Raw genomic sequence first — 135,901 nt, 5'->3', positions numbered from 1 at the left:
TATGCAGCTCATCCTCTGCAAGCAGGCTGAGCCCTTGGAGGAGCTGAAGGCCTTGGGCAAAGATGCTTAGCTGGTATAAAGGCTAGAAAAGAGCTTGGCTCTGAAACCACATCTGCCTGCCACTTCCCACTGCCCGAGCAGCATTGCATCAAGTGACCTCCATGCATGAGGAAAGCTGGATGCTTCTCACAGCCAGCCATGCAGACTCCCCACGGACACTGCAAGCCAACCCTGCTTTCTCACCATCTCTATAAGCACGAAACCAAGCTGGTGAATAATTCTGCTGATGCACAGGAGAGAAAATCCTGCTTTCTCCTCCTGGGGCAGGCTGGCACAGCTAATGGGAGGAAGAGGCTGTGACAACTGGATCTTGTGGCTGAAGTCAGCAGATCTGACCCCTGGGACACATGGGAATGGGCAGGAAGCAGGAGCCACTTTCGAATGGTCACTTCTCAGAGGCGAGCAGTGCTTCAAAGACAAAATCCTTCACAGGATGTCGTAACTCAGAGGAGGAGGAAAAAAAACAAGCAAACAAAAAACCCACAAGTTCTGTAGGGCTGGGAAAGGCAGAGTCGAGGAATGAGGCTTCCGAAAAGCCTTCGCTTGGTGCTCCCATCACTCAGGGCAGATGAGGCGATGCCATGAGCTTGCATTGAGAAGGGGCAGCTCTCTGCATGCCCTGCAGAGGATGGGGCAGTGGTCACCTCCATGTAGTCCTATAACCTGCCACGTCAGCTCACACCTGGCACTCAGTGCCCTGCTTGAACCCCCATTGACAGAGAGCTGGCAGCTCCTGGGGGCCGGACCAGCGTGCTAAAAGCAGGTTTGGTGATGGAAGTGGTTTGGAGGGTGATGTTTGTCAGCGATGAGTGTGGGAGCTGTGTGGCAGCTGGAGCTGGCAGCCGAGCGGCTGTCCTGCTTGTTTTGGCTGACTTCAGAGACCTCTGGCTTTTCCTAGTAGCGCTTGGATGTGCCGGTACTCAGGAGACCTGACCGGGCACATTCAGACAACACTGAAAATATCCTCCATGCAGGCAACAGAGGCAAAGGGGAGCCAGCAGCTGGGCTCCCAGAGAGGCAGGGGATGAGGCTGCAGAAGGCTGCCTGTTTTCCTTGTGCTTGCTGTCTGCCGTGCAGAAATGCAACCTGTGGAGGCACACGTTGCAGGCTACCCAGGTGTGCAGCGGTTCTCAGCTACACAGGGGATGACAGGTTGGGTCTCCTTGCTGTGCCCCTGGGTCTATGCTCCCCATCCCTTACCTCCTAACAGCTGTGCTCTCACGGCAGGTACCTGGCGAAGCTGTCTTCAGTGGGGAGCATCTCAGAGGAGGAGACCTGCGAGAAGCTGAAGGGCTTGATCCAGCGCCAGGTGCAGATGTGCAAACGGAACCTGGAGGTGATGGACTCGGTGCGGCGCGGAGCCCAGTTGGCCATCGAGGAGTGCCAGTATCAATTCCGCAACCGCCGCTGGAACTGCTCCACGCTGGACACCCTGCCTGTCTTTGGCAAGGTGGTAACACAAGGTGAGCTTGGGTTGGAAGGGACCTTAAGCATCATCCAAGGTCTTCTTGCCCAGAGCCCCATCCAGGCTGGCACTGAGCACATCCAGGGAAGGGGCAAGAATTTCTTCCTAATGTCAAATATAAACCTGCCGTCTCTTAGTTCAAAGCCATTTCTCCTTGTCCTATAACTATCTGCCCATCTAAAAAGGCACTCTCTCCTTTCCATGAGCTCCTTTTGAATACCAGAGGTCTCCCGGAGCCTTCCCTTCTGCAGGCTGAATGCCCCAGCTCCTCATCCTGCATCCATAGGTGCTGGATGCACTGAGCAGCGCCGAAGCAGTGACTGCTGCCAAGCAGAGCAGCTCTCATGTTAGGACAGCCCTCTGCCGCCCAGCGAGAGTAAAACACAGCACACCCAGACCCTCTGAAGAGCAGTGAAGATTTATGGCCAGGCCCCACAGCCCAGCCTGGGTTCAGGCATCCTGGGGGTCCAAACCCTGCCAGGGTGCAGAAATGGAGGGGAAGGTTCCTTCCACCCCCATAGAGCGGTATTCCCTCCCCTGGGGTGCCACTCTTGTCCCTTCCCATCCCACAGAACGCAGGCCATGGCTGCCCCCAGCTCCCTGTTTGACTTTCCTCCCCTCCACACAGGGGTGAAGATCTCTTTCTTGTGAAGGTTCAGGACTGGAAATACCAGAAATACCAGAAACTAAAAGTCGCCTCTTTTTAGTCAGCCACAGCGCAAAACCGACCAACACGATCCTACTATTAACCTCGATTAACTTGGAGGCGGTTCAGGCCCAGTGCTGGCTGAGCCCTCCCCAGCCCACTGCTGCTTGGCCACCAAAGTCTGGGCTGCGACCACCAAAGTAGCTGCCCTCTGCCCGACCGGCGAGCCACCCCCTACCTTGAAACAGCCCTAGCATACCCCAAATGCCAGCCCTGCTTCTTTGGAGCCGGAGGGGCCGTGTCCTCAGCCACCCTCGACCTCAGAGGACAGCGGGGATTTGAGTTTTGCAAGAGCTGACGGCCGCGGTCCCTGGCCGAGCCACCCGCGTGTTTGCATCCAGATTTCTCCCCCTTCTCAAATGGGCTCTTTGTGCCACCGTGCAGGTGGGCACGGGAATGTCCTGCTGTGCCCGGGGCGCTCTGCAGAGTGCTTTGTGTTGCAGTTTTGGAGGTGCTTGGAACAACAGGACACTGCGTGATGATGCCACAGATCTGCAGCTGCAGGGGGTGATCCCCAGTTTGGTTGAGGAAATAGGACATTTTTGGATGCAGGAGGGGTTTTACAGCAGAAGTGCCCTACAAGCACCATGAAAGCTCCCCCCATGTTGCAATACAGCTTTTGCATCCTTTCCGTTGCTGCGTTATGACCTTGCCCATCACATCCATGTGCTGCCAGCTCTGTCACTATTGCAAGCAGTGTGTGGTGTCTGCTGGTCTGGGTTTGGCACCAAACAAATACATCTTGCCATACTTGGATCATGACAGGGAGGTGGGGAGGATGATCGTGCTGCATGGGGCACCCCAAATGTGGGGGTGGGCAGGTAGAGCAGCCCATCTCGGTGCACAAAACCCCCTCGAGCTTCCTGCCACCTTTCTCCACTGTTGTTGCAGGGACGCGGGAGGCAGCGTTTGTCTACGCCATCTCTTCAGCAGGGGTGGCCTTCGCTGTGACCCGAGCGTGCAGCAGCGGTGAGCTGGACAAGTGTGGATGCGACCGCACGGTGCAAGGAGGCAGCCCACAGGGTGAGCGTGCAAAGCAGGGATAACATGATGCACAAAAAATGCCCGTCCTCCAGGGCCACCCTTTAGAGAAAGGGCAAAAAATATATATATAAAAACGTGTTTTAAAGCCTACTGAGAGTCCATGTAAGTGCTGCAGAAAAGGTACCAGGGAGAATAGCTTCGGGGGTACATTGTTCCCCCACCCCTTGGCCTGGGGAGCAAGACAGCAGTGTTTTAGCAAGAGTAGGGCTGAGGAGGGTGAACTTCATCTGTCCCATCCTTGCACTGTGCCTTAGGCTTCCAGTGGTCCGGCTGCTCTGACAACATTGCCTACGGCGTGGCCTTCTCACAGTCCTTTGTCGATGTCAGGGAGAGGAGCAAAGGGGCATCTTCCAACAGAGCACTGATGAACCTCCACAACAACGAGGCAGGGCGGAAGGTAATGGATGGGGGTCTGCATGGGGTCTGCAGTCACTGCTGCATCAGGGTCATGGGGCTGTGGGGGGGGTTAGGGGAAGGCTGTGCCCCAGAGGGCAGTGGGCACAGCCCCTCAATGGAAGTGCTGGGACACTCAGCCATAGGGTTTGGGATTGGGTGGTGCTGTGTGCAGCCAGGGGTTGGGTTTGGGGATCTGTGTGGGTTGCTTCTAACTCGGGGTGTTGTTTGGTGCTGTGACTCCATGTCACACCCCATACCCATCACACACTCACCACCCCATCTTGTTTCTCCGCTGTGCTCCTTCAGGCCATCCTGAACAACATGCGGGTGGAGTGCAAGTGTCACGGCGTGTCAGGCTCATGTGAGTTCAAGACGTGCTGGAAAGCCATGCCCCCATTCCGCAAAGTGGGCAATGTGCTGAAGGAGAAATTCGACGGCGCCACCGAGGTGGAGCAGAGCGAGATCGGCTCCACTAAAGTGCTGGTGCCGAAAAACTCCCAGTTCAAACCACACACGGACGAGGATCTCGTCTACCTGGACTCCAGTCCTGACTTCTGTGACCACGACCTCAAGAACGGGGTGCTGGGCACCAGCGGCCGGCAGTGCAACAAGACCTCCAAGGCCATCGATGGCTGCGAGCTCATGTGCTGCGGTCGGGGCTTCCATACGGACGAAGTGGAGGTGGTGGAAAGGTGCAGCTGTAAATTCCACTGGTGCTGCTCTGTCAAGTGCAAACCCTGCCATCGGGTGGTGGAAATCCACACGTGCCGGTGATGCACAGAGGGGAGCAGCCGTCCCTTCCCTTCTCTAACTGACCCTGCTTCTCTCTTGCCCCATGGCCAGGACTGAGGAAGTGACCCAGACACTGCAGGGAGAGCACAGCTCTATACAGAGACAGAGCCCCGGAGGAAGAGATTTTAAAAGAAAGGAGCAAAAAAATATATATATTTAAAGTTTAAAAAAAAAAGAAAAAAAAAAAAACTCCCCCCACCCCCCCCCAAAAAAAAACAAAAAAAAGCGATCATTGTTATTTTTTATTCTGGTCAGTTTGCTTATTTATTGCTGAAGCCAGAACAGGGATGTGCCTGACCTCACAGCTGGCAGGGATCTGCCTGCCCTCATCGGATACTCTACGCTGACCCCGGAGCATTGCAAACGGGAGATGGTTAAACCTGAGGCTGAGTAGCGTTAGGCGCCGGGTATCTTCTGTCACAATCGTTTGTATTTGTTACAGGCTTGTGTTAAGCATCCCAGAGCACGGCTGGGAGGTGATGGAGCGCAGCCAGGACGTGCAGCTGTGAGTGCTGCAGAGGATGGGGAGATGGGGACGGGGTGGCACTGTCCGTGGGTGTTAATCACAAGGCAGGGAGAGCCCATCCAGGGCTGTCAGTGGACAGAGTGTGCACGTACAGAGCCTCGGGGATGCTCTGAGGCCTCCTGGGCACTGATGAGCTGTTGGAGCAGCTCTGGCAGCTGCTGTGATTTACAGAAGCTCCTCAGCAGCTGCCTGGGCTGTCAAGGGACATGATGTTCCCACTTTGTTCCCCGTCCCCTTGCAAAGCCCTTTACCTCCCAACCTCAGCATCTTGCTGGTGCAAAGCAGGGTACCTGCAATCCAAGGACAGGCTGGGAGAAGGAAGGGAATCCCAGGGGATTCCTTTTCCTTCTTTCCATAGCCTTGCTCACCATCATCCCACGGCCAGCTCTCCTCCTCCTCTTCCTCCACATGATCTCCCCAGGGGCCGTTCTGCACACTCAGTGAGGGCTCCTGGGGATAAGATGATACACAGCCCGTCCCCATCCCAGTCACTAGTGAGGAGAGCAGAAGTAGAAATGGAAGCAATTGCTGGGATGGGAGGACGTGCCATCCCTCTCCACACAGCCTGGTCTGCAGCAGTGCCATGAGGATAACGTGCTGTCCTACCCGCTCCCACTTCCCCTCTGCCTGGGATCGGGTTAGCGTAGAGCCCTTGCTGCTGGGCTGCAGGACGAAGTATGTGGAGAACTAATAAGCAGTGGGGCACTGTGAGGGGAGGTGGAAATTGAACCAGTTTCTCTCTTCCCTCACGCAGTTGTCTGAGAGTTGAGAGGCAGAAGGGAGCAAAGAAAAAACCCCAAATTGGCACCTCAAGCCAAGAGGAACGTCTGCAAGGAGCTGGTGTGGGATGGCACTGCTTTCACTGAGCAGTAATGTATGAGTGGGAGCTCCACACCTGGAGATGGCCCATTCCACTCTGGTCCAGAAGAGCCCAGGGTTGTGGCCATCACCGTCTGGGCTGGGGGTCCTCACAAACCTGCGGGCTTATTTTTATTCCCTGCTTCATCTAGAGAGGGGAAAGGTTAGGGGAACACACAGACATCCATTAAATGCTGTCTGTGCTGTGGCAGTGATGGGCTGGGGGAGAGCCTGTGGTCGCTGGAAGGTCTCCAGACAGCGTCCGGCTGGAAGGCTTCTGACAACTGACTTGATGCAGCAGTGGCTGTGGCTCTGGGGCCAAGCCGCGTGCCTGGAGCAGGGCCCTGCTGGCTTCCCCCACACCGTGGGACAAGGGAGGCCAGCACCAAGGGACCTGATGTCCCCCAGCTCCCAAAACCTTCATCAAAGGGCACCAGGAGGTGGTGACCCCAATCCAGAGTGTTGAGCCACTTCCATCTTGAGCTCAGAGCAGCATCAAACAAGGCTCACCTCTCTCACCTTGGCCAAGGGCAGAGCACTGAGCCTCCAGCGGGGATCTGAGCTGCACTCCCCCTCTCCATCTCCTTAGGTCCCAAGGCTGCACGTTCTCAAGTACCTTGGAGACTGTTCCTCCTCTTTCCAGTTCATGCAGAGGAGGCCACAGACCTCAGGCCACTAGCCAAGCGTTCTGCTCCTTGTCCATCTAGGATGAGGGCCAAAGCTGAACAAGACAATCCAGATCAGCGTGTAGATAATTGCTGCACATATGGGATTTCTTTTTTTTTTCAAGCTGCTATGAAAGCTGAGCCCTGTAAATGTCACCCAGAGATAGCCTGGCTCTGCAGCTCTCTGGCTCTTCTCATAACTGTAAATTTCAGGGAGGGAAGGGAAATGCCTTTTTTTCATATTGACTTTGTCTATTAAATAATGAGTTTGTGCTGAATTAGCCATGGGGTTTTCTTTCCTTAGCAGTCAGGCTCCCCTGGGCTCTCAGGAGCCCTCAGCTCAAAGGAGAGCTGCCCACAGGGTGCTCCCAGCGGTGCATAGGGAGCACTGAGTCCCATCCCCTCCCCAGGACCATTTCCATTCCCCCACAACTCCCAGCATAGTGGTGGAACAGAGGTGTGCTTCACCCCACACTGAAACAAGGCACAGAGAGCTGCCAGCTCCTTTGTGACCTCGGATGGAGCCTCTTGCGAGGCTGTGCCATCTCTCTCCTCCACACACAACCATAGAATCACTGAGGTTGGAGAAGACCTCCAAGCCCAGCTGACATGGGGAACTCTTGCTGCACGCACTGGGATGGAGGGTGGAGGAGATGGCGCAACCCTGAGCACCCCTCTAAGATTCCACTTGCTGCTGCCTGCCCCACACCACCAGTGTCACTTGCCTGCTGTATTTCAGCCAAGAGCCCATCCCTATGCTCTCCACTGTGCCAGCCCCACAGGCTTGGCACAGCCCTCTGCCACCCTCTCCCTGCTGAGCTCACTCTCTCCTCTGAGGACTCATGGGCCAACATCCCCACCCCAATGCATAAACCATCCTGACATCCCACTGCCAGCTCAAGATCATCATGGTGAAAACAGGACATCCCCTTCAAGCTCTCCCCACCCTGCTCCGTGGGGATTTTTCCCATTCCCCACCAACTTCACCATCATCTCTGCTCCTTCCTTCTTCTCCTGAAAAACACTCCCTTTGTGTATGTCAATGTGCATTCAATCCCAGCTGCTCCATCCTTCCTGGGCTTCACATCTGCCACCTGAGCAGCTGAGCAGGACGTGGCCAAGCTCGCGGGCAGAGCTCCTATTTCTCTCCAGCTGCTTTGGCCACATCATCTCAATGTCCTTTGCTGGACATGAATGCTTCCCTCCCTCCCAGCGATCTCATCCTCCCTCTCCAAAACACTCAGCCACTCTGCTGCCCTCCTCACAAAGCAATGCACTTACATACATCACCTGTAGGGAATGCAGGTGATGGAGAGAAACAGAGGATAGAGCCAGAGAAGAAAGATGCTTTTCTCCCTGCATGAGCAGAAAGGAGAATGAGACCTCCTTGTTGCCCATCATAAAGGATGGGTCTGGTCTGACAGAGGAGCACCCATACTGGGGTAAGCACTGCTCAGATGTGCAGCACAGCACTGCAGGATGCCCAGCAGAGCAGAGCTTTGACAGCAGCAGGATCCCACAGCAGCAGGAGGGAGCCTGGCCAGCGCTCCTCAGAGAGGCCTCCCAGCCCTGCCTGCCAAAATCCTGCCTTAAGTACAGGAAAATAAATTGTGCAACCTGCCTTAGGCTGGACTGTAACACCCCATGGAGACTAAGAGGGAAGAAGGGGCTGAAGCCGAGCACTGCATCCTCCTGGCATCCAGCACCAGGCCCTGTGGACATCCCAATGGATCACACAGAAGGGAGCCCTCCTGCCAGGGTCCTGACTTGGCAAGAAGATCCTTCCCAGATCTGACCATTAACACTTGTGGTTGGCAGTGGATGAACTTCTCGGTCCCTTTGTTCTTATGGCACTGTCCGGGCTGATGTAGCGTAACCCGCTTTCTCTCTGATGTCTCCCGGGGAATGTGCTTCAAGAAAAAGTGAGAAACAGGCTGGGGGCTGAACTGGGACCCAGCACACCTGAACAGGTTATGGCTGGGCTGTGAGCTCCAAGCAGGGAGGAAGGGCTGGAGAGCTCAGCTGCTCTCTGTTCCAAGAAGAACATCCCACGGTTTCAGCCTCAAGACATCTGAGTCTTTACAATACAAGTGAGAATCATTCTAGCAGGAGTTAGTAAGGAAGGGGCTGGAAGATGCAGGGTCCTGTCTCTTCAGATGACCCAGGCTCTAAGAGCTGCATGGCAGACAGACACTACAGAGGGTCTGATCACTGCAAGGTTGCAAAGTGAGCAGACAACCAGTTAGAGAACCTCCATTCACCAGAGACTACTGGAGTATAGACCAGGAACCAGAACCAGGTCAGCCATCTACTATTAAGTCCAAGCATTGCCTCGCTGGTCAAGAAACAAGAGAAGCACCATCTGCTCTCATCACGTGTCAAGGAAAATCTGCAGCCATTTAATTGCCACCAAGAAACCCAGAACATCTGGGAGGACCTCAGAGTTGAACTAGACGTAAAATAAATCAGTCCTTTGGGTCTTTTTTTTCCTCAGTAAAGTCACTTTGCCATCTCAATTTTGTACCTGCTGCAGCAAGGAGAAGTCATGCTGATAAAAAAGCTGGGATGATGGAGGTGCACCTTGGAGCTGCCTGCAGATTTGGGAAGGCAAAGCATCAGTGATGCTCTGCTCTTGGTTGGACCTTTTAACTTCTTCTCAGTTAAAGAAGGTTGCTGCATGCTGTCATACCTGCAAAGCACACAGAGGTTCAAACACAACCCTGAGCTCCTTTGGCCAGACCAAAGGCATTGACCCAAGCCCTTGCCAAGTTTCTCAGCCAACGTGAGCTGGAGATCTACCAGACCTGAGGAAACAGCCCAGGAAAAGCTGAGCTCCTAGTAAGGACTGATGCCTGAAGGTTGTGAAAGCAAAGGGAAGGATCTCAGCACCAGGCAACCATGGTTGTTTCACAGGTCATCCCAGCACAGCTGCCATTTCCAGCCGTGTTCTCACATACAGGAACACACCGAAGATGTTTTCCCAGCCAAACTCAGCTCAGGAGGGTCTGCTCTGCACCCTGACATAGCAGAAGCCCTGAGCTTAATTCTGAAAGTGCAAGAAAAATCCCCTCCAATAAACAATTTCACAGTGGTCCTCCCAATGCCAACCCCTTTGTTTTTCCTTTGCAGCAACCAATGGGGAAGCCACCTCAAGCTGCTTTTCCCCATCCTATTTCTGTCTCCATCTCCCATTTCCTTCTATCCAATATTACCTTCCAAATTCCAGCTCTGATCCTCGGATAATTCGAACATATTGCATTGCTTTAAGAACTGTGTTATTTTATCCCTTTCACCTGCCACTTTTCTTTTAGATAAACACTCATAACTCCCAACATATCACTTTAACTCTTTGACTGTCACTGGAAATGGAACCAGCTGAGATTTTCACAGGGGAAATTCTTTCCTTTCCTTTTCTTCTGGGCTTTGTGCATTAAGCCAATCAAAATCTCACCTGCCTTAGCATTGTCTTCATATCATTGTACTTAAGCTCTGCCTAATAATTTCACCAACCTCTGGGGTTATTGTAACTGTTCAGGTTGGATTCGGGGCGTAAAGCTGTCTTAATCACAGCTTCTCATTCAGGGCTACTTATTTCTCTAACACTTCCTGCCCCAGTTGTCACTTCATAGGACTGACCTTCTGCATGTGCACAGCATCCCAGGTTCAGATGCACACACTCCCAGCAGAGCATGGAGCTGATGCTCATCACACCAATTCTCCATCCAAATGCAACAGGCAAAGACAGCACTGAGAGCAGGAGTAGAGCAACTTGATCCCAAATGAGGCGTTCCTGGTGCTCTTTCCATCTCTCTGTCCAGCCCTGCTTTGCCCTCGTGGTGAGCTGCTCCAGCATCATCTCTTGCACATCAGTGGTGTCCTGGTGAACCAGAAGCAACTCACAGTGGTTCATGGGGAGAAGGTTACAAGCTAGAAACTCCTTTTTCCCCTCTAAAAAACAAAACCAATTCACTCACCACACTCACATCCATCACTCAAAGGATCCCTGCTCTGCCCCTTGGACATGGCTGTATGCCCTAGTTAGGATCCAGATCCACCTCCTGCAATCACAGTCATTCAAAACAGCTGATCCTCTTAGACTTCCCACCTAAATATCCACTCTTCCCCCAGATTTCTTCCTTCAGGACACTGGAGCTGAAGGAGGATCTGTTTGTTAAGTCAAGGTTTTTACAGGGCCATCAGCCACTCTGCACTCTCTCTGCATGAGTCCAGAGCTGCCAGCAGCCTTCCAGGTGTGCTATGAGGTGATCAACACCAAACAACCTGCTGCACCAATGCTGAGTCCTACTGAGCATCCCACCGGTGGGACCAGGTGGACCAAAGCTCAGCACCTGATGCCATTTGGAAGCATCTGGCAGTCAGGGGGTACCTTACAGCCCTCCCAAAGTGACTGCTGGCTCCCTTGCCATGTGCCTCAGCAGGCTGAGCTTAGCAGGGCTGTTGAGATCCACCCACTTAACCCTGGGTCACCACTGATCTTGTGTCGCAATGTCTCTCTGAGTCATCCTGTTTCCTCCCAGTCACAGAAATGGCCTCAAAAGTTTGCACAGATGGTGCTTAATCCCAGTTTGGACAATGGGAGTTTGGGCTTTAAATGACAATTTCTAACCAAGAACAAGGGGGGAGGGGGGGGGGAGAGGGAGGCAGCGAGGGGTGGGAGAGGACGAAGGAGATGGATGGACAGCCTGCTTTAGTCCACAGAGACACAAAGCAAGTCAACGGGGTGAAAATCAAGCTCTTAATGTCCCCACAGGGACCTCTGCCTGCACAGGGCTTTCTGTCCTTGGCCTCTTCCTGCACATCCCTGAGGTGGATGCTGGAGCTGAGGACAGATGCAGGGGTGGCTGATGGCCCTTCCCAGACCCATTCCAAAGGCCACAGCCACATACAGCAGTTCCTCAAGTTCTTGTCCAGCTCTGGGAAAGGATAAAGCCTTCAACATCCTCCTTCCACCCTAAGGACAGAGAGCTGATGCTGCTATCTGTCTATGCTCCATGAATGGTAATGGTATAGAATGATGTGGCTGGACAGCAAAAGGAAACACCATCCTACAGCACGTACCCATAGTTGAATGTCTCTGAAATGCCCAACGTAACACACAGAGGTGGTGCTTCCAAGGCATTTACTCTCCTGTCTGTGCACAGCTGGACTGACAGAGGACAAAATCAGAGCCCATTGTGTCATTATCTCATGCCAAAGCCTCAGCAGGGCCAGGTACAAGGAGGTGACAGAGGTACAGAGGCAGGTCTGCCCACGTTTGTGCAAGCAGAAGCCCTTCTGCAGAGCAAAAAATCCTCCTCTTCCACCCTTCATCCTTCACAGCCTCTCATCCAAGTCAGAGCACAGGGGTTTACAGGCACGAGAGCCTGGGGATGGGGCAGGCAGTGGGGGAAGCTCCGAGCAGGAGCTTCATAGGGGAAGTAGCCTGAAGAGCAAGAGACAAACACCATTGGGGGCTATGCAGTGCTGCCATCAACCTCCTGGTGCTGCTTTCCTGCTTCATCCCTGCAGGTTCACCATCTCTAGCCTAAAGTAGATGGCGCAGCACCACATGTCCATCCCAGCGCTCCTGCAGTGCTGGATCAGGGCTGGGAAACCTCCACTCCCTGCAGGTTCACTGGAGCTGACACCAGCAGGAGTGTTAGAGAGCAGAGGGGTCTCAGGAGGTCTGAGCTCCCTCCCCCCCCAGCCGTGCTCACTGTCCCCATCGCATGTTCACATCCATTCAACAGAGCCCCGCACTTCAGATGCAATTAGCAGCCGAGTTGAACTAATTCCCCGCGTGGCGGGTCCAACACAAACAGCGCGTGCTGGCCTGCGCCCCACACCTCCGCACACATTCACTTCTGTGTTTTAGAGGGCCGGGGCATCCCTGCCAAGAGCAACACAAATAACCCGCTGCTCCTCCAGGTTAAGAGGCAGCCCCGGAGGCCTTGGAGTTTGGTGGCCAGGCCGTTCTTGCTGCCTCCAGCTCCGCAGCCTGCAGAAAGGCAGCCTCTGTTAGCAGCACGGGTCAGGATGGAGTCAGGCAACAAGGGCTCGTGTATTCCCAGCTTGTCCCCGGGGATCGGGAGGGAAGGGGCTGGGCAGCCAGGGAGTCCCACACTGCAGCCCCCATGGAGCAGCGCTTCGGGAGTGAGTGAGACGGAGGGGAGAAGGCACTTGCAAACAGCACCTGCGGGGTGTTTGTCAGCCCTGTGCAGGCACGGCCGAGGCTCCAACAGCTGAAATAACAACCTGGGGGGAAGGCTGCTGAGCCGCCTTGCCTCAGCATTGGTCCCCACTACCAGGTTTAGGCACCTCTGAGATGTGGGGCAGTGAGTCACCACGCTGTCCCGAGGTTCACTCTGTCCTACCTGGAGCCATGGACATTCCTGGGTTTGGTGACGGTCCCCAGCAGGGTTTTGGGACACAGTCTTCACCCCTGAGGTCCCTCATAGCAAACCCAGAAGAAGCAGCACCTGCAAACACCAGTGTGAGGGAAGGGGACCTTGCAGCAGGGCCATGCACAAGCACTGTCAGCACACTCGAACCAAGGATATAAGGTGCTAGGTGGTCTTCAGGGCAAACTGTGCTTGGGCTCCAAGGAGAAATAACAGGACGTCCCTGGCGACCAAGAAGGGACAGGCTGATTTCCAGCTCTTCACTGCTCCAGTATCTATGCTCATTTATCCCCCACCCATCAACCAAGCCAGGACGCAGGTAGGATTGTGCCAGGGCACCCACTATGAGAGAGGAGATGAGCAGTGCTTAAACAAACATTAGCCCTACATCCCCCCTAACACAGAGACAGGGACAAACCTCTGCCTCCATAGGACCCCTTCACATACACTCGGACCACTTGCCCACCCTGCCCAAGCCTTATTGCAATACAGAGCCAGAGATCTTCTCCAGCAAAGCAATGCCTGGCTCCAGATCCATTCTCACACCTGTGTGCATCCAGGAAACCCACAGGCTGCTGCACCATGCAGGTGATGGAGAGGTCCTGAGGTCAAGCCATTAAGCCTGCTATCTGTTTAAGCCCTTAATCTGCTCTGTGATCCCTATGCACTACACAGCAGCCTGGTGGGTAGGAAGAGAGGTTTGCAGCAAGTGAAGCCGTGTCCCTAGGAGTCAAGGCACTCTGACAGTGCCAGATGATGCCAAGGATGGGGGGAGCTGCGGGAAGCTCTTGTGGCCTCCCCTGCAAACCCAGCCCTGACAGAACCAACAAGGTGCACTGTTAGACATGTGCTAACTATACCCAAGGCAGTAATAATACACATCTGGGGCAGAATCAGGGGGATAAAGCAGTTGTAGCACACAGGCATTGCTATCCATATGCTTCCCCACACCCCAAAAGAGAGGTATCTGTTGAGGTTCAACAAGGATGAATACAGAGTCCCACAGCTGGAGAGATGCAACTGCAAACTTCAGTGTAGGCTGAGGGCTGTGCAGCTGGAAAGGAGCTCTGCAGAGAGGGACCTGGGTGTCCTGGTGGCCATAGGGTGACCATGAGCCAGCAGCGTGCCCTGGTGGCCAGAAAAGCCAATGGGACCCCAGGGTGCATCGCACAGACTGTGGTCAGCAGAGCAAGGGAGTTCTCCTCTCAGCTCTGCCCTGGAGAGGGCACATGGAGCACTGGGCCCAGTGCTGGGCTGCCCAGTTCAAGGCAGGCAGGGAACAGGATGCCCAGAGAGGTGGAAGAGTCTCCTTCCCACCTGCTCTGCTCTTCTCCAAACCCCATCTCACTGTCATTGGGTGTTGGGAAGCACAGGCAGAACCCAGACACCCTGCTGCACACAGCAGAGCAGGCACATCCCTCACCTGCTCCCTCCTGTAGGCTGGCTCCCACGCAGGACATTCACAACAGACTGTGAGAGCAACACACTCCTTTTTAATAGCACAAAAATAAACTGACACGTATCCAGAGCTACAGCCCACCAGATAACAGAGCTAACTCAGTTATCTCCAGCAAGCAAACCTGCAGCCTCCTAAGAGAATGAAATCAGGTCTGTTAGACAGCACCATTGTTCTCACACCCAAACTGCTGCTGGTTGCAGGGTGGGAGAATGAGGCCAGAGACTGGAGATACTTTATTGTCTGTGTGGGCTGGTTAAAAACCATATGACAGATTAACCCAGGCTGGAGCCACAGCAGAATGGAACGAGACAGGAGCAGCATAGAGAGCACAGCACAGGCACTTAAAGGGAGTGGGGTCAAGGCAGGAATCAAAACGCAGGTGCTCCTCCTCTGCAAATACCCAACAGAGGTAAAACAGCAGAGCAGGCACCCTAACACAGGGCACTAAGCAGCTCCCCCCAGCACCACAGTAAAGCATTACTGCATTCATAGGCAATTTAGCATTTTTCAGCTCTGCGCATGTTCTCCCTCCCCCCCAGCTCTGTGGATGCATCCAGTGGCTCAAATCCTTCCCCCAGGCAGAGGTAGGTGTGCATCCAAAGCATTCATTCATCTCAGAGCTGGGACACTCCACAGCACTGGAGCCAGAAGACAGGCCAGCCCCAGGGCAAACCATCCTCCAGACAGAGGCCAGGAGCACGATGGGCTCCAACAGGGCATGGGGTCAAAGCTCCCATTTCCAGACATCCCCTGAGCTCACTGTGTTACAGGCACAGCAGCATGTTCTTCCCAGGCACTACCAATAGACTTGCAACGATATTTCAGTCCTCCAAGATACAAACTGAAATCTGGAGGGGTTCTCAAAGGCAGCTCTTTTGCACAACCCAAGTACCTGTATCCACCAAGCTCCTCCATTGCTTTGGCACTTTGAATGGTGCAGTAGCAAAGACGTTACCAGACAAATCTGTCTTGTTCCCCAGACAAATGCTGTTCAGGAGCAGCAGTTTAGAGGAAGCAGCAGTTCTGCACCACATGGCACACGTCAGCCTGGCAGATCCAAGTTCCCTTGCATTCAGGAAGCACAAGATGCTCCAAGTGCTTTGCTGAACCATCAGAAGTCACAGCTTGCATGAAGGGAAGATGCTGCCCAGGTCTTTGAGATCATGAAATGCTCCAGAAACCAAAGCTGGGAAGAAGCATTGGGTAGCAGCACCAAGCTCATCCCATCTGATTTCACCACATCCAGCCAGGGAAAGAATGAAGGCTGAGACACTGGCAGAGCAGCACTCAGCATATGTCAAAGGGTGTTTGGGCAGCATCACAGGGAGAACAGGGACACCTGGAATGGACTTGGTGCTTTCTGCCCACTCTCATGCCCCCATACAGGAATAACCTTACATAGATACAGATACAGAATACAAAAAGCAAGCAGATGAGCTCCCCCAGCATCCTGGGAGATGGGCAAACCCAGAGCACGGCACATCAGGGCAAACAAATTCCCACGTTAAACCCCTTGCTTCTCTCCTCTTCTTCCTGATCCTGAATCAGGGCCGGGTTCAGCTGGAAGAAGCCAAAACCAACAGAGCCTGGGCTGCTCCCTGCAGTCCAGCAGCAGCCTGAGCCCAGCTGGACGCTGCTAATGCAGGCAACACGCTGTTGACGGCAGAGCCCCGGCACAGTTGTAAACAGCTCAGCAGTTTGTACACTCTCCAGTATTGATGTTATACAAAAGGAGCTGGAAATGTAAATGATTGCACTAGACCTACAGCCGGTGGCTGCTGGTACAGACCAACCCCAGGGAAAAAAAAAAAAAAAAAAAAGAGAAGAGAAGAAGAAAAAAAACTATGCAGCCCATTTCTTGGCACTGCAAACAGGACCAAGCCCTGGCCAGGAGCAGAAGAACAAACCTTTTACGTGTTTGCCATCTAGCGGGCTTGGGAAAGCCTGCACAGAGGCACTGCCCTGCGGCACAAAGCCACAGCAGGTACAGGACTGGCACACAGTCACAGAACAGCTGGTTTGAAAAGGACCTTAAAGCCCATCCTGCTCCAAACCCCATCCATGGCCTTCAGCACCTCCAGGGATGGGGTATCTCTGGGCAGCCTGTGCCAGGACCTACCAAAATCTCATTTAAATCTTCCGTTCTCATTTAAAACCATCCCTCCTCCCTTCTCCTACTGCTGTCAGATCATAAGGTCGGACTTGTTCGGTCACTATTCATCCCACTGCTGTTTAGCAAAGACAAGGGGGATGGATCAAGATGCAACTTCAGCTCCTGAGACATTACCTGGAAGAAAAGAAATGAGGGCAAGAGACATGACCTTGGAGAAGAGAATATCCATCAAGGCAAGGGGGTTATACCTTTGTGCTTGGAGCCTGAACACCCATCTCAGGACAGCTGAAGAAGCCACATCTCCATAAAGGAAGGATGCCACCTGCATGACATCTGCTTTGCTCGCTTACAGAAGAGACTAAATAGTAAGAATAATATTTTCTATTTTTTCAGTCGTCCGTTTCAAAGGAAATGGCTTTAACATTTCCACAGCATTCCCAGCCAGTTTGGCTGCTAACTCAATTCATGATCATTTGGGCTGTATGGGCCTATGTGGATCTGCTGCTCCAGAACCCAAATGCAGTGTCTCTGTTAAAGAAAAATAGGGGCTGAAGGGACAAAAAGGAAAGCAAGAAAAACATATGATACCATGTAATAGCACTAACAAGTAAACTGTTCTAATTTTTACTGGAGTAATAATTCCTAAGGAGGAAAAACAAAGTTTGTACAGCTGTAGTTAAGGTTGAGCAAACATAACAGTAATCATTTTTGCCTCACCTCTTGGAAAAGGCTCTAGAACAGTGCTGGAGTCTAAAAAGGGAAAGAAAAAAACTCACAAACCATAACAGTACCAAATCCCAACCTCTGGGAAAGCTCTGACAAGCTGGTGCTGCTTCAGCCCCACCGAGGGCCACATCTCCAGCCACTAATTGCTGGCACTTCCCTGGTCAGGGCAGCAGCAGGTGCCTCAGTGTGTAAGGGAGGACTCGGCTCGAGAGAACAAGGGATAAAACTGGGCAATGGGGAAGAATAGAGAGTAAAGCTGTGTGGGGAAGATGGAAAGAAAACAATCAGATACATGGCAGGCAGAAGGAATGGGTTAAAAATACAACAGAGAAGAAGAATGGGGTCAGAATATATGGGGAAGGCAAAGAGGAAACCAAGAGATGGGAGAAGACTGCCAGTAGGAAATCAGAGCCTCCCTCTCCCTTCATCACCTCTGGATTCCCAGGGATGACCTATGAGAGCACAGGGCTCGTGTGGGACATACTGGAACAGGGACACACTCTTTAGAACATCAGGCTGGTCTTAAACTGCTCCTTTTCAGGTCATCAGAGCTTGCTCAGCAGTCTGTAAGAAACAGGGATAAGCATTCACAGAGGAGAAGGGAGAACTTTGCACACCCTACAGCCCCACAGCTGACCCAGACATGAGCCCTGGGATCTTCCCTGTGAGCTCTGCTGATGTCAGGGCCAGGCTCACACCATCCCCATCAAACCTCACTGCCTCAAGTCCCTTTTCAGCCTTACCCACAGCTCCAGCAGCAGCGCCGCCACCACCCTGCACTCAGCAGAAACACAAGCAAGCAAGAAACCTCTGTCCCAGATGCTGGTCTGTGTCCCTGCAATAAACACAGAAGAATGACAGCATTGTGGCTGACAGGATGGTGAGGAGAGTTGGAAAGGCCCCCAGGACCCATGGGCCAAAAAGCAGTAAGAAACCACATTATTTCATGCAGCTGATTCCATCCCCTTGTGTTCTCCTGCTGCAAAGTAGGTGACAAATGACCATCGTTGTTATTCAAGCTCATACCAAATCAGGGTGATCAGTATTTGTCAAATAAAGGAAGAGGAAAAAAATACATCGTGCAAAGCATTTCGAAGTTTATTTTAACAGGGCTTTAAAAATCAGTCAGTGCCAGGTTCATAAGCACCTCTTGGGACAATTGGCTTTGCTTTGCCATAAGAGACTTCTTTTTCTTCATCTTTATTTCCCCCTTAACTGAAAGGAAATAAAGCCTGCTGCCTCTGGGAGCACATCAGTATGGATGCCAGCCCCAGCAGAGGCCAAGTACTAAGCAGCAAATGCCAAATCCCTGCCTGGGGATGGAAAGCAACGTATCAGCTGCTTGATCCTGCAGCAACAGGGCTGCCTCATCCTGCACCAGCTCCCCAGATGCTGGTTAGAATCTCAGTGCTCTCAGAAAAGGGAGGTTCACAGAAGCCCTTTGAAAGCTTCACACCTGCTGGGAAATCTGATCCATATCTCCCTTAGGGGTCAGGCATTTTCAAAGCGCATGTGGACAGCAACCCAGATCTGTTTGCCTCAGATGAACACCCAGATTTCCTGTGCTGACTAAATGAGGTAGTATTTTCTCAGCCACTGGCACACACCAGCTCTTCCTCTTGCAGGAAAGCATCCAAAATTCCAATGACCAAAATCCATGCTCAAGCACTAAGGCATCAGAAAACACATCTCTTACTATAGGTCATCTGGTTCCAGGCAAGAATCCTGCTACAACACGAGTTCTGATTCCTACAGTAACCACATAAAAATACTGCTCATCTCTGCCATAGCAGAGGCAGCTTTAGCTTTATCATCCTCAGAAGAGGTTGCTGAGCTTGCCTCTCTACCCTCAAAAACACTTCAAGTGTTCCCCATCCATAGATCCTGCCTAGGTCAACTCCAGAGCCCCACTGAATGGGTGCAGAGAAACACAGAGCAATGAAAAAGGCTTTTTGCTTGTGCCCCATAGCTAGAAAGCTGCAATTGCAATGCTCTGGTTAGACTGAAAGAAACCCTACAATGCAAGGGACGCTGACACCATGCAGGACAAAGTTCAGAGAGCTGCACGCTGCAGGCATGCAACTGGAGCAGCTTTATTTGCATGATTGCACACATACTCCTGTCCCTCTCTACCATGGGAGAAGACATGGGACCCCCAGGGCACACAAGGAAGAGGGGACACAGCCCAGGGAGCAGATGTGGGATCTCTCCCATGACTGAAATGGGCTGGAGACTTGGGAAAGCATCACCCCCATCCTTGCAGCAATGATAGGAGCACCAGCTTTGAGGGCTCCCAAATGAAGCTGCCATGGAACCACAGCACTGCCTGCCAGAGAGCACAGCTGGCAGCTCCATCACACACATAGTTAGCAGAGTGGATCTCACCTTGAGGATGCAACAGGTATGACAAGACAAGTGAAGGAAGGAGCTGGTCGTGCTTGCCAGCCATGAGTGAGATAAATGAAAGGCTCCTTGAAGGTCAACACAGTCACTTACCTTGCTGAAAGACATCAGTTCTCAAGCCACACATGAAGGTTCTCCTTACAATCTCACTTGGTGTTTGTTGTACCTGTGTCAGCCCCACTCCATGTCCATGGCAGCATTTACATTGAACCACCTCTCACATTGCACTGACTCATGATTTCAAGAAGGTTCACAGCCCAGAATTGGGACAGGCAGGTGAAAGACCAGGCAAACAACTCTTCTGGAAGTCATCAAGAAGACCATCCTTTGTGGAGCTCTGGGAGGCAAGCTTGAAGCGTTGGCATCTCCAAAATATTCAGGAAGGATCAAAAGGCTGCAAATTTCTCCTGGGTAAGTTCCTCCTTTCTGTAACCACACAGCTGGGAGCAAAGGGAAGTTGCATCTCTTTGAAAGACAACACACCCTAAGCTCTAGGTGTTGTGTTTAATTCAAGACAGAGTAGCCTGCCTGTGGCCAGCAGAGCCCACCTTTCCAGGGCTGTACATCTGATAAAGTAACCCTTCTGTGTGTGTGTGTGACAAAAATCCCTTCCATCATACAATTACATATAACTCCAGTTGCTGACATCCTACACAGTGCTGGCAGATCATTCTGGACCTGTACAGAAACCTCTTATTATCCAGGAAAAAGCAATCCGTTTCAGTGACTGCACCAGCAGCAATTCTTGGGACTCCTCTACTAGAGGGTGCCTCCAGATGTCATCTGTCTTCACACAGTCTATTCCCCTGTAACTGCTGCAAGGAAAATCCCACCCCCAGACACCCCAATAAGGAAGCCCACCTCTAAGCAAAGCCCAGGAGGTGCTGCTGGAAGCCCTTCACCCCACATCTCCTTCCTACACCTCACCCAGCCACCCCCACATGGAACACTGAGCTCTGTGTCCCTTCAGCTGCTCTGTTTGGCCCCACATCAGGCTCTACCAACAACCCATACAACCCAGGAGCACTGCAGGCCATGCAGGAGGGATGCCCACCACATCCCACTCTGTCAGCTGCTGCAGGCAGAGCTCAAACCCAGAAGCTGCTGGGCCTGATGCAGGCAGCACTAGGCCCAACAAGTGGCTGACATCTTCTCATAGGCTGATCTTTCACTTCGTACAGACCAAAACCACCAGAGGGCAGCTTGGAATGTAACTATTTGTGGGCTGGCCACATTAAATCCCTCACTTCCTAGCACTGAAACCTTACCTGCCCAGCTACTACTCCAAAGTAACTCAAAACACATCCCCCTACACACCAACACCTCATCATTTTGCTACCTCTACTTCTGGATTCTCCTTTAGAGTTTTTTAATCAATACTTTCCTCTTACGTGCTTGATCCCCTTTAACAGGACCATGTTTCCCTTACAGGAAAGCATCCAGGCACCCAAGCAGGGGCTCAGATCAGGCACTGAAGAAGAGCATCAGTGAGAAATGCTTCTCCAAGGGAGCAGAGAATGGGTGGGAAGGGAAAGCAAAGCAGCACACCTCCCCAGCACAGGACCCCAGACGCATCCCCACGTGACACATCCGCACAGCGAGAAGCTCATTAGTACAAGTTAAGGCAACAGGAAGGCTGGGTCAGGGGCAATGCTGACACAACAGCTCTCTCAATTCCCACTCACGGGCTGTTTTGAAAAGGAGGCAGCTGCTACCAGCTGCAAAATGAGACCTAGATGGTGGCCAAGTAACAGGACATCGCTGTCTCTTGGGGATGTGCCAAAAATCAGTCTGCTTTTAGCTGTGTGTATGGGAGCAAACGGCAGAGACACGAGGAGCAGACTTGCCAAGTGAAACCATACCCAACAGTAACAGCATGCGTTACTGGGGCCCTACAGTCAACTCCAGTCAGGTCCCATAGACACAAACCCCATAAGCTACTAGAGAGAGGACTATACCCAATTCAAATGTGCAGGAGACATGAGCTTTCTCTTTTCTTCTGCCTTTTTCTCTGTGGGACCATGAGGGCTGTGTCACCTGGAAGAAATAATGCTGAGCTGCATGAGGACAGGGAGAGGCACATTCATAAACCATAAGCCTAACACAAACCCAAGCAGTACACTGCAAGAACACTCAGGGATGAGAAATAGAGCACATCACATACAAGCAGCTTGGAGATTAGCTTAGACCTAACCACCAAGGTTCCTGCAGCTTGTGTGCTTCTCTTTCCTTACACAATCCAATACCCTTGTTTTAGTAAAGGCTACGTTTAAGCATAATGCACAGCACTGATAGCAAGAATAAGCACATTAATGGGAAAGAGAGGAAAGACAGAATGAAAGGATATGCCTGAGTAAATTAACATCTTCCTTGGAAAGCAGAACTCAGTTTGTACCCCATCCATCCCCCAGAAGCTTAAGAAAATAGTCTGGCTGCATCTAGAGCAACAACCTTCACAACAAGGACATCTCTAATGATGAAAGACCCCCCTACAGCTAAGCTGCCAGAGCAACAGGGACACCTGTAGGAGAAAACCCGTCACCAGTTTGACATGATCTTAGCATCAGCCTGACTTACAACAGCTGTGCAGGTGATCCCTGTACCAAGAGCTACAGAAACAGCAGGGTTACTTTAGATCAGCTTATATACAGGGGAATTTCCATCCATTGACTGAATCAGCAAGGAAAGGACAGAGCATAAGGGTGAACTCAAGTTATCTCCTGTTAGGGAACACAACCATTTCCATACAGCTCTCTTCCCAACAGTTACCAACCCTAGAATACAAACTCCTGTTTTGGCTTTCAGATGCAATCATGTCCCTCAGCAAAGGGCAGGACTTTTCTCCAGGTTATATATTGCCCATTGGTTGATACAGCCTTCACTTCTGTTAACAGGACAGCAGAAAAACAAACTGATTTATGCCATCTGGCACCACAGCACATGTTTACAAGACAGAGCTGACCCACTCAGACTTTGTGTGTGCTCCCACGTCCCTCCTATGCTTCTACTTCTCATATCTCCTTCCTCGCAGTGATTTTGGCATCAGTCTGACCATGTAAAATAAACAAGTGGAGTCCACTAATTCAGTAGGAAAAATATCCTGCAGGGTGTTACATGTCTGTGCAATTAGTGACTGTATTCATTGCTTGGTACGGCCAAACAGAGCTGATGGTGTGGGAGCACGCAGCTGAGGCAGCCATGATTGCAGATGCAGAAGATGCAGAGCCACACATCTGGGGTCACCAACAGAAACAAGAGCTCTGTTCACAACCTGCTTTTACACAAAACTCAGCGTTAGGAATTAAGAGATTCTCATGAATTCACACAAGAGACAATGGAAAAAAACAAAGCTCACTAACCTATTCCTCATGCAAGAAAAAAAAGGTCATTTAATAGCATAGTTACACAACTGCAAGGTTTCATTAAGAGACTGCTGTGCACCCCAATCATTGGAACTGAGCCATTAAAATGAGAACCTGCTCTTCAGTGTTCATTCAGCATTCAGTGCTTAGAGAAGACTTAATACAGTTCTCAAGTGCCTTCCCTGAAGGCTTGTGGCCCTTTACAAGGGACACTCTGAATGCAGGGAGCACTTAGTTGAACAGCCTGCATGTACTTACCTGTCTACTGAGCTGCTATGGGAACCAGCAGATAAGCCCTACTGCAAAAGCAATAACACGCTGCTCACACTGTGTACTGGTTCGCCACGCCAGTATCAGTGTAAACTCCAAGTATTCCTCACCGTGTTCAAGATCTTGGCTTTCAAAGCTGCTAGCTGAAAATGAGGATCCCAAAAGCAGTACATGAGTAGTATTTCCTCACCACCGCTTTTGCCATAGCCTTCAGAATGCCTTCAGGTAGGTCGTCACCAAGGAACCATCAGAAGCAGCTCACAGAAGCTGGCCATGCAGAGCAACCTGACTTGGAAGGGATCTCACTGCCGAGCTCAAGAGGGAGAACAGTATGAGACAACTCACAGGCTACGCTCTTTGTGCTTCTCCAGCCAGTTCTTCCTCACATTGTCCTCCCTCTGGACTGGCACACAGAACTATCAGCCAGTCCTGCAAAGCTAACAACACAGAAAGGAGGTTTTCCCACCACCTACTGCCTTAAGGGCTGTCTCCAGAGCAGAGTTTAACCTCGTGACACACTTCCAGAAAGCACAGGCTTTTTGGTTAACCAAACGGACCTGGATGAAAGGACTGGCACAGATCACTGCCAGAAAATACTTGCAGAAGACTCTGCTACAGGCAACTTCTGTGCAAGTTTGCATCCAAGACAGAAGAGGCTTGGCAGAGTAAGTCTGCTACTTGAAACCCAAAGTCATAGAGGATTCTCCCTTCATTTCAGAGGAAATCCCCTGCTTAATTTGCAGTCCTTTGGTCACCAGTGGCTGCTGACTTTAGACACGAACTAGGTTCAGCAAGGAGAAGAGCAGGAGCCCATTTGAGCCTGCTGCTTCCAACTGCAAGCCAGATATATACAGCCAGGTACTCCCACAGCAAGTGAAAATCAAAGTGCAAAGCAGAACAGTAGCACTAATTGCTGGAAAGTTACAAGTTCGCCTTTTACATTGAGCTTTTAGATTCCAGTACTCACAAGTCAGTTCCTTAAAATAAAAATGACCTTTAATGAAGCCCTTTGGAACGTGTTTTAGTAATTAACACAAGTTAAACAGTGACACTGCAAGACCTCCTTTCTCTTCAAAGTGCACCTACAGGCATAATAGATGCTGTGCATGTTGGAGCAGGAGGTAAGCATCACATCGCTTGCTCCTGCCTGAATGTTTAATCTGCCCATGAACAGGATGTTAGAGACTAGAAACATCCCAAAGCCTACTTTTAATATTTGTGATCATGTACATCACCCCCCTCAGTTAAGAACCAGTCTCCCCTTCAGATTTTGGTATGATGGCAGTGACTATGTCACAAATCACAGCAACCTCAACAGAATTTAGGCCTGCAGTGTAGATAGATCTTACAGAATTAGGTATTAAGGATAGGCCCACATTAACTTGCAAGCTCACCAAGGATAAAAGCCATGTGTTTTCAAGTCCCTCACACTTGAGAAAGACTAGAGAAATAACTACCCTCAGGCAGGCTTGTGAAGATATTTTATGTTTAATACATCTGAAAAGAATGCATATACAAAGAACTTAGACATGAAAAAGCATTGGTTCAACACTAATGAGTTGACAAGATATTGGAGTTGGGAAGATGGAGAAGATTCCCTAAGTCTTTTCCCTAAAAGAAAAAATTTAACTTGCAAGCCAAAACGTGTTGTTTGGTAAAGTCCCTACGAATACTGCTGTCTATGTAACGATCCTGCACACAATCCTTGTTGGTCTGGAACCCATCTTACAGCTTCAAGGTTACTTAAAATGCAGAAAAAGGGGATTTTCCTCAACTGGTCCCTGTATGGTGCCATGCTGAACACTAGGAAGCCCTCCCCACAGTTCCTTCCTACTGACAGGTCTTTCAACTTCTCCTCAAAGGACACCAAACCTTCATAGGGAGATGCACCACCAGGGCCAGCTCTCATTCCAATGCACGCCAGTTTCTTTCAGTGCATCCAAACAGCAGTGGATATGCTGGTCACTGGAAGCATTTCTCAAATAAGAAAGAACTGGCAGAAAGATGGGCTTGTTAAAAGCCAACTGAACCAGGTGGGCATGCTTTAAAAGGTGCAGTTATTTCTTCATGACGTGACCAAAAGCTCATGAAGAGACTGAGTTATTTTCCAAGTCTGATGGTGCATCCAGGGAAAAGGATTCTTCTGTTCATACAACTTCATAACTTAGAGGACAGGGCAGAAATTTATGACTTGCACAGTGGGAAACCAGGGGGGGGGGGGAAGAGATAGAGTTACAAGGCAACTTCAGAGGAGATGCAGATACATTTTCTACACTCCTCCTTAGAGGAGCACCAGCTTGGGACATCTTACTTTCCTGTATTTGTCTTTAGTATGAAAGGCTGTTCACACACAGGACACAGGCTGCTGGCTGGCTGCAGAACAGCCCTAGGAGTCCTTGAAACCAGAACTAAATCTTGCCAGACTGGCAGAAGGGGCAAGGCTTCAGTAAAACAGCCCTAGAATTAGTCTGTTACAGAAGAAGTCATGCCAAGCATGCCTGGATTTTAAACAAAAAAACAAATTAGAAACAGTAAACAAAATAAAAAACTAGTACTGATCAGTGTTCTCCGATACTACGTAATTACTCAAAATTAACTAGTTTAACTGAATTGAGGGGACACTGGGGAATAAACACTAACATTCTCATCTCACACAGGGATCGTGTGTGGGGGAGATGGGAGTGCAGGGTATTTGTCATTATTGCAAAAAACAAAAAAAAAAAAAAAAAAAACAAATTTTAAAATTTGTATCTTTAGTTTGATTTAAACATTGCTTTTTAGTATGACATCAAACACCAGCTTTGCAGAAGGGGCTGTGGAGGGACGTTCATAGCAGCACACACCTGCGAGTCTTCTTCGGCTCCGGAGGCTCCAGGGCAGCCAATATCGCCTCATCAAATACATTCTTTAGGCCTTTCTGAAAAGGGGCAAAGAGAGAAAGGGGCAGTCTCATTTTTGAGTTCAAACAAACAAAAGCAAAGAGAGTCGGGTGGCAGACAAACCCCTCCAGTGAGGGATCCCAGCCTGACACCTAGACCCCCCCACATCTCCTTTGCCCAGCTGCACTGCTGCAGCCAGCAGTTCCTTGGCAGAGCATCTGATTTGCGCAGTGCTTAGAAAATAGACCAGTACACTCCACAAGAAGCAAACACACGTACTGAAGTCATTTCCTTAAGGCAGGTTTTTATGATTAGTTGGGCAGTGACACATCTGACATGCTAACAACAAAGCAGGAAGTGCTGCATTCGAATGGAATTGCTCTATTGGAGCACAGCAGGGCATTCACCTGCGTGTCGAGGGGAGAAGAGGAGACAAGGCAAGCATGCAATGATCAAACTGGTCCAGGACACGCTCAGGGCAGGATTCTGGCCCTACACACCCCATGGTTAGAAGCAGGCAGGTAGAGCCCAGAAGCTGTGCATGGTATCAGAGTTGAAATGGGAGGAGTACAAAGCAGGTAGGCTACACAGGTGTTAAACTGAAGCCAGGAAGAGCAAATCAGAATAAAGCTTCATCAGACATTTATACAAACAACCGCAGTTTTTAATTTCAAAGTTTGAAGAAACTACAATTGACGTTTTTCTCCTTAAAACAATAAAAATCAGAAGCGTAAGAGGCAGCTTTACATCTTACAGTAACAGGCTTTAAGAATCTATTACTGAAATGTTCTATTGTGTTAGTGAAAGCAAGAGAGTTTTAACAGTTCATAAAGCAGTAGCAAATACATTGATATTTCCTTCCCAAGGACTTACAAATACTCCACTACAGCACAGACAGCCAAAGCAATTGCAACAAAAACATCTCACTGCACAAAGGAGAACCAGAAATTCCTTCACATTACAGCATCACTTGCAGATCACCGTTCCATGTACTTTTGTCATGCAATTACATTTAACAAGAGTCACAAGTAGAAATTGAAAACACGCAACGCTTCTTCCAGCTGGATTCAGGAAGATCAAACACGTCTTATTCTTTCAAGCTTTTTTCTTTTAGAGTAATGATGTAACCAGATCCTTTCCCCCAACAGCCTGAATTATAAAGCTACCCACATCTGGCAACCCAAGCAGCAGAGAGTTAAGCGAGTCCAGTTCACGTTCCATGGTCACAATGTTTTACTAAAGATCTTAAGTACTGTTATCAGTCCAAAGAGCTAATACAGAGGTTGCTCTAAAATGGTAAGCAGGCAACAGCTTTCAATAGAGGTGGCTTTATTCGTTTTTAACCAGGTTTCTACAGTAGTGGGACAGAGGAAGCAGCAGCAAGAGGGGAAGGAGAAAGTTTAGAATATACAGCACTTCCTTTTGGGCTGAGTTTCCGGAGGCTCGAGGGCAGCTAGGATAGCCTCATCAAACACATTCTTCAGACCTCTCTACAAGACAGAGGGGAGGAGAAAAAACAGCAGCCAGGTTAGAGGATTAGAGAAAAACAAGCAGATACAAAGAGCATTCAGGATAGAGCAGGCTGAATTCACACAGGCAGTAACGAGATTTACTTTGCAAAAATACAAAGTAGATCCCAGGAAGAAATCTCCTTTAGACAACAAAAAAGAGACAGACAGAACATGTGACAGGCCACCAAGTTAAACACAAACACCCAAAAGGGCAGAGGCACAGACATAACAGTAGTTGGCAAAGCCATCTCAGGAAGGAGCTGCTCAAAAGTCATGTTTTCCCCTAAGTGCTGGAAATGCACTTGGTGAGATTACAGGGGAACAAACACATGGGAGAGCTGCGTGCCCCACTGAATGCACCTCCTTTGGCTGTGACCCACTGTAAGTGGTCATGGCAGATGCATGGACTTACTGCTCCCATCTACCAGATCAGAGCAAAGGCTCCACATCGTTCTGCTTTGTGAATTCAGCCCTGAATAACTGAAGAAGTCCAGACAGCAGGGAAAACACAATCTGGGATTGAAGCCATACCTCTCTAGTAAGCCACTGTCATCTTCAGATGCTGGCTAATCAGTCACATAAAAAGTGATGCAATACCTTACCTAACAGGCAGCTATGGGAACGATGCGTTTCAGTTATTCAGTTAGTTATTAAAGCAAGTATAACCATTCAAGTCAAACAGATACTGTGTTAGGACTGGAATAACTGAGATCCAGCACCACACAAGCAGTCAGAGCTCTAAGAGGTCTGCAGGGATTACAGCAGAGCATAAAACATGCCTTGCAGTTGCTGTAAGCACAAGAGCACCACGGTACATCAGCACTCCCACACAGCTCTGCCAAGTTACACGAGAACACCAGAAGTGAAACCTGGCTCAGTTTATGCTAACTGGACTCGCCTAAATCTACTGTCACCAGTGAAACCTTTGTAACTCCTGACGAACTGCTTTATGTCAGCCAAAGAAGAACGGAAAAGCTTCAATTACTTCCTGCAAAGCATTTGTAGAGTCTGTAAATCTTTAAACATCATTCAAACAAGAGGTTAGTCCAGATACATCCCTTTCAGAAGGTCTTTTACTGGAGCACTTATACAGGAGGTCTCTAAGACAATTCCACCTGGAAGCATTTACGTCCAAGTTGCATGCAAGGTTATTAATTTACTCTTATCAAGAATATGGACAATTCTGTACATTTTTTCAGCATGTTTTAAGAGTTGCAACCTGTACTCAAAAAATCTTAGAGAGTTCAAATCGATAATGCCAAAATGCAGCCTGAATATTAGATTCTCTCTCTCTGAGGATAAGGCTGTAGTATAGACCCAATTATGTAACAGAAAACCCAAATACCACTCTTGGACTCCTCCTTTGCTTTCTTAATACAGAAAAAAGGGATAAACAACAACAAAAACAAAGGGTAAAATGATAGTGAGAACTGGATTGGAGATAGAAGCCTGAATGACAGAAGAGCAGGCACATGAAAGGAGCTGCATTGGGTCTGACTGGCCCACAGGCCTCGATGCTCTAAGAGCAGCCAGCACTGCTCTGGGCTGCACCAGAGAGCCAGCTGGGCTCAGGCTTCTTTTATCCCCACTTCCTCATGGGGAATTTAAGGCTCCTCACAAATCTGGTTTCGTTAAAAGCATCAGCTGTGCTCGAGCCTCGCATCAGCAAAAAGGAACAACATTCACAGTGCTCCCTTGTGCTCAGTAGCTGCATAGAGCTACAGGAAGCTACTCGGAGACTTAAGGATGACAGGAGCAACAACCGGCTTTATTTGCAAGTCCATCACCCTGCCCTAATAGGGAAGTGTTATCTACTTCTGACAGTATTTGGGTATTAATTTTGTAGGAAAAAGGCTGAAGGCATCAGTACTGACCTACTGCAGTGCCTTCATCACTAAAAAAGCACTATACCTAAAGAAAAAATGTTGGGGAGGGAGGGAAGGCAGAGTTCACTATTTATCACTGCAGAATCATCCAGACTCATAATGGTGCAGATACTCTGCCTCTACATAACAGGGTCAAACTCAGTCTCTTAGGGTCCATGTACTGTGTTCAGAACATCTGACTGTTCCATACAGACAAGTGAAATCATAAAACCTGGGGGGGAACAAAAAAAAGGCTAAAAAACACTAGCTCCATAATTGTATGATTATTTGCTACTGTTGTGCAGTCATCTGCAAGTTAGTGGGAAGGCAGAAAACCCCAGACAGCTGAGATGGACTGTGTAGATGGACGCCAAGGTAAAGAGATAACTGGAATTACCCAGCTGAACCCAGCTTCACTTGAAAGCCAGCTGCCCTCTGTGCTCAGCAAGCCACCAGCTACATCACTGCTGGAAACTCCAAACATCTCTTTGCAGAACATCTACATTTCTGTTTGGCAGCTACTACCAACAGGCTGAGTAAGAGAGTGTTTTGCAGGGAAGGTCAATGAATGACAAGTGAAGGAACAAGAATAGAGCAGAAGTAAATACTGGCTAATCTTCCAGGTGAGAAAACTTCAGAATCCTCCTACCAGATTATTCCCAACCTCTGAGAACACTACTGAGTATACAGCCACTAGAGAGCTCTGGAGGAAATTCAGGCTGAGCTTCCAAGTGCATAAAGCTGTTCTCTGCAACTGATACACTTAATTGATCTGGAAATTAAAAGAACAGATAAACACTGAAGCTGTTACATCAGCTCTTCGAATAATTTCAAGTGTTTCCATGTGATTTGAATAGATTGAACCAGGCAAATTTAAAGATACAGGAAAAAAAAAGAGTAAAAAATCCTGGTACCCATTTCACAAACAAGTAGGTTACAGCATAGCCAGCAATAACATTCAGGTTGTGCAACTGCCATCATCTAAAGCAGGATGCCTTGTCACAACACTACCAGGGCAGCGTCCCACACATTTCCCTCAGAAGGCTGTTTTCAGTTAAAAAAAGCTGTTTTCAGTTAAAAAAAATTCCATCAGGATGCCAAATGGAAAAGCCACTGTGCAACCTGGGCAGAAGGTGAAAGGGAAGCAGAACCTTTAGCAACAAAGCTCTGTGCTCAAGATACTGCAGATCAGTGCAACAAAATGACAAAGAGTGAAGAATTTGACACTGCGCACCTCTCGTATACATCAAGTAGGTACTAATCCTTCACAGAGGTGCATTAAATAATCTGTTAAGAGTTGCAATATATTGTGCAGGAGTGGACACAAGATTATGTTTCCCAGGCATCCAAAGACAAGGTAGATCCCAGCTGCCAGCCAACACTTACCACCCTCCCCACCTTAAGAGGAAAGGATTGCCAGGTTTTGGTGCCTCAAGTCAGCAATTTCAGATGTTTTTAAACTCATTTTCACTCATCAGTTCACAGCATAGCCCCATTTATATCTGAAGAGCTATATGATTAGGATTTTCTGTTTCAACGGCACTTCCATCTTAAGGCGCACAAAGGAAGCAGATCACCATAGACTAGGTAGGGAGAAGAGAAAGAAGCTCTCAATTAGGAAAGCTTCTATTCATAGAAGGAAAAAAAAAACTTACTTCACTGAGACAGAAACCGAGATCTGTTGTTGTTTTTTTTTCCTGTGACTGCTCTCTTCAGTTGTGAGCTGTATTCTAACCCACTTATTGTCCGTAACATGCCGCCTAAGTTTTAGATAACTACTTTGCTCCAACACAAAAGCAAACCCAGCAAGCAAATCTTCCACCTCCCCTCTCCACTTGTGCCTGATCTTCACAGGCCAATTTGCTTTGTACCACTGCCAGCTACTCGTGCCTGAGAACAACAGGACAGAGAAAGCTACTGTGTCAACAGCAGAAATGGAGCTCATTTCACATTCACTCCAAGCTGTTTTTCCCCTGTAACAGAAAAAAATATATATATGGAATACAAACAAGCAGAAATGGTCAAAGACCAACTCTTACCTGCGTAAGCGCAGAGCACTCCACATATTTAACAGCCTTCAGATCCCGGGCCAGTTTTTCAGCTGTCTCTGGAGTTATGGGCTTCTGCTTGTTCTTGGCAAGCTTCTCAATTGTTGAGGGATCATCTCTTAGATCAATTTGGGTCCCAACAAGCAGGAAAGGAGTCTTTGGACAATGGTGAGTAATTTCAGGTACCCACTAAGGAAAGAAGATACAGTATTTATTACTGACCACCTAGTCAACTTTAACACTTTAGATACTACTAAAATCACAGCAGCAGCTCCTTCTCAGGAGGACACAGGCAGAGTTGAACCAACCTTTTCTTTCACATTTTCAAATGAAGAAGGAGATACCACTGAAAAACAGACCAGAAATACATCTGTCTGTGGATAGCTGAGGGGTCGTAATCTATCATAATCTTCCTGACCTAGAAGGGGAGAAAATGAACACAGTATTAGAGGCAGACAGCAAAATATTGCCTTTTCCAGGTTGTCAGAATACACATTCCAGCACAAAAGCATTATTGTGAGCAGTTCTAACTCTTACGCAAATACACATGCCCTGAATCCAAACATTCAGGGAGCCTAGTATTCAGATATAGAATTCATTCAGTTGCTATGTAACAACAAGCTGCTTAAAGTCACAAGAGAGAAGGAAAGGTCAGCAGTGTGCCCTAATAAATTCTTTTTAGGTCAAGCAGCCTCAGACTGCAGAATGTAAATCTGGCTATAAGTCAGGTCTTCTGCATCTACTCTATCCATAAAATATATTTTGTCATCAAACTTCAGTAACACACAAAAACTAAAGTTCCAGAAGCAGTTTTGCTCCCTAGGAGGTCCCAAATCACACTTGAAAACATTTCAGGATGTGTTCTTTGAACAGTAAGAGAAGAATGCTGCTGTTACAGGTGTGGTAGTAATAAGACTACCTAACAGCCATCCCCTAAAAATACACACAGTCACAGGGCAGGCTGTGCTTCAATGGAAGCCAAGCCATTCCCTCTGGGTCTGCACATCAGACAGCAGCAGTCCCTGCAGCACAGCACTCACAGTGACCCACTAAACTCAGCAGCAGCCCATTTTTATACCTTCTCAATTCAGTACACTCTTCTTCGAAAGCAACGAAGTGGAGCTTCCATTTAAGGAGCTACTCCATGAGATGGCGACCAGCTCAGAAACGTGTGTTCAAAAAACACTCAGATTTCAACTGAGTCTCTTGTTTGTCATACAGGAGAAAGACCTCAGAGACCTTAAAGGAGCTGAGCACACCTGGGACATCTCAGTGGAAGATCTGTAGTTTGAAGATGGAGACCTCAACAGCTTGTGACTGCTACTGCACAAACAGGGGAGCTAAGCAACTTGTTGCAATTGAAAGTATACCCCAAACGCTGTCTTCACAGCAGAAAGTTCTTACAATACATCAGTCATTAATATGTGTTTTATCCATTTAAGTTCTGTAGCTTGCACTAGAAGCTTCTGTTTAGTAAAAAGATGGGTGACCTTCATTGCAGCAGCACTTTAATTTCAGACGCTTGGCTCCATAAGGAAAGCTCTTATTTTCCCCAAGTATATCAAGCTATATGCACTAAATCATTTGGCTTCTTCTCCACAGCGCTTCCTATCCGAGAACTAAGGAGTTTGCATGAACATACAAACCAAACTTGTGAGAACAATGTGAAGAATAATTAAAGCCACAGCATTTAACTGTAGCACAAGATCGCACCAGTAATTAATAAAACACTAACAATGCATCTGTAACAATACAGCTGGGAAGAGTTACAATAACTTCTACTAAGGCAATTTTAGGCAACGCTTTACCAGCCAAGTTCTCAGATAAAACAACTCAAACAATAGTTTGCAATGTCAGAAGCTGCGTACAGCTCTGGTATTATTACATGCTGGGGACAGGACAAGTCCTGGGTGAGCTCCAACCCATTCTTGTTAAGTTCTCATGCTTGCTAATAAACACAGATAAATGTGTAATCACTGGACATTACCCCAGCCACGAGATCAAATACAGACTAATGACAATGAACAAAGCCTGCAGACTCTTCCCTTTCACTGAAGAACCAACTTTTGGTGGATCAGGTTTAACTTTATGTTCAACACCACTTCAGCTAAACCCAGGGCAGTTGCAACGACATGATCACTCAGTTTCTTACCTGCAGTATCAAAGAGGCCTAGAGTGTAAGGCTCTCCTCCAATCATCACCGTTACAGCATAGTTATCAAAAACCTGTTCGGGAAAGAAACACATTTAAGAGCTATGTCAATATGCCATCTTTCAACCATCACACTACTTACCATGTTGAACCCCCTCCGATTTGTACAACAGTCATCTCAACAGGACAGAATCCATCAAGCTTCCTGCACTGTCACTGAGGCTGTTAACAGGACGATTCCATTTGTGATAGGGATGCGAGAGTTACTTTCACACTTCTAAAGTAAAGGCACACCAGATACACTGCTGCATCTAATACCATAAAAGCCACTGAACAAAACACTTGTAACATCTCTTGCCTATAACTGAGAAGATCAAGCCACCAGCACCTGCGTAGCAGCTGGCACAACCGTCCTGCCCACAAGGTCACAAGCACACACTGCATCAAGTGTTTCACCCAACAACTTGTTTACAACACAGCTGATCACATGCTCCTACCCAAAGCCTTTTCCTTCTAAACCTGCAACTCATTAAGGAGTATTCTGCTGGAGGTCAACACCAATTCCAACGACTATTTCATCTTCAGAACCAGAAAAGGACGTTTCAGAAGCTACATTCATCAAAAGCTTTTCCCACTGGACAAACTGTCCCTGCACATCGTGCTGCACGATTACTGAGACAGCTGACCAACCTGAGCAAGGATATGAAAGCTTCATATCCTTTAACACAACAATCAAGCCTGAGCAGCTTCCATGGCTGAAGTAAATTGCAGCATCAAAGCAGATCTCAGTCAGAAGCTTTTCATAGAAGTGATGGAAGGAGGAACACTGAGAAATGAGCTGTCACACACATATTCAATAAGGCTTCATTACAAGCTTAGGCCCTTGAACAATTTCCACTAAGGACTAAGAGTAGAAAGACAGCACCTCAAAGCTGAACTCTGATGGGTTCAGATCCATCTCCTCTCCAGCCAGCTCTCCTGGTTAAAGCAATACCTGACACTACACTGATTTTTCCAACTCGTCACAACCCACTGACTGAGAAGGAAGTCACACACCCCCAGAACCATCAGCTAGAATTGGAAGTTTCCCTCTCAAACAGTTACAGCTTAGCCCTCAGGATTTAAGGACTGCAAGAGACTTCAACATTCGCATCCATTACCAGCAGCCCAATCCTTCTGACACACTACCCTGATTTTGCTTTACCACACCCTACTGCGAGCATCCAGCTACAATGTAAGACCTTCAAGGTGTAAAAGAAGGCTGCAGGCATTTCATAGGCACATCCCATATGCAATGAGCACTACCTCAACACTCCAAAGTACAAAGTTCTAGGATCAGAAACTGGTTTGCTCCTCACTGAAGGCCAGGGCACCAATTCTTTGAGATGTCAGAGGATTATTACAAGCTTAAAATCCCAAAGATATTCCTTAATCAGCTCCAGCCCTCTACTATTCCTTCATCTTTACCCGGTGAATAGAGAGTTTAAGTTGTTATTTGCAGCTGCCCCTTAGGAGGATTATCATACTTAGATTTTTACATTTCTTTCTTTTTAAAAGGTGCAGCTAGAATTGAGAAGGTCAGTGGGTCCAGCACTGCAGAAGCCAGGGTTACAAGGCCAGCTCCTCATGACAACCTTGTAAGCACCTCAGATGTAGCACAACCACCATTTCACTCTCAACTGCCCTGAACAGCCAAAAACCCAGAGCAGCAACAGTAGCAACAAGAAGTTTCAGTTCCTACCGATGTCAGACAGCCCTTACAGCAAGAAGCTCAAGCTTCCACATTACAGAACTCACAACTTAATTTCCTTGAGTAGCTTTTCCACACTGCTTATGACCTGGGTTTTACAGATGACATTACCATCTGCAGTACAGCAGACTATATACGTGCATTTTGAAACCTCACAAGTTGAAGACCAAAACATTTTTGAATGCAATGCAGGGTAACTCCACTAGGGATAAGTATAGAAGCTTCAGGCTCACTGCTCAAATTTATGGTCAGGACAAAATGAAAGTGGACATTAAAGACTAGCTTAAACCCCAGCACTGCCAGCTGATAGCAAGGATCAGTAGTAGCAGCATAACAGGCTCAGTAATTACTTTCCCATGGTGCATTAGCCCGTAACAAGCTGAAAGTACAGATATTATGGTGTTCATGCCATATATTTTAGTTAGGAAGGAAACCTCATACCACACAACCCACCATGCCCCAAGAACAACCGGAGCCATTCTCGCACTCACCGTTGGTACGTATTCCGATGGAAATTTATTTGTTGTGTAAGAAATTAAAAGACAGGTTTTACCAACAGCACCATCACCCACGACTACACACTTAATCGTCTGCATAGCTGAAGTCTGCTACAGTATCAGCTCCAACGTGAACCTGAAAGAGAAAAAGGAAAAAAAAAAGAAATTTAGGTTTTTCATTCTCCTTGGATTGCAGTATGTGTCATTAGCGAGCTTCAATTGGAGCCCAAGCCACTAACAGGTTGTACAGGGATCTGACAGGAAGGTATTACTGCACGAAGCAGTTGATGCAATCACTCCATCACACACATCAGAGAACATTCATTTTCATATATGCAAATTATTCCATATATTCCAGATATGACTTCGCATTGCACACCACTGCCAAAGACCAGCTGAGGATGATGTTGGCATGTCAAATCACTTTAAAATACAACATACTTTTAGCCTGATTACCCAGAGCTGGGCAGAAAAGGTCTCTAAAGTCTTTCAGTCTATTTCTAATGCACAAAAACACCCAGCCCTACACGCACTGAAAAATGGAAGTGTGAACTCAGGTCTTGATAGCTGCTAAGTAACATATCTCCCCAGAGATCCTACCAAGGAAATACAGCAGCGTGAGCACTGAAAATAGTTTGCAGGATAAAAATAAGCAGGTACAGACAGAAGCACGCGCTGTTTTTTCAATGGCGAGCTCTGTAATCTTCGTGCTACAGCTGCCACTTAACATGGGCCTTGATCCCCACTCAGAAGTGGCTAAAAGAATAGAGGAGCTCTGCAGAGCACCCAGCTCCAGAGGAATCCATCCAACAAGGTCCTTGTTAGGGAGCCAGGATGTGCTATTCCAGAATCCACTCTCCCATAGGAAAACATGAAGATGCACACATCAGGTTGTGATGTGAAAAATAAACAGCACAGCATTAGATAGGACTGCAGAATAACTCATCCCCAAAGGGAATGCTAATGAAGGGAGGAAAAGTTACAAGGTTTGTTTCACCCTCACAAAGTGCCCATTAAAAGCAAGTCTACATACAGGGCAGCCAGCAGGACTAGATAGTAGTTTTAAATACCAGAGGGAATAGAAGCAAGAGTGGAAAGTCATCCCAGTCTGAGTGCAAGTAAGTAGACTGAGACATGTAATTACGAGCCTTGCAGTTTAGTCTAGAGAAGAAAGCTGATAAAGTCCAGGAATATAATGCAATTTGACTTAGTTCTGCTTAGTATGGCTTTTTTATACCTGAATTCATTTAGTTCTTCAGATCTTTGTATCCTAAATCAAAGGAAAAAAGAAAAAAAAAAGCAAGAAATCCTATAGAGGTGCCTATGGCAGCCTCCCATGTATGGAGCAACCAATGGCAGCCAAAGCCCAATTCCTCACTCTAACAGCAAGCACCTGAGGTGCAGCATCACTGACTGAAGCACTAGTGAGATGCTGTCAATCTCCACCTGCAATCAGTGCTCCCTACTGAAATGAGAGGCACGATCCATCTTGCCTTTACAAGCAGCCTGAACACCATAGAAGCCACAAGTCCTCCAGCTCATTAAGATCCCTTTTATTCTTAACCTACTGATGCCTGTTTTCAGGTTAAAACACGTACCTTCTTCTAAGGCAGAGGAAGCCACACTGTCAAATCTGTCTGCACATCCTGTCAAAGCTTCCTGTCGAGCCACGGCAGCACCACGGCTTCCTCTTCACACAGCACTGAAGCTGCTGCCATTTCATCACCCACCGGCTAACGCAGCTTGCTGCAAGCTGCCAGCTGCCAGCCAACAACCATTTTGTGATGCTCCTCAGCACGCACCACTGACACACAAACCTAAGCTCACCCAGGCTGCTGCAGCAAGAATCACCCAGATCAGGGCTATCAAAGCAATATAATCAGCTACTAAGTGGATTTTCCTCACCAGAGAGGAAAGAAACAGTATTAAATGGAACCATGTGCTCAATACAGGGGCAATAAGAGATCCCAGATGCACACGTCAAGGCTGCCCCTTGACTAAGCCTAGATCAGAAAGTCTCTATAATTTTGAAGTAACTTGTTTTCTGGATGAGCTGCTATGAATTACTAAGGGAGAAGCTCAAGGTGTCACCTCAAAAAGCAGCTCTTAGACTGATATACGCTATGCTTAATGCAACTTAGAACTGACAGCTACCACACTATTCAGCAGGGTTCGTCACAACAAGCTGATAAGTGCAGACATACACAAGATAGGAAGTGAATGCAGCTGAGTGGGAGAATTTTAGAAGCCTGAGCTTAAAGCACTGCCAACATAACACCTTTTAAGTCCTACTACTTAAAAGAAATGAAAGAGTCAACAGCCATTGCACAGCCCTACATTCAAAACAAGCCTGGTCAAGCAGAGCGTGACTCAGTGGGCACAGCACAGCAAGGTTCCCATCTGCTCACTGCTTGGACCTCAAAGCAACCACCTTCACATGGACTCAACAGAAGAAGGCAGAAGTCATTCTATATTAAACCCTGAGAAGCACGGCTGCTTATCCCAGCTCCCCTCCCTATAGCCAGACACATTTAGAAGCACTACAGCTGACACTGGCAGCAGCACAGTGAGCACTTTTGCATAAGGGCAGCCACCCTGTGCACATCTGCTGCAGCACCCAGTGCATGGTTCAGCTGCTGGTGCTCCATGCGTAGGAACTGCCCCAACACTGTCTGCAGGAAGCAGCGTGCTTATCTCAGGCCTATCAATATCACTGCTGATAAAGGGACGATGCTTTGTTGGGAATGATGTTCCAGAAGAGATTTCTCATTGATGCTTTCCACTCCACATTAAAGGAACTTGGATCAGAACCCATGGACACATGCATTCCAGAATAACAAAGTGACAGGAGCCATGGCCAAAGCCTGCAGTGCACTAAGTGTGTAAGCAGAGCTCCTGCTACATACTAGAAACCCACATCGCTTCCTTTTAATGCAACAGCACCTCCATATCTCTATTGGTTTTTCATCAGAAACTGAGTATTAAGTGTGATGATAATTACACCCCCCCTATAATTGCAATTGGAGTAGGCTGACATTCATCATCAAGCCTATGGATGGAGCCAAAGCTGGGCTGGCCACAGCAAGCAAGGACTGAGGGGCTGAAGTGTGCAAGGCTGTAGGTGACTCAAAAGCTGCATCTAAAGACACTTCTGGTACTGCAAGCGTGTTTTATCCTGCAGCTTTTATTCCTCAGCAAGGCTTTAAAATGCTTTGCATCCTTATTACTGCAGCATATAAGCAGTAAACAGACCGAACAAAGAGTCGTTTCACAACTAACAATATTAAACACATTAACATATTGATTCATTCATGCGTTACCTGCTTCGGATGAAGATTTGCCTACACTCCACCCCATCATCTCACTCATTTCCAAGCCAGAACAACACATTTTCCACATATAAACACCTGAATACAAAGCCTTTCTATCTAAACTTGTTCCTGTGCAACAGAGCCAAGCTCCAAGTGCTTTACTGACTTACTCCCATTAGAAACACTAGAAACTTAACCTGGGTTTTAATTACTCCTCTAAAAAAAGGCCATTTGGAGTGCTCCAATGGAACACTTTGAATAAAGCCAGCATCTCTTTCACAGGCTGCCCAGGGAGGCTGTGGATGCCCCGTCCTTGGAAGTGTTCAAGCCCAGGTTGGATGGAGCCCTGGGCAACCTGATCTATGGGGTCTCCTGGGCAACCTGATCTAGTAAATGTGTATGTTTGGTGGCCCTGCCAGGCAGGGGGGGTGGAACTACATGACCCTTGAGGTCCCTTCCAACCCGGGTCATTCTATGATTCTCTTTCTTTATGGTAGAAGTAATACAAACAGATGCAATCACAGACTGAACTACTTTGGCCTGCACGTCTATCACAGCCTCTCATCCAGGCCTTGCCTTCATGGTGCTCAGTCTATATGGTTAGATAGCAGTGCTGGCTCTGCAGCCTGCAGGCAGATGGGGCAGGTACCATCCTTATCTCCCCCAAGCACAGATTCCACACACACCTGGGCCACCACCACCATCAGCTTACAAGAAAAGCTACTATGAAAGGGGCCACACTATATTTCATCTCAGAGAGCTCAAAGATGGAAGAGAAATCCCCCCCCACATCAACCCTCCAAGCACAGCAGCCAACAACCAGCCATATACATCAACGGGACGGCGGATGACCCAGCACCTGGGCGAGACAAAAGCCGGGCAGCGCCTCCCAGCTCTTTATAGGGAGAAGGAGGAGAGGGAAGGGAAGGAAAGGAAACGTTCGGCGGTTCCTAAAGCAAAGCCCACACCCCAACTGCGCCTCGGAACTACTTCAGAGCTGGGCGGCGCTCCCGGAAGAAGCACAGGCCCAACCTGCGGCACCGACCTCCGGCTTCCCCTCCTCCCTTGCGGGGCTCACAACCCGCAGGGCCCAGCGCTCCGTGCCGGGCGGGGGGCAGGACGAGGAGGAGGCCGAGCTGGGCCGCGTAGGCCGCGCTCCCCCCCATACACACACACACAACACACACCTCAGCCCCGCTCTGCGCCAACAGCCCCAACCCAGCGGCGGGGAGGCCCCACACACACACAGCCCGCACCCACACGGTCCCGGTTCTCCGCCCCCGCTGTGTGATGGCGGTACAGAGGCGCAGTGCAGCCCGCACACCCGCCCGCCGCTCCCGCCCCGCTCCGCCGCGGCCGCTCACCTCAGAGTCTCCGCCGGGCGTTGGCGGCTCGCTGCGGGGTCTCCTCGGCTTCAGGCGCAGGGGCACGCTGCGGGTGACGTCATCGCGTAGCGCTGGGAGGGGGGACGCTGCGGGTGACGTCATCGCGTATTGAACGAGAAGGCGGAGCGCGCTTCCGGTTTGCTCAGTCGAGGCCTGTGCGGCCGGTTGGGTTGGAGGGGTGATAAGGCCGCTATGTGGGTCACCAGCAGGGTTAGTTAGAGCCCAGGCCTCTCCCAGCCGCTATTTGGTGCCTTGTTCCTAATGCAACTCCCACCCTATGGACCCAAAACTGCATTAAGGGCAGGCTAAGCCAAGAAGAGGCAGCCAATAGGCCAGAGGCACTTAGGGACCCCCCATAAGCTTTGAGACCCCTCCATAAGCTTTAATAGAGACCCCCCATAAGCTTTATCAGGGACCCCTCCATTAGCTTTATTAGAGACCCCTCCATAAGCTTTATCAGGGACCCCCCCATAAGCTTTAATAGAGACCCCTCCATTAGCTTTAATAGAGGCCCTTCCATAAGCTTTGTGAGGGACCCCACACATAAGAAACCACAAGCAGAGGCAGCAGCCATCACCCCACTCCTTTGTACATCAGCTTACAGTTCTTAATGATGGGAAACAGATAAAACTGGGGCAGGAACACCTTCCTCCCAGAGAAGCATAAATCACAGTTCTCCGATGTTGCTGTAATTAGCACTACAGCCCATGCAGTAATTAACTTTCTCCCTTTCAGATTTAATAACATGCAGTAAAATAAGACCTGGGGTGATAACACATGCAGGGGGTGGAAGCACCCTATCAAATGAGGCACTTGTGACATGATAAGGAATTAATTATAGCCTGGCCTAATAATAACAACACATTGCTTTTAATTTGCCCAGTGCTCTGAGTGAGGGAGGGTGCGCTGGGAAAAGCTTCTTCCTAAATCCTACAATGACTCTGAGAAGATTTCGGTCAGCCAGAGTGAAGCTCCGCAGGATGGGGCTGGGCTGATGGCAGCGCTGTAACAAAAGCCTTGTGGGCAGATAAGATGCAGATGAGCTGAGGGAGAATCCAGGGCTGCAGCATCCCATCTTCAGGTCTCAAGCCAGGCACCAAAACCCCTTCTTCTGCTGCAGGGCATGGGTCAGGAGGAGAACTACTTGGTCTAAGGTGAACAAATCCACATTAGAAAGGGAAGAAGGAACAACAGACCTCCTTGCATGCAATTGTGACAGTTCTTCCCATGCCACGGGGCTTCCTAAATATATGTGCTATAATGAGGGCCAAAACCCACACCTGAAATCACTACCTGCCACACACAGCCCCAGTGAGGTATATACCAGAGCCAGATGGGTAGGACATATTTTATACACTATCAATCTGCCCCAAGTCCTTTTGAAATTACTCCATCTGATATCATCTGCCTCTTGCTACAGCTTGGCATAAGTCAAAGAAATAAGCTACTTGATTACTAGAAAATCCAGTAAGACTGAATTCAGAATTAGTCTTATTAAAGCAAAGAGCAAGTACTGGCAGCATCAGCATTTTCATTTCTTGGTCTCTTTCCTTGCCCTGCCTTTGGCAGCGCTCAGGTACTGCCTGTCCTCAGGCATTAGCTCTGTTCAGAGGTCCTGTATGGCCACCGCACTTTGCATCACTTGGTAAGGCCCTGGAAGTTGGGTTCTGTACACGGGGGCAGCGCTGCCTGCCGGCTCAGCAGCTTCTCCAAGATGTTTATTTCAGCATCTCGTCGCTCAATGTCCTCAAAAGGCGTCCAGGACATGTCGTGTTGGAGCTTATAGGCACCGAGAAACTCATGGGGGCTGGTCCCCCACTCCTGGAAGAGAAAGGACAGACATGCATTGCTATCAGGTTTCCCTTGGAACCAGACTGTGCTGATAGTCTCAGCCCCCCTGCCCAGGCTGGTGTGCCCCACCACCTTCAAGATAATCCCAGCTACACAGATGTCCCACTTTCTAACCTAAAACTAGGATTAACTACCCTGAGTCTAAGACCAGTTAAGGCACAGTACAGTGCTGCTGACACAGGGAGATCTGGGGACACAGTATCACCCTGCAGAGCTCCTCCACCTTGCTTGTTGCTATGTCCTCTGAAGTCTTCACCCCGTGCATTAATAAATAGGTGACCTGCAAGAAAGACACCTCCAACACTAACTCAAGAGCAGAGTCATCCCCACTTCCCATAGTAACAAAACACTAAGCTGCAAACCCCTGGGCTAAAGCACCTGAGAAAACTGCTGCCAAAAACCACAGCAGACAGGGCAGGCCCAGGGCACGATTGCATTTTGCTGCTTTCAGAAACAGAATGGCAGAGAATTAATTGAGGTCTACCTGTCAAAGATGTTGCCCACCTTAAACCAGCAGACAACTCAGATCAAGAAACCCAACTGAGTGCAGGTGTGTGAATGGCTCCATCAAGCCAGTGCTTTTGTCTGAGTTCCAGAAGTGCCCAAGTACAATAAATTAGGTCTTTTCCCTTCCCTGCTTCCCAAGAGGCTGCCACCACACACCTTAGGAGACAGCATGGAGAAGTACTTTTGGCCACTCTCCCTCCTATACAAGTAGTAAACGTTTCCTGGTTTCTTCACTAAGTTGCAGGCCACGTGGTGCAGGTCAGCATCCCTGTTAGCATCTTCCAAGACCTAAAAACACATTTAAAATAACCACATTTCAATTATAACCAATTACTTCTTATAACTTCCAAACACTTACTGCATCTCAGCCAGAGCCCACCAAGCTCTGCTCTCCCAGCACAACTCTTCATCCCAACACCTGCCCCACAGAGCAGATGCTTTTCAAAGAGCCCTTTATTTCCTTCAAGTTTCCTCTGCTGAACTGCACTCTGGGACTCCTGTACCCCTCCACAGAGGTACAGGTACCTCCAAACAGCAGCAAACTGTTCACAACCCCAGGTTCATCTCTGCCCCAGGCCCCACCATGGGCTGGAGTCATTCCTTGTCTTCACACACAATCAGACCCTGGGAATCTCCCTACTGAAGTAAACTGGGGAAGGCACAGCAAGCACAGAGGAACTCAGCTCCCCAGCTGCAGCTCTTAATGACCACATGACATAATTGGCTCGATGACAGTGGACCAGCTGCAGTAACCAGTAGGTCCTTTCTCTCTCCATAACTTGTTTTCGGTTCTATGATCACACACGTAGGGATGAAGACAAAGTGGAAGAGGACAGATGAGCACTGCTGGGTTGCCAGCCAGGATCAACTGCTTTGGCAACTGAGTTGAGACAAACTCAAAAGCTGAGACACACCCAAACCTCAGAGCAAAGCTCGTCTTTTCCCAAGGGCTTGGATTCACCTCAGAGTGACCATCCAGAGTCACAGTGTCACCCTGCTGCACCAGCTCCTCCTGGGAGCACACCGTACAGTGACAGGAGCTTTCTGTCACGGTCATAACTGACATCCCAGCTGCTGTGGGCTGACCATCAGCTCCCATCCCTCCTTTGAAAGGACTCAGTGCACATGACAGAAGTCCACCCTGATATGCAGAGTAAAGCAAAGCTCCCAAAACATCCCCCAGTTGACACCAAACAGCAAACCCTGGCTGTCATCCCTCTGAATCTTCTCTACTTGGCTTCAGGCAACGATTCACAACCAGCCCACAAATGCCTAACAGCCAAGTAAAAGCAAACCTTTATCCTCGTTTCCTTCCTGCCACTGGATGCATCCTCACCTTCCGAGCCTGCTCCTGCAAGCACCGGATCTGCTCAGCAATGACAGTCAGCTTGTTGCAGGCGTTGGCTCGAACAAATTCATCTGCCTGCAAGAGACAGAGGGGTTAGCGAGGATGAGGCAGCCAGGGCCCTATGGCCATTTCCACACTGGGGAAGCAATGGTAGTAACTTTACATTAAAGGAGGTGTAATATGAGCTGCACAGGGAGCTCTGAGCCCGCAGCACTCTGTGCATGGTGGGGGGACACCACAGCACCCCCAGACAGAGGGGTACACAGATTGACAGAATTATCAAGGTTGGAAAAGACCTAGAAGATCATCTAGTCCAACCATTCCCAATACTTCCAGGCTAAATCATATTCCTCAGCACCACACCCAAGGGGGTGGCATAACACACAGATGGGGGGGGGGCACAGCGGGCAGGACATGGGTGGGCCAAAAAGGAGCGGGGTGCACTGAGAGAAGGCAGGAGGATCCACGGGTGTTCGGAGGGGCGGCAGGAGGACACACAGTGAGGGGAAGCCTCGGTGTCCGCAAGGCCTCAGCTCCAGCACAGCCGCTTCTCGAGGGGCCCGTGCCCGGCCCTCACCTGCTGCACCTGCCGGGCCAGCGCCACCAAGTCCCCCGGGTCGCCGACACGGGCGGCCCGCCCGGCGCTGCCTTCCACCAAGGCCAACGCCAGGCCCGCATTACCACCACCACCATCCTCCTCCCTTCCTACAGCCGCCATAACCGGCTCACCCCCAACATCCGCTCGAGGCGGAACTTCGGGGCGTGGCCATGGCGGGGGGCGTGGGGAACGGGGGCGTGGTTATGGGGAGGGGTCGTGTCCTGCCCCGTAGCCGTGCCCGCACGCTGCGCTATGGCGCTGCTGCTGCTGCTGCTGCCGCTGTTGGTGTGCGCTGCGGGACCGCCCGGCCCGCTGGGCCCATCGGAACCCCCCGAGCCCCCGCTGCCCGTCGAGCCCCCGGACGCTCTTTTCGCTGCCGGAGCCGAGGCGTACGCTCGGGGGGACTGGCCCGCCGTGGTGCTGCACATGGAGCGGGCGCTGCGGGCCCGAGCCGCTATCCGAGCTCGGTCGGTTCGGTGCCGCCTGCGCTGCGCCAATGGCACCGCGGTGGTTCCGACCGATGGGCTGGAGCCGGTTCTCCGCGATCTGCTGTTCTTCCGAGGGCTGCTGCGGCGCGCCGCCTGTATCCGGGGCTGCGGGCCCAGCCAGCCGTCCCGGTACCGGCTGGGAGAGGAGCTGGAGCGAGAGTTCCGCAAGCGGAGCCCGTACAACTACCTGCAGGTCGCCTACTTCAAGGTACGGCCCCGAAGGAGATGAGATCCCAGGGAGGGGCGGGGGGAGCGGGGTCCGGGAGGGGTCCGGAGCTGCGATCCGACCGCAGCGGAACCCGCGAGTGGAGGGGCGGGCGGGGAGGGGGCGGGCAGCGGGATGGGAGTGATGCTGGGGGACATGGAGGCGGCCCCGGGCCCTCCTCCCATCCCTCCCCTGCTCCCCCCGCAGTGCCACGTCGGGGCCTGGCTGGGGCCTGCCGCACCCGGGCCGGGAGGGGGCGGGGGGAGAAGCCATCCATACCCCTGCACATGATCAGTACTTGGACCCCCATACACGGCACTGGACCCCCACTCCCGGTACTGGGATCCCACACTTCATATCGGGACCCCCACACCCAGTACTGACCCAGTATGGGGGCTGGGGGGAAACATACACGCTCAGGGTAGCCCTCTGTATCTGGAGGAGTCCATAGAGCTGGGGTCCCTCACCCCCCCCCCCACTACCCTTCCCCAGATCAATAAGGTGGCAAATGCCGTGGCTGCAGCCCACACCTTCTTCGTGGCCAACCCTGAGCATGTAGAGATGAAGCAGAACCTGGAGTACTATCAAATGATGGCAGGCGTCAAGGAGTCCGACTTTGCTGACCTGGAGGCCAGACCCCACATGGTGGGTGCTTCATCCTCATGTTGGGTTTTACCCCAATACCTGCCCGGGGCTGGGTATGGTGGGGGGCAGCTCCCTGCTCACAGCTCTGCCTGGCTCCCTGCAGACAGAGTTCCGCCTGGGGGTCAGGTTCTACAGCGAGGAGCAGCCTGCAGCTGCTGTCCTGCACCTGGAGAAGGCACTGGAGGAATATTTTGTGGCAGACACTGAGTGCCGTGCTCTCTGTGAGGGTCCCTATGACTATGAAGGCTACAACTACCTGGAGTACAACGCAGACCTGTTCCAGGCCATGACAGGTGGGAGCGCCTGTGTAATGCATTGAGTGAGGGGTTGGGACCAGAATTCCCTATGGGGTGAGCACAGCTTTTATCCAAGCCCTGACTGTGCTGCCTGGAGCTGTGGGTGCCCCATCCTTGGAGGTGTCCAAGGCCACGAATGGGACCCTAGTGAAGAGCAACCATCCCACAGCTGGGGGTTTGATCATTAAAATCCCCTCCGATCTAAGCCATTCTGTGATCCACATAGGTTTCTCTATGGGTCTCCCAGGACCCCTCCCCATTTCCAGAGGGATGTGGAGAAGGGCTCACTAAGGCACAGTGCTGGGAGGCTGAGACTGACAGGAGGAACACCCTCCTTTATGGGACCATCCCTGGGGGTCTCCAGTGCTGCAGGCTGGTGGTTGGAGCGGGGACCCTGCAATGTCTCATTCACTTTGATGACCCCAAGCAGTGACATGGGATTTTTTCTCCACCAGATCACTACATGCAGGTGCTGAGCTGCAAACAGGGCTGTGTCACAGAGCTCGCCTTGCAGCCTGGCCGCGAGAAGCCCCTGGAGGATTTCCTGCCCTCACATTTCAACTACTTGCAGTTTGCCTACTACAACAGTAAGCAGCTCATTGCTTCATCCTCCAATGGCCAGGACTCCTGGCACTGCTCACATCAACACCGGTATCGTGCTTTGGGCATAAAGGCTCATGGACAGCAGTGTGACTTAGGAGAGCTGTTTTGCTGCCCTCTGAGCCTCCATGCTGCTTAAATACCACATTCCTATGCAGTTTCACTACAGCCTAGAGAGGCATTTTCTTTTCCTGCCAGCTTTCTGCCTCACATCCAAACAAAAGAGGCACTCTGCCCCTCCAGGAGCTCTTGTTATAACCCAGGCAAACGAATATTTTCTATTTTTGTTCTCCTTGTTAGAAAAAAAAATGGAACTATTTCTTTGCAAATTTCCCCAGAGGGATTAAAAAACAAACAAACAGCCAAAGCTGAACTCCGAGAAGATTGAAAGGATGAAATACTGTAAGATGAAAGTAGGTCAGAGTGTTATAGTGGCTGGAAATTGCAGGTTAGCATGGAAATAGATGGGTGTTACTGTCTGGAAATAGGCTCTAAGATATATTTTCCAAGCATGAAAACTCCTCAGCCAGTGGCACTGATTGCTGCTGGGGTGGGTGAGCACCTCACAGTATTAATTTCCCTTTGTGTCAGCAGTTATCTTTGCTTCAGAGTATCTGTCCCTGCTTAAAGGGAGGCCCTTTGTAGATCTGAGCTTTCTCTGTTGTTTCTCCCCTTCATCCCCATTGACTCTGTCCCCTATCAAATTCACATCATCCTCCCCATAAGTGGATTGTGCCTGTGCCAGAGCTGGGCACCAACAAGGCAGGGAGAAGATGTGCTCTAATGGTTCTGTTTCTCTTTCCAGATGGGAATTATGAAAAAGCTATTGAATGTGCCAAAACATACTTGCTTTTCTTCCCAAACGATGAGGTGATGAACCAGAATTTGGCCTATTACACTGCTGTGCTGGGGGAAGACCTGGCCAGGCCCATTGAGCCCCGAAAGGTGGGTGACCACTGGGACAAGCCAGCACAGGATGGATTCTGTCCTTTCAGGGTTCTGAGCCCTAGCAGAGGTTTTGTGGGCTGATCTGGGTTGGGTTGCAATGCAGACAGATCTGCCCTGACCCACTGCCCTGCCCCTCACCCAGGAGATCCAGGCGTACCGCCAGCGAAGCCTCATGGAGAAGGAGCTGCTCTTCTTCAGCTACGACGTGTTTGGGATCCCATTTGTGGACCCGGTGAGTGGCACCGCACTGAGACTGGTGGCAGCTGGAGGGACATGTCCGCAGGAACGGGGATGTGGTATCAGAGGTGGGTCCTCATCCAGCTACTGATGCTGTCCTTGTGGCTGCAGGACACGTGGACACCCGAAGAGGTGATACCAAAGAGGCTGCGAGAGAAACAAAAGTGAGTGTTTGTCCAGCTGCCATTGCGGGGGGGCAGCCAATGGGGGCACCTCTCTGCTTTCCTTGGGCTCAAGACAGCAATTGCAGAGGGAATTCTTTGATGCTGGGGCTGGGAGAGGCTGCTGGAGGGCAGAGCTTGGTCCTTGGATCACCCCAAGCTGCTCGGGGTAGGGGGTGAGGACTGCGCTGAGATGACGCCTTCACACCTCGGGCTTTGTCAGCAGCCCTAAGACACAACTTGTCCTTGCCTTGGCATGCCTTCTTCCCGACTTGGGGACAGTGGGGCAGTGGAGCTGATGGCCACTGTGTGCCCAGGGTGGAACGGGAGACAGCAGCGCGTATCTCAGAGGAGATCGGCAACCTGATGAAGGAGATTGAGACACTGGTGGAGGAGAAGGCAAAGGAGTCTGCAGAAATGAGCAAGTTCATCCGAGAAGGTGCGGGGAGCTCCAGGTCCCGGTGCCAACCTGAAGTCCCTCAGCACTGCCCCCAGTCCCATCCCTATTCCCTCCTGATCCCAATCCTGTGCTGCAGGTGGCCCTTTGTTGTACGAGGGAGCCAGCGTCACCATGAACTCCAAAAGCCTGAATGGGTCCCAGCGTGTTGTGGTGGATGGAGTCCTCTCAGCTGAGGAGTGCCGGGAGCTGCAGAGACTCACCAACGTGAGCACGGGGATGCTCAAGGGTCAGGGATGCCTCAGAAATCAGGTGGGATAATGTTGGCTGGGCTTTGCAGGCAGCAGCCTCAGCAGGGGATGGCTATCGTGGGAAGACGTCGCCTCACACCCCCAGTGAGACCTTCTATGGCGTCACCGTCCTGAAGGCCCTCAAGGTTAGTGTGGCTGAGGGTGCCTGGGGCTGCTGCCCTGCTGCAGCTGAGCCCATGTTCTGTCTGTCCCCTGCAGCTGGGCCAGGAGGGCAAGGTGCCCCTGCAGAGCGCCCACCTCTACTACAACGTGACCGAGAAGGTGCGGCACATGATGGAGTCCTACTTCCGCCTGGAGGTCCCACTCCATTTCTCCTACTCACACCTGGTGTGCCGCACAGCCATCGATGGTGAGCATGAACCCAAACGACTGCTCTGCAAAGGGATGCAAAGCCCCTTCGCCCCCTGCCCAGCGCCCTTTATGAGAAGGAATTGCTCCTAATATGCAGCCTGAACCTCCCCTGGTGTAACTTGAGGCCATCTCTTGTCCTGTTGCTGTTACCTGGGAGCAGTGGCCAACCCCACCTGATCCCAACATCCACACACACTTGGGGACAGACCCTGTTCCTGTACATACAGAGCACAGATGCACAACCTCTTGTTCCACCCTAGAGAAGCAAGAAGGCCGGAGCGACAACAGCCACGAGGTGCATGTGGACAACTGCATCCTCAATGCAGAAGCCCTGGTGTGTGTAAAGGAGCCACCAGCCTACACCTACCGGGATTACAGGTACTGAGGTGTCTGTGGGGCTGAGCTGCCCTTCCTGAGGCTGTTAAGCTTTGCAGTCCCCAGGTGAGAAGCTGGGCAGAAGGGCAGCCCAGCTCCAGCTCTCCTGCCTTGGTCCCTTGCTGTGTTTGTGGTCAGGGTTTGGGTGGCTGAGCTGCCTGGAGTGATGGGTGTCACCTTATTTCTTTAGTGCCATCCTCTACCTCAATGGGGACTTTGAAGGGGGAGCTTTCTACTTCACGGAGCTGGATGCCAAGACACAGACTGTAAGTAGCTGGGCTTCACGCACAGCCCGCTGCCAAGCCTCACTCCATCCATGGGGAAAGTGCTTTGTGCCAGTGCAAGGGGTGAACGTGGTTTTGGAGCTGGCTCCCCCTGTGTCCCTATGGTGCAGCAGGGTCTCTTCTCACAGGCAGAGGTGCAGCCCCAGTGTGGCCGTGCCGTGGGCTTCTCCTCTGGCTCAGAGAACCCCCATGGGGTGAAGGCTGTGACCAAAGGCCAACGCTGTGCCATCGCCCTCTGGTTCACCCTGGACCCACGGCACAGCGAGCGGGTAAGCACCTCACCCTGCTCCATGGGCAGCAGGAGGGTTTTGGGGTCTGCCCTTTGTGGAAGGGGAAGGGGGTGATGTGAACTCTGTCCCACAGGAGCGCGTGCAGGCGGACGATTTGGTGAAGATGCTTTTCAGGACGCAAGAGGTGGATTTGATGCAAGAGACAAGCACAGAGCAGGAGCCAACGGCTGCTACCAGCACTGCTGGCTTACATGCAGCAGGGAAGGATGAACTGTGATAACCCTCATGCAGGGTCCCAGCCCTGTCAGGGCCAGCACCACCAGCTTCATGCCATTTGGGACATAACTGCAGCCATGAGGCTTTGGCTGCTCAGCCCTGGGCTGCAGGCTGGGCCCTACTTTGTGGCATGGAGAGCTCCGTGGCTCCCAGCCTTGCTGTGGAGCTGCCACCAACCTCAAGATACACAGCCAGACTTTGGGAATGGATGAGGGTGAGGAACGTGGGGAAAAGGGAGGGATGTTTTTTAGAGTTGAGGACCCAGTGCCATGGTAGCAGCGTGGGGCTGGGAGGGCTGGAGCCACACTACATGTGCCTTTCTGCTTTGTTTGAGCCCGCTCCCCACCACGGCTATTTAAGTGCCTTCTGCAGAGGACTGGTGAATAAAGGCGTCTTTTCCAGAAGCCCAGCTGTGGGTGCATCCTTGCAGCCATCCTCATGCCCAGGGGAGGGCAGCAGCCCCGCACTGCTGGCAGTGGAAGCACTGGCACTGCATATCTATCAATGTGTACGTACAGGGCTGTGGTTTTCTGCCCAGCAGTGCTGGTGATGGGGCACAGCAGGGAGCAGAGCTCACTGTCCCATGGCAAAAGCCTGGTTGCACAGCCTCCAGGCTTTGTCTGCAGGTGCCTTAGGGCTCCTGCACCCAGGATGTGGAGGTGTGACCCCTACATTAGCCCCACAGCATCCCCCAAGAGGGACTTCAGTTTGGGGCAAAAAGGACCTGGGGGCAGTGGGGGCAGCTCACCCTGCTATGACACCCACCACCCTGACCAGGAGCTCTGCCCTCTCCCTGAACAAGAAGGACATTGAGCAGCAGCCAAACAGGGCAGCGAATTGTCCCCACACCATTACCATAACCATCTGGGGAATGCAAGCACACGCTCTGAAACGCCGCCTGCAAAACGCCCTGCACGAACAGGCAGAGGGGCCGGCAGGGTCAGTGCCCAGCACAGGGATGGCAGCAGCGGGAGGATGGCTTATTCCCTGTGGGTTCCCTGCTCACACCCTGGTGCAGGAGCTGCTGTCCCCCAAGTGTGGAGCTCAGCCAGGGGCAGGCAGCCGGCCCCCAGCTGCACTGAGCGTGAGCTGACTGCAGATGAGATGGTGGTTAACGATTGCCAGGGCAGCCAGCCACGCAGCAGGGCAGTGCTTGGGGCAGCTACCGGCTCCCTGCACCCATTGAGCAGCCACCAAGGGCTCCATGTCACCAAGGGCTCCATACCACTGATGGCTCCATGCCACCAAGGGCTTTGCACAAATGAGAGCTCCATGTCACCGTGAGCTCTCTGCCACCAAGAGCTCTCTTCTGCCAAGAGTTCCATGCCAACACTCTGTGCCACCAAAGGTTTCATGTCACCAATGGCTCCATACCACTGAGGGTTCCATGTCACCAAGGGATTCATGTCACCAAGACCTCCATACCACCAAGAACTCCATACCATCAAGAGCTCCATGCCACCCAGCACTCCATAGCACTGAGAGCTCCGTACCACCAAAAGCTCCAGGTCACCAAGAGCTCCATGCCACTAAAAGCTCCATTTCAACAAGGGCTCCATTTCACCAACATCTCCATCCCATGGAAGATTCTGTGCCACCAAAGAACTCCCTGTCACCAAGAACTTGATACCACCGAGAGCTCCGTGCCATCAAGAGCTCCACACCACTGAGAGCTCTAAGCTCCTCTTAGCACAGCCAAAAGCCCCTGCAGCAGCCCCAGGGGTCTCTGCTCCCAGGGGTTCACCTCCCCACCCCAAAACCTTCCCCACTGCCTCTCGACCTCCCCCATCTCTCACAACCCCCCCCCTCCCCAAACCCGCACCCTCTTTTTGCGGGGTTCACCCATCGCCCCGCTCCGCTCCTTAACCCCAACCTCCCACTTACCCCCTCCCCACGGCCCCCCCAGCCCAGAGGAGGGGCTGATGGAGCTCGGGGCGGGACGGGGCGGGCACACCCCCGGGCAGAGCCGGGCCGGGCCGGGCGCAGCGCGGCGGCGATGGGCGGCGGAGCACGGGAGCTGGCGGGGTACCTGGCGGCGCTGGGCGGGTGGGTGGCGGCTTTGGCTGCCGCGGCTCTGCCCCAGTGGAGACAGAGCTCGTACGCCGGAGATGCCATCATCACGGCCGTGGGGCTGCACGAAGGGCTGTGGATGAGCTGCGCCGCGCAGAGCACCGGGCAGGTGCAGTGCCGCCTCCACGACTCGCTGCTCTCCCTCGACGGTGCGTACGGGGCGCGGTGGGGGTATCCCTTCCCTGGGCGCTGAGCCCTTTCCAAGGGGCTGAGCCACCCCCTGTGGCTTTGAGCCAACCCCTCCTGCGTGCCCACTTCCCAGCACGGGTCCGAGCCCCCTTAGTGCCCTTCCCGGTGATCTGAGCCATCCCGTGGGTCCCGGCCCTATGCCACCCCCTTAGGTTTGAGTTCCCCATCCCAGCTTTGTGGGAACTGCTCACCTTCCCCCTGAACATCTATGCCCAGTTCATGTCAGGGCTCTCCTTGTTCCTCCGTGGGTCTGCATCCTGCTGTGGGTCTGAGCCCCTCGTGTTTCTCTCTGTGCTCCAGTTCACTTTGTACCCACAGTTTGAGCCCCGCTGCAGCTCAGAGCCCCGCTGTAGGGCTGAGCCCATCTTGTGCCCATGGGTTTAAAGCCCTCGCCCTCCCCATGCTCTGTGGGTTTGAGCCCCGTGGTGGGCATCGAATTTGGGAATGGCAGCTGCACAATGGGGACATCACAACCCTGGGGCTGTGCAGTGCTGGGCACCGTGGTGCTGCTGAAACTGCAGCCAGAAAAGTGTGGAGGGGGGAGGAAGAGCATAGTGGGGAGGAAGGCTGAGGCCCCAGTGCTGAGAGTGCACCGAGATCTCCTTGCTCCACCATGGGTCTGCATCCAGCTGTGGGGCTTGCTCTTCTCTTTGTGTTCCAGTCCTGCTTTGCACCCAGTCTGAGTTCTGATGTGGGTCAGAGCCCCACTGTAGGCCTGAGCCCAGCTTGCTCCCATGGGCTTCAGTCCCTTTGTGTGTTTTTGCCCCCCAGTCCATATTGGTTTGATCCCGACAGCAAATGCTATGTGAGCACATCCCAACCATAGGGCTGTGCACAGCATTTGGGGATGGTGCTGCTGCTGGAACTGCAGTGAGAAGAGCAAGGAGGGAGGAAAAAGAGCATGATGGGGAGGAAGGATGGGGACCCTGGTGTTGAGAGTGAGCCAAGGACTCCTGGCCAGGAGCTGTGAGTGACCCTACACAGTGAGGACAGGGTTAAGGATAAGGTAAAGGAGAGGGTGTTAAGGGCAAGTCCATCCCAGTGGGAAGTGACTTTGTCTTGTAGTAATGTAAGCAGCGTATTTCTCCCCCCCGCAGTTCACATCCAGACCTCCCGGGCTCTCATGGTTATTTCTCTCCTCCTGGGTTTCTTCGGCATCATCGTGAGCGTTGTGGGCATGAAATGCACCAAGGTTGGTGAAGAGGATCCCATCACCAAGAGCCGCATCGCTGTTGCTGGAGGTGTCCTCTTCATCCTCTGCGGTAAGTCTTTTTGATGCAGGAAGGCTCAAATAGCCTTTAACAGGAGGGAAATGGGGCTGTTTGGCCATGAGTTGGGCATTGCTGATGCTCAGTGTTTGACACCCAGGTCTGTGCACATTGGCGGCCGTATCCTTGTACGCCACACAGGTCACCTATGAGTTCTTCAGTGCCAACACTCCAATCAATGCCAGGTAGGAGCCTGCTCGGGTCACCACTTCCCTGAGCTCTTCTGCATCCCATGGGGCTGGTTTGGGCACTATATTGGGGTGGGCAGTGATGACATGCAGCCCCACTCCTCTTTGCTTTTTGCACCCCATTGATGCTATCCCCACCCTTCTCTTACTGCAGGTACGAGTTTGGCTCAGCGCTGTTTGTCGGCTGGGGGGCTGCCAGCCTCACCATGCTGGGGGGCTCCCTGCTGTGCTGCTCCTGCCCTGCCAAGGAGCGCCAAGGACAGCAGTACTACCGACAGTCGCAGCCTTCCACAGCCCGGGAGTACGTCTGACCCCAGCCCTGCCCTCCCACATCCTCCCCTCCCAAAAGCAGGCACTGCTCTGTGTTCGCACAGGGCACAGCTCACGGGTACCACCAGAGACTTTTCTTCTGCTGGGCTGAATTGGTCAGAATTGCCTGTATCCAGTACCACCATGCTGTGGGGGCTGCACCTCCGCCTCCAGCCCTGTACTGTTGGGGCTGTGGGTGGCTGGGCCGTGCCCCAGTGCTTAGCATTGGGTGCTGGGGGTGGGCTGCACAGAGGCGCTTTGTGCTGGAGCATCCCACCATGTTCAGCTGTCCCCTTGTGCCCCTACATCTCCTGCAGCCTCGCCACCATGTTTTCCAGGGAAGGCGATGCTGCTGAGCTGTGCTGAATGGGCTCAGTGTCCCCCATACCCCAGTTTTGGTGGCTTAGGAAACATTCCTGCTCTCAGGGTGCAGGTGTGCTCTGCGTGGCTGCTGCCCCAAAGCGATATTTGTATTAATCCTTCTTGATGTGAGCACACAAGGAATGAAAGCACGGCGGTCTGATGGCTGTTGGTGCTCCAGCTGAGCTCTGTCAGCTAAAATCTGACCCCGGCATATTTCTCACCAGGCACAAATACGTGGCCTTGTTAAGCAGGAGAACAAACTGGTGTTGGCCAGGTTCAAGTGGGGGCTGTGAGCACAAGCAATGGTTTGTTTTTATTTAGTGCCCAGCGTAGCTGTTTCAGTTAACTCCAAGATGGACAAACCTGTGAATTTTGATGTCTTCCCACTGTTTCCAATGCCCTTTCCCCAGTAGGACCGGTGAAGTCTTTTAGGCTCAGCAGTGTTAATTGACACGCCGTGGCTGTTACTAACACACCAGCGCTCCAGTTCCTCCTGTAGATCCTCCGAAGGCCTCGTGCTGCCATCTGTCTGTCTGCTGTACGTGGTGTGCCAGCTAAACCGCAGGATACGGAACAGTGGGAGTGATCCAAAGAGCCTGGCTTTGTGGTTTTGCCTTTTATTTTGTTTTAATTATTACTTTACAAATCCCCATTACCTACATAGCTGATTGCTCCCTGCTTTTATTTTTCCCTTGGTCTGCTTTATGCTCATGTGCTGCTCTTCTTCCTTGCTAAATATGGCCAGTTGTCCCAAAAGCAAAGGTTGGGGCAGCACCTCCCCTTGTAGGAGGGAAGCAGAACAGTCCCTGCGCTGGGGGTTGGCTCCTGTAAGGCAGGAAGGACTAACAGCCCTCTCTCTCTTTTGCATTGCAGACCCCATGTAAAAATATCGTCAGCCATCAGGGGAGAGCAGTGCTTGTAGTGTCTGCACCGTCAGGGAGATTGGTGCTTGGTTTCCCCTCAAAACACACCCCAAAGCTACTGCAGTGAGGATTGGGAAGGAAAACCGTGCTTAAAAACATATGTATCTGAAGTGTGTTTTTATATAAAGCGTTGTGTAGAAGAATGTTTGTATTCTATTAATGTAAACATGCATTAACTGTTCTGTGCAATGTACGCCGTGGGAGCAGCGTTGTTTGGGATTCCTACTTTTGTGTTGGTTTGTGTGTTTCAAATAGTTTGTACTAAAAATTGTGACTCCATTAAAACATTTCTGATTATGGGTGTCCTTCTGAAGTCATCTCTTTGCCCTCCATCCCAACCTGGGCCTCTTCCCATCTCTTCCACGTCAGTGCCGTGGGGCTGAGGCCTTATCCCCAGGCAGGGCAGTGGGTCTGGGGAGGGAGATAGGGTTGGTGGTTTGGGCAGAGGGTTTGGGCTGAAGATGTCTGCCTGCTGCTGGCTCCTAGGTGAGAGCCAAGTCTTCTCAGCCTATGGGGAGCTGCTTGAAATAAGTGTGGCTCCTTACAGTGGCCCACCGGGCCTTGAGACAGTGTGAAGGGGGACATTGCAGGTGTAGCCAAGTAGGTGATATTGCTCAAACCGTGGCTTAAAAGGTTACTTAATTTAAGCCTAAAACACCTGAATCCCATGACTGGCCTGGCCCTGCACCTCTGTAGTCATGGCCCTTCCCAAACTGCGGCCTAGTGCGGGTCTGTCCCATGGCTGCAGCCTAATGTGGGCCCTCCCAGCCAGGCCCCATCACCTCCCATTCCTCAGCTCAGCCCTACAACAAAGCACTCATTGCCGTCACCCTGCTGTTCTTGAAGGAGACCTGCAGGGTTTAATCTCTTTTCCAAGAACTCGGGGCTGGGCTGCTCCTTGCTGTGCTAATTGAGTTGATTTCTGCTTTTCCTTGGCACTGCTGGAGGCCCAGGGGTTTTGCCCAGCTCCCCTATCTTCCTGCAGCCTTTGCTTCACAGATATGCCCTATTCTCCCCCAAAACACTGATCTTAGGAACTCCTGTGACACTGCCACAGGCTCAGTCCCATGGCTCTCTGGGATCAGCCACCCAGGCTGGAAGAACATAAGAGAGGGGGAAGAATAGCTGAGCTGCAGAAGCAATTACATGTTTGGGTGCACAAAGGCTCCCACTGTCCTCCAGACAATCCCTGGTGTGTTTTGCCCATGGCAGAGTGGAATTAAATATGGGAACAGGCTGCCAGGCTTGGGATGGCCCACAGCCTTGCATGCGATGCGTGGGATCCCCTGCTATCCAAATCACTAAAAAGAGCACTTTAGTGGCTTTCTGTCCCCACTCCCTCCCTCTTTTTATCTTACAAAACCAATATGATGCAGATTTAATCTTCGTCTCATCTTCAGTGACCAAGGAAATGTTCTTAATTATTGAAAGACTGATACATTCATCCCTCCACCTGCATCTTTTCAATGCCCCAAGCATTTCAATTTAGAATCAAACAGGTGGGCTCATTTCATATATGGTAAATCCACAGATTGGATGAGAAGAAAATAAAAACAAAACTCTTTTATATATCATCAATGCATACATGTGGAGAATAGACCAGAATTTCGGCCATTTTGTGGATATCTAAGTACTGTAAATAGAAAATGAAGGTATACAAACCCTGCTGGAAGATTTCACCACTACATGCACAGGTACGGTCAAGAAAAGTCTTGCCATGAGCCAAAATGCCACGTGAAACAGGATAATCTGAAATAAAGGCACAGCAATTACTTGTGTCAAGGACCTGGGTGCCTCTGCAGGGCTGGATCTCAAGAATTTGCTCCGTAGGATTGTGCCAAAATCCCTGTAGTTCAATACTGCAGAGGATTATTTAGAGGGGAAAAATAATAATAATAATAAAAGTACCTCTCTTAAATGTATCTCACGACTTACAAGTACATACATGGGGGTGTTGTTTCCCATTGAGCCATGAGATGAGAGCACGCTAACGGCTGACAGCCATGGGGCACTGCTTAAGCTGGAGGTGCTCAGAGGATGCTGTAACAAAATGCTTTGCAATAAAGCAGTTTTTTCTGGGTAGTAAGGAAAAAAGCTGAAGTATTTGGGCAGCATGAGGTGCTGCTTTCGAGGGTCAGCAATAAGCCCACAAAAATGCCTCTGGCCAAGCAGCCACGTTGTCTGAGCTGGAAACCACCAGAGAGGAGTGACTGTGCATAATGGCCTGGGAGCCCCCACACAGCCAGGAAATGGACAAGCTTTACGGGCTGCATTAAGTGCCCCCTGCGAGGCTGTGTCCTTTACAGCCTTTTCCTGCATCCCTCCCTTAAAAGCTTTGGATTCTGGGGGAGCCAGAGAGATGATCATAGCCCTCTTTGAACAGAGCCCCCAGGATCCATGAGGGTCCCATCAAGGTGACTTGTTTTGCTGCCTCTGGGTTGACCTCTCTGCCAATTTGAAACCTGAGATGCCTTTGGGAATGCTGGGCCGCTTCACAGCTGGGAACCCAATGGATAACACTAAGGGTTTGAAATCACCCTCCCTGCAATAAACTGCATTTAACTTCTTCCTCCTGCCACCTCCGTCTGTCTGCCTCTGCTGCATTGGAGCCAACACACCTCAGGCCACTCACCCATGAGCACTAATTAAAAGGTGTGATTAAATAACGGGGGACATTTGCCCAGGACACAGAGTCCCCCACCTGGGGAGTGTTTCTCTGCAGCCCCAGCTGGTTCCCACAGGTGTCAAGATGTGATGTTATTTTGGAGGCCAATCTCTGTTTCCAGCCAATTACCATTTAACCACAAGCCCCCACCCCGTGTGTTGTGCCTTAGCACACAAAGCACTCTGACATGCCCTGGAGAAGCATTAAATAGCCCAGCCCAGACGTAAGCTCACAGTGCTCAGTGGGCATTGCATTTGCATTGGGTGCCTCCACATCCCATCCAGGTGGGACTGAATCCCACTCTGTGACTTCAGATGGCTGTACCCCAGTGAGGATGAGCCTGGATGCTGTTATGAAGGTAAGGCTTTCCTGCTTGGACACAGCTCTGTGTGCAGTGTTGGTAGTAGGTGGATGGTTGGACTGGATGATCTTAAGAGCTTTTTTCTACCTCTCCATGATTCTCTATCCCCCAAGCTGCCCCCATACAGCTCCCCTTTGCCCCAAACATCATTAACTCCCCATAAAACACCTCCGAGTACAACAAATCTAGTACCACCACCTGCTGCACCAGCCAAGGCTCCAGCAGTAAAACTAAGCTGTTTTGGAGTTACCCAAGTGCAAACAATGACTGAGCTTTTCCTCTAGAGGAGGAATTTTTTGGGGTGGGGGGGGTTTGTTTTTCTGCTTTAACTCAAATGGCTGAACAGATTTTCTTCAAAGCCTGTAAAACAGAGTGTTGGGGAAGGGAGGAAGGCTGTGGGGAGCTGCTCAGAAGGTATGGCCAGGAGAGGTGGGTAATCCTTTCACTGAATGATGAAAGCATTAAGAAAACCTCAGGATATCAGGAGATTCGTGTTCGGACAATGGAGTCTGACTACAGCAGCTCTTTAATGGTTTCCAAGCAGCTCTTGATTCCCAGAGGGGGGCAGTACTGAGGGTTTATAGAGTCATCTAGGCTGGAAAATGCCTTCAAGATCAATGAGCGCAATCCTCTTCGCCTACCAAGTTCTGTCACTAAGCCCTGTCCCTTAGTGCCATGTCCACCTGTGTCTGAAATGCCTCCAGGGTTGGGGACCCCTGTGCAGCCAGTTCCAGTGCTTGACCACACTCCCTATAGACAAATCCTTCCTGATATTCCATCCTCTGGCACAACTGGAGGCCACCTGAGCTGCTCTTAAGGATGCAGAGGATGTCCTGACCCAGACAGTGGACCAGGTACCTGGGAGGTGGCCAGAGGCATCTCTGTGTTCCCTTGCAGGTGTCCTCATGGGTGCAATCTTGCAGATGACAGCATTTGGTCTCACTCTCCTCTCAGCTCTATTCCTCCTCCTTGCCACATGCACCGACTGCTGGATGGTGAACGCTGATGACAGCTTGGAGGTGAGTAGAGCAGCAGTGAGTGTGTGGCTGAGGGCATAAAGGTCTGCTCTGCTGGGCTGGTTGGAGCTGTCCCTGTTTAATGCAGGGGAGTTGGACCAGATGGTCTTTTAGGGCCCCTACCAACTCAATTCTATGATCCCTGTCACACAGAGTTGCTCTTTGAACATCCTTCCTCCTGCTCCCAGGTGAGCCACAAATGCCGGGGCCTTTGGAGGGAATGTGTCACCAACATGCAGGATGGAGTGAGGACCTGCGACCAGTATGACTCCATTCTGGCAGACCATCCAGGTAAGCCAGCATGGTCTGGAGTGGGAGCATTACTATATCAACCAACCCATTTCTAGCACTCTTTGCCTATTGCACCAAGTTCTTTTAACCTCTTGTGAACACCCAACGAGGCATCTTTGAGTCTGTGGCTAAGAGTTTTCCATTGAGAGGGAGATCCTTGTTGTGATGGGTTGACATTGATGAGAAACTCCTTGTCCTACATAAATATACATAGAGAGAGTGACAGTGTGGGATAATGTGATTCTGTGGGCAAAGATTTGGATGCTCTCAGTTCCCCTTTCTGCTTTGTTTGTTTCTCCCCAGTGAAGATCGTGGTGGCACGAACGCTGCTGATCACAGCGGACCTCTTGGTGGGCCTGGCTTGGGCTACTTTGCTCCTTGGGCTCGACTGCATCAAGTTCCTCAAGGAAGAACCTCGTGTCAAACTGAAGTTGTGCTACGGGGCTGGGGTCATCCTTGGCATTGGGAGTGCGTGGTCAGAACAGCTGGGACACAGGGAGCCAGAGGCAGCTCCTTACGGGTGCTCTGGGAGGTAGGAGGTTCTATGGCTTGCTCTTAACTGGCCCCATTCCTCCTAGGTATCCTGGGTCTCGTGGGCTCCGTGTGGTACGCAGTGGATGTCTACGTGGAGAGGGCCATGCTGGTGTCCCACAATCTCTTCCTGGGGGTTCACTATGACTTTGGTTGGTCCTGCTGGTTGGGGATGGCCGGCTCAATGGGCTGCTTCATGGCATCCGTCCTGCTCACGTGCTGCCTCCGTGCCCACACAGGTCAGTCTGTGTTGTCCTGCAGGGATATACCTGGGTGGACAACTCAGAGGGTGCAGATGCTTCTTGCAGGCTGCAGCCAAATGAAGGGCAGTTGGCATTTGCACCCTGACTGGGGGAGGGGAGGGGGCTGCCTTATGCCAAGCAAAGCCCCATAGGTTCTGTGGGGGCACAGGGGGAGTGAAGAAATGCTCCACCCCCACCCTGGGCATCTTGAGTTCCTGGTGGTGTTAGCACCCATGCTGGCTGTCCAGGCTCATTTCTCCCTGTGTGTCCCATAACTGTGGCAGCAGTGACATGCAGCCCTCAATGCAGCCCTGTCTCTCCCACCAGCTCCCAGCCATCCCCAGGGATCTCGGTGCCATGTTGTCACCAGCAAGATGTACAGCATCAACTCCCGTGTGTGATGGGCAGCACCTCCTGCACCCAGCCAAGGACGGTCCCACCTCATTAAAGCACCATCACCTACATGGGACAGCTCAGCAATGTGTCACGCAGTAAGAGAAGGTGCTGAAGCCTTGAGGAATGGAATCGTTTGAGTTGAAAGGGGCACTTTGAGGTCATCTTTTCCAATACCCCAACTTAGCAATGAACGGTGCTAAGCTCCTGTTGTACCCTACAGCTGTGGGAGCAGCAAAGCAGCTCTGCTCATTGCCCTGTTGTTGCTTTGAAGTAATTCAGGGGACAGCCTCATCAGCACAGAGCAACACTGACTCCACGTGGCTGCAGCAGCGCGACTCTGCCCCTGTGCTGTGTGCGCTGACTGCAGTCCAACAGCTCCGTGGTTCAAAGAGCGGCTCTTACAGGTGGAAGCTGCTGCTCTACTGGGCAGCCAGAAACGCTGAAAGGCATTTAGAGATAGAGCACAACACAGACGCATCGGCCACTAATGGCTGGTGCTGGAGCTCACCGGAAAGCAATTAGAAGAGCGAGCATTAACATGATAAAAGCAGAGCGCTCATTAGTGGGAAGGAGGGGAAGCCACAGGGCGCTTAGAGCCGTCCATGGGCAGACCCGGCGGTGCATTCATTGCGCTGCTCCTCCTGTTTTGCCTATGGAAGCATCACTTCCACGAGCTGGACTAAGAGCCTTTAACCCGCATAGAGCTGAGGGCACAAACCCAGCAGTACCAACATTCAAATCCACAACTGCTGAGCAATGAATGAACTGCTCGGCTTCCACAGAGGTGGGTTTGAATGAACCAGAGCAGGCAGTGATTAACTTTAAGACCTTTATTAACAGATGCTTGCAGTTTGACTTGAAAAAATCAGGCGTACTTTTCTTACAAATTAAAAATGAGGTTCTTAAAAATCTCAACTTGACCAGATATATGAAACAATTTAAAAACCTTTAAAGGTGTATTGAGAAAAAACAGACTTTTAAAAAACGCGTTTCTTGTTTCCAAAAGGAGACTTCTTTAGGTAAAAATAATAAAAACCCCATGCTGCATAGATAATGCAGATAGTTCTTGTAATCTGGTCAACAGCAAAAAGCAAGCACTTCAGGTCTTCAGTTCCAATTCTTTTTGTTCATTTCTTATTGCTGGAATTTCATTTTCTTTTCTTCTTCATTTCTTTAAGTCTTTTCTTTGATGACTAAACTGAAAGAAAGGAATAAAGGATCTCAGACGTGGCGTCATGTGGATGTGTTCAGCATGTTGAGGCTCACCTACAGTTTAAATTCATGCTCTGTTTTTGCATACACATCTTATCACACACAGCTCCCCATCAGCCTATATTGCAGTGATAGAAACTGGAAGCCTCCATCAGAAGCCAGAGCAGAGGGATCCAGGAGAAAGGGCACCCATTAACACCCTTCACCAGACCCTCTTAGCACCAATACCTGCCTTTGAAAGCAAAGAACCAGTGCCTACATAAGACAGCATAAGCAAATAGCTCCGCAGTGACAGCGTTTTCAGTAGGGACCCCATGCACCCCTGCAGACAAGCAGTACCACAGCCCTACAGGGCAGCCCATCCAACACCAAGTGTATCCCTTTTCAGGTGAGAAGCTCCTACCAAAATGCTCCTGCAAATTCAACATCTATTTATGAGAAACGGATGTGGAGAGGTGCTAAAGCCAACCAGCACCCAGCCCTCAGGGCAGGGCAACCAAAGCCACAATGCTGGCAAGCCTGAAGAGCTCCTCGCATCCTCACACACCTGTTTCTCCTAGCAGAATGCTTTCAGGTCACCACACCAGCATCAAAATGCTTATTGTGGGTGAACTATCATAGCAGAGACTGATTGAGGTTTAAAGATTAGCAATATTCTATGCATTTATTCCACCGGGGAAATTTAAAGCCCGGTAGCAGAGCCCACCCAGTTAACCAGCACTCAGTTCTGTTCTGCAGAGCCAGCAAGCAGCGCAGTTCCAACGTGCATTAACACAAGCAGAACTCAAAGGGAAGCATCACAAAGTAAAGAGCCCACTGTCCAGTCACACCCCCCAGAGCACCCAACACGTACCCGGATGATGGTAGAGATGTTAAGCCGGTATTTACTCAGCCCCGCCCTGCTCGGCCTCGGGAGCGGACGTGTTCTCAGCTGGTGGTTCGGCTGTCTTCGTCTCTTTGCCATCTTGTGGTTTAGGGTTCTCTGGGCGTCTGCGTCTGTAGTTGAAGTTACGACGGTACCGACGTTGAGGTGGCTGCTGACCTTGAGTCTCATCCCCTTGGTTCTCTTTATCTTCTTCGTTTCCATCCTCTCTGGGCTGTCTTTGACGAGGAGGACCCCTGAAAGTCAAGCTGGGCTTTAACAATGCAGCATCTGAGCACTGCGATGTCCTGGCTGTGTTGCTAGAGCACAAGGCTAAAGCAAGAGCTGATCTGCGGCATACCTGCGGAATCGTGGTCTGTAACCTCGATACATGTTCTGCCTGACTGGTCTGCCTTGTTCTCCTGCACCTTGGTTGTCAGCACCCTGGAAGACAACGAGACAAGAAATGTTCTTAGCCAGGCAGTCAAACCACACAGAGGGCTGCAAGGCAGACAGCGGCCTCAGTGCACTACACAGAGCTTCCTCTTTGCCCAATTACTTGTACCAGAAGTTAACACACTGCTTTTCAACAGCTGTACCCAACACCGTGCCAACATCTGCTCAGGCATTTTATCTCACTGCTAAGCCTTACAGAGCACATCTCGAGCATCCGCAGAGCTGCGTTTTATCGCCCTGCTCCACAGGACCCACACCACATGCGTTACCTCCACTATCTCTCCCTGCACGGGAGGGTTGGAATATTGTGGTCGACGCCCGTAGGGCCTACGCATGTAGTAAGGTGGGTACCGCCGCCTGCGGTAGGGACGGCGCTGCTGGGCTTGGCCTTCCGGGATGTTCTCTGCTCCTTCGTTCTTCTCCCCACTCTCACTGTTCTGGTAGTTTTGCTGGTAGTTGCGTGGAGGACCCCTGCGACGCGGATATCGTCTGTAATGGTTACGGTCTGCTGCGTATTTGCTGCCTTGCACTGGAACGCCACCAGGCCCTGTCACATTCGCTGCCTCCGCACCCTGAGGAGCAGGGAGAGCATTAAGCAAGCAGTGAGCACCAAACCGGTGTGATTCAGCACCCAGCACCGATTTGCATCCCCATTTGTAAAGCAATGAGCAACCATTCATCTCCCTGGATGTCGTCAGGCAACTGCTCAAACCACAACACCACAGCAAAGCCCGCAGACCTGCAGTTCAATGCATGCTCCAACAGCCCAGACGCATTTACCTTCTCTCCTTCAACCACATCAAACTCCACGGTCTCTCCATCTCCTACGCTGCGGAGGTACTTCCTGGGGTTATTCTTCTTTATGGCAGTCTGACAACATAATATGGCACAGTTACATTCACAACAGGAAAACGCTACTCAGTGCATCTCAAGTTTGTGTTGGTGTTTTGGGGGGACTGAATCTATTTATTAAGACATCCTCCTGGACAAGTCATTAAGCCACAATGGGAACTCAAAGCCAGTGTGTGCTTTATTACTGCTCTGACCTACCCAGAGCACTGTGCAGCCTTACAGCTGTTCCAGGACCATCTGCCCATACGATTCCAGTCAGAGATACAAAATAGCCCCCAAACAATGCAAACTGCATCAGAAGTTTCTCTCTAAGCACTCTGTACATTCCTATCAGGTGTATGCATTGATTAAAATAGTTATTTGGGGTTATTTCCTGTGCTGTTCGGCAGCAGACTGCATTTCTGACAGCTGAGCACGTGCTCTATAAGCACCATTCTCAGCCACGTTCTACTCAGCAAACTTTTTAACAAGTTTAATGCCAGTAACATAACGTGGGTCCATTTGTTCCCTAAATGGAATAAAATCCATCATAAGAGATGTCCACAAGTTTCAGCTCGTAAGCAGTGATTTTAGGGAGACAGGAAACCCTTGTCCCCTCCAACCCATTTGGCTGAGGTCGTGCACAGCGCGTTTCAAAGAGGTAACACGTTTCAGTTCCCAGCCCATCTTACCTGATGGACAAACACATCTTCCTTGGTGTCATTCCTGCAAGACAGCACCAAAGAGAAATTCAGATGTGAGACAAGCTGTGTGAGGGCCCAGCTTCAAATTCAGTTGTTTAGGGGTGAGGGGAAAGCAGGGGAGCACCGGGACAAGCAGCTGTCAGCTCTGCACTGCTCAGCCTGCTCTAAGGGGAGGCTGCCTCAAAGAAACACCTTGTTGAGGACCTGTGTGAGGTGCTGAGTGTTTTCCTCCCTCCCCACATATCCCACCAACAGGCTCAGAGGAAAAACACCTGACAGCCCATCAGTTGGGATAGCACAGTGGAAGATGTGACATCACAGGCTATGAAAAGCAGCACACACAGCCTGCATCCCCAGCTCCATTTCCTGCAGTGATGAATGCTCTATGAGGGCAGCAGCGTGGCTAACAGACAAGCAGGGCACAGGGAGCTTCCTGCTCCACAGTTACACAGCACAGCCCCGGAGCTGTGCTCACCGCTCACAAGCTGCCTGCGGCCCGGCCCTCAGGCTCACATCACACCAGCTGAGCCTCGCTGCAGTGTCACTTCAAGTCATTCCACAGACCAATGAATCAACTGCTGAGTGCCTTTTATTTCCTAGAATACATGTTATAGGCACAGCTAGTGCTGCAGTGCTCAGAACTGGACTCATTTAAAGCCAGTCACTCCTCCCCGTGCCTTTAACACACGGCAATAACAATACTGTGAACAACTCGATCCAAGTTACAGCTGCCCCGTCACACAGTACCAGCACCACACACCCATTTCCTTATGGAACTGACGCCTGCAAGTACTACTGACCTCAGAGCTGACGGAAAACAGTTCATCCAAAGGGCTACAGAAGGTGATCAGCTCAGCCCCAGCCCCACCAGGCAGCACCCAGAAGCTCTTAAAAAGCCTAAAACTCTTACAAACACAACACGAAATCTCAGATGTTCCAGCTGAGGGCCTTGAGGGAAGCCCAGCGCCTGCATTCAGTCACAGTGCTCACTGTGCTCCCAACAAATGCAGCGCTCTTCAAGTGTGGATGCTCTGCACTCCTCCCAAGCCCCATTCCTCCAAGCACATCAGCTGCTCCTCGTTTCATTTAGAGCCCTTTCTACATCACATTTCCCATTGAAGATCATGCTGGAGCTCTGGCTCAGTAAACGACTCAGTTACACTGAAGCAGATTAAGGTGGAGCTGTGATTTGTTCAGAACCCTCCTGGTTAATTCTAAAACCCAGTGTCTGCCATGGGATTTCTGCACTAAGCCCATCGAGGGGCAGCACATGAGCTGCCACACGGATGGTGTGGGAATAACCATCTGTAAATAAGACAGGAAGCACAACAGGAGCTGCCCATTGTGAGGCACTCAGCTCATCGATGCTCTCAGTATCTTTAATCTCTTACAAAAAATAATACTAAAAATCAGAAGAGCAAGCAGTGATTAAGAAAACACAGCAAAGCTGTCAATACAAAGCCAGTTATCAGTGTGCAGCCCCAATTATGGCAACAAGAGCAGCTCAACAGCCAGCACATTCAGTTGTTTCATTGACAGCTGACAGAATCCAAGCTAATATTTCAGAAGGGAATAATAGACGTACTTAATATTAATATACAACAACAGGCTACAACCAAAGCCAACGTGAGCTGCGAGCAGACCCAAACAAAGCTCCTGCGGCTTCCCTTGTGGTGAGCCTGAGCTATTTGGGAGCAGGGGAAATGTGCTCCAGCTCAGTTCTCATCTCTTGATAACAGGAGCTCACGCTGTGTTTCTCATTAGGAACAGCATCCTCAGGGATTAAACAGATGCCAATATAATATGAGCGGGGAAGCCATTCAGATGTCTTAACTAGCTGCTCCTGCTTCCACACTTGACTCATGTAGCAGCTATGAGTGGAACAGGAAAAAACCCTCCCAGAGGCTGTTAGTGAGCTGGAGCTGTGAACGCACCTCCAGGAGCAGGGGATGCTGCTGGGCTCCTCTAACAGCTGTTTGACACCTGACACTCAAACACCACCGGGCCAGGCTTTAGAGCTGCTCACCAGTCAGAGCTCAGAGGATGAAGACCAGGCCACAGTAACAGGCAGATGAAAAGATGACATTTAGGCCAAATTTTCCTGAAAACATCAGTACCAACACTTGCTTCCCTGGAGGAGGATTCCCCAGCCTCCTCCTGTCAACCCCTGTGACAGCAGATTTGAAGTCACCAGCTCCCATTCCATGTATCTTTCTTCATTGTGGTAACTTGATGGAGCTCACAGCACTTCCCTGCTCCTCAGAGCCACGTGCTGTCACAAACGAGAGAAGCAGCAGTGAACTCCAGCAGGAAACAGAGCTGCCCTGGGGCCTCCTGCATCCCAGGTACCTGGCAGAGGAACATCCTCCAGGGCTGTTCCATGACAACACCACATAGAAAAACATGGCTCTGCAGAACCACCACCACCTGCAGGCACTCCAAAGTGACTGAGGGAAGAACCGTTCTCTAGATCAGCTGCTGGCAGAGAAAACAGCCTGACAGCACGTTTCTCAAGGCCTAGACATCACATAATCACAGAACTGTATGGGTCAGAAGGGATCTCTAGAGATCAAGCCCAACCTCCTGCTAAGGTGTGTTCCCCAGCACAGGTCACACAGGTGATTATCCTTTGGTCTTTAACATCTGTAGATAAGTAAGCACGACTCTGGGCTGACTGCTCCACTGCTCCACTATTGACAGTAAAGTTCTTCCTTGTGCTATTATGGAACTTCCTGTGTTCCAGCTTCTGCTCCCTGCCTCTTGCTCTGTGCTGCACACCACCAACAACAGTCTGCCCCCACAGACTTGACTCCTGCACTTTAGTTCCTTAGAAGCAGTGCTAAGATCCCCTCTCAGCCTTTCCTCATACAGGAGACACTCCAGGCCCTGATCTCATTCCAGCCCTCCACTGTGCTCTGCCAGCAGTTCCCTGCCTGCCTTCAACTGGGCAGCCCAGCACCGGGCCCAGTGCTCTGGATGTGGCCTCCCCATGGCAGAGCAGAGAGGAGAACCTCCCTCACCTTGCTAACAACACTGTGGGGTGCTGCTGACCTTCCTGGTTTATAGCCACCCTCTTGGCCACCAGGTCCCTCACTGCAGATATCCCCTCAGCAGCCTGCGCTGATGCCCACAGCTGCTCCTTCCCAGCTCATGACTCTCACTGAAGCTCATCAATCCCTCTGACTCCTCACAGCCTCAACTTCACACCGAGCTTTAAACAACGTACTGACAGCCCGCAGCACCGCGCCGGGAAGCAGTTAAGGCCTTACACCGCAGGCCACGCCACCCACCACGCGCCCCCCCACCCCCACCGCCGCCCCGCTCACCTGTTGATGAAGCCGTAACCGTTCCGTACGTTGAACCATTTCACTGTTCCCAAAACCTTCGTTGCTGGCAGAGAGAGAGAGAGGGGAGGGGGGGGGTGAAGGAGGACGAGCAGAGCGCGGCGTCATGCGCGGCACGTGGCGGGGCGGCGCACACAAAGGCCCCGCGTGGCGGACATCTTGAGCCGCAACGCCCCGCCCCCACCCCGACACGCGGGGCCCGGCGGAGAGCGGCGCGCGCGCGGGGGGAGAACGGGGCGGGAAAGGGGAGCGGGCGCGCGCATCAACGGCCAACGGGATGTGAGGGGGGGGGGGATGGAGGGGATGGAATGGAGATGGAGGGGGTGGATGTGAGGAGATGGAGGCTGTGTGGGGAACGGCCCCCCCGCCCCCCGCTGCCCCCGTCCCTCACCGATGACCTTCTTGTCCCCGCCGGCGGGAGGTGCCGCCGATCCCAGCCCGCCGCTCCCGTTCCCGCTGCCGCCGTTGGGTTTGGACTCGGCGTTGTTGGCTGCGGGAGCCGCCGCGGGGACGGGGGCGGCGGGCGGCTGGGTCTCGGCCTCGCTGCTCATGGCGGCGGCTGTTCGGTGCGGACGGTGGTGGTGACTGGCTGTTTGCGCCGCCTCCCGCGGTGTGATGGTGACTGAGGCCGGCCGTGGGGGGGCTGCTCCCTGCTCCGGGCTCGCTGAGCTCCGCTCTCCGCTCCCGATACCGATCGAACTGGCCACAATGGCGGCCCGCACCGGCTAGCCACCCCGCGCGCCCCGCCCGCGCGCGACGCTATTGGCCGCTCGTCCCGCCCGTCATTCTGCGAACCAATCCCGTGCGCCTTTCCCCTCCCGGCGTTAGCCATTCCCTGAAAGCCCATTGGCCGCGCCGCCTGCCTTTCCTCATCCCCGCGTTCCCATTGGCCGCGCAGCCGGCGGTTGCTGGGCTTCTTTTTCCTCCCGCCTACTCTTTCTCCCCGCCTCCCAGCTCTGATTGGTCGCCGGCTCTGAGGGGGCCGAGGTCGCGGCGCTGCGGGTCCGGCCGTTGTGCCCGGTGTGTCCGTAACGGACCGACGGTAACACGAGCCAACGGGCCGCGGGGACGGCCCGGATGTGGAGCAGGAGCCGCCGTCATTACAGCACGGTGTGTCCTCGAGGCACACGCCTGTAATTGGGCCGTTTCACAGCCAGGCCGCAGCTCTGAGCGCTGCTCAAAGCCGGGTTTAATGAGCCGCTTCCCAGAGACACCCCCGTGCTGTGACTGCAATGGGGAACGGGCGGTTAAACCGGCTCCGGTTTAATATCACAGCTGGGAGGGTGATACTCAATGCATCGGGTGTCAAACGGAGCAGATATATGTGCTTTATATGGCAAAGTGGCATCTGGGTGCGTCCCATCAGCACAAACGTCTCCTTTTCTGCTCACCAATAACCCACAGATGGGAACAGGGCCCAGCTTTATCCTCCGTGGGGGGAATGTTCAGCCTTTGGCTCCTAGGAGAAACCTTGGCTGTGCAAAGCCAGAATGGGACACTATGGGGTGCTATGGGGATGCTATGGGGTGTTATGGGGTGCTATGGGATGCTGTGAGGGTGCTATGGTGATGCTATGGGATGCTGTGGGATGCTATGGGGTGCTATAGCGTGCCATGGGGTGCTATAGAATGCTATGAGGTGCTATAGGGTGCTATGGGGATGCTATGGGATGCTACAGGGATGCTGTGGGGTGCTATGGCAATGCTGTGGGGATGCTGTGGGAATGCTACGGGGAGCTATGGGATGGCTATGGTGATGCTATGAGGTGCTATGGGGATGCTATGGGACGGTATGGGATGCTACAGGGAGCTATGGGATGCTGTGGGGTGCTATGGTGATGCCATGGGGAGCCGTGGGGTGCTATGGGGATGCTATGTTTCCTTCATCACCCAGCGTACTGCATGTACAAGTGAGACACGCTGAGCAGGAGAGAATCAAGTGCAAGTGTTCTCAGCAGCTGTGCAGTCTCACAGCCTGTCCTATAGATTTTAAACCGCTGTTAGATAGAAGATGACACCAAAGCATGCCCACAAGGATCACACATTAGCATCAGCCCACACCACCCTCAGACAGCCCCACACTCTGCACCTCAGGCAAAGCTCATGGAGCATCGAGCTGAGCCAGGAGCAGGTTGGGATGGGACAAAACAGCTGCACGTGACAGCACAGACTGAGAGTGCTGCAGGGGAAACTCACCTTGGTGCCCAGCACCCACAAAGCATGACTTCAAGCTGCCCAGCAGACAAGCTTGTAATCCCAGTCTGACAATGATGGGTTTACCACAAACCTTCAGCCTCAACTCTGTTCTCTGTAATGACTCTGAGTCCTGAATTCTACAGCTTGCTCATTCTCTGCTTGCTGGACAAAATGCCTTCTACTAAAACCATTCTAACACCCATGTTAATTCCTCTAACACCTGTGGCTTAAAGGAACCTGATGCCTTTTGGCCCAGAGGACTAACAGCAGAACTGAGCTCACCCCAGAGCCCAGAAAACCCTGCCCATCATGCCTTGATCCTGTCCTGTGCTTCAATAAAGTGACATGTAGAAAGATTCAGGACAACCCCCAGAACTTCTCTGCCAGGGCAGCCCCACAGGCAGCGCTGGTGCAGCACAGCTCAGGTGTGTTCCTTTCATCTCTGCTTTCCCCTTAGCAAATGCCCTGAAGCAATGTCTCTCACCACCACACAAGGGAAACATTCTCTGCTGAATCAGCTCGGGGCAATGCACAATGAAAGCAGCAGGCCTTTTTGCCTAAAGAATCCACTCCCAAACATGTTTACTGATATCCACTACGCACATATTAAACAAAATCCTTTATTTACATTTCAATACTTTAAAAAAAAAAAGAAGATATATTCCAATTATTTAGTTATTTCAGGAGCACATCTGTGAGGAGGACCGGGACAGTGGGGATACTGGCTGGAGCTGCGTGGAGCTGGGAAAGGCCTGTCCACCCATAAGGGAGCACTGAAACAGAGGAGAACAAACAGTCCCAGATGCTCAGCAGCCACCTTCAGCATCCCACAACAGCAGCACGGGGTGCTGAAGTGTGCGCTACCTGCTGCACCAGCTCGTGTCAAACCTGTCTCCAGTCCAGACACCTGCGACTGGCTTTGGGTTTATAACCAAAACTGCCAGTTTCTCTGAGCTGATTTGAAAGGATCTTTACAAATAACTCATTTAACTGTCTGAAATTGGGGGGGAGGGACCCCGTTCCTGTCAAGAGGCAGCTGAAAGGCAGCAGTGTGAAGAAAGATGTTCCCTAAGGTGTGGCTAGGAAGAATGCAGATGCCTAGAACCGAAGATATTCAGCTGGATGTTGACCCGAGATCACACATAAAGGCTCTAAAGAAAAATGACCAACAGGTCTGGGCCTAAGGACAGTCCTAAAGGGGACCCAGCCCACCAGCACAGCTCTTTCTATCAGCAAGAAGCCTATTGAGAAAGCTGCCCCCATCTCCAAAAGCCTACAAACACCAGGAGTGATCGCATTCCATGCTGTCACTTCATCAAACAGTATTTGAAGCACTGCAGATATGAAAGGCTTCCCCATGCCAGCAGGGATGTCTTGGTGGGTAACAGCAGACATCTTCTGGAATCATATAAAGGATGGTTATAAACTGTGGAGTGTTTTTGTCGTTGCCTGCCTGCTGAAATCTGAGAAGTCAGCAACCAAACGGCTCATACAGCAGATTTTTGATAAGCTGCAGCCTGACACATTGAAATCTGATTTGCTCACATGCCTGTGGTGCTTATATAGTGAAAAACGCCAACAGATTACTCTGTGTTAGTGTGAGCTCAGCCTTGCACCTATTTGGTTCAACCAAAATAAAGCCTGAGTAATGCTGGAAAAGTTTCCCTTTGAGGACAGTGATGTACTTCTGAATTAATGTCAGGCTCTGTAACATAGCCCTCCCACAGTAGCTGCTCTATGGCTGCAGAGAGCAGGAAGGCTCGAGTCCTCTCTGCAGCACTGCCCCTGATCCCTGCCTGCACCTCACATGGATGCTCTGCTGTCTGTAGCAACAGGAGAGGGCACTTCGCTGCAGGTTAATGACCCCTCCACTCCCTCCTGCCTGAGTAGCTGAATTCATCCACTACTTTCTGAAGGTGAGGCTTCAAGGCAGCCTAACCCTGCCCAAAGCAGGGCTGACTCCAGCTTCCCTCAGACTGCAGCCACAAAATCCTTTCCCTCTAGTGCTGCCTTTGGTCTTTATGTAGCCTGAAGGGAAACTGCCTCAGGGAGTTGAGCTGGTAAAAACTGTGCTATCAGAGCAGCATTTTCTGACAGTTCTATGAGCTGAGCTCATAGAAATGTGGAAACAAGTCAAAGAAAACAGTAAGGAGCGCAGAAACTGACCACTGTTCAGCTGTACTCAGAAGACCGAGACTTACCCCATTCCTGCTCCATTGATTTACATCTCCCCGCACTGAGAGATCACAACCGGCAGCTTGGGTTTGTTATTGGGTCCTGTGGGCACGTTCTGGGGACAGATGGATATACAGCATTACACCTCATGACAACAGCAGGCCCAGTGGTACCTAATGGTTGGCAGCTCTGCCTTCTGCATTCTCTCTTGTGTACATTTCCCAGCCCAAAACAGGAGTGTGCCACGATGCCTGTAACTATTGTTAAACTCACTCACCATCCTGCCATGACACCCAGTCACAGTGCACTCCTGTTTATCAGCACATATTATCCTGGCAGCTCATCAGAAGATTGGTTTAACTATTCTAATTGGATATGCCAATCACAGATCAGCAGAAGTGATGATTTAGCATCCTCTGAATAACCCCAGGCAATGGCATGGAAGTGATCTGATTTACACTCCTGTCTGATGGAACAGCTTTTCAATTCAGCTTCCTGAACAAATGCAAAGCGCTGCAAATCGAGCCAGGAGAACAAAATCCCTGCTCAAAGCCTCACCAGCATCCACGGGGGCACAGCATTCCCAAAGTCAATCTCAATAGACTTTGTCACAACGGATTTCCTATTATCTTACAATGAAGGCAACTGATAACACATTATTGTCAGCAGTATTCCCTGGCATTCATTAAAGAGTAGAGAACAGAATAACCACTGTTGCTCTCCCACAACTTTCCAACACGGATCTCACAGGAAAAACAAGCAAATTCCACTTACTTCGATTTTTCTCATTACCAACAGCCCATCAACAATTTTACCTAGAAGGAGAAAACACACCCACTTCAGTGCTGTGTTTTAATCTCTGCTGCCTTCCCCAGCACGTACAATTCCTGTTCCTCATGAAGAGGCCTGGGCACAGCTCTCTAAACTGATAAAAGGGCAAGAGCTTAAGGTCTGGCCTTGAAATCTTACAGCTCTAGAGGCAGTACAAGTAGTCAGTCATCCTCTGAAAGCACATCTCATACCTACAAACCCAGCTGAAAGCTCCATTTGGATGCCAGCCCCTTCATGAAGGTATCCCTTCATCCTTCATCCCTTGTCCCACCTGCACTGGCATGAGGATTTATATACTAACAACGATACAACCATCCAGGATCTGATCTGGATTAAAGTTAAGCTGAGAAAAAAATGTTCCTAATGACGCATCTCAATACCTGGCTGCACAAATAGCTCTGCTGGCACAATGGATGGGGAAGGAACAAGCAAGTCCACAGCTGCTTATTTTTGCAGCTGTGCCACAGAAACTGTATAAGAGTCTGTATGCCAGGCCTGCACGGCAGGTACTCACCGAACACAACATGTTTTCCATCCAACCAGTCACACTTGGAGCACGTAATGAAGAACTGACACCCGTTAGTACTTGGACCACTGTTTGCCTGCAGGTTGAAAATGTCAAAATGCAAAGCATACAAATTAGGACTTCCCAAAGCTGAAGGCAGAGACATCTCACAGCAGAAAGAGCTGCTGCTTTAGCTCTAACCTGGATACATTTTATTGAGCTCACTGCTTTACAAACCAAAGGAAACAAGACAGACATTTGCAGGACAGCACCTGTGCTTGGTCACGGTGCATTATCAAGTCAGGCCCTGCTACCGTGTGCAAGTACACAAAATCTTTACTGGCTACAACATCACACTGGGGAAATAACATTATAAAAGATTTCACACTAACACTGCTGTGGCTCTGAAACTCTGCAGTCTTTGTTTCCTCCTTGCTAAAGTCAGTGTTCAACAGAGGCATAAGGAAAGAAAAAGACCCATCACTCATCACTGTACCAGACCTGCAATCCTCAAGCCTTTATGGAAGCTGAGCAAATAAAATGTGTTCCTGAACTCTGACAGGTAAGAAGAAAGGATTCTGGAGGATCAGGACTCACTTCACGAGCAACCTTCTGACTGCTATTTAGAACACAGGCCTTTCAGACCCCCCAGCCAACTGCAGATTCCTACTGTCTGCCAAATACAATTTATAAAGTTAGGAAAAGGGCAGAGAGGAAACACCAAAAGCTATCAGCCTTCATTTTATACTCACCATAGAAAGCAGGCCAGGAGCAGAGTGCTTCAGCTTGAAGTTTTCATCTGCAAAAGGACCCCTGTATATACTGGCTACTCCAGTGCCATCTCCCTGCACAAGAGAGGCAATTAATCAGCCACAGCGTTTACTTTTGCATCGTGAACTTGAAATAACTAAGCCTGACTTGATTTGTACTATCCCTTGGAATAGCTGCTTGGTTTGTGTACTTAAGCATCTCTTCTCACACATACAGTGGAGATTCTCTGCCTGTTACTGGGGGAATGGGAGAAACAGGAAGGACAACAGGGTGAAAAGAAAACCTCTGCAAGTTTGAAAAGCCCCCAGTTATACCATCGTACTGCTAAGAGAGAGAAAACATGGGAAGGATGAGCTGCGTGCTGTACAGCACAGGACAAAGACAAAAGCAACGTGGTAGTACATACGTTTACAAAGTCACCTCCTTGGATCATGAAATCCTTTATTACCCTAAAAGAGGAAAATGATACTTAGTTCCCAGGAGAAAAATGTCTTGTGAATGTCTGCAAACACTACAGCCTACGACCAGCGAGCAGTATATACGACCAGTGAGCAGTATATACAATCTGTGAGCATTAACAGTATCTGACAGCACCCAAAGGGCAGACAGCAGAAGCCCTTGAGGCAGGTCCCAAAGCCACCTACTGCTACTGAGTCTCTCAACAAAAGCAGAAGTACCACCTGTGGAATGTGCTTCCTTTATAACCTATGGGGACGCCATCTTTCCTACAAGGAAATAAAAAGGAAAATCATTACGACTCACAGTAAATCCCCACACAAAACCCTCCCAGGAGCTCACACTCCCAAAGGGACACCCTGTACATTAGGCCTAATACATCACCTACCAAACCAACCCACCTCCTTCAGCCCATCCTGGAGCTTAATTTCTCACTACCAGAGGCCAAGGGAAACCCTGAATGGCCACAGCTGTTTGCAGTATCCATTTCATTAGCTCAAAAGGATCCCACTGCAATTTGCAGCACAGACATCTGCATCCCCCCTTTTCACATAGGTAAGGAAACCTTCCAAGTGAGCCCTTTCCCAGTCCGGTATTGTCTGAGGATGGTAGATAGAAGGAGAAGATAAACCACACACCTGAATTCACCGGTACAAAACTGCCTGGAAAAGAAACAGCAGAGAAAAGCCGAGTATGAACCACTTCTGAACTTTGAGAGCACAAAGGCGGCATTCAACAATGAATGCTGTGCAGGACTTGGGTTATTGCAATGGGGATGAAACAGGAATCAATGGGAACCACTCAACGCTTCCATTTCACAACAGAGCTTTGAGGAGATACTGAGAAAGCTGCGATATGTAACGAGCTCAGGAGGTTTGTATCACGATATAACGGTACCGTGCTCACAGAGGCTGCTCCTCACCTGAAGTTCTCTGCGGTTTTGGGCACCACGTCAGCGAACAGCTCGATCTTCATGCGGCCAACCTCCTACATAGACACAGACACAGATATAGACACACATATTGACACACATGGATATAGATACAGACATAAACACAGATACAGACACAGACATAGACACACACAGATACAGATACAGACACAGACACGGCCGGCTCACCCCGCTCCCACACACCCCGCCGCCCCCCAGCCAGGCCTCCGCCCCCCGCTCCTCCTCCCGTAACCGCCGGGGATCCCAAACCCGCCCGAAGGGGAGCGGCTGCGGCCCGTAGAAGCCGAAGAGGCGGGGATGGGCCCGGAGAAGCGGATCCGTCGTGCCGCTCACCTGCCCGCCGATGGTGACGTCGAAGAACACCACCGGGTTGTTGGGGTTGGCCGCCAGCACCGCCATGATGGTGGCCTCAACCGGAAGCGGAAGTGGGGCAAAAGAGGCGGGGCTACGCACGCTGACTAGCGGAAGTTGTGCGTGTGACGTCATCCCGTCATCTACGTGGGTGGGGAGGCCGGGACAACATGGCGGCTGTGGAACCGCCTGCAGCCACGGCGTGTAGAGCGGAGGGAGCGGGTCGGGCAGCTCACAGCGCTCTATGGAGCCCCATAGAGTGAATGGAGCCCCATAGAGTGAATGGAGCCCCATAGAGTGAATGGAGCCCCGCGGATCCCGTTACTGCTTCCTGCCTGTCTCTCCTTCAGCCACACGGGGGCAGCCGCTCCCGTCTCAGCACAGAGCAGAGGGGAAGGGAGGAACCCGGCGGTACGGCCCAGCACAGGGAAACCGGTCCGTGTTTTATTGAGGAAGCTTGGAAAGCAGGGAGTGCAGATGAAGGGAAATAAATCTCATCCCACCCCCCGTTCTTTGTCTGTCTGCAGATTGCAGCTCTGGGCTGAGATACACACACACCTTTAAGGTTGGCCATGTTAATTATTAAAGAAAGCAGCTGTTGAATAATTGAGATACCACAGAAATCACCAATTATCATCTGCCAACACTCCCTCTTTCAATCTTGTATGACAACAGGAGCCTGAATCCTGGCAGCCTGCACTTTACATCGTCCCCAGGTTACATGTTCTCAGAGCTGATGCTCTGACTCTCCTCCTGCAGCTGGGAGGTTGCGGTGTCTCCAGGTGAGGCGACGTTCAGGTACCCGATCTCTGAAGGCTGAGAGGGGGAGAAGCAGAAGGACGAGTCCTGGCTCTCAGCTCCTCCTTCAGGCTTGGAATCGAGCACAGGCTTCAGGCTGCTGAGGGAGTCTGGTGGTTCCCGTGGTGGGAAACTAAAAACACATTCAGCTCTTCAGTCACTTTAAGCATTATCTGTTTCCTTGCCGCCTGCACAGCCGCGGTGCGCCTCTGCGAGGCAGCACAGGACCATGGCTGAGCCCAATTCCTGCCTTCCCACAGGCAAGGAGTAACCCACCCCCTTCCTTTTTGTTTTAACCCACAATACCTGGCACGGGGAGGTGGTGCTGACACCTTACTCTGGAGCTGCCGTTCAGAGAAGTTGGCATTCTTCAAGTCCTGGAACAACAGAGACTTTCAGAGGGGGATGTGCATGTCAGACCCTTAATTTCAACATACAGCCTTGAACCTGAAGGCGTCCCCCGCTCCACTACAGGCTCCTCAGCTCTACAGTACTACTAAACATAAATCTATCCTTTGAATCTGAACCTTAACAACAAAGAAACCAACCCCAGAGCTCAGGTCAAGCAACCAGAAAGAAAGAAAACACAACAGACTGCACAAACAGGTCCTGAAAGTACTCTTTCATTTGCAACCACTTGTTTCCAAACTGGGTTCAGTTCTAGCACCAAATTCCATACAAGTTCAAAGTCAACTTGGGGTTTATCATTCACTTCCTCTGCTTGCAGTGCTTCAGCTCTGGAGATCCCAGGGCCCATCAATGGTGTTAAATAAAGAGGTGAAGAAGGCATTAAATGTCTCTGCTTCATTTCATCTCCATTTGTGAGATGACCAATCTCACTGAACATCAGACCAATGTTTTCTTTAGTCCTTCTTTTGCCGCTAACATGCTTGGAAAAGCCTTTCTGTTAAAGAAGACAACCTGTGCTCCTGATCTCTTATCCTCAAAGGGATATTTTGATCACCCTTGGACTCTTCATCCTAAGTTCATTGCTTAACAAGCATGACCAGATAATAATCTGAGCGCCACACCAGCTACCCCAAAAGTTCTTTCTCACCAACAAAGCCAATGCAGTCTGCTGCACACTTGGCATCTCCTTTCCAACCAAATGACTGGCTCAGCCCTTCTCCAGCACCTCAACTGCAGCTACAGACACTGACCCTCCCAGCAGGACACATCAGCTCCCACCACCTGTCTGCTGAGATCAGGACATCCCAGAGGGTCTCACCTCTGTGTTGGGAGCATGGATGCTCCTCAGCGCGCGCTGTGAGGTGTGCACGTGGCCAGAGAGTGTGCAGAGTTTGCTCTCATGCAGCCGCATGTTCTCCTCATCCAGAATCTTCACTCTGGGTGTGTTGCACAAACAAGGCACAGGTGATTTCCCTTCCCGCCTCATTACGCTTCCTAAAGTACTTCTCCTTTTTCAACTTCAGATTCTTTGGCCACCATGAACTTTAGCTGTATGCCAAGGGTTTTGCTGGGCAGAGGGCCTAATTACATCCCACAGCAATTAAAAGCCCCAGCACTAATGACTGAGGCACAGTTTGGGCTTTCCTCCAGACAAAATAAGGATTCCTTCATAGAAAGCACAGTTGCATACATGCGAGTATGAGGCAGGCTCCCAGGGGCATCCCACTAAGACATCGTTAGGTGCCTACCTGCTCTGCAGGGCAGCAACCGTCGACCTGTTGTTCCAAGTGGTTTCCTCTTGGTCAATTATCCTCTGGAGGAGCCGTCTTCTTTCCTGGAGTAACTTCTCATTCTCTGTAGTGATCTGTGCAATCAGTGCCTTCCCCTGAGCACCGCAGCAGAAGGAAACAACAACCAGAAGTTACGCTCTGCTCTTCTCTTCTGTAAACCTCACAGTCTCTCCCAGCACACCATAGGCACTGCAGTGCCCTTCTCAGGGCTGCTTTGTTCCTTTCCAGAAGGTTTTCTAGAAGAAGCAGCTCTTACACAATCAGCTCTAACTATTCAAGACTCCTGTCTACCATTGCAAGGCAGGTCCACCTCTGCTGGAGGTGCTCTGCAAACCTTATTGTGGCAATCTCCTCCTTGTAGGGAGAAGAGATGCTCTGCAGTCAGCTTCCCTGCCTTCCCTGTGGGGAAAGCTCTGGATGAGTTCTTTTACCTTTTCCACTTGGAGTTTTGACTCACTGAGCTCATTTTCAAGTTGCTTAATTCTGCTGTCCCTTTGTTTCACCTCTTGGATAAACGTCGCTTTGGCTTTGCGGATCTTTTCTTTGTGGCGGAGCTGCATGTCATTATATTTTCTGAGGAGGCACAAACACAAAGATGTGAACCCTCTTGTGTTTTAAACCAAAAATCAGGCAGAAGACATTCTGCATTTATTAAGGCATCTCAAAGCCTGAACCAGGAGCTGCAGCCATCTACTGAGCTCTGTTTGTCCACAGAATGAGTGTGCTGACTTTCTAGACTGCATCTTTCACTGTTGTGTCTGACCATTTGGCTGTTTGATTTAGTCTTGCAAGGCTGCATTAAGCATCAACCAAGTGGAAATTGATTGGGAAAAGGACCCAAATTATCCCCCAAACTGACTCCCAGCTTTACAACTCCCAGCCCTTCCCCCTCTGGGTTAACCCTCCCTGGGTTAAGACAGTTCTCTGTGCTAAATAACAGGAGAGATTTGAAAGGCTGCAGAACAGTCCAATCTGGTGCCACTATCAGGCAAATAAAGAGTAGCTCCTGGGTAGGTTTTTTTTCTTTACCTTTCATTTGACTTCACATCCCTTGTGACTTCAGTCCTTACCTGACATACAGATCCTTCTGGTTCAGGAGACGGACTCCTTCTGCATAAAGAGCCTTGTTTTCTTCCTTCAGCAGTGAGACTTGCTCTGAAAGCTTCTGACTCTCCTTTTGACACTGGAGGTGCTGGAAAACAAATATTTTTTCTATTTTTGCTCATGCTTTCAGCCACAGGAGCTCTCCACTTCCTTTCAGTCTGGCCTCCAAAGCTTCTCTATCATCAGACCTGTGCACTCTGCTCCTCAGCCTCACCCTGGGTGATGAGAACATGTGTGCGCTGCAGCTCACCTCGCCTGAGTCAGTTTTCTTATCCTCTTCCAGGGCGTTCAGAGTCTTGGCCTGCAGCTCCACGTGCATCTTGGCCAGCGATGCCTCTGTCTCCTGGGAATGCCGCAGCTGCTGCCGCAGTTCCTCCACCTGCTGCTCCAGGAGCTTCCTAGAAGCACATTGGTGTGACAGTGAGACGCTGACACTGAGGTCACCTCACCACATGCCACCATGTGGTCTAAAAACCAACGTAGTGCACTGCATCTAGCCCAGGCAACTCAGGGGGGAGAAAGAAATCAGCGTGCCCTGAATGTCCCCATGTCCCAGTGCCACACCATAAGGTGAATGCTGTGACTGGGAACATCAAACCCAGTGTGAAAACAGCTGTGCTGGGACACAGCTGGACCAACAATGCTTGCACCTAGAGGTAAACTATCACTGCATCAAATCACTGGGCTGGCAGGAAGGGTGGTGCAACTTCTGAGTCAGCCGAAGCCCCCACCAATCTTTTACACTTCATAAAGAGGAAATGCTGTGGGTCTCCCCAGCTCTACGTACCTTTTCAGCAGCTCCTCACGGAGCTCTTGCTGCACTCGAGCTTCCTTTTCTCGAGCTTCTTTCAGCTCCTCCTCCAGGAGTTTCTTGTCAGAAACACGAGCTTCTGCCAGCAGGAGTTGGTGCTGTGAATCCTTCAGCTTTTGCTGGATCTTTGAGATCTCAGATTAAAGATGGATATAGATTAAAGTTTTCATATTTAACAAGCAGGTTTGGGAATCAAAGTCACAGGAAAGGAATATTTGCTTGCTTCTGCAGTGACTGCACCTACTAAAAGCAAAACCTTCCCAATACCTATCAGATTTTGGATCAGATACCATGGCATGAATTAGCAACATTTTTTTTTACACTTAATGTGATTGTGCATGCTTCAGAACCAAATCCAGCAGTCAGGGTAGGAATTGATGCCATAGAAAATCAGAGTTTTTGCAACTCACAAGATTGTAAACAGCAGCATGAGTTGTCAGTGAGAGCACAATCCAAGCTCCCTACACCTGCCAGCATCCCAGCAGTATTCTCTGTACTGAGCTTTAGAGACAGCAGTTAAGGTAATCTATTTGCCTTCTATTGCCTTAATTATACTCCCATTAACGACTGACCTGTCTTCTAAAATACATAGTCAGCCCCCCAGTTAAATGCACTTCAGAAAATTGGTTCATGAGCTGTTAGTGCATCATCTTCTGAACTACAGCCACACAGAACTGCTAAAATCATCGCTGATGTTAAGTTAGTCCATCTCAATGAGTTACCTGTCTTTGTGCTTCGTACACTTTGGATTTCTCGTGCACAAGTTTCTCTTGCAGACTGCTCTGCAATTTATCAGCCTGGGAGCACTTCAAAAGCTCCTGTTCGAGTTCTTTGACCTTCTGCTGACTCTTCTCCCATTGTGCTGACAGAGAGGAGCAGGTCTCAGTTGTGTCCAAGAGCTTTGTCCGGGCTTGCTTCAGTTCAGCTTTGACCTGAGTTTCAAAGGAAAAAGAAATCAAGTTTGCACTTGAATACATAGAATCTGAAAGGGGCAACAAGGTTACCAGCTACCGAACAAGAGCAAAAGCTAAATACAGCTTTATATACACCATGCTTTATGTGGAGGCAGTGCAGTTCCCATGGAGTTGAGGCAGTGCAAGCATGAGAGAAACACTGTTCAGCCAAATCATTTCTTAGGGGAAAACTGGAGTGAGAGCAAAATATTAACAGTCTCCAACATCCACCTGCCCAGACAAGAATGCAAATCAGATCCAGTGTGTTGAAATCAGCACTTCAGACCTCCCACAGCTTGTAAAATAACACAAAACTTTTCCATCCCTGCTCTCTTCGTACCTTGGTGCATTCCTGCTGAAGCAAGAGATTTTGCTTTTGTAGGTCGATGTTTTTCTCCCTTTCATATCTCAGCTCTCTCTCAGCTGAACTGCACACGTTCTGCACCCGACGCAGGTCATGCCGCAGCTGCTGCAGCCTTTCCTCCTGCTGCTGGAATCTGTCTTCAGACAGATTCTGCAGGAACAGAGGAACAACGAGCATCAGGAAACAAATCCCTGTTAAAACTAACCTGGCAAACAAAAGCAAAACAACTCAGATCCTGAGTGATTTCTGACAGCATCCACAGTTCTGTGACAGTCTCTATGTGCAGGTGATGCCCAGACTCACAAAGTGAGTGCTGGCAGCAGTATAGGGACAGACACTGCTAGAGTAGCCTGGAGACCACAGGGCAGTCCCCCACTTCTGTTACAGACAAACAGAGCCTTCAGAAATTAATTAAGCTCTTCAGCCTTGCAAAAGCACTGTACACAAACTAAAATCCATCTTCCCACATCTGCTTTATCAAAATCCTTCTTCCTAGCATCAGTTTCAGCCACCTGTTGATCTGCATTCTCACTTCCCACCTTCACCCCCTGCTCTTGGGACCAAATGACATCTACTGAAGATCAAAGGCACCTCCCCATGTCGATGCCCAGCTGGCTGGGAACTCCTTTTTGGGGCTGTCATCAGTTATGGATTTGTTTCCCCATCTGCTCCTATGAAGATTTCTTTCAGTGCCCTCCCTACATCTTTGAACCTGCTTTGGCAAACCACATGCTTTTCTGTGCTGTCACAACCTGCTCCAACTGTACAGATGAGACGTGTCTAGGTATCACTGCAACTCTGATTCATTTTTCTGCTTTCACACCTGCCTGCAGGCCCTCTTGTCCTCAAATCTCTTGCAAACCTCTGCATGTAATCCTTACTTATCTTAAAACTCTCCATCCTGGATGTCTTTGAACTCTCTTCTTCCCACTATGTCTAAAAACGTGACAGAGGGACATGATGACAGTGCACATTCCCAAGCACCATACCCAAAGAATCTGGTCTCTCAGCTCTCCCCTTATGTCAGCCCTGCAGCCCTTCAAGGACTGGCTTCCACTCCAATTTTGTCACTAAGTTAGTGAAAAAAAATAGAGTGTAGATGGCAAGCTGCCCATACCTGTTTGATGCTCCCATCTAAACTGCCTGCAGAGCTCTGTGACATAAGAAACCTGTTATCTCTATGGACTGTGCCTTGATTCATCCTCAAAGCCTCTTGAAATGTGCTGTCACGCTGTTCCTTGGTAGTCAGGATATCTTGCTTAAGCTGGGCAATTTCTTCCAGCAGCGACTGTTTTTCTTCATTGCTCTCCTTCAGCTGCTTTTCTAGCTCCTCCCTCTTCTTGTTGCTTTCAAGTAATTCAGAACTTGAAAAAGAAACAACACAGGAAAGAGGTAACTATATATGCCTGAGGTAAATCAGCCTCGGAGGTGGGAGGAAAGCAAGGATATGAGAACCTCACGCAGTGCTCCGGGCAATAACTAAGGCTCTCTGGAGGCTTCAAAGGGGATTTAATCCTAGGTCTATCAATTCTGAATAAGGCTCAGGCTCCCACAGACACCAATCCACAACAGGTGTGTATCCAAAGGGTGTGTTACCAGTCATTCACTACTAGGTTAACTACTGGGTAAAGAAGCACTTGTGTGGGTCCATATGAGCTGGACTCGCAAACAGCCCAGGAGCACTCACACAGTGACCTTCCATATGGCAGTAGGGGCTCACATTCCCCCTAAGCCACCCATCTGACTTATCCTGATCCAAACTGCATGTCCCAATGAGCTAACTTACATCTTACCCTGGTTTTGCTGAGGGAGGTGCTAATTGACCAAAGCTCTCTACAGAGAACTGACCATCCACTATCTCAGAAAAGACAGAAACAGCTGTGGCCATTCCTCCCAGAAGAAACAGGGCATTTTTCAAAGGCTAAACCATCAGCCAGAAGAGGTGAGTGGCAGAAAGCACCACAGCCCTTGTTAGGGTTTACCAGAGCTGTTCTTGTTCATCCGTCAGGCTCCGGATCTGCTCTTCCAAAAACACTACTTTAGCCATCTGCTCTTCATATGCCTTTCCATCCATACTCGCATCTTCCCATTGCTGCTTGAGTTTGTTAACCTGCTCATTTTCTCGGACAAGCTCAGAGACCTGCAAGGTCAGAAAACATCACCACTCATTTTCTTTGATCTCATCATTCTGCAGCTCTTCACCCATGAAAACACACACACAAGTCTGCGTGGGAGGCAGCTGTGTGTCGGCTATCACCAAATCTCATTGCTTTATCTGATTTCACCCTCCTGCTGCCTATCTGTCTTTCTCAGTGTATTACGTTGTGTGCCATATTTCTTTACAAAACTGTAGCTTACAAAGCAGCTTGCAGAAAAACAGCAGAAATGCAAGGCATGTATTTATCCATCCAAATCAATCCAAACCAGCTTGCTGAGGATGGCTGCCCTCCACTTCCAATGTCATCTCTGCCTTAACACCTGGCACTGACAGAGCTCAGGACATGGAACAAACATGCACAGGAAGAAAAAGGGGCAAGAAAAGAAGGGATAAGGAACAGTTCAGGACATGGGAACTCTCAGCTGGAATAGAACAAGCGTCTGCCTAGTCTGGCATATCTACTAAGCACTGGTGAGACCAAATCCAAGCCAAATACTTCCCGAGTGTATTCCAGTGCCAATATTTTGAGTCCAGGTCTCATCCACACACAGATGCATTTACTTATATTGAGCAAGGCAAACATGCAGCTTCAACCTGCATCATACACTAGAACAACAGCAGTTCCTTTACACTTCTCACCTCTGTATCTAGTAGAGCATTATCTTTTTGTAGCTTCTCGTGGGAAGCATTAATGAAATCTCTGCTTGTTGAAGTTCTTTGGACACTCTGGCTTTTAAGCTCTGGTTTTGTATTAGGCAAGCCCTGTTAAAGAAAGGATTTAGCAATGTAATACATCCCTAACTGTAAGTTCAGATAAAGTGCTTTCTCCTCTGCAACACCCAGAAATCTCTTAAAACCAAGAGAAAAAAGAGTTGTTCTAATAAATGCAAGTGCTCTTTGTAGAGAATCAGTTCTTGGAACATGACTTACGTGGTCATTATTAAAACCTACAAGAACAAAAGCATTGCCCAATTTTCTGTGTTTTGGGCATCTGACAAACACAATACTGAACAACTTCAAGTCTTGACATCCAGATGTGTATAAATCAGGATAGCCCAGGAATTCATTTGGTGCTTACAAACTTACAAGGACAGATGCCTTTTGTCACAGGGTCCCTAGATGATGAGTGAACTATTAGGATGCAGAAGTTAGAGTGGCTCGTCCTGTTCATCCCATCATCTCCAAATCTGACAGCTCCTTTCAAACACTGACATACAGACTGATGCAGCCACTTCCTAACCTACTTCTCAGCAATGCCTGGTCTGTAAGGTAAGCTTTTGCAATGTTAACATGTTGTCTAACAGCACTAGGAAAGAACTGCCCTCTAGGTGACACCGTTCCTCCAGCAAGGCTGCAGTGCATGTGCAGTTCCCCAATAGTTCAGACCTCCACTGGTTTCTATTTATGTTTAACAAAGTGATTATGAGTCACATATGGTTTAAGGTCACCCAGGGAGGAAAAAACATCCTTTGTAATAGATGCAACCACCACCACTCCTTGCCAACCCCCCTTGGGTCCTACCCTCTGTCTGACCCAGGCTGTAGATCTGCAGCTATTAGTATTCAGCCTGGTTTTCAGCACCTAACCTGCCTGTGCTGAGCTCCCCAGTCAACCTGCAGTAAAGCGTACTCTGAAGCACTCAGCAATAGGAATAGCACTTTGGAGTTACAGATGGTTCCTTTAAAGCAGATGGATTTAAAACCCGCTGCCAAAAAATGCTTTGAAACCTGCTGGACTAGAGCAAAGGGTGAGAAGGATTCAAGCAAGACCACCAAAGAGCAACCGTGGATGTTTTATGGAGTCACAGAGGCATCCCTCCCCTGCAGGGAGTCACTTCAGGAACTACAAGCAGATCCTCCTGAAGGAGCACTGCCCACTTCCCAAACTGGAATGTTTACAGCATTCTTCCTGGGACAGCAGTGCAAACCTGTAGCTGACACACATCTGTCTTCCCAGTACCTTCTTCTCAGCCTTCAGATCTTCTCTTAACAGCTCAAGTTCAGATGCAAGTTGTTTTCTCCATTCCCGGCGCTCTCCCAGCTGACTTCCCAACTTTTCTATTGTTTCCTGACAGCTCTGTAGCATCTGGAACAAGTGAAATCGAGAGTCACTTCCACAGCATCATTCATTCTAACAAAATAGAAACAATCTGTAGAAATCCCATTTTCTAGAAAGATGAGGCTGAGAAAAATGGTTCTACAAAGCTGCCAGCAGGACTCCTGCATCTTATGCCTTGAGTTAGTTGAACATTACTGGAGCATTAACCTGAGGCAGGATATCTGGACAGGTTCATTTCCCACATATTACAAACTCTGACTTCCCCACAAAGAAACCTACAGATCCCACTAGTTGGCTGCTAAGTTAGAGAACTTCAGGTCTTGATGCTCCTCTACAGGTGTAAACCTGTTTCCTAAAGAAACCCCCTTACCTCTTGCATCTCCTGTGCTCCATCGGATGCTTGCTCTTCCCCACTCATCTCCGTTTTGTTCTTCTGCACTTCAAGCAATTCTGTCTCTAAACTCGTGATCTGAACACACACAAATCACAGGTTAAAACCAAACCAGCTCTTGCAAAAGGCAAAAAAAAGCAACTTCAGAACAAATCCCACATTTGGAAGAGAGGAGTGGGGTGGATATGGACTGCTGCCAAGGCAGGCTGGCTTCAGACCTTTCATCCTGCTGTTACAAAGGCCAAGCAAGTCTGTCTCCTAATTTTACCAAACCAGGATTTAACAGCAACCCAGTGGGGTGAAACACTCAGGGCTCACATAGAAACCCCTTTCATGACCAGATGACAGCTTACAGCTCCAACAAGACTTTGGAGCTTTGGAAGGGATCTCAACAACAAAACAAACCTGCTCTCCTCAGCCCCCTGCCAGCCTTCACTCCCAAAGCTGATACACAATAAATCTCCACTATTTACTTTATTTTTCCTCCAAGCCATTAACTTTTCATTATTTAAGCTGGGCAGGTAAATCCCATTCTAATGGTAGAACAATAGCCACATTGTATCCCTGCGTCCTCATTCTGTGTCAGCAACCTACACAGCCAGGACTTTGGTAGGTGTGCCAAAGCAGAAAAGATTCTCAAGTCCTTTTCACATGGTGCTGCCTGGCAAACACCCAGGGCTGCTGCTTTCTCCAGGCTCCAGTACACTCACATTTGTGTAGCTCTTCCCTCACTATAGCCAAGGTGGCCAAAAACCTGAGCAATGAATAATGCAGCTCCACTGCACTCTGTCTTTACAGATGGTGGATCTAACCAAGGCTTAGCCCTCCTCTTCCATCCTGCAGATCTCTCCTCCGCTGCCATTTGTAGGCTTGCATCTCCTTGGCTGCTTGGAAGCTCCAAGTGAACATCTCCTGACCTTACACAGAGGGGACAGGGCTGCTCAGCCCAAGGGAGGAACTCTTGGCCAAGCAGCAAGGCCAACCAAAGTAAGTGGAAAGTCCCCAACAGCCTGTTTTGGGGTTAAGGCTTTTCTATTCCCTACACATCTAGAAGCAAAAACATTTTCTAGCTTCCTCTGCTTTCTGGCTAGAGATTAGAGAAGACCTGTCCTTAGGACTATACAGCTGCCCCAGTTGAGGTGGACTGTATGCCCTGCTAAGCAGTGCTCTACAAATGCCATGGAGCAGTGCTCCTCACAAAGCCACCTCTAGAAGGATGGAGCCCTCATCACATCACAACAGCCTCAGGCTGAGAAGCTTCACCAAGCATTTAATCAATGCTCAAGATGTGAATAGAAATGACTCTGACACAGCAGGTCTTGCAAGAAGGTCTCTAACGTCATCACAGCTCTGGTACATGAGATAACCATCAGACTGATGGTGACCTAAAGACTCCCAGATGGTCACATGCAAATAAGTGGAAATAAAGATTTTCTAAACCTCCTCAAGTCAAAGGATCCTTTGAACAGGCTTGTGCTGCTAACAGGAAAAGACCCCAATTACCCTCATTTTGAGGGTGCCCAAAACCAAGTAGGACACATTAGGAAGGCACTTCTGAGATCACCTCTTGAACAAGGTAGAGCAGAGCCTTTCCAAACACATCAGCTTATTAGAGCTCTTCAGAAAGATGTGTCCTGCCATCTCTGCTCTATTCAACAGCAGATGCTGCAGCATAAGAGAAAGGGTGATGAGGAAAACTCACTGTCCTCTCAAATTCAATAGTTTCAGCAAGAACGCCCACAGACAAAGCGGATTCTGGCACTCATACCCCAAGTAACTCAGTGTCTGCAACTGACAGGTGTCCAAGATGCTGTGCTCAAGAAGTCAGAAGTGCAACCCTTCATCACCAGCATGCTTAATTAGAGATCTTTCTTCAGATCAGGTGGCACCAGTGCCCCCATAGTGACCAATTTCTTCTGTTAGGCAGGTCTGGAGAAGGAATGGGGATTGAAACCAAAGCCAGGCCTTCCGTCATGACCTCTTGCCTCTTCTGAGCCCCTAAAGGACTCCTGGCTGCCTCAAACCTCTTCTTCAGCATGAACTACAAGCAGAAGAAATAGCCACCCAAGGTGGAAATGCAGCTCCTCAAGGAACCTGACATGGAAGTCTGGCAGGAGTACTGATGCTATCTGGGACAGCCTCGCAGGGGAAATAAATGCTTCCAAGATGCAAGAGGCTCAAAGGAAATAGCTTCAGAGAAGACATGATGCAATCCAAATTTGAATCACAAAGGCTTTGCTTCAGCACAGACAAGAAACTGAAGAGTGCACAGCCCACATGTACAGAAGGGCTGTATGTGAAGGGAGTGTTGCCTGATCTTGTGGGTTCAGGACAACAAATTAGTTTGTTAACAGTGCTTGTTCAAGTGCCAAAAAGGGAGAACAGAAGTTGAAAAAGACAGTGCTGCTGTACTTCCTTAGGGCTATGCATACCTCCAAGCAAGTGTCTATTTTGTATGACTGACAGACTTTGCAAATAGTGTTTCTTGCCAAACTAAACAAAGCAGCATGCAGCTTTAGGACCAGCATCATTTCATTTTACCAATGAATATGCAGAGAGACAAGCAGCTAGAATTAAACAAAACCAAACAGCATTTCTCCCATTCCTTACTTACTTTCCAGTGAAGTCCCTCCACCTCGCTCTCAAACTGTTCCTTGTCCTGCTTTGTTTGGATCTGTGTCTCTCCCAGAATTGATTCCAGCTCTTCATTGCATTCTACCAAATCCTCATGTTCCTGCTCAAGTTTGTGCAGCTTGTGAAGGAGCTGTGAATTCCTGCCTTCGATGTTTTCAGTCACCTCTCGGCACCTGCACACCAACGACAACCATTACTAAGACTGGATGTGGGATGGGATCAGACAATCCTTTCCTCCTTGAAGGTCTTAGAAGAGGCTTAGCAGCAGCACATCCTGAGCAGTCCACCTGAGAATGAAGCTTTGTCTTCCCTTAAAAATCCCAGCTTACATGTTTAAGTGTGAAAGCCAAGTGTCTTGGTACATCTCCTGGACAGCAATCAAATCCAGAGAAAATCCTCCCAGCAGCAAAACAGTTTCAAAAACAACACTTCTGCCTGCAGGGAGCCACAAAAGCCCAACATCTACTCTTCTAGGAAAACAGAAAGCAGGAGAAAGTGCCAGAAAACAGCCTGCATTCTTGATATGCATCCACACAGGACTGCATTACCTCCAAACTTTCTAACTCAAGAGCAGAGAAACAAAGCTGGTACCAAAGAATACTCTAGTGAACCCAATAGTTAAATGCACTCTGTAGGACAGAGTAACAGCAACCAGAATGCAAAAAGGCATACAAAAAGACAACGTATTAAGGATTTCTACATCGCAAACCTTTTATGAAGAGTTTCACTACCCTGACATCTGTCTTCTTGATCTGAGCTAGCTTTGCCTATGATACAATCCCCTTCAGCTCTCCGTTCATCCTTCGTGCCCTGTGTATAAAGAGAAAACAAAAAGTTCACATGCAATTAAGACTGAAGTATCTTGGCATTATGTGATTCTAAAGCTTCCCAAGTCTCTAACAAATGAATGGGACACAAGCTACATCTGCCTGTATTAAGATAATCCACCACCCACAAGAGTAAACCCCCCCCAGACCTGTAACAATTAGAGACAGCAGTGGGCATTAGCTTACATCAACAAATGTGTAGAGTACATCTATACACGCACAGAAAGGACTTACTTTCTGTGATGGCAAACAAAATACCTGCTGTGAACATGCTGCAGCTTCTTCAGTCTTGGCTGGTGTGGGCAGGGGGAATCCTCGTTTCTCACCCTTTTGATATTCGCTGATCTCCTCTTTCAGCTGTTCAACCTTCAAAATAAAAACACTTGTACTTTTGGTGGATGTTCATCTGGCTGTCTTATGGGATTAAGATCCTTCTCAAGCTGACAAACTTAAGATTCATTAATATTAATTGCTCATCTTGAGGGACTGGCTGAGATCACATGGTGGTACTGCCAGGCAGCCTCAGACCAGAGAGGTGAAAGCAATAGGAGGTCAGCATGCACCTCACCCACTGTCCATGCGGCTCTCAGACAGAAAAACAACTTCAGGACACACAACTCCCATGGCTCACAACAAAGTATGCTCACAGCTTTCACAGATTAGAATGACAGCTTTCTATTACATCAACAGTTAAACTTCATCTTCCTAAGGAATAAAGATATGTAAATTTTAGCTTGACAACATGTTTGCCTGGAAGTGATCTCAGTCTGGCTACGTTTCTGTTTGCGATGAGAAGTCAGTCTCAAATCTTAGGTACATCTCTATTATCTGTAGATGTATGTATGCATGTGTAGCACAGACTGCCCTGTAAATCCAAGTTTTAGATTACAGCATGACATTAAGAATCAGCATGTTTTGAATGCTGAAACTTGTGACAAATTAGATGTTTTAATATTCACTCCTCATTGACCACCTCACTAAGGAAATATCCTGTTGAGAAAGATTGCTGCATTAAGAGAATTCTAATCTCACTACGTGAACCATTTAACTAAGAGCAATGACTCTGACTTAGGATGTTTACAAGCCACATGACACAAGAAATGCAGTTCTGGAAAGACTCACAGCAAAGAAGGGGGGAAACATAGAGGCAGAGCAGGGAAAGGAGACCAGCTGAACATCAGGAAACAGCCCAAGACTACCAGCTGTCAGCAGCCTGCTGACCTAGAGAACACGCCAGGACAGGATGGGCACTCACCAGATCAAGGAATGTTTTTCTTTCCAAGTCAAGTGCTTGGACCCGTGCACGCAGTGCCAGAATTTCCTTGTCCAGCCTGCTGTTGTGCTCCATGGCCTTCTGCAGCTCCGTCCTGTCTGAACAAAGCACATGGCCTGGTCAACAGCTCTAACACTGCCTCAGCCCTTTGCCTCAGCCAAGCTTAGAGCAGAGCTATTACATGAATTTCTGAAACTGCATTGCCCTTATACACAGGTGTGTAACAGAGTGCAGACAGATACACATGGGAGCACAGTTCTCTCACTCAGACAGAGGTTTACGATTCTGGAGATCCAAGGTTTGATACCAGCACTACCAAGCTGTGCCACGTTTACTTTAGGAGCACAGCAATCTCAAGTGTAAATCCCCAGCCAGCCTCCACACACATGAGCTACACCCTATTTCAAGTTACAGTCACAACCAGCAGCATGGACAGATCTGGTGCCTGCCCACAAAACGTACTTCAGAGTTTGGAACAAGTTTCCTTATGAGTGAAAACTTGCAGCATAGCATCCACTATTTGCTACGAGCAGAGAGAGAAGCACAGTGTTAATGTATTGATATTTAGGACATGATGAATAGAGCAAAACTTACGGTTGTACAAGCCTGAATCAATAAGCATATGTAACCATCAGATGAATTAACACAGAACAGTATCTTGCCTGCAAGAATTAGGAAAGTATATCTGCACTGGGAGCACATTGATAGCAATGGGTCTACCAAGTGCATGCACTCTGGTCTGCTACTCCTAAGCATAACCAGTGAAAAGCCAGTTTTCCTTAAAGACACAAACAAAGATTTTTCCCTTTTCTGCTTAAACTTGGCTTTTTCTCAGGCAAAACTAAAACTGTACCCAGTGTCTTCATTCCAATCCAGCAAGAACAACAGAAAAACCCCAACTACAACCTCAAATCCCACTTCCAAGCAAGGACTGTGCAATTAGATTTTCACTTTCTGTCATTTGAAGTGGCAGGGGAAGGAAGGAGGAAAAATCATCAAGACAACCCTTCTATCAATGCCTTCATTTGGACAAAAATCCTATTTTATTACTAAAGAAAGTCTTAATGTGATTTTGGATCTCCTCTGCTTGTGAACTGGGTTACTTACCACTCTGCCTCCATTCATCCATGCCTTCTCCCTGGCTCTCAGGCTCTTGCAGCACTGACCACGGAGCAGCTCCTAGAAGAATAACAAAGGCAGTTTCACTGTGGTCACACATTTTTGAACACAAAACTCAACTGCATTTTTGATGCACTTCTCTGTTAAATTCATTAGAAAATTGAAAGAAAACCTAAAGAGTCAGTCAAAAGGAGGGCAGCTAAACCACTACACATGAAAATCTCTAATGTCCATCACTAAAGACCCAATAACAGGGCTAAAAACTGCCCAGGAGCAATCTTGTATTTCCCCATTAATAGAAGTAGGCAGCTGCAGGTTGAACCAAAATATGCCACAACAGTGGAGTCCTACTGAAAATCAGAGATTTGCTTTCTACTCAAATAATCTGTTTGTTCACAGCTCTGCAGCTCATAGGGAAATGGTTATGCAAGATAGACAGAATAGGGAGAACTCGCTCATCTTGCACTCTATAGCACAATATAGCACAATAAACCACATAGACGTAGCAAGCAAACCCTTACTCACAGTTTGGAAAGCCTTAGATTCATTTGATACTTAGGGAGATCCACTGAGAAAAGTCATGCTGCATCCTGTCTGAAATCTGGGGAAGCAGTGCTGTTTGGAGGCTACAACACAGCACATGCACTGTGCCCACAGATGCACGTAATATCAGTCAATACACACAGCAGATAACTGCAGAGCGCTCGTTTCAATGTCTGTGATTAAAAAGCTGTAATGATGGGTTCGGAGGCTGGCAAGGTGGGTTAGGGACACATCTGAGCACCGTAAAAGCTGCAAGGTTACAATTGTAATCTGCAATTCACACAGCAACACTGCCCAGGTGCTACTAGTGTTCTAGAGTGAGTTAACTGTTGCAAATGCTGCTCACTGCTGGCATTTAATTCCACAGAGCTGGGGACTGGTGAAGTAGCCCAGAGAAAAAGCATCTAGGGGCTGTTTTGCCGGGGGGGGGGGCCTGCAGGAGGCAGCAGTGAAGCATCTGGCTTTAGGTACTGTATCCAGAAAACAGGGTTTCATCCTGACTGCATTTACTGGACACATTCAGATCTCCTCAGTACTGGGGTAAAATCTGACACTGATTTTTTCACACTACAAGCAGGACAGCCTTTCTCCAACTATCCTACATAAGAATTGCATGGCATACAGTAAGCAGGGCTGGGCTAAATGCCAGCTAGTAACAAGGAGTGGCACGCAGCCACAAGAGAAGCTCTTACCTACTTTGCTCTGCTCCTTTCCCTGTGCAGCCAGCTCATCTTTCAGCCTCTGGATCTCCTCGTGAGCCACGAGCAGACTCTGTGTAGCCTCAGCCAGGTCTCGTTCTACTCTCACACGTGATGCCCGCTCCCTCTCCAGCTCTTCCCTGTAGGGCTGAAACACAAGCTAGTGCTGCAATGGAAATGAGACGACTCTCGCAGTGACCACAGATGGCCCCTCCATGCTCTTCCTGACCCGCTGGAACATTAGTGGCCACACAAACAGAAAGCATGTAAGCTTATAGAGGCATGCTGCAAAAGGAACATGCCAAAATGCAGTCATCAAACAGTGTGCCATGGCTGTTTCCTACAGAGCTCTGCTCTTCCCCCCTTGAAACAATGCAGTTCATTAAGTAGCACCAAGGTGGTATGATTGCACTGGCTGCGTTTCCAAGCTCACTCACACCTCATCAGCATAAATCTCTAAGTAACCTCACAGTGTGCTGAAGAGCAGACACACTGCTTGAAATCTCACCTACACGCCATGCCATCAAGCAATCAAATATGTAAATGTATGTAAATGTATTACCTCATTAACTGTATCCTCAGCACGCTGCATGGATTCACACCGTTGCTGGCATTCATCTTCCAACTCCTTATAAACATGAGCAAATTCATCCTTGCACAAAAAGAGATTTTAAGAAATCAGCACTATAAGAAAGCATCTTGTCATGCATCCCTGGACACCAGCACATTGCATTTTCAGTTCTAACATGTCTTGATTAGCAGGGTGCTATAATCGTATCTTATAAGGAGGAAGTTTCAACCAGGGATATCTCAACATCCCTGGGAAGAGCCTTAATATTCATCAGAGACAGCTACACAAAAATGCATGTTTACACTCAGACTGTTTGAGCTTCCAGCATAAGAGTGAACAAGCAGGAAGCAACTCCTTTGAGGATTAGAAAGATTACATGTTCCAGTTAAAAGGTTAATGGCTTTTCTTACTCTATTACCTTGTAACACCACTGTGACTCTTATGATTGTGTAGAACAAGTGTGATGCTACCAAAAAGAGCAGAGTGCTTAATCAACAGCTTCTAGCTTACAAGCATAAACATCAATGAAGAATTCCTATTCTAGCTGTCACCCTTTTGCAGTCATGCTCCTTGCCTGCTTGCTCTTTACAGTGATGGATGGAACCTGTGTTTACACCTAACAGGGGTAAGCATTGGCTGCATCTTCAGAAGCACGAGCTCCATGCAGGATGGTCTGGATTCAACATAAGACTTGCAAGCACCTGCATTCTCCAGCTGACCTGGCTCTATTTCACTTACTTAGCTGCCATACTGAAGGAAGAGTGTATCCAATCACGGTGGGTAAATGCCCAGTGGCAGGTTTGTTTAAGTGGCATTTCACTGAGAAGAGTTACAGCTCTGCTTCTTCCTAACCAGGTTAAGTTCCATTACAATGCTTCACCAGAAAAAAACAGACAATTTTCTGCAATTGTCTGTATCAAGTGGCAAGATGGTCACAAGCAGATCATACAGGATACATAGAGAGACATTTTATATTCATAACTTGGAAGCTGCACCTCAGGGAGCTGCCCCTTCCTGGTTTCTTTGTTTCTGAGGAAGATACATCTGAAGGTGTTACTGTACCAGGAGTGACAACAAACCCCACAAGAGCAAGGCAGGGATACACTAGCCAGAAATAACATACCCCTGCTCATTATCCCTGTGCAAGCCCTGAGAGCAAATCAAGCAGAAAAACACAACTGTGAAAACCTACTAAAAAAATAAAGTTTACGTGAGCACTGGGAATTTGCAGATAATTTTACTTAAAGAAGTATCACAAAGACACCCTCTTTCCCAGTATGCTTTCCATCACCTCAAGCTGCTGAACCAGGGCGTACCTGAAGCTGTGCAGCACACAGCCTGTCTGCACAACTGTGCGAGTTCAACTTCTGATCTGTGACCTGCAGTTTCTCCAGCAGCGCTGTTCTTTCCACCAGCAAATAAGCAATCTGTTCACTGGCATTACTGTGAGCTATTTCAGACAAGCCTTCCTGTTCCAGCATCTCCTGGACCTCCTTCAGCTGGGCTTCTGCAAGGCAAGGCTTTCTGTGAGCAAAGGAACAGAGGAAGCCCAACTGATTCCTTGCAGATCTCATCCCAGCTCCACTAAGTATTCCCTTTCACAGCAGCCCCAGTTTCTCCCAATACCCTTCAATGGCTCATAGAACTTTTAGCCTCTCCACCTGCTTTCCAGATCCCTTGCTCCCTCCTATCTCTTGCTTCAGCCCTAATCTCACTGTCCTGATGTTCCTACTCATACCCACTACCCTGCCTGTCAAGAAAGCAACAGGACTTTCTGCACCTGAGTTCTCTCACCTTTAAGAGGGGCAAGTTATTCAGGCCATTTCCCTCTACCCAGCAGCTCAGTTTTACCAACCTCATTATCCTTGAGCCTCTTAACCCTTAACACAGTTTGGTAGGAACTAAATGACAGATTAGAAAGGCCTTCAGATAACAAAAACAGAGGAGCAGGCAATCACAAACATCTTCTTTGAAAGAGAAGACAAAATGCCCTGTCAGTGTGCACTGAGGAGATAGATTTGAACAGCACTTCACCCCCCCTGCCATGCACATTCCTCCAAAAACAGCTGTAATCCCACACACTGCTTCTGGTAACAGACCTCCAAGGCCTCTCCTGTAGGATTAAAGGTGTAAAAACCCCTTTTAGAATCAAACCGGCAGCTCTTCACCATTTCACCCAAAGTTCCAGCTAGGAGGACACTGCACTGGGAAAGACTTCAATGGCTTTCAAAGCAAACTGAGACTTCAATGGCTTTCAAAGCAAACTGAAAGCAATGGCAATTCCCAAGAGAAGCTGGTGCTTGGTTGTGGCTAAGCACTGCAGTGTGTAGGGCCATAGTTGGCTTTACTGCTCATTTCTCATCAGCCTCACAATCACTTTTGCTCCAGCGATCTGATGAATATGAAGAAAACAATAATCTCTCGCAATTTCTAGCCCAAACTAGATGATAAAAGTTGACACATGCTCTCGTATGGGAGCTGTGGGTCTGCATGGACAAAGGAGGGATATTCACACTGTTGTGCTGCTTAAAGAGCTAAACACTGGAAGTGAAACAAACATTTCTAGTACTCTTACAGAGGACAGGTACACCACTCCAGATACATCTGCTCCACACTCCCACACACTGGGTATAACAGGGGACCCAACACAATCACACCCTATGGCTCAAATCAATGGCATGTTTCCATTCTGCATTTTGTAGCTGGCTCTGTCCAGCCCTATGAATGGAAAACACCCTGCGGTTTCGCTTTCACCCTCCCTGTGGTTACGAATTACAGCTTGTTCCACAAAGAGGTCAAACACAGCTCGTTTGCTGCTTCCCCCTTTGAAGCAAACCGCAAAATATTGCATTCTGCAATTGAAAAAATACCTCACCCCTTGCTCCGTATGCATTAGGAAAATCCAACAGCTCATACTGAAGCAAAAAGCCCACCTAACACCCAACATGCCCTACAGATTCCTGCCATGGCTTTGCCAAATCTCATCTCTGCTCCCAGTGAAGGTTACAGCTCCTCTGAAAGCTGCTCTGACTATGGTCGGCAATAGGACAGCAGGACAAAGGGACTGACAGCTCTGACCTCCTACAGCTGCTTCTAGGCTGATAGTTTTGCTTGAAGATATTGAAAGGCCGGGATTGAAAAGGACCACAGTGATCATCTGGTTTCAACCCCCCTGTCACAGGCAGAGTCACCAACCACTAGACCAGGCTGCCCAGAGCCACATCCAGCCTGGCCTTAATGCCTCCAGGGATAGGGCTTCAATTTGCCTTCCATCCAATCTTCGAAAATGACGCTACATGATCCAGCTTGTGGCAAGAAGATCTAGACATTTTGCCCAGGCTGAAGAAAAAAAGATTGGAGAGGATGAGGGCAGCCTGTTGTATATAGCACAGACTAATGCTTGTAAATCCTCCTGATTTCTCGCCAGCATCTCACAGACCTCTCTCTGCCATATCCATGCTTGAGGACAGCAAACACCTTCTATGATCAATGTCATAGCAGCACAGCGATGTGTTCTCACAAGCAAGTACACACTGCACAACCACTTCTTTGGAAGCAAGCTTTGTATTTGCAAAGCTGCCTTGCTTTCACAAGGTTTCTCTTCCTGCCACACAAGGACAAGCAATTTACAGCTATCACATCCACAACAGAAGCTCATCCATGCTGCCTACATGTAAGCAGTACAGCTATTAGAACAAACAGGCTACAACTATTCTTTTTGTTTTGCTCTTAAATCACTGTAGGACTCGACTACATTGTGTTTTACTGCTGGTACGTTTGTTTTTCATAAAAGCTTTGGTAATTCAGTGCATGAGTTATCGATCTGCCCTCCAAAAACACTGAGGCACACGAGATGAGAACCATCAGAAATGGATTATGAACTGCCTCGAGGACAGGAAAAATTTCACTCTGGGCAGAGGTATCAAATGAGGTAAGGCTGCATCAATAGCTCAACATAAAACCAGGCATGGCTACGGCAACTCTCGAAGCCTGGTATTCTGAACTCTGCTCTTACTCTGAACTCTTACTCAACAATCCCAGTGGGCTGGGGGTCTTCCTTTTCACAAGACCCCTTTTCTCCAGCCCTGTTTTGATAAAGCCTGATCTGCAGTATCTTGTCCCTCCTAAAGAAAAACAAAACAAAAGGCACAGTGAGACCTGGAGGACAGCCAGCCTCTATAGATCCAGGCCCTCTGCCTGCCCTACACCCACAGGACTTGGCAGGAATCCTCTGAGCTGGTTTGCACACACTCCAGTAGAAAGCAGAGGCCCAGAGAACAGAGCCAGCAGTGATACAGCACCAAACCCTGCAACCACACAAGAAGCAGCAGAGGCACAGAGACAGATGGGCAGCGTTCTTTGCAAAGGAGGAAGAGTAAGTGGAGAAGAATAAGAAAAGTGGTAGAAAAAAAAAAATACAGCCCAAGGAATGACCCATAAGAACTACAAGCAGCTGAGGCACATCCTGTCCAGAGCCACAGATGTCCAGCTGGAGCAAGCGCTGACAAATGAGAACACAAGCACCCACTCTTAAGGCTGAGCTTTCAGAGGGCATGGCTGACATGCAGCCACAATCATTCAAGGACCCAGGACACAGCTATAGAGGTGTTCCACAACCTCCAATTCAAAGCTGCTGCCAGGCATGAGACAGCAAAGCTTCAATCCTCCAGCTACCCCCCAGTGCATAAAAGCATTGTACAACCACAGAAACCCCTCATGGATGGCGGGCTGGGAGCAACCTGGTCACAAATAGCAAGTCACCAGTGTAATGGGCACAGAACTCATCATCTGAGTGTTAATCATTGCCCAACAGCCATGAAAATCCTTAAAAAAAAAACACACACAAAAAGTGGAAAAGAGCAAAGCCACCAACAAGAAATAAATTCCAGCAAAGATTTGGGGACATTTCCACCTCCTGCTGCCACCTGGTGGGGAAGATGAGGGGAAAAAAAACAGTAGTTTTCTACTACAGCAATGCTTGCAAGAAGTCACTTGAAATCACAAACCACCATCCAAGTGGCTGCAGCAGCAAGTGGCTCCAGGAGACTAAAGGGGCCACAGAGGAGACAAGATTTTCAGACTGGGCTTAAACTCTTTTAAGGTCACACCATCAGGAACACTCCCCTAAGACCTACAGGCTGCCCAGAACCAACTCTAAAAACAGCAATTGACTTCCCCAAACTCTCATATCTTTGCCCAAAATGAAAGTGTACATAACAAAGAAACTGTTCCAGCTGTGCTTCTCGCCCCTACCTTCACCACAGATCCAGGATAAGGCACAGAATAGAAGAGCTAATGGTAAGAACACGATCTGTTAAGAGCACTCAGTATACAAAAGAAGACAGGAATTAGTCAAGGATGAAGTGACCCTACGTTTGAGAGAAAAGCAAATTATTTAAAGGAAGAGACTATAATCCAAACAAAATGATGGCACTGAAGTAAACACAAACCACAGGATTTGAATTGCCATTGCAAATACAATGGTGTCCTACAAAGTTGTCTTTAAATCTACAGGCCTTGTCTAAACCACATCCAATGGCAAGCTGCTTCACCACCTCTAGCAGGAACACAGCTCAGCACTTGGCTACCAGAGGAGTTTGTTGTCAGCTAGGTGGGGATGCACAGCGAGGTGGTGGTGCCCCATCCCTGGAGAGGGGCTGGAAGGGCTCAGAGCATCTGATGGAGCTGTGGGTGTCCCAGTTCACTGCAAGGGGTTGGAGCAGATGACCTGCACACCACTGAAAGGAGCCTGGCACCATTCATCAGACACCTGCTCTGCAGATATTTACAAACATGTTGATGAGATCCTCTGAACAGCACCGGGGCTCTCAGCCTTTCTTCATACAGGAGATGCTCCAGGCACTGATCTCTCTGTAGCCCTTCCCTGCTGGGCTCTCCTCAGCAATTCCCTGCCTGCCTTGAACTTAGCAGCCCAGCACTGGGCCCAGTGCTCCAGATGTGGCCTCCCCGTGGCAGAGCTGAGGGATGCAGAACCTCCCTTGCTCTGCTGGCCATGCTCTGTGGGGTCCCATTTGCCTTCCTGGCCACTAAAGCACATCAATGGCTCATGGTCACTCTGTTGGCCACCAGGACACTTAGGTCCTTCCCAGCAGAGCTCCTCTGCAGCCATGTCAATGCAGATCACGGGCTGTACATGCAGTTATCAAGGGCTGCACATGCTGTACGCTCACTCTTCTCACACCTCACCAAACTCATCTCACAAAACCTGAGGGCAGCTCAGCAGTAAAGCTGCCCACATCCCTGCTGCAGAGTGTCCCCTTGTAGCCAAAAAAGCCAATGGCATACTGGGGTGTATTAAAAAGAGCGTGTCCAGCAGGTCGAAGGAGGTGATCCTCCCCCTCTACTCTGCCCTGGTGAGGCTTCATCTGGAATATTGTGTCCAGTTCTGGGCTCCCCAGTACAAAAAAGACAGGGATCTCTTGGAAAGAGTCCAGTGGAGGGCCACAAAGATGGTGAAGGGCCTGGAGCATCTCCCCTATGAGGAGAGACTTAGGGAACTGGGTCTGTTTAGACTTGAGAAAAGAAGGCTGAGAGGGGACTGGATCCAGGTTTATAAATACCTGAGGTGTGGGTGCCATAGTGGTGAGTCTGGTCTCTTTTCAGTAGTGCGTGGGGATAGGACTAGGGGTAATGGGATGAAAGTACAGCATAGGAAGTTCTGCACAAATGTGCGGAAGAACTTCTTTACAGTGATGGTGACGGAGCACTGGAACAGGCTGCCCAGGGAGGTGGTGGAGTCTCCTTCTCTGGAGATATTTAAGACCCGCCTGGACGTCTACCTGTGTGATGTGGTGTAGGGAGCCTGCTTTGGCAGGGGGGTTGGACTCGATGATCTCTAGTGGTCCCTTCCAACCCCTACAATTCTGTGATTCTGTGTCAGCTCACCGTGCTGCAGCCTAAGCCGCTCCAGCTCCATCCCGAGCCGCTCATTTTCCCTCTCGCACTCATCCATCACCTCATCCCTCTCCTGGCTCAGGCCGCGGACGTGGCCCACATAACGCTCCACCTGCGGACACAGCTCCGTCAGCTCCATCCACAACCAGCCGTGCGATGCTTCCATGCTCTCAGTGCTGCCCACCCGCTTCATGCCGTGGTTCCGGCCCTTACATCTCTCAGCTCCTCGGCCCGTCGCCGTTCCACATCCCCCAGCCGTTCCTCAGCGCGCCTCAGCAGCCTCCAGGCCAGGCCCAACTGCTCCTCCGCCGGGTCACTGGGGTCCTTGCCCTCCGCCTGCAGCCAGCGCCGCACGTCCTCAGCCGGCACCGGCGGCTCCACCTGCATGGAAACGACAGGAGCCGTGAGCGACGTGCGGCACCGCCGGCACACAACGGCGGACACCGGGAACACACCGGTGCGGCCTGTGCCTCCTCCATGCGGCGAGAGACCGGGCCGCGAGGCGGCGGGTCGCTATGGCAGCGGGTCGCTATGGCAGCGGGCAGCCCCGAGCGCGGCGCTGATTGGCTGCGGAAGTGTCACTCAAAGCACGGTGTGTGTGTGTGTGAGTGGGGGGCGGGGATATCCGGATGTTGACCAATCGGGTGCCGCGTCACCCGGTCGGCCTAAGGTTGGGGGGGGCACAGCAGCGGCCGCCCCGTCCTCAATGTCCTCCTGCACCTCAGTGTCCTCCTGCACCGAATACTAGCTCAATGCAGACAGTCAATAGGAACCAAGTGACTGTCAACTATCCTACTCCATCCCACGTCTGAGCACCACAGAACTCCGCTCCTTCCATCCACAAAGAAACTTGGAAGAAGCAGGTTGAAGAAAACACTTTATACGTCCCATTTCTCCTCCATACAACACAACCTTTACAAGAATAACCACCATCCTTTGGAATGCTTGCACATCTATAGTAACTATTAGCAATCAGGGCAGAGCTCTGGACCCTTTCTCCATAGGGTTGCACTGATTCTGACTCTATTCACCTGGGATGGAGAGTTGCTCCAGTTCTGCTCTCATCCAGTTCCATCTGTTTCATTCAGCTGCTCATCAGAGTTTCTTGTCCATAAATAAGGTGTGTTGGCCCTGAAGGTAACTCACTATTTTCTCTTCTATTTCCACGCCTTGTGCTATTTCCTCCTCAGAAAGAGATAATGGAGTCTGCGAGTCTTTGGTTACAATGATAACAGAGGTTCTCCGGGACTCCAGGATATTTGCTACCACCACCTGGTGCCGATATTTCTCCAAAGCCTGACGAGATTTTTCAATCAAGATCAAGGGATCTGTCTCCAGTTTAAAGGAGATAACAAAAGCCTCCGGAGCCCATTCTTTGACGAGAGGAGACAGCATTTTCGGCACCATCCTCATGGTGATCTACAGTGGGGAAAGACAACAGGAAAGAAAACGTCATTGAAACAAATGGACTAAGGAGATTGCACCTTCACTTCATGTGGGTTTTACACTGGAATGATTTTCAAGACACTGTTTTGTCAGATTTCACTGAACAGGGTAGAACACCCTGCAAAACTGAATTCAAATGTCTATCTACTGCTCACAATAAGCAGGGTGTTCTTAAGCCATGAAGCAGGCCTGCATTAGCTGCATGAGCTTTATTTTAGTACTAAAGTCCACTTTGCTAATGTCAACATCAGCAAAGGAAGAGAAGAAAAGAACGTGAACTGCAGCCTTTTCCAGCGTTTTATCAAATCCTAACCCTTCTGTCACCTCTTTAAGGCACTTGAAAGATACATATGCCAAAGTATGGGGAAAAGGAGCATTCGCCATTTTACTCTGCAACTTCTCAGCATCTTTGTTTGTCGCTGGGAATCAAGCAGGGTCTTATTTTTCCTTAATTGTGAGAACACGTGTTCCTGACTAAGGAATGTTCTGCAGCCTCTCCCAGATCTCAGTGGCAGCCCCTCGCCACCACAGCCATGACAGGACAGTGGGGCACAGGCAGGAGCCTTACCCAGGTGCACCTCACCTGCAGGGCTCCTTCTGAGGACTGGATCTTGTGTTCAGGCATCTCTGAGGCAGGGATGTAGAAATCAGACACGGCAGCCGCCAGATAAAACATGACACCGGAGCCTGTGAGAGACACAACCATCACTGCATGGAGCAGCCAGGCCCTACTGAACCATAGTAGTAGCAAACTGTTCTGTCAGAGCCACCTCATTACGTGAGAGCTTCAGCCCCTCACACACACTTCAGAAGTGGTCAGTGGGGTGGACTGAGCCCCTCAGCACAGGGTTCCCCGTTGCCCCATAGCACACAGGTCCCACAGAACGAGACCCTGCTCCCTCCCAGGTCTCCCCCCCCCCCTCATACCGAACGGTGCCAGGGCTCGGGCGGTGGCTCGGAGCAGCGCCAGGTACTCGTTCAGCTCGGTGAACTCGATGGACAGCAGCGCGTTGGTTTCAGCGGCCTGTCGGTAGGCGCGGAGTGCGGGCAGCAGAGCGGGCAGAGCGCCGGGGGAGGCGGCCACAGCGGGGGGCGGCCCCGGGGTGATGCACAGCGCGTCCAGCAGCGCGGGGCCGGGCGGCGGCAGCACTCGGGCCCAGGGGAAGGCGGAACGGGCGCGGTGCAGGAAGCACACACCGTACCCGGCGCTCACTAAGCGCTCGGCCGACACCGCGCCGCGCCGCCCGCTGCTGAAGTTCTCCAAGAAGCGCACGGCTCTGGCCTCCAACGGCACCTGCGTGCCGCCAGACGTCACCAGCGCCACCCGCCGCCCGCTCGCCACCTGAGCCGCCGCCCAAACCCGTACGCGCTCCTCCACCGCAGCCGCCGCTTCCTCCTTCGCCGCCGCCATGCCTGCCCGCCCGACCTCCGCCTACTTCCGCCGGAAGCGCTGCCGCCGCCATGCTGCCGCCGCCATGCTGCCGGTGCTGCCTTCCCGTACTTCCGCCGGAAGCGCATCCCCGTCTCCACGGCGACGCGGCCGCCGCTCTACGAGACGCTGGAGCTGTCGGGGCGCTGCGAGTTGTGCGGGGCGGCCGCACGGCTGCGGTGTGAGCACTGCCGCGTCACATACTATTGGTGAGGGACTGCGGCTGTCCGACCCCCCGGGGATCTCGGTTACGGTCACACCTCAAGACAAACTCAGTGTCACGAGCCGGGCTCGGGGTTTGGTTGGTATCGCCGTGGTGCTGGAAGTGAGGCCTTCACTGCAGCTCAGTGAAGTAAAGGCCTTAACGCACAGGATTGAGGCGCCTCCTGTGGTTCAAAGAGTGTGTTAATAACTTCATACTGAGCGTGTTTCCCTCCGACACCAGGCTGAGCTTCAGGCCGAGCCTCCAAGTGGTGATAGGAAAAGAGGAGATGTCCTCGAGTTGCTCCCAGGGGAGCTGAGGTGGGATAGCGAGAAACATTCCTTCATTAAAAAGGCTGTGGAGCTTTAGGAGAGGCTGCCCGAGGAAGTGGTGGAGCCACCATCCCTCCAAGTGCTCAAAACACATGGAGATGTGGCATTAAGAACGTGGTAATGGGTTGGAGTGGTGGCCTCAAAGGTCTTTTCTTCTTCACCTTGAATGTTGTGGAGTGTTCTGGCAGCTGTTGTGAGTAACTCTTGTGGTGTAAGTCCAGAAGAAACAACAAGCGCTGAGCTTTCTTTGCGTTGTTTCCAAGTAAACAAATATATCGTTCCTTCCTTATTTTGTTAGCGATGTAGATCATCAGAAAGCCGACTGGGTTAGTATCCATGAGAAAATATGCCAACTGCTGATTCCAGTCCGCACATCCCTCCCTTCTCTCACTACTGAAGAAGAAAGAAAACATGGAGTGGAACAGCTGGTGAAAAGGCAGGTATGTACAAGAAGAAGAGATACCACTTCAAAGCGCTGCCAGTGAAATTTGATGAGATCTCTTTCTATATTTTGGTGTGTGCTGCGTTGGGAGGGCATGTCGTTTGTTAATCAGTTCTTTGTTTACCAAAAAAAATATGTATTAAAGACTCTGCAACTAAAACTTCCCAATAAAAGGAGCAGGAATGTTCTGTCTGCAATTCGAAAAGTCTCTTGCCTTTTGGCAGTCCTTCCTCCAGATCTTGAGCTTCCTTATCTTTGCTGGCTCGGTAGCAGCAGTCCTGCATCTCCTGCCTTGCAATGGCAATCAGGAGTGAGTCCATTGGAACCCAGATGGATCTTATTAGAGTGTCCTCATCCTTCACTGATGAGAGGGATTCCCCTTTCTCAAAGCAGAGAGCAAAGAAATAAAACCCTTCCCCTTGTTTACCTCAACAACTTGAAATGCTCTTTCCCACTAAGTGTGGTTATTTATCTCTGTTTTTTGGCCTCCTTGGAGGTGCAGATGTGCAGCTCCTTTCCAGTCAGAGAAGTTTTGAACTGTTGTGGGGTTTTTTTGTGTGTGTTTGTTTATGGGATGCAGGATCTGCCTTTCCACACTGTTGATAAAATAAAATAACCCACCCAAATACCTCTGTTACTTAGAACGATCTTTCCCATCAAAATAAATCATCCTTCTATCGTTGCAAAACTCCTAATCACAAAATAGCAGGACGACAGAACAACTGAAAGTGAAATGGTAACAAACAAACGATGCCACTGAGAGGATCATTAATCTTCTGTGCTTCACATCATGTATTGTTTTTAAAGTTGTTTCTGGGTCAGGTGTTAGCACTCTGGCTCCTTGCTGAAGTCATTACCTTTCTTGTGAGCACGCAGAAGGAAAGAGCCTAAAAGAGCTGGAACCTGCATGGACAAAAGTTGTGCGTAGTGAAAGCTTGTGAGAGGCTTTAGGCAACAGAATCCATTAAGATTTGTGGTAATTAGGTGCTGACAACTGAGTTTGTTTTGAAAATGTCACGTGATGGAAAAGCACAAACAGGATTGTTAACAAAAGTGCAGAAAAAATGTGATATATATGTATATATATATCATAGAAGCCAAGAGGGTGGTCGTGATGGTGTGAAGGCTGTGACTTATTATCTAAACATGTAGAAAGAATTTGGAAGTGGGAAATACATCCTACATGTAGGAAATAAGGGCTTCACTCGTGTTACATACAAGCCCTTAAGTTATAGGATTGTATGTCAGAAGTATTTCCATCACACAGTGTCAAGAATAATGCAGAGTGCTGGCAGTTCTTGTGCTTATTTACAGCTTTTCTATAAAACTACCTACAAATCAAACGTCAGAAGCATGTGTTACTACATGATTGATTTGTTAGCAACTAAAACTATGCTATATACATTACAACACAGCACATGACTGCAGAACCAAAGCAGTACTTCAGCTGGAAGCTAATCAGCTGTTTTATAAGCTTCTACAGAGCATGCCAGGAGTGTAAAACTGGTAGAGAAGTAGGCAAAAGGACACTCACTCCTCCTGATTGTAGTGCACACCTAGGTTAGCACACAGTGACTACAGAACTGCAGCTTGAGCCAAGGCTTGGATTGACCTTGTAAGGGAAGATACAGAGAGCAGGCTCCATTGCTTTTCTAAGTTTTTTACAGGATTTTTTAACAACTCTCGTTGCATTTGTTCTTTGACCTTAGTAAATTCTTCAAACTGCTTCAACAAAGCAGATTCTCAGAGTGTCATATGAAGGGGCATGTTGTCTTTCTCCCATAAGAAAAGGGTGAAAAAGCAGAAACATCATGTTTGTTACTTGTTTTCTTACACAGCAAGCCTGTAGCTCCTAGTCCACAGTTCTTTTATGTACAACTGGCCTAGACTGTCTGACAAGCATCAGAAGAGCAGTATGGAGGGGGTGAGATTATTCAATGCCCCATCTTTCTTTTCCTTTTCAGGGAACAAACAAAGATGCTTGAAAGCTCATTGGCACTCAGGGAAAAGCTACAAATTCTCTTCACAGAGCTAAGCCCTTGCACATGGACTTATTATTTTCTGAACTTTTCTGTTGCTTTAAGTTCACAAATTCAAGCATGGAACTGAAGCCTCTATCAAAACACAGGAAAGCTTGTGCACATTGGAATGCCTTTTGGCCTAAGGCAAGGTGCATTAAGCTGGAAGGTGCATTAAGCTGGGAGCCAGGAGGTTATGAGTTTCATACCTCAGATGTGCTCCAAAACTTTGTTGATAGAAATCTGCTATTGTCAACATAGCCGTGGGGGTGCCTACAGACAATACCTCCAAACTGAAAAAAATCCAAGTTTCTGTTTGTAGAATAGCCTCACCTGCCTGCACCAAGCATGATGTCAGCTTACCACAGCCTCTGGGGATGGGAAAAAATCTGCACCTCGGCCAGCTGCAGCCATCCACCAAAACCAGCCCTTCTACTGCAGGCTTTAACTTCAAGGGCCCACATTCAAACTGACTGGAAGCCCTTCTTCCTCTTTAAACTGTGTTTTTCTTCAAGCATGCAATCATGACAGGTGCCTGCAAGTGTGGAAGCAGATGTGATGCAGAACCCCCAGTGTGTACCCAACCCCCTGCTCCCACCTGCAGCAGAGCTGTGCTCCTCTGCCTCCTCAGACCTCAACCAAGGGAAAAATACATGGGAGCATCTTCAGAGAAATCTCTGTAATTACTGCACATGTGAAAAGAGCACTACGAGCAAAACAGTGCAGGGCCAAAGCTAATGATGCCTCCAAGGCTTGCAATTGAGCTGTCTTTAATATTCTATGCTGCAGGGCTTCTGTTGTCTCCAGCCCTTTCTGCCCCTGTATATGCTGATAGCACAGGTGCAGGAGAGGGGGATGATGGTTGTGCTTCCATGCTCCTAGATGTCCTCGCTGCTGCAGGTTACTGTGGGATGCATTCTCTGAGGCTCATTTATCTGGAAAGCATGTCCCTTTATCTCAGCCGGGATCTCCAGTCCACACTCACACACTGTCCTTGTGGTTCCTTGTCCCTGAACCGTTCCTTCACTTTTATCTGCCTTTCTGAGCACTCTGAGTTCAGTAAAATGCTCAAACTATAACCTGGCCTCTAAAAGCACTGAAATTTGCTTTTCCCGCCCTCTGATCTGCTGCAACTGGGAAACATCGGGCAACAAATCACAGCCTGCAAAGAGCTACAATATTATTTTCTGCAGGCACTCACTGCACAGGCCTGCCTGTGCCTTCTAGCCAAAGAAGAGCACTTTGCTACTTGCCATGCAGCCCTGCTAGGCATAGCAGCAATGAGATTTGTTTGCAGGCAGCCTTCCATCTGCACTGCTTGTGTGAAATGCCAACAGAGAAGTGCTGGGAGTTGGCAACAATCATGATGAAAGCTAAGAGAAATAGATAGGTAAGCATCCTGGCTCTTTTTCATTGGCAACCCATAGCATGTTGTAAGGGCACACCATCTGCAGTTGTTGTAGAGCTCTTGGCAATGAGCAGGCATTCAGATAGAGAAACATTTGGACCTGATGGTCAGGTACTGCAAAGGGTGACAAGACCAAATGTGTGGACTGCTAGGAGCAGCAAAGGACAGGAAGCAGCTGTACTTATGGGAAACATCATGGTTTCTGACAGCAAACAGAAATCCTACAAAGCTGCTTGATCAAGCTTGGGTTATGGAAATGATAGAATCATGGAATGGTTTGGGTTGGAAGGGACCTTAAAGCTCATCCCCTTCTGACCTCCTGTCATGGACTGTTTGCCAGCTAGATCAGTTTGCCCAGAGCCTCATCCAAGATGTGGGAATATAATGCAGTACATTGGAGTTTTCTGATTTTGACCAACTTTCCAGACTCTGCATCCAAACCATCAGCCCTTGAGAGCTCAGAAGTGGCCAGCAGAGGGTGAGAGGAAGCTGCTAAGCCCCAGGAATCACGCGGGTACGCTGCTGTCCCACCCCAAACCTGTCCTTACTCAGTGCTATGGGGCAGTGTGCTGCAACACGATGTAACAAGCTCTCTCCTTGCTTCCAGACAGTGTCTCCTGCAGCTGGAGATGTGCCATGCTGGCACCAGGCTGGCAAACCGTACGCTCTGCTGCCTGCTATGAGTCACTGTTATCGTCAGCAAAATCCTGCTGTAACCCTTTTGTCTGATCTTTTCTATGGTCTTGTGATGATCGTTTTCTGTGCATCACAGCTTTTATTGCTACAACCTTGTTAGTCCTTTTTCATAGGCCTGAAGGATTCTTTGTCTCATAAGACACCACATGACCTAAGAGGATGCCCAGAGCTGTTCTTACCAGAAGTAGGAATGAAATCCAGGCTGTAATATGACAGCTTTAATTTCCATCTATTAATTACAGACACAAATAAAATTACAGCAGTGATTGTTAACAGCACAAACTGGAATGTAAAAGGAGACCATGCATATTATTTCTCCTTATCCTTTGCTCACCCTGCCCCACTATTCTTTTCCTGACAGAAATACATCATCGATCTTGCATCCAGCATGGCCCAGAAGTTTATTTTCAATGGGAAGCATAAAACAGCATTACCTGCAGCTTTGCATGCATTGCATTTCAGCACCCAAGTATATGGCTCAAGTTCTGTGCAACTGGTACCTGCCTATCTCCTCTTGGCTGAGGCCTGCATTGGTAAGCACTGGTCTACACAGTAACTTTGGCAAGGGCAAGAGCTCCCCTGGGTCAGGTTTCTGGTTTCCTATCAGCATTCCCGGGAAGGGCCAGCCCTACAGTCACTGTGCCATGTCTGTTCTATGCCCAGCCTGAAGGGCATCCAGGGAGATTTGAGGTGTCACCTCTTGTTTTCTGTGTTGGCCAGGGGAAAAGATATCTCATCGATGGTGAGAAATCAGTGAAAAATGGAACATTTTCTTCATCTCTAACCAATTCTCACAAGAGAAGGGGTATGAAGTTCAGATCTTTACCTCTGTGGATTCGTATGGCTCACAAAAACATTAAATTCCCAACCAGCCCACTTTTGAGGTCATCCCATCAGAGGAGCACCTCTGTTCATTCACAGAAGTGAGTTATGCCTGGAGCAGAGCTTTTTCTCATTGACCGTATGGTTCAGCTGCACACATAAATGACTGAGAAATGATTGTAAACCATTGCTGTTACAGGAGTAGGCACAATAATCTGCTGGCAAAATTGAGCATTGTCAAATATTGTTGTAAAATGGGGAGGCAAGAGAAGGGAAATTATCCTGTCAGTATTTTGGGTGTGGTATTACAGCAGTTGTTAGCTTCTGCCTGGACCTTAACTGGTTTGGACATGTGTTCCAGAGGCATTGAATTTTCTGCAGTTTCTGGTTTCTCTTGTAGCTGCCTGTAAGTTACTTTCTGAACCCTTGTTTGACTTAAGGAGACTCAGAAGTGGGGAATCCACATACTGTGTCTTCATGTCAAAGGGATAGCAGGCAATATCCTCTACATTTCTAAGCAGAAAGTGCTCTGTATCCTGCTGATTTCTGTATGACATTGCAGGTGCTGGCAACCTTCAACAGGCGTCTAACTATCTCTCCCAAGCTCAATGGATTGTCCTCAGAACTCCAGACTGCAGCGGTGCCTTTCAGCATAGATTGCATCGTGGTTTTGGGCTTCTCTATGTCACTGATGGAAACTTCGATCAGGCTTTATATCACCTGGCAAAAGACGTAAGCCAATAACAATACAGCAGCCTTTCAGTTTTCCTTCCTTCTCTAGCAGTTCTGAGGAACATGAACATCCCAACTGATAGCACTGATTTAAGGAACCAGGACAGTACACATTAAGAACAGCTGAACTACATGAGTCTTAGGTACCGTGTATCCACGTGTTAGCCAAAGTTGTGTTTTTCCGGGTATGGTTATTCTTAAGTGATATGTAACTCGTCCTTCCTGCATCTGCTTAGATTTTTTTTCTGTCAGCTTTTTTAAGCTCCGGATATCAACAGACATTGCTACCACAAACTGCTATAGGTGTCTTTTCTTTAGCAGATAAGTCATTGTATATCTTGGTCATTTTCCTATTCTGTTCAATGGCAATTCTCCATCATCTATTCTTTAATGAACACCTCACTTCACTATGTAAATACCTGTTTTGGTACCTTTGTTGACAGTTCAGTCTTTTTAGCCATGAGAATGGTTTGAGAAATGTGAAGTGCTTATTGCCAGCAGTGTTCCTGGGGATGCTTTGCCTGTTATTTATCAGCCCAAAGGCAGATGAACTCCATGACTTCCTATTTATGTCCCACGTTGACTAAATTTACCCAGTGCAGACTGATGTATACCCACTACTGTTGAATTTGATAGTCTCTTTTTACAACAGCTTTCTGTGGGCGTACAGATGACATACAGTGAAGGAGAGTTAGAGGCTTTCTATCATAACATATACAACTCTGTCTTCATTTAGTTTGTAAACCTGTTGTAAACCTACTGGGAGAGATTCCCTGCTATGCCACTTCTGTTGGTTTTTTAGGCTGCCTTGGTCTGGTGCCTGAAAAGGAGTAGCACAGCAGGTTTTTTACTACTATTGAGTCTCTGGGCTGCATCAGAGCAGCGCAGGACCTGCCTGGATTTTGGCTGTGTGTCTGAGATCTGCTGAGAGTCACATGCTGGCTCAGAATAGCTGGAATGTGCCATTGCCTTCCCACTACCTTCCCCTCTCTTTGGCTGGGGCTTTGGGGAGGAAACAGCCTCCATGGGCATGTCTGGAGCTCTGAAAAGCAGCAGCAAGTTGTTCATCTGAAGACAAAGAGACCTGCAGGATGCACACTAAGAGGAAGAGGTGTGAGGAATCTGCCCCATGCTTCAACAGGGCAGCACACCATGAGAAGGAATCTTCTGCCCGAGCTAGCAGGGCATTTGGGCGTGTTGCATTCCTGTGTATAAAACACAAAATACTGCTTTGCCTCAGTACCTCATTATACAGTTAGAATCAAGTGTAACTAATGCTATAGTTACCCAGAAAAAGACAGAATTTTGCAGTATTATTAATCCATAATAATGAAAGATGTATCAGGATTGACATGATTGTTAAACTCGTGCTTTTTCTTTTCTGTTAATATTGTTTTCAGATTTACTTTGCTAGTTCTACATTTGGCCTAAAATCTGTTGAGGTCTCTGGAGGGTATTTCCTCATGGCTAATGTGTTTTTTCGCCAGAACAAAATGGACATAGCAGACTCATTGTATGCTGAGGTTGGTAAATCCAAAGCTCATCCTGTCTCTATTTCTCAGTTAACTTTCTTGTCTTTTTCCTTTTTTTCTGTGTGCTTTCCAATGTTTCCCTGTTTCTGACTGCCTTTAATATGATGGCAACCAACCGTATCAGTGTTTTAGCATCAACATTTTCATATCCAAACATTTTCCCGACTTAAAACCAGAATAAATAAATTCTGGAAAAGGCATTGAAGTTGTAATTTTCATAGGTAAACCTCGTTAAAAAATAGCTTTACTACCCAAAGCTCCACACCAAAGGCTAAAGATACTCCCACAGGCAGAGAAGGTGGCCAGGGAGTTTCCATAACTACAGAAGAGTGGCTGAGCAGCTGTGGGATGCAAACAAGCCGTGTAAAATTGAAGCAGAATATCAGTGAAAAGTCACACTGCTAAAAGCTTGTCAAGCAAAGGAAGTGACAGTTGTCTAATGACCATAATAACTGGGGAAAAATTGAACTTCCATTTGTTTAGCTTGACTTTTTAATGAGGCTTTGCCTCCACTCTGCTCACGAAGTTCCATCTAATTTGCGTTATCAATTGACTTTGTTTTGTTCAAGTTTGATGAAAACTAACATTCAGATAGAGCAATGAGCTTCCAACTCAGGCTCCCACTGGGAGAAGAGCCATCAGATCTCCATTTGAAACAACCAGCTTGGCAGCTGCCTGCCCACTAAGCAGTAGGCGCTGAGGTTGTTGCAGCAGGGACAGACACTGCAGAATGCATTGTTTATAGAACAACCAGTTGCTAAATACCACGTGTTCACATGGGTGAAATAACTCGTTCACTTCCTGGTAGGTCACCGACATCTGGCACACCTTTCTTGCGAAGTCAGTTCAAACACAAGAGCGAATTCGCAAGCTGAGAGCAGAAATGTCTCCGTTCACCGAGGACGAGGAAGTCAGTGAAGACACCATGAGTAAGCACCTCTGTTATGCAGGAGTGTTTGAAAGACAGGAATTTTAAACATCCATCCATCTCAGCATTCATATTTACTGCACTGGATTTTGCACTGTGTTTCTGTAGACCAAATGTAATCAGAATTGTGGGTATTTGTGATTTTTGTGCCCAGTAGATAGAGGTGGATGAAACAAATGAGGCCACTTTAGAAATGAGAGTGTTCAAGAGGAAATGCAGCCTTGCCCTTTTGGTTCACCCTCCCCTTTTCACAGTATCCTTGACACCGACTTCAACAATACATGGTGGTGCCTTTCAGGATTCAGTTCCACTTCAGCATTCTTGTTTCTCAGTAGCTCCTTTCCTTTCATTTAAATGGGTGAAATTTCATCTCACTTAGGTAATTCCAGCACTATCATGTGAAGCAGTGGGACACAATGGAATAGCATGTGTTGATAACTGGATGTATTAATCTGGAGAGTAAGCTAGGGGAAGGTGCATGAAGCATTGGGAAATATGCTAGTGTGCATGGTATGACTTCAGCACTCCATGAAGTCAGTCTAGATTCCATTCTTTGTCTTTCTTCTACCATCTGAACCCATAAGAATGTTGCCAAAGAAAAAATGCTTCTGCAAATCCCTTTACCTGGCTTTCTCTCAAATAATAGTTGCTGCAATAGGAATCACACAAGGCAGGTCTACATGAATCCATCTTTGGATGTGACAGGAGTATGAACGTTGCTCTTTTCATGCAGCTGTTATGACTTCACATCCTTACTGAAGGCTAATCAACACAATTACAGACTGGATGAAAAGATATCTGTTAATGGGTATGGAATTTGCATGGAGCTGGTATGCCACACTGATGCTTGTTGTAGAGGTGCTTTGATGTCTAGAAGAGATAATTAGGCAGTTTTGAATATATTATCTTGTATACATACATCCAACAAGATTATTTCATCCTCATTGCAGCTGAAGCCCAGCAAGCAGAAGCAATTCAGGTCCTGAATGCAGTACTAGATATCAGAGAAAAGGCACCAAAGCAACAACCTGGGGAAACTGCCAGAGTCTTACATGCTCTTGCAATGCTTTATTACCTAATCATGGATTTATCAAAGGTAAGTTTCACCTGTTGAAAGGGTGCAGGAAGGTGTTGGCCCCATTCCACAAAGGCATGAATGCAAGCCAGCTGTGTTCCTCTCCTGAAAACACAACTGCCTTGGAGCAGTGGATAACTCAGGGCAAAGCTGCTTCAGTATCTCTGCACAAAGCCAGCTCATGCTCTGCATTCTGTCAGGGCTAAAAAAACCCACTGGGTCTGTTTCAAGCTCTGCCTCAGCATCCACAGCAGATCTTGTAGTTACTCACGTTTTCTAGGTTTGTCCTTCATCCTGGCAATGTAGGTACCTGTCACAAGCCACATTTAGATACCAGGTTGGATGTTACACAGTGAGAAAGACATAGGCCTTGCATGTATCCCTCCATGAGCAAGACTCCCTGTCATTACCATGATGGGACCCTGTAATTCAGTTTTGCATTTGTGCTGCTGTATTTGAGCACTTGTGGCTAAAAATTTCAGATTCAACTGCAAACTTCAGTGTGCAATTTTCAGCATTTAAGGTAATTAATTTTGAGGAAATGCTGAGCTTTAACTGTCCAGAAATCAGGCATCTTTGGGCTGAGCAGTCAGAATCTCAGGTTTCTTCTGCCTGTGATTCAGAGGATGGAGGTACAGATTATTAACAGTCTCTGTTGTGTTAGAGAAAGCTACAGTACAAGTAAGTGTTTGGAAGGCATAAAGAAAGAAATTCAAAATAGAAGAAGAAAAAAAAAAAAGCAAAGTTTTATAATTGTGAGACTGTCTATTTGCAGGAAGGGCTACAGAGGGAAATGAGGGATTTAGCTCAAACTGAGTCAGTGCAGCTGTTTTTTCCTGAAATAGCTTTCAGAATGTTCAGATGAACTGGTGTGTCAGATGGCAGGTAATGCTCTCCAGCAGGAGGAGCTGGGGTTGGTAATCTCTTCTGTCTGCACCATTGGATCCTAAATATGATATCTGTGGGCAGCTTTACTCTCTCCTCTAAAGCAGCTTGTACAGGTCACCCTTTGAAACAGGTGGCTGAGCAATTGGAGCCTGGATCAGATCCAGCGCAGCCATTTCAATGAGTCTCTACAGGTATTTTAAGTACCCTTTGAGAAAAGCCAAATTCTTCACAATTACATTGTCTTTTCTGTTTCACTCCAGGCACGTGAAATGGGGATGAAAGCCTTTAACCTGCTGAAACAACTGCCTGAACAAGAGTCTCTAGAAGCCATCAGCTATTTGTTAAAGCTGATCGACTCCCAGCCTTCCTGCACAAAATAAGGAGCTCCTTCTACCAGAGCCAGGTGCTTGGCTAGGTTATCTAACTAGGTGTCTGAAAACATGGCAAATGCATTGTGAGCTGTACAGGACGTACAGCTGTTGTCGCCTCTCCGTGAGGGTCCTTTTCCATCTGGAAGTGTTTGAAAACTAAGCTTGTTGTCTTAGTTAATTGTTACATGCTTGTCAACCTCTGCAGACTGTTACAGAGTTAACAGCATGAGGGTGGGAAATAAAAGCACTACCGGTACAAGGTGCATAAATTGTTGCCAACTTGCTAATGTAAATAAGGGTAACAGCCTCTTATCTCGCATTGTCTGACAAGATTTTAAGACCAGCTGAAATGTGTTTGCTACTGTTTTCCTCAATTTTCTTTTACCTTTGATGAGTAAGATAGGGTGGAAGGCTGTGGGAGAGGCCTGGGGAATGTGCCCGCTACATTCCTAACTTGTATGGTTGACATCTGCTCCCCAGAACCTGGTTGGGCTTGTTCAGATGCTGCACCTCTCTGTAGTGCCCCTCCATTTCCAAATGCACGCTCTCAGTTTTTGCAGGCCTCCATCAAACTGACTGCTAACGTGCAGCCCTCACAGGTTTCAAATGCCCCTGGGAGCAGAGAAGGAAGGAAGGCAGGGCACAGGGTACATGTAGCCCTGGGGGTGAAGGCCAAGGGGCACTAGAGAAGGGCTAGGGGAGTCCCTGAGAGCAAGATGGGTACAGGGCTGGGGGCAGCTGTGGAGTGAACTTGGTTCAGACACTGGAGCATGTGACAGCCTTGCACCGCTGGGAAAGAGGTTAAGGGAAACTTGCCCTGTTGCTAAGGTCTGGATTCAGCTGAGCTTTAAGCCTACGATTAAGTCTCATTTACTTCAGGAGGATTTATGAATGCATTTAATTGCCTTGCTGAATTGGGTTGGAGTCAAGTACGCTTTTAAATGCTTCGTCGAGCTGGGACCTGAGCAATTAGAAGGGATTGATGCTGCTGCTAAAGGAAAAGTTGCTCACTCCAATCCAGCTGATTTTTAATTGCACAGGGTGGAATAGCTGTGATCAGTGCACACAAGGGGCCCCGTGGCAGAGCAGGGCAGCTTCCTGAGACTGTAGTAACACATGTGGGAACAGAGGATGCTGGCAGCCAGGATGCACAGTGCCTGCTGGCACAGTGCCTCAGGACGTGGAGGATTTGGGTCACTGTGGCTGGGGATTTGGAGCTGTGGCAGTAATCCCCCAAGACATGCCATGGCCAGGCTAGCTCTACGTGACACGTCAGGGCCGGCATCCCTTCCACAGCGCTGCCACATGGCACACTATCACTGTTGGCTGCTTAAAGCAGTAGAGAAATGAATTTTTCATAGTCTGCAGGCTGGGCATCTGTGGTAGCAGGGCCTGCACAGCAATGAGAAGGGAATGGAAGTGCCAGTAAAGGTGATCAGAGCAACCCAGCATCCCACCACAGAATATTTTGGGGAAGAGTTGGAAGATTTTTACAGCTTTTCTCTATGACCCTTTGGAACAGCTGTCTCCACTGTATACACTTCAGGGCAAAGAGCTATTTTGACAAATAGCAGAAAACCAAAGTGAACAAGCTCAGCACTTCTTTGCCCGGCAGTGTTCAGACTTGCAGCCCTTGGCACTGGGTTAAGTAAAGGAGAAATTTCCCCAGGAAGCAGCCAGGAGATGGCAACAACACAGCCAGGAGCACAGCGTGGACGTTTTGTAACAGGGAGCCTTGCACCCCTATGAGGAAAAGCTTTGGCAAAGAGGAGCACACACTGGGGAGCTACTCTAAAACAGGGATAGGACACAAACACTCCCACGAACAGCACCTGAATGCACCCAGGGCTGGCCTTGCTGAAGCTCTGACCTGCTGCACTCCTCCCAAAAAGAAAGGCACACAGCACAACAGGTTGGGTCGCTGCATACATTCCTGTTTATTGTTAGCACACCACACACCTTTCTCCATTCTCTTGGCACTTATGTTTATGCACATTAGGGAAGAAAAAAAGAAGTGTGTGCAGTTTCTGGGATGCTGCACAGATATGTGTTGAGTTTTGTCATGGTTTTTTTCCTACCTTTATTTTTCAATGTACTCACTTTCAAAACAGACAAATAAATTAAAAAAAAAAAAAAAAAAAAAAAGAAAGAAAATACCAACACTATTAAATAACTGCACATGGCTTTGGGAATGTGCCAGTAGGTCCTACAACAGCTGCACTCAGGGGAGAAGGGCTGCTCTTTGTGTTGGTTTTCTACGTTTTGCTTTAAAAAGGACAGTATTTCTTACTTTTAATATACTAAGGACTAAAATTCAGTGCAATAGATACAACTACAGTGCAGGTAATTAACTATACAAAAGTCACCTAACCATGTACAAGCTTTCCTTAGAGTTGCTAAAGAGACTAAACCTTTGCATCTGTACCTTTTTGTATACATTATACACTGTGAATATACTCCGAGAATATTTACAGTACAGTTCCTTGTCAATCAGAAGCACTATAACTTAACATCTACTATTAACACCATTGAACAAAAATATATATAATATAAATATCTTCCAGTCTATACACAGAGCAGGAAATGTATGTATCCATGTGGTGAATTTCGGTGACTCTGGGATCCATGTGGTGGCGATGGGAAGGTGCTGCAGCGTGGGACCGTCGCCTGCTCCTGGCACTGCAGGGACCAGCGTTGTGCTGGGGAAGGCTGAGGCCACAGCTCCGTGCTGCTGCTGAACCCTCGCTCCTCTCCACCAGCACCTCGAGCCACAGCTGACCAATAAGGCAAATATTGCCAAGAATACATCAAGAGATCCCCTCCCCTCCCATCTCAGCCTGCCCAAGCGCACAGCCAGCACGAGAACAGATGAAATCCAGGCGAGGAAGCACATGCAGCCCTCTGCTCAGAAAGGTGAGAAGCTGTTCCAGGAGCCTGCAACAGGGGGGGAGCGCACTCTGCCTCCTGCTCCAGTACTACTGACCTCCACCACCTGCTCCAGGGGGAGCACTCTGCTCCAGCCCCCACAGAGGAGGACTGTGCCCACACCTCACATCCTCAGCACTGCCCCAAGGCGCTCCCAGAAGGCAAGGAATCCCCATCCACAAACCCAATGGGGGGGGTTGAAATCTTAGACTGCTTTAAAAAATAACTTTAAAAAAACAAAAATCTTGGTTTAGACTTAATCAAATTACAAGATTTCTCTATGATTAGAATGTTAAAAAAAAAAAAACAACAACAACAAAAGTTTCCAGCTTTAAAAACTTCCGCTACGTGATTCTTCGCATGGAATAACCTATCTCTTCATTAAAAAGGGAGCCACCCTCCTGCTCGCAGAGGCTGGAGGATGCTGCTTGGTTGGTTTTAAAACATTAGTCACTGTTGCTGAATCTATCGGCTTTGAAATCCTGGACGTGAAACCAGCTAAAATCGTTCCTAGCAAAAAATACATCAGTCAGTCACTGATGAACCAGGCGGCCACTGGGGGAGTCTGGAGAAGGAGCATATGCAGAAGAGCCAGACCCCCCGCTCCCTCCTTCCTCGTTTCTGTACAAGTATTAAAAACACTCAGGAGAGAAGTTATGAGGCTCGGAGGAGACGGGACATGCCGCAGCTGGTTAGACCTGGGAGTCAGCACCCAAGCTGTGGAACTCGTCTGGGGTCTTGTCACTCTGGCTCGCACCCCCCTGGCGGAAGCCGGAGGCGATCTCATCGAAGGTCCGGCCCTTTGTCTCCGGCACCTTGAAGTAGGTGAAGATGAAGAAGAGGACTAGCAGCACCATGAAGATGATGAAGACGTAGGAGCCGCAGAGTTGCTGAAAAGGAGAGCACCAAGAAGCAGTGAGCATGTGGATGGAGCCAGCAAAACCTGCGGCCCTGCTGGGGCTGCCAGAGTGCAGCCACCCACCAGTGTCAGGCACAAAGCAATGCACCACTGCCTGTGCCCTCCGACCCAAGGGAATTGTCATTTGGTGACTGTCCTGCCCATACCCACTGCTACAAGAACAGTGTCAACTTGCTCCAGGACATGGCTTCCCCGTGCCTCATCCCTAGGGGCATTCTGCATACCAAACTGAAAGCAAACCCAAGTCATAATCCTAATACAGGTTTTAGGGCTCAGGAATATTGTCTATACTCGTAATCCAACTGGTGTAACGTAAGGCTGCCTGCACACACACCCAGACCCACTGCCCCAGAGAATAGGAGATGATTACCGCAATGTACTGGAAGCCCATGCCCACAATGAAGTTGGAGGTCCAGTTAGACAGCCCAGCAACAGCGAAGGCAGCAGGACGAGGGCCTTGGCTGAACAGTTCTGCCACGATAAACCAAGGGATGGGGCCTGGACCAATCTCAAAGAAGGCCACAAACCCGAAGATGGCAACGATGCTGAGGTAGGACATCCAGGCCATTTGGTCCTAGTCCAAAGGAAAGGAAAGAGAAAACAGGTCAGTTGAGTGCTGCTCATAAAGATGGACAAAGTCTGCAGCCAGCACAGGTGAGACTGCAGACAAGCATGGTGCTGGCAGAAGCCATGGGGTTTCTCTGGATTGGAACTGCGGTTTCTGGGATCCCAAGAGAGACCTGCACAGAGGGGACCGTGCGGATCCCTGGGAGGAGGATGTCTTTCTTCATCTCCAACCCCATCCCCTCACAAGCCTCCACTGTGAGGAGTGGTGTGCAAGCCCTCCTCCCACCCACCCCCATCAGTCCCCATCACTCACCAGCAGCGTCAGAGCAATGGTCATAAGCACTGCACACCCTGCCATCCCTGCCAGGCCCACGAGGTGCAGGGTCCTGCGTCCAGCTCGCTCCACCACGAAGAGCTGTCAGGTGGGCAGAAATCTATCAGCACAGACAATCTCCACCTCCCTTCTCCCTCCTTCCCTGCATGCACTTTCTCAGGCAGCAAGTACAACATCACCACACCCCACCTCCACAAAGCCCACCAGCCCAACACAAAGCTCTCAGGCAAGATGGAGGCTACAACTCACCGAAACAACAGTGAAAGCTGTATTCACCACCCCAGAGCCAATGGTGGCATAGACGGGCTGCTCCACACCTGACTTCTCAAAGATGCTCGTGGAGTAGTAGAAAACCTACAAACAGAAAAGATGTTACTCCTTTCCTCTTGGCACCTCACCTCGGGGCTGGCACCAACCCACAAGCCATGCACATGCACCCAGCACAGCCCATGCTCTTGTGGCTGGGTGAAGCAAGCTGACCCACAGTGTGTCCCCAGCCCTACACTCACCGCATTGATCCCTGAGAGCTGCTGGGACAGCTGCAACACGATTGCGATGAGGATGGGCTGGCGGTACATGGGAGAGCGGAAGAGCTCCATGATAGTGACCTTCTTCTCTCTCATCATTTGCCGGCTCTCCTCCTTCATCTCCTGCAGGTCGCTGCTGACATCTGTCGTACCCCGGAGCTTCTTGAGGACTGAAGGAAGACAGAGAGTCCAGGTCAGGAGTGGCTGAGGGCCCCATGCACAGCAGGATGAACTCAGGGATGCAAGTCACTCACCACTCTTGGCTTTGTTCTCCTCATTGCGGTTGATCAGGAGGAAGCGGGGGCTCTCAGGGGCAAAGGGGAGGATGATGCACTGCAGCAGGGCAGGGACGAAGATGAACCCCAGGAGCAGCGGCCAGAGAGAGTCATTCCCCATGATCAAGTCCAGGCCAAACACCTGAGAACAAGAGGTTTTAAGCCACACGAGTGCTGTGGAGTCTCCCCTTCTCCTTTAATCCAGCTTACTACAAGCCCCATCCAGTCCTGCTTCATGGGGCACCCACAGACACTCAAGCCTCACAGTGTGCCTATCAGAGGGGCAGAGCACCAAGCTGCATCCAAGCAGCCTATAGAATCACAGAATTATCAAGGTTGGAAAAGACCTAGAAGATCATCCAGTCCAACTATCACCAATACTTCCCAGTTAAATCATATCCCTGACATTACAACACAGTACTGGGCATCCAAACCCTACATTTTATCCTCATGCTTGTTGAGCCCTGCTCCATACCTCCAGCCCTCGCTCTTCCTGGGGGGCTGTGCAGAGCCACAGAGCAATGCACCTGGGTCAGTTGAGACCCACAGCAGCAACAACAGCATGGAGCAAATCCCTGTTTACTGTCCAGAAACAGTGCTGCAGACAGACAGACCCCCCTGGAGAGCACTTACCTGTGCAATGAGAATGCCCAAGACAATGCCAAGCTGATGGAAGGTCCCCAGTGCACCCCGTAGTGCAGTCGGTGACACCTCGCCCACATACATGGGCACAAAGCCTGTGGTGAGGCCAGAATATAGGCCAATGATGAAGCGGCCAAGAATGAGCATCTCAAAGGACAAAGCCATCTTGGAAAAGCCCATGAGGACAGCAGCCAGGAAGGCGAGGATGTTTGACATCAGCATGGAGTTACGCCTGTGGAAGCAAGGAGGGAACACGATGAGATCAGACTGAAGTGGATATTGGAATGGGCTGTTTTAGCCATGTGAAACCAAACGCCAACACTACACACGAGGGAGGTGTCCACAGTGATTCCCCATGCAGGAAAGCATCCAAGGCTGAAGTGCAAGCACCACACAGTGCTCACCATCTGTCTGTACAGCCTCCAGGGCAGTGCAGGCACATGGCCACGCACCGCTGGGAAGCGGAGGCACTCACAAGGTTCGGTAGAATAAGGCTGATGCTCCCCCATGACAGCCAGACAGTTAAACAGATGCTGCCCTAAGGAGCACAACAGTGCGGTTTTGATGCATGCTTAGTTTAAACAACAGACTCTGAAAAGGCCAACAGGGAAGCTATTAAGGGACAGACTACGCGCTTTTGGCTCGCACTAAGGGCTCAGCTCTGCAGCAGGCCAAGCCTTGGGGAGGCTGGGAAAGAAGGCTTGCCAGCTCCCAGCACAGGCAGTAACAAGCTACAGAGGGTGGAAGAATGGTCCCACAAGGAAGGTGTGAGCCCCAGAGCCAGACCCTGCTGCCAGGGGAGGTGGCACATGCTTGGTGCTCACCGGCCAAAGCGGTTGACAAAGAGTCCCACGGAAAAGGATCCAATCATGCCTCCAACTGAGAAGATGGCGACGGAGAGGGACCACAGTGTGGTGAGGGTGGCAGGGCTGATGGGCTCCTCATATCGGTACAGCCAGGTGCGGTTGTAGAAGTCTTCAATCACCTGCAAGGGGGAAAATATAAAACCACAGGGTAAGGCTGTCTTACACCATGAGGTTCATATACATCTGCCTATAGGGCCATGCTGTGCAGGGCTGGGCACGTCCATGCTCACAGCCTGCCCCAACACACAGCTTTTTCTTGAGGAAGAGCAGCCTATGGCCAGACCCACAGTACTGACAACATGCCATTGCAATGGCAGACACAGCACAGCCCCAGCACACCTTGCCCCAAGCACTGTCAGCTCAAGAAGGATGTGACAGCCCAACTTATGCCCCCTGTGTCCAGGCGCACTGCGTCCCGGCCCATCCCATCCCCCTGGCACCATAAGGCAGGGTTCACCAGCTGCAGGATGCAAAGCTTTGCCTGGGCTCACTTCGAAGTGGAGCAGACACCACAGTCTCCAGCCCTGCAGAGTTCAGTGTCAGCCCAGACACAGCTCCTACACCACAGCCACATGTGGCCACTCAGATGGACTGTATCAAGCCTCACATCCCCTGCCAACAGCCAGAATTCCCATGCCCAGTTTCAGTGAGGAATGAGACTCCTGGCCTCATCACAACTACTACCATCCTAATTCCTCCCTGCAGGCAGCAGCTGTACATCCACACCTGGGGCAGCAGCCCTGCCTTGATTCCAGTGCTGCAGCCCAAACAAGGAGGCTGGGATCACCTGGCAGCAGGGCACCTTTACCACTGACACCCAGGCTGATGTGGGCACAGAACTGAGCGCCCTTCAAAGCTTTCCCTAGCTATTACCCACACACCCTTCTGCTAAGGCTGGGCAAGTCCTCCTCCACTCCTACTGCTCGAGATTTCATCTTCATCACCAGTGCCACGAATTCCTCGGCCTCAGCCCAGCCACCTACAGACTGCGGGCAGCTCCCCATCACCCTGCAAGCCTCAGTCACAAGGCTTGGCCCAACTCTTCCCCATCACAAGACAATGTGTCACTGAGCAAGCCCTGGTTTGCCGGCACGTTCCCATTAAACCCAGCACTCCTTTGCTTTCCACTAGATGGGAGCCACCCAGCTGCAGGCTGGCAGCAAGCTGATAGCATGGCTGGGATCTGGGAGGAAACCTGACAGGATGAGCAGTGAAAATGCAGCCAGACAGGTTCTGGGCTCGCCCTGCAGAGGCTCAGCGCTGCCAAAACGCCTCTGAAGCCACCGCAGGAAGGTTGGGCTCCTCCTCGGGTCATCGCGGACAGACAGGGATACAGCAACCCACAGCAAGGGGCTGAGCAGGAGCAGCACAGGGCTCTGTGTATTCCTAAAGAAACACAGCCAGCAGCCAGAGGGCTTCAAGCAAACCAGCAAGAGCCATGGGCAGCTCCTTCCCAGAGCAACACACCTGTGCTCTGGAGAAATAAGGGCTCAGGTACACCTACACTGACCCTACTAATAAGGGAGCTCCACTGGCTGCATGGAGGAAGGGCTTCATGCAGCTTTGTGACAAAGCAATGGGTCCTGAGGCTTCTTCTTACATAAGGGCACCAAAATATTTGTAACTACGGTCGGAGCACACAAGAAGCCAACTGCCTTAAGCAGCACAACATAGAGCTGCTATGGCCCTGCCGTGCACACAGCAAAGAGCAGGTTTCATCCTTCAAGCTCCTGATTTCCCTTCCCAGATGATAAAAGAGGGCCTGAAACCCCCAGTCCTGCTTATTAGACACCTGAAAATAGCGTTAGGGAGGTAGATGGTTAAAGGGAAGCTGTGCATAAAGCTCAGGCTGGGCAGGGAAGCAGTCAGCCTGTCTTCTCTACCAGGAACTTAGTGGCTGCAGTTATTTAACAATTTATGTAATGAACGCACCAGCGTGATGCGAGCTAAAAATAGGGCCTGCAATGGGACCTGGGATGCAGCTCCACACAAAGCTCGGTCAGGTTGCAGTGGATCTTCTCCAGGACACCACAAGTGGAATCTTTATTCCCAGCAGCCCCGATTCATTGCTTTACAGCCTCGCAGGGAGGACGAATGCAACTGGGAGAGGCCACAGCAAATTCCTCCCTGCCTTCCCCAGAAGCCTGCAGCTCACTTCCTATGAAGCAGAGAGGAATCCAAGCGACGGCCGATGCCCCAGAGCTGGCCAAGCCCTGCTTCCTCTGGGCTGTGGTTTTGCTGCTGCTCCTCCCTGCACTGTGAAGGCCCAAGGGGTCAAACAAACAGTGCTCCAAATCCCTCCTCCCAGCTTCTTTCCCTGTGCAAAAGGGACCCGTGGGGAATCCTACTGTGAGCCAGTTGCTGGGAGGGGATGAAAAACCCTTTTGAGCTTAAAAGAGGAACAACCAAGGGGGTGTTAGAATTCACCAAGGCTGCTTGTGCCTCCCTGCCTTCCTCCTGCTTCATTTCAGCTAAGCATATCCCACCAGCCCTCCTCACCCTCTTTCACTCCATCCCCTCCATGCATCGCCCCTGCCACAGCCCCGCAAGGAACAAGTGGCTGTTTCAGCAGCACAGACTATATTGGGAGGACCACAAAACCAGCGTTCAGCCCTCACTGCAAGAAAGGCCCCTTTCTTGGCTGTTTTTGGCGAGGCAGCTGGACACGGGGAATGGGTGCAAGCAAACCATGCTGTGCATGCACTGCTGAAGCCAAGAGATTGGTGCACTTTACTGCAGTAAGAAGGCATCCCAAAGTGCTTCCCCGGCTCTTCTGCATCCCCAAGCAACACAGCTTGCTGGAAAGCTTGCTGCATGAATCTGAGCCCCCAGCACTGAGACATGGACATCATCCCCCAGACTCTGCAAGATGGGGGAACACACCTTGTGGGAAGGCCTTACCAATCCCTGCCAAACATCTGTTGGCTTCATCCCAATCTGGTGCTGCCTCAAGGGAAGACCCCATAGGACAATTGGGACGCACTCACACCCCATCAGCTGGAGGTAGCAGGACAGGCTGCAGAACAGTCCCAGCAGCCATTAGGAAGATAGAGATGTAAGGAAGTGACTCGCATCCCCATCCCAGGCACCGAGACAGGCAGGTAGGGCACTGATGCAATGCAGTAATTACAGCAGGTCTGCTCCCCGAGGTCCCTGAGCACTCAGCACTGCATCAAGATCCACTCTGCACAGGGCTTTGGGGATGGGGAAATTAGAACAATGTCATCCAGGGCTGCTCAGCTCACCACACCACTCCTACCACTGTGCTTTGGCTCAGGCGTGAGGCACACAGCGCTCCCCAGCCCTTGCCCTGCAGAGCCCATCACCCAACATAAAGACCATCAACCAGCACAGGTGCCTGGGCACAATGGCAAGGCCACTCACCTCCACCAAAAGGACTCACTCCTCTTTTCACACACAATTTGGCAAGTTTTTTTTTGCATAGAGTCTTTTCCCCTTCACACATTTTTCAGTGCTCAAGGTGACACGACGCTGTTTGTGCTCTAATGCAACGTCAGAAGACCTCGCAGCCCATCCACCAATCCCACCAGTAATAGGATTAATACTCTCATGGCACAAATTCTGCCTCGGAGTTTTAATTATTCGGGATTGTGCATTGGAGGTTTGGATGTTTTAGCTCTCCTCACAGCCCAGGAACAGCCAGTTCCTTCAAGCAGAGCAGCAGCTGAAGCCCAGTTTGTCTTTCAACACCTTGCCCTGGCAACCGAGCTTTGCCCAGGGCATGTTACAAGCACAATAGAGAATTTCTGAGCTAACACTTCCAGGGCCATAAAACTTCAAAAGGCAGTTCAGGGGAGCCCAAGTTTCTCAGGGCCCCCAGGTCCCCACCAGATGCCTGGCCACAGGAGGGTCCTGGCTGGTGCTAACTGTGGTACAGGAAGGAGCAAATCCCTGCTGCTGTTCATCACCCTTTGCACACAGCTTGTGTTTCCTCTTCTGTCCCAAAACACACATTCACCTCCTGGGGACATTTGGCCTCTGGTGGCTGCATAGGGCCCCCACCCCCATATCTGCTCCTCCAAGCATCACAATGATCTCACACCCTTTGAGACCCCGATTAGTTGGTAATGTAAGCTTCCCTTTGGGGAATCTGTGTAGGATCTCACTTTGCCCCATCGGGGACCACCACCACCACCCCCAGTGTGTCCACACTGGGTGACAGGCTCAGGTCCCAGCAGCAGGATAGAACACAACACACCACAGCCCAGCAGTCACCCAGGCCAAGTGAGTTATTGCTCCCACACCCAGAGCACAGGCAGCCCTGCCTTCCCCCTCTCCAGCCGCCACCACCCGGCGCCTGCTGAGTCAAGGATGAGGCAGCTGTCGGGCATCCCCCCACCGCGGTGAAAGGGCACGGGCAGAGGAAGCACCGTGTACCTGCAGCCCTACCCTGGAGCCAGTGGGGCAGGAGAGCTGAAAGGGGGGACTGTGTGAAGGCTTGGCAGACACAGGAGCCCCACAGCACCTCGCTTTCTTTTGGAAAAGGTTGGGCAGCTCCTGGCAGCCCCAACCCAGCACTATCCCACAGCCTCTGCCAGAGCAGCAATTATCAGCCCCTCCTTATGTGGGCAGCCCACCGGGGCTGTTATCTCCATCTGTCGGGCCGTGTGGGTGAGCACTCCCAGGCTGGTTTGTCTCCAAAGTTTCTCTGGCAAAGCCACACCAGGGAAAGCGCTGCAGTTCTCATGGTGTATCTGGAAACACATCCCAGACACAGCCAGCAAAACACTGAGCAAAAAGGAAACTAATTCTCCAGGGAACACAAGAGCTAAATAGCTCCTTAACAAATCCCATTAGGGCGGTAAGCTGCCTAGCAGGATGTACTATTTCAGCCAGGCTCAGGGCGGATGCGCGAGGCGGGACGGAGGTGTGTTTGTTTTCACGGTGCTCCGCTCTCACCTTCTGCGGGGCGTTGATGACGCCGGTGTTGTAGCCGAACTGCAGCGAGCCCAGCACCGCTCCTCCCACGGCCAGCATCAGCCGAGCTGTCATCTATGGGGAGAAAGAGCAGAGGGTTATTTGTGCCCCACAGCCCCCAGGAGATGAAAGGGAACCCCCCACCTCCCTTCCCACCCCCACTCCCCCTTCCCCAGCTTTCATGGTTTTCTGACACGCACGTGGGCTGAACAACAAACAGAACCACGTGATGCCGTTTTGGGATCCCATGGATTTATTTATTGATTTGCTGTTGCATCCAGATTCGGCCCCATCAGGGTGACTGCACGCACTACATCCATGTGCCAAGAGGCAGAGATAACCGTGGGCTGAGCGTGACACTGTTTGGCCCATCCCTGCCTCCACTCCTGGGGACACGGCAGCAGCCTGTGGCTTTCACCTCCCTTCCAAGTGCCTGGGCCACGCTGTGAGGCTCTGCACCCCCCTACTCTCAGATCTGGGGCAAAAAGTGCCCCTCGTGAACTGACCGAGGGCAGCAGAGCCACCCAAACTCAGGGTCAGCCCCACAGCTCTGCCCCATCACCAACATGGGGATGCCCTGCTGCTAATAAAGAGTCATGTCAGAGCCCAGCTCATCATTTCCCAGCCATTATCCAATGCCTCAGTGCCATCTGGCAAGACTTCGCCTACCTTCCCTTTCTCCTGCTTAAGCTATGGCAACAATTGAAGGCTTGTTTTGGAGCAAGGTCAGGGCAGGCCAGCACTTGGACACCTCCATCAATGGCCCAATTATCCCAGGCAGGAGATTTCCCTGCCGTTCAGCCCAGCCTTGGTGCCCTGAGAAATGGGATTGAAGTTCCCAGGGTGGGTTAAGCAGCTTAGGGATGTTCACGTGAACCTAAAGCCCCTTCTCCAGGGCTTAGGGGAGCCTCATGGGACCCACAGCAGCCTTCCTTTCCCTTCCCAATGGCCACTACCCATCTCTGGGTTATCAATGAGCACCATGTGGGAGCCATCTGCTTCTTGCATGGGCACCTCCCCTGCTGTCCTGGCACAACCCCGGCAGCTCGGGGCTCAGCTCGTGCCATGCTCTGACCAGCCACCGAACTGCTTCCATGCCCACAGATCTCAGCCCGCTCCCTGCCTGCTGGCTTCCCCACTGCTATCACGTAGAGGGTCAGGCTGGGGGTTAGGGAAGCACTCTGCATGGCCCCATGCTGGGAGCACTAAGACACCACTCTCAGCCACAGGGTTTGGTCACTGGCGTATGCAGACAGTGGTTGGGATTCTCGTGGGTACCATCCAACTCGCAACATTCTGTAGCTCTGTGATTACTGAGTGCACTTCAGGCAAGTCCCCAAAGCACAAGTGACCCAGCACAGCAGCCATCAATGCTGGGCATTCCCAAAGATCCCCCATATCCCTCCATTGCTCATCACTCCCTGGACCCCCATCCCAGCTCCTGCCACATGCCTGGTGAGCAAGAGAGGTGCAGCCCCACATGCATCCAACTCAGAGCAGCACCTGGTGTTGCAGAGCCCACCTAAGGATGGGAGCACATAGACACACCAAGGGATGCACACTGTGATACGAAGCAACCAGCAGCAGCTCACCAGCACCCCAAGCAACCCACCCTTCTCTGCCATAACAAGGAATTAGTAAGTTCAGTGGGAAGAGCAGCAACGGGACCCCAGGCTGCCTCAGGAAATAAAGCCAGCACGCCGTTAATTAAGTTCATTAATTAGGATTGGCCTGAATGCAACAATTGCGCTTCCCAGGGAATCGGGGAGGTTTGGGCACTTGGCTTTGTTCAATGTCTGAGCAGAGAGAGCACCCGAGTGGAGCGGGCTGAGCTCCCAGCAGCCACAGCAAAGGGTGCTGAGCACCGAGCTGCACAGCTGCGACGTGGGGCTGAGAGCTGCCAAGTTAAAGAGCAGAGCGCGGTGCCACCGCCTCCCCCAGCACAGACTTCCGCACAACACACGCGGATGCAAGAAGTGCCCCGTGCTCAAAATCAACACCTAAAAACAGCCAGAAACGCTCCGTGCTTTGCTTCTCTCCCTCCCCAGGGCGGTGACTGCAGCCCCGTCTGACACAGCGCAGTGCTCTCCTGAAGCAGGAGCGGGCTGGTGAGCGCCAGTTTGCACGTCTAGCAACGCGTGCCATCGGTCCCACGTATGTCACCACGAGCAGGAAGCAGCGGTGAGTCACACGTTGCATTTGGGAAGGGAGTGAGGAGCTGAACTTTGCTCCGGGAAGATGATGGCGATGCCGGCCATCCCCATAGGGCTCCTTCAGCAGGGGGCTGGGGCGCAGGAAGCTGTGCTGCTCAGAGCACTGCATTTCTATGGGGTGTAGGAGGAACAAGTGGGGCACATCAGTGCATTCAAGGAATGAAAGTCTCCGGCCTGCACCGTGCAGGGCTGGGATGCTCGCCCAAACAACAAACATGGAGTGACCCCAATTCAGTCCCCTATTTCCCTAGGGGAAAAGCGAGGCGCTCCAGCAGAAAGCACAGGGTTTGTGCTCAGGAGGAGCCCAGCTGTTGGACGCGGTCCCGGGCGGCCGTGAGTCAGTGGCCATGCGGGTGCTGCACGGAGCCTGGCCATGAAAGGAGAGGCTCAACATGGGGGAAGGAAAAAAAAAGGAGCCGGTTTCTAGTGGCCGCCCGGCGTGGGAAACTCTCGTCAAGCTGCGCGGAGCTGCTTTGTTAGCTCGCACTGGGGCCGAGCTCCTGTCCCCATGCCCTCTATGGGCACAGAGTCTGAGTGCGGTGTGTGCCCTGCACGGAGCACGGGGAGCAGCACGGGATGAAGGAGTGAATAATCCCCTCAAAAATAAAAAGCAAATTAAGAAGTTCCAAGGAATGAACGGCACAAAGATCCCCATTGGAACTTCCCGTCGGGGCTCGGCTGCCATCACACCCTCGGCCATCCCGAGCCGCACTCGGCGCAGCCCCACGAGCACCCGGCGTCCCACAAATCCTTCCCGGTGCAGTAAATCCCCCCCTGCCCCCGGCGGCCAACAGCAAGGTCACAGAGCGAGGCTGCGGGGCAACGGGAGCTCGGCAGCACTAAACTGCTCTGCCCGCCGCCTTCACAGCCACCCCGGCACAGCACCGGCTGCGCTCGGATCCCATTTGGGGTCGGGATGCGGCACGGGGCTCAGCCACGGCCACACAGCGCTGCCCGCAGCCCCATCGTGACACCACATCGCGCTCGGGGGTTCCCGCAGCTGGAAGGGCCTCCGCCACGGGAAGGAAAATGGGTCACCGCCTTCCCTCGCTGTTATATTTTCTCGCAGTAAGGTCAGCCGGGGACATGGACGGATTCTCAGCGTTTCCCAACCGCGGGATCGCCGCTTCAACAGCCCCGACGAGAGTTCTGTTACGCAAAGCCCCGAGCACCCAGAGCGCCGCTCCCACCCCCATCAGCGCAGCCCGGGACCACCGCGCAACAGCGCATCAGAGCGCGGCGCAAACCGAACCTAAAGGACCCACTGCGGCCCGGGATCGGGTCGGTAAAGCAGGGTCCCCCCCGGCCCGGCGGAGCCCCCCCGCCCTCCCTCCTGGCAGGGGCCGCTCCACGGACCCCATTAGAGCAGCGATGGGCGACGGGCCGCTGGGTGACGCGGGGCAGCGCCGGGCGCCGCCATCGGCTCCTCTCCTAAAAAAGTTGCGTCACTTTCACGTTCCTCCCCCCCCACACGGACGATCCGCCGGCCCGGATCGCGCTGCGCTGCCCGGACCCGAATGTGCCCAGCCCGGAAGGGGAACGGGGCAGCTCCGCGCTGCTGCCCCACAACAACCCCCAAGTACCGCCTTGTACCCCCACCCCACACACACAGCTCCGTCCCTATTCCTTCCCCCTTTACAAGCCCTATTATTTCCCCTTTACAAGCCCTATTCCGCCGTCCCACCCGGCGGCACGTTGGGGTTTTTCCACGCTCGCTCCCCCCGCGCCGCGTTGCATAACTCCATCCCTTCCCCCGCAGCTCCGGGACGGGCCCCCGGCTCCCTGCAGCCCGCTCCATCCCGCACACACACACACACACATATATATATACATAGATATACACACACCTTGCTGCCGCTCTCCATGTCGCTGCGTTGCGGTGCTCGTGGCGCGGGGCAGCACAGCGATGTCGCGCGGGGGCATTGGCGGGACTTAAGAGGCGGCGCGGGGGGCGCGCGCGGCACGGCGAGGGGCGGCGCTCATTGGTGGAGAGCAGGAGGGGGCGTGGCCTGGAGGGGGGCGTGGCCCGGGGGGGGGCCCGGCGGGGGTGTGCGGGGGGCGGGAAAAGGGGGGAGGGGGCGGGAAAGGGGGGAGCACGTGCGGGGCGAGCGGGAGCCGCGGGTGCGGGGTGCGCGCACTCGTGTGTCCGTCCCGCCGGGTGAGCTCTGCCCACACCCGCCTCGTGTGCGCGCACACCCCCGGGACGGGGCCGGGAGGGGCGCGGGGCGATGTGCGGCCGGGCACGTCCGCCGGCTCCGCCCCTCCTCCATCCGCGGGGCCGCGCCGGGGCCGGGGGCTTTGTGTGCGCGGGGCTCTACCCCCAGCTCCCCTCCCAGCCCCCCTTGGGCCGCTGAAAGGCCCCGAAGCCGCGTTCTGCCCCCATAGAGCGCTGCTATGCGCGATGCTCCGCTCGGCTTTTTGCTTTGGGAAAAGTGGGAATTGGGCAAAAAGTCGCGATCTCTGCGGGGGGGGGGGGGAGGTTCGCTTCCCGGAATCCTCCTTTGCTCCAAATTTGGGCATTCGGGTGAATCCTCGCAACCCGCATTACACCCCGCTCTGTTCACCCCCTCTTTGAGAATGGGAACCCCAAATCCCGGTGAAGGGCTTTGAGACGGAGCGATGTTTGGCTCCAAATGGAAAAGGAACGAGAGCTGATGGGATGGGAATGAAGGAAACGGGCCGCTGGGAACGCAGCCATGCTGCTGCTGCTGCTGCTGGGGGCTGGGGGGGGTTAGGGGACATTCTGCCTTTCCCTTCCCATTGAGATGGTGGGAAAGGTGTAAATAGCACCCAGAGGGGGCTGTGGGGTTTGCCTTCCTGGTGGTGGAGGTCATGGAGAGGAGCTGCACATCAATCCATGCCTTGGGTTTGGGGTATCCAGCAAATGCTGTGCACTGCACCCCAGCCCAGATATAGGGCCGTCACCCCAACCCTGCCCGACACAGGGACGGCCCCACACTCTGTGCCACCGACACAGGTTCACCCCATCCAGGTCACCCCGCGGTTGCAGCGTCGCATTTCAGCTCTCCGACACCCCAATGCAACGCCTTCTCCCATCGCTGCTTGCACAACAGCTGCTGACAGATGCGGCCCCAGCGACCCATCCGCAATCCTCGGTGAATTGAATTGGGTCAAACCGGCCGGATTCGGGGCCCCAAGGGATGAAACTCCTCGTCCAGCATGGAGCCGGGCTCATGGGCAGGGCTGCACGATGCCGCTCTGGTGCCGTCTGACCTGATCTTGCCCCTAAACCACCACAGGGAGCAGAAAATGGGGCCAGGAAGGGATATGGGGCCAAGTGAGGGCTTGGGGGTGGGCTTCACCCTGCTGGACCGGGGGAGCGCTCCCTGCGCTGGGATGCGTTGCGGCAAGCTCGCTGCAGCAATTACCCCATGCAGGAAGACAGATTAATACCCATTACCTAAATAACTCCCCGCATAATAATTAGTCAGGTATTCTTAGTCCTCAGTCATGAAAAAGCTCTTTTGCAGAGGCATGTTGGAATCGCGGTCCTGCGCATCAAACGTGCCGACGTGGGATTCTGCTAACTCAGAAGGAGCAAATATCAACCAACCCCAGGCGCAGGCAGGGATCATCGCTGCCACCCCATCCCGGTGCTGCTGTTTGCAAAGCCCATGACTGGGGGGTGGTGGGGATAGAAGGGGGGCTCACCCCCTTTTGGTGGTAGTGGGAAGCAGCTCACTGCATCCAATGCACCCCAAAGCCCTCGGCCGCCCTCAGAGCCGGGTCACCGTCCCACTGCTTCTCCCAATTAAAAGAATGAAAGAAAGGAAATTGGAAATGCATCCAGCCCTGCTGCACCTCTCGTCTGGAGCAATTAAAGGCAAAGTTTTAATGAGCGGCTGATGAAGCACAAAGGAGGAGGGAAATTCTCGGCTCATTAGAAGGAGAAAGCGGTGGTGCGGGGCCGGGGCAGCGCGTTGGAGGGTCTGCTTTGGGAGAACTGCCCCAAAACGGGGACAGCTGGGCCATTCCCTTCTCAATTGCCCACATTTGAAGGTTCCTCCTGCTGGGTTTGGTGCTCAGGGCGTCCCTCAGCCCCGGGGCTGTGCCTTATCAGGACCATTTTCAAGGTTTTACACTTGTAAGCCAAATTTAAAGGCTCAGATGGAGCTTGAAAGTCCCCCACGGCCAAACCAGTTCCAATATCTCCCCAGCGATCAACGGCTGATTTTCAGATTGTTTCTCATTCCCAGGGGCTGTAAATGCAACGGGACCTCTGCAGAGCCCTGAATACTCTTCACCCGGGGGCCACTGCAAATGGGGTGGCCCCAAAACTGCACGGATGTGGAATATTCCCCTTCTTCTTAACCACACATCCCCCATATCTTCCCTGCACATGAAGAACAGGTTCTCCCCGTGCTTCCAGCTGTCATTGGGGACAAAGAATCAGCGGCCCTGGGGGCTTCTATGGGGTCAATGGGAGATGTTGAGCTATGAAGCAGGCACAGAGTGATGCTTGCATGGGGTCGATGGGGATGCAGAGCTATACGATGGGCATGGAGCGGTGTTTCCATGGGGTCAACGGGGGTGCTGAGCTATGGGATGGGCACAGAGTGATGCTTCCACGGGGTGAATGGGGATGCTGAGTTATGGGATGGGCACAGAGCGGTGCTTCATGGATGTCAGCACGAGGTCACCGTCAGAGCTGGGCACGCGGTGCTGCTGGGGCTTGCGGCGTTCCCACGCAGCCGCTTTGATCCCAAATACCTGTGGCTCCGCGCCCGCCTGCCGCTTGGTGCTGCTCCCTGGCTCTGCAGGGACCTGCCCTCGCACCCCGCGCCGCCGTCCCGTGCCTGGCCAATAGCCCCGAATTGCCAGCTCAGGCCAGGGCTTGTCCCTCCTGTTGCAATACCCCGGCTCTGCTCTGGCATGCTGGGTGCAGCGGCCACGTCCCAACCAGCCCACAGTGCCCTGATCCCAGCTCCGTGTGGGGTTCGGGGCACAGAGAGCTCCTTCCCTATAAGGGTCCCTCCCTCCTGCAGCACCTCGTCCCCATCTCCCACCTCCAGAGATGCTCCCAAGTGGGTTCTCCCTCCTGGTTTCCTATTGGGGTGGGAAGCACAGACACGTGCTGGCTCAACCCATCAATCTGCTCATTGCTCCTTGAGAGCTCTGGGGCTGCTTTCTTGCGTCCCTGTGCCTCAGTTTCCCCACTCACAGGACCCACCCCAACACTGCAGCTGAGCAGAGAGCTCCATGCCCTGTTCCCTGTGCTCCCCATGACC

General features: G+C 50.4%; 12 protein-coding genes and 1 long non-coding RNA gene across 50 annotated transcripts in view; 6 read left to right on the top strand and 7 right to left on the bottom strand.

Annotated features, from left to right (window-relative positions):
* The window catches only part of WNT4 (Wnt family member 4), a 13,440-nt gene extending 6,650 nt beyond the window's left edge, over positions 1 to 6,790 (top strand). For both annotated transcript variants that reach the window (XM_015882390.3, XM_085508893.1), the window contains exons 2-5: positions 1,288 to 1,523; positions 3,123 to 3,254; positions 3,530 to 3,672; positions 3,978 to 6,790. In XM_015882390.3, the coding sequence (XP_015737876.2) occupies positions 1,288 to 1,523; positions 3,123 to 3,254; positions 3,530 to 3,672; positions 3,978 to 4,445 (979 nt within the window). In that variant the 3' untranslated portion in view covers positions 4,446 to 6,790. The remainder of the gene's footprint in view (positions 1 to 1,287; positions 1,524 to 3,122; positions 3,255 to 3,529; positions 3,673 to 3,977) is intronic.
* Positions 6,791 to 24,715: 17,925 nt separating this feature from the next.
* On the bottom strand, positions 24,716 to 40,674 carry CDC42 (cell division cycle 42). 8 transcript variants are annotated; one of them, XM_015882399.3, is made up of 6 exons: positions 40,623 to 40,674; positions 35,942 to 36,083; positions 33,702 to 33,774; positions 31,858 to 31,967; positions 31,541 to 31,738; positions 24,716 to 27,615 (listed from the first exon to the last, which is right to left on the bottom strand). In XM_015882399.3, exons 2-6 carry the CDS (start codon positions 36,044 to 36,046, stop codon positions 27,526 to 27,528), a joined length of 576 nt encoding a protein of 191 aa, XP_015737885.1. In that variant the 5' UTR covers positions 36,047 to 36,083; positions 40,623 to 40,674; the 3' UTR covers positions 24,716 to 27,525. The 8 variants fall into 8 exon arrangements, with proteins under 8 accessions (XP_015737885.1, XP_015737884.1, XP_085365029.1 ...); XM_015882398.2 differs by having other exon boundaries at positions 24,716 to 26,163; XM_085508903.1 differs by having other exon boundaries at positions 24,716 to 26,163; positions 40,446 to 40,647.
* A 685-nt stretch (positions 40,675 to 41,359) lies between these two features.
* Positions 41,360 to 45,085, bottom strand: C9H1orf50 (chromosome 9 C1orf50 homolog). The gene is made up of 4 exons (XM_015882400.3): positions 44,927 to 45,085; positions 44,338 to 44,424; positions 43,158 to 43,289; positions 41,360 to 42,464 (listed from the first exon to the last, which is right to left on the bottom strand). The coding sequence occupies exons 1-4, from the start codon at positions 45,065 to 45,067 to the stop codon at positions 42,282 to 42,284; spliced, it is 543 nt and encodes a 180-aa protein (XP_015737886.2). The 5' UTR covers positions 45,068 to 45,085; the 3' UTR covers positions 41,360 to 42,281.
* A 46-nt stretch (positions 45,086 to 45,131) lies between these two features.
* On the top strand, positions 45,132 to 51,155 carry P3H1 (prolyl 3-hydroxylase 1). 2 transcript variants are annotated; one of them, XR_014931789.1, is made up of 15 exons: positions 45,132 to 45,643; positions 46,133 to 46,285; positions 46,389 to 46,578; positions 47,037 to 47,168; positions 47,987 to 48,126; positions 48,272 to 48,361; positions 48,478 to 48,530; positions 48,810 to 48,966; positions 49,064 to 49,191; positions 49,265 to 49,360; positions 49,434 to 49,584; positions 49,847 to 49,964; positions 50,152 to 50,227; positions 50,374 to 50,514; positions 50,609 to 51,155. XR_014931789.1 is itself a non-coding variant. In XM_015882391.3 (15 exons), exons 1-15 carry the CDS (start codon positions 45,200 to 45,202, stop codon positions 50,750 to 50,752), a joined length of 2,178 nt encoding a protein of 725 aa, XP_015737877.2. In that variant the 5' UTR covers positions 45,132 to 45,199; the 3' UTR covers positions 50,753 to 51,155. The 2 variants fall into 2 exon arrangements, 1 of the variants encoding a protein (XP_015737877.2); XM_015882391.3 differs by having other exon boundaries at positions 48,845 to 48,966.
* A 1,311-nt stretch (positions 51,156 to 52,466) lies between these two features.
* CLDN19 (claudin 19) lies at positions 52,467 to 56,358 on the top strand. 2 transcript variants are annotated; one of them, XM_015882397.3, is made up of 5 exons: positions 52,467 to 52,970; positions 54,108 to 54,272; positions 54,379 to 54,463; positions 54,621 to 54,767; positions 56,012 to 56,358. In XM_015882397.3, exons 1-5 carry the CDS (start codon positions 52,748 to 52,750, stop codon positions 56,058 to 56,060), a joined length of 669 nt encoding a protein of 222 aa, XP_015737883.2. In that variant the 5' UTR covers positions 52,467 to 52,747; the 3' UTR covers positions 56,061 to 56,358. The 2 variants fall into 2 exon arrangements, with proteins under 2 accessions (XP_015737883.2, XP_085365033.1); XM_085508907.1 differs by lacking the exon at positions 54,621 to 54,767 and having other exon boundaries at positions 52,704 to 52,970.
* Positions 56,359 to 58,952: 2,594 nt separating this feature from the next.
* On the top strand, positions 58,953 to 61,706 carry LOC107323391 (claudin-16-like). 3 transcript variants are annotated; one of them, XM_015882396.3, is made up of 6 exons: positions 58,953 to 59,084; positions 59,985 to 60,106; positions 60,292 to 60,394; positions 60,698 to 60,862; positions 60,973 to 61,164; positions 61,495 to 61,706. In XM_015882396.3, the coding sequence occupies exons 2-6, from the start codon at positions 59,993 to 59,995 to the stop codon at positions 61,566 to 61,568; spliced, it is 648 nt and encodes a 215-aa protein (XP_015737882.2). In that variant the 5' UTR covers positions 58,953 to 59,084; positions 59,985 to 59,992; the 3' UTR covers positions 61,569 to 61,706. The 3 variants fall into 3 exon arrangements, with proteins under 3 accessions (XP_015737882.2, XP_085365025.1, XP_085365026.1); XM_085508899.1 differs by lacking the exon at positions 61,495 to 61,706 and having other exon boundaries at positions 60,973 to 61,437; XM_085508900.1 differs by lacking the exons at positions 58,953 to 59,084; positions 61,495 to 61,706 and having other exon boundaries at positions 59,980 to 60,106; positions 60,257 to 60,394; positions 60,973 to 61,437.
* A 672-nt stretch (positions 61,707 to 62,378) lies between these two features.
* On the bottom strand, positions 62,379 to 69,673 carry YBX1 (Y-box binding protein 1). 2 transcript variants are annotated; one of them, XM_015882393.2, is made up of 8 exons: positions 69,364 to 69,673; positions 68,955 to 69,018; positions 65,617 to 65,650; positions 64,874 to 64,963; positions 64,363 to 64,665; positions 63,999 to 64,081; positions 63,629 to 63,906; positions 62,379 to 62,761 (listed from the first exon to the last, which is right to left on the bottom strand). In XM_015882393.2, exons 1-7 carry the CDS (start codon positions 69,521 to 69,523, stop codon positions 63,660 to 63,662), a joined length of 981 nt encoding a protein of 326 aa, XP_015737879.1. In that variant the 5' UTR covers positions 69,524 to 69,673; the 3' UTR covers positions 62,379 to 62,761; positions 63,629 to 63,659. The 2 variants fall into 2 exon arrangements, with proteins under 2 accessions (XP_015737879.1, XP_015737880.1); XM_015882394.2 differs by having other exon boundaries at positions 63,629 to 63,894.
* A 2,098-nt stretch (positions 69,674 to 71,771) lies between these two features.
* PPIH (peptidylprolyl isomerase H) lies at positions 71,772 to 77,289 on the bottom strand. Of its 8 annotated transcripts, none has more exons than XM_085508895.1 (10): positions 77,191 to 77,289; positions 76,828 to 76,892; positions 76,544 to 76,567; positions 76,130 to 76,174; positions 75,856 to 75,898; positions 75,431 to 75,523; positions 74,688 to 74,775; positions 74,117 to 74,157; positions 73,369 to 73,457; positions 71,772 to 72,565 (listed from the first exon to the last, which is right to left on the bottom strand). In XM_085508895.1, exons 1-9 carry the CDS (start codon positions 77,254 to 77,256, stop codon positions 73,389 to 73,391), a joined length of 534 nt encoding a protein of 177 aa, XP_085365021.1. In that variant the 5' UTR covers positions 77,257 to 77,289; the 3' UTR covers positions 71,772 to 72,565; positions 73,369 to 73,388. The 8 variants fall into 8 exon arrangements, 5 of the variants coding, with proteins under 5 accessions (XP_085365021.1, XP_085365022.1, XP_015738122.1 ...); XM_085508896.1 differs by having other exon boundaries at positions 71,772 to 72,562; XM_015882636.2 differs by having other exon boundaries at positions 71,772 to 71,940.
* A 478-nt stretch (positions 77,290 to 77,767) lies between these two features.
* CCDC30 (coiled-coil domain containing 30) lies at positions 77,768 to 102,697 on the bottom strand. 17 transcript variants are annotated; one of them, XM_085508877.1, is made up of 26 exons: positions 102,581 to 102,697; positions 102,339 to 102,506; positions 102,117 to 102,237; positions 96,527 to 96,717; positions 95,202 to 95,291; positions 94,634 to 94,787; positions 93,387 to 93,458; positions 92,262 to 92,377; positions 91,265 to 91,372; positions 90,889 to 90,989; positions 90,160 to 90,352; positions 87,525 to 87,623; positions 87,056 to 87,181; positions 85,736 to 85,858; positions 84,921 to 85,078; positions 84,056 to 84,302; positions 82,915 to 83,088; positions 82,344 to 82,553; positions 81,598 to 81,755; positions 81,061 to 81,208; positions 80,777 to 80,898; positions 80,138 to 80,279; positions 79,665 to 79,801; positions 79,235 to 79,352; positions 78,313 to 78,383; positions 77,768 to 78,139 (listed from the first exon to the last, which is right to left on the bottom strand). In XM_085508877.1, the coding sequence occupies exons 1-26, from the start codon at positions 102,602 to 102,604 to the stop codon at positions 77,926 to 77,928; spliced, it is 3,585 nt and encodes a 1,194-aa protein (XP_085365003.1). In that variant the 5' UTR covers positions 102,605 to 102,697; the 3' UTR covers positions 77,768 to 77,925. The 17 variants fall into 17 exon arrangements, with proteins under 17 accessions (XP_085365003.1, XP_085365004.1, XP_015738111.2 ...); XM_085508878.1 differs by lacking the exon at positions 85,736 to 85,858; XM_015882625.2 differs by lacking the exon at positions 95,202 to 95,291.
* PPCS (phosphopantothenoylcysteine synthetase) lies at positions 102,370 to 105,005 on the bottom strand. 2 transcript variants are annotated; one of them, XR_014931790.1, is made up of 4 exons: positions 104,499 to 105,005; positions 104,155 to 104,258; positions 103,157 to 103,544; positions 102,370 to 102,506 (listed from the first exon to the last, which is right to left on the bottom strand). XR_014931790.1 is itself a non-coding variant. In XM_015882633.3 (3 exons), exons 1-3 carry the CDS (start codon positions 104,980 to 104,982, stop codon positions 103,221 to 103,223), a joined length of 912 nt encoding a protein of 303 aa, XP_015738119.1. In that variant the 5' UTR covers positions 104,983 to 105,005; the 3' UTR covers positions 102,990 to 103,220. The 2 variants fall into 2 exon arrangements, 1 of the variants encoding a protein (XP_015738119.1); XM_015882633.3 differs by lacking the exon at positions 102,370 to 102,506 and having other exon boundaries at positions 102,990 to 103,544.
* A 4-nt stretch (positions 105,006 to 105,009) lies between these two features.
* On the top strand, positions 105,010 to 118,600 carry ZMYND12 (zinc finger MYND-type containing 12; the record flags this gene model as incomplete). The annotated part of the gene is made up of 8 exons (XM_015882632.3): positions 105,010 to 105,209; positions 105,833 to 105,974; positions 110,460 to 110,631; positions 111,483 to 111,652; positions 113,053 to 113,175; positions 113,993 to 114,113; positions 115,063 to 115,208; positions 116,336 to 118,600. Coding segments are annotated over 8 exons (1,194 nt in total), but the record flags the coding sequence as incomplete, so codon positions are not given.
* Positions 118,360 to 132,560, bottom strand: SLC2A1 (solute carrier family 2 member 1). The gene is made up of 10 exons (XM_015882631.2): positions 132,500 to 132,560; positions 128,422 to 128,514; positions 123,460 to 123,620; positions 122,627 to 122,867; positions 121,973 to 122,135; positions 121,701 to 121,888; positions 121,441 to 121,545; positions 121,171 to 121,272; positions 120,661 to 120,864; positions 118,360 to 120,261 (listed from the first exon to the last, which is right to left on the bottom strand). The coding sequence occupies exons 1-10, from the start codon at positions 132,515 to 132,517 to the stop codon at positions 120,064 to 120,066; spliced, it is 1,473 nt and encodes a 490-aa protein (XP_015738117.1). The 5' UTR covers positions 132,518 to 132,560; the 3' UTR covers positions 118,360 to 120,063.
* LOC146759877 (uncharacterized) lies at positions 130,379 to 131,274 on the top strand. Its single transcript, XR_014931793.1, has 2 exons — positions 130,379 to 130,620; positions 130,888 to 131,274. It is a non-coding gene; the product is annotated as an uncharacterized LOC146759877 (long non-coding RNA).
* Positions 132,561 to 135,901: the final 3,341 nt, after the last annotated feature.

The sequence above is a fragment of the Coturnix japonica genome, chromosome 9 (assembly GCF_054131305.1).
Source record: "Coturnix japonica strain WE chromosome 9, WE-NBRP24, whole genome shotgun sequence".
Taxonomy (NCBI): domain Eukaryota; kingdom Metazoa; phylum Chordata; class Aves; order Galliformes; family Phasianidae; genus Coturnix; species Coturnix japonica.
Note: the sequence above shows the minus strand (reverse complement) of the source record. Positions and strands in the feature narration are given on the sequence as shown.

Bases quoted from the DNA above. Each gene is read 5' to 3' on its own strand.
- C9H1orf50 (XM_015882400.3), bottom strand. From the start codon at position 45,067: ATGGCGGCTGTAGGAAGGGAGGAGGATGGTGGTGGTGGTAATGCGGGC. The intron at 43,290-44,337 runs GTGAGGATGCAT...ATGTGTTTTTAG, and splicing joins TGCAGGAGCAGGCTCGGAAG to GTCTTGGAAGATGCTAACAG. The intron at 42,465-43,157 runs GTGTGTGGTGGC...TTTCTCTTCCAG, and splicing joins TCTCCATGCTGTCTCCTAAG to GAGTGGGGGACCAGCCCCCA.
- LOC107323391 (XM_085508899.1), top strand. From the start codon at position 59,993: ATGGGTGCAATCTTGCAGATGACAGCATTTGGTCTCACTCTCCTCTCA. The intron at 60,107-60,291 runs GTGAGTAGAGCA...TCCTGCTCCCAG, and splicing joins ACGCTGATGACAGCTTGGAG to GTGAGCCACAAATGCCGGGG. The intron at 60,863-60,972 runs GTGCGTGGTCAG...CATTCCTCCTAG, and splicing joins GGTCATCCTTGGCATTGGGA to GTATCCTGGGTCTCGTGGGC.
- SLC2A1 (XM_015882631.2), bottom strand. The intron at 123,621-128,421 runs GTGAGAGCGGAG...TCCCCCTTGCAG, and splicing joins TCATCAACGCCCCGCAGAAG to GTGATTGAAGACTTCTACAA. The intron at 121,889-121,972 runs GTGAGTGACTTG...GTCTTCCTTCAG, and splicing joins GGAGAACAAAGCCAAGAGTG to TCCTCAAGAAGCTCCGGGGT.
- PPIH (XM_085508895.1), bottom strand. From the start codon at position 77,256: ATGGCGGTGCTGGCGGCCAACCCCAACAACCCGGTGGTGTTCTTCGAC. The intron at 76,175-76,543 runs GTGTGTGGTTTA...ATTTCCTTGTAG, and splicing joins TTTTGTACCGGTGAATTCAG to GAAAGATGGCGTCCCCATAG. The intron at 73,458-74,116 runs GTAAGTGGAATT...ATCTGTCCCCAG, and splicing joins TGGTAATGAGAAAAATCGAA to AACGTGCCCACAGGACCCAA.
- CDC42 (XM_015882399.3), bottom strand. From the start codon at position 36,046: ATGCAGACGATTAAGTGTGTAGTCGTGGGTGATGGTGCTGTTGGTAAA. The intron at 31,968-33,701 runs GTAAGAAACTGA...CTCCCCTTCTAG, and splicing joins AGGCCTCTTTGATACTGCAG to GTCAGGAAGATTATGATAGA. The intron at 31,739-31,857 runs GTTGGTTCAACT...TTCTTTCCTTAG, and splicing joins TTGAAAATGTGAAAGAAAAG to TGGGTACCTGAAATTACTCA.
- P3H1 (XM_015882391.3), top strand. From the start codon at position 45,200: ATGGCGCTGCTGCTGCTGCTGCTGCCGCTGTTGGTGTGCGCTGCGGGA. The intron at 46,579-47,036 runs GTGGGAGCGCCT...TTTCTCCACCAG, and splicing joins CCTGTTCCAGGCCATGACAG to ATCACTACATGCAGGTGCTG. The intron at 48,967-49,063 runs GTGCGGGGAGCT...CCTGTGCTGCAG, and splicing joins GAGCAAGTTCATCCGAGAAG to GTGGCCCTTTGTTGTACGAG.
- CCDC30 (XM_085508877.1), bottom strand. From the start codon at position 102,604: ATGGAGGAGGCACAGGCCGCACCG. The intron at 90,353-90,888 runs GTTTGCGATGTA...GTTGGTGTGCAG, and splicing joins AGTGAAACTCTTCATAAAAG to GTGCCGAGAGGTGACTGAAA. The intron at 80,899-81,060 runs GTGAGCTGCAGC...TTTGTTTTCCAG, and splicing joins AGAAAACTGACTCAGGCGAG to CACCTCCAGTGTCAAAAGGA.
- PPCS (XM_015882633.3), bottom strand. From the start codon at position 104,982: ATGGCGGCGGCGAAGGAGGAAGCGGCGGCTGCGGTGGAGGAGCGCGTA. The intron at 104,259-104,498 runs GTATGAGGGGGG...TGTCTCTCACAG, and splicing joins CCGAGCCCTGGCACCGTTCG to GCTCCGGTGTCATGTTTTAT. The intron at 103,545-104,154 runs GTGAGGTGCACC...TCCCCACTGTAG, and splicing joins CCTCAGAAGGAGCCCTGCAG to ATCACCATGAGGATGGTGCC.
- CLDN19 (XM_015882397.3), top strand. From the start codon at position 52,748: ATGGGCGGCGGAGCACGGGAGCTGGCGGGGTACCTGGCGGCGCTGGGC. The intron at 52,971-54,107 runs GTGCGTACGGGG...TCCCCCCCGCAG, and splicing joins CTCGCTGCTCTCCCTCGACG to TTCACATCCAGACCTCCCGG. The intron at 54,464-54,620 runs GTAGGAGCCTGC...CTCTTACTGCAG, and splicing joins AACACTCCAATCAATGCCAG to GTACGAGTTTGGCTCAGCGC.
- YBX1 (XM_015882393.2), bottom strand. From the start codon at position 69,523: ATGAGCAGCGAGGCCGAGACCCAGCCGCCCGCCGCCCCCGTCCCCGCG. The intron at 65,651-68,954 runs GTGAGCGGGGCG...GCTGTCTTGCAG, and splicing joins GGTTACGGCTTCATCAACAG to GAATGACACCAAGGAAGATG. The intron at 64,964-65,616 runs GTAAGATGGGCT...TTATGTTGTCAG, and splicing joins AAGATGTGTTTGTCCATCAG to ACTGCCATAAAGAAGAATAA.